Source organism: Mytilus trossulus, chromosome 13 (assembly GCF_036588685.1).
Source record: "Mytilus trossulus isolate FHL-02 chromosome 13, PNRI_Mtr1.1.1.hap1, whole genome shotgun sequence".
In the NCBI taxonomy this organism is placed as follows: Eukaryota; Metazoa; Mollusca; class Bivalvia; order Mytilida; family Mytilidae; genus Mytilus; species Mytilus trossulus.
In genome coordinates, this window is record NC_086385.1 from 22,872,947 (window position 1) to 23,017,125 (window position 144,179).

Genomic DNA, 144,179 nt, shown 5'->3' on the forward strand with positions numbered 1-144,179 from the left:
GATTTTCGGGGGGGGGCTCAGCTGCCACTATGTAATGCTAAAATTGAAAGAAAAAATTTTTTTTTGGTTTGTCCCTAAAAAAATATATTGTTCTTCGCCAAAGGCGAAAAAAAAAGTTTGCACAGGAAAAAAAAACATAGCCCCTCCCCAGAAAATCAAATGGTTGCAACCTTATGTGTAATATGGCTGACTATATATTTGGTATATTATAAAATTATAAAAAAGGTATACATGTCCTTCATACAAAGATTACATGCGTTGGTCTCAAGTTGGACCCCCTGGCATGTTAAAACCAATGATTTAAAAAATGGCATTTGCTGCTGCTCTATTTGTGGATTGCACAAAGTAGGCTTAATATTCGCGAACCTGTCCTGAATATGCATTTAATTGCCACAGGACTTTAAACAGCAATTCATTATTACCATCCTGAGGGAATGCCTAGCCTAAACAAGTCATGGTTCAGTGATTAATGTTCAGTTTTGTGATTATGTATTTGTTTCTCTGAAACAAGGTAATTCTTCCATGTTTATTTATGTTTTAATGGATGGAATGATTTTATGGTGCACATGTCTGTCTAACAAGGTTCTTCTGACCTTGACCTTATTTTTATGGATATTTGTTCATATTTTAATTTTGTGATAAGGATTATTTCTTGGATACTATAAGTAAAAGTTATAAGAGATATTCAAAAAAGGGTCAACTATATTTGGTATACAGAATGATTATATAAAGGTAAACATGTTTGTCTGATGAGGTACATCTGACCATGAACTTATTTTCATGTTTTTATAGCGCCTGCAACTTAAGTGGCAAAAGCAAGACTATCTAAGCCATCCTACATTTCTTTTGTAGTCTTCTACAAATATTCACTCAGTTTTTGAAATTTTAATAACTCTGTACTAAACATGAACAGAAGTTTGTTTACAATCAAGCTAACTATGTTTTTTTTATGTTTATATTTGTAATTCTTCACTGTCTGTATTAAATGTTGTATTTGTGTTTGCTTGACCCATATGGGTGTATTTTTGCAAATAAAATTATTATTAATATTCAGATGGAAATTTTGTAAAAATTTATTTCCTGTTTTTTTGTATATTACTTACAAGTGGTCTTAATTTTGCTAGCCTTCAACATTTTTCGAAATAGTGAAACATAGCAATCCTACATTCCGTCGTCGCCCCCACAAATATTCACTCTGTGGTTAAAGTTTTTGAAATTTTAATAACTTTCTTAAACTATCCTGGATTTGTACCAAACTTTTACAGAAGCTTAAAGCTTTTACAAAAATCTTCTCCTCTGAAACTACTGGGCTAAATTAAACTAAACTTGGCCACAATCATCATTGACAGTGGCGTAGCCAGGGTTGAAATGATGTGGATGTTTCGCCGAGCGGAGATAGGCTAAAAAAATTTGGACCTTTTTATGCAGAAAATTATTTTTTATTTAAGCACATGTACTCCCCCCAGAATCCGACACTAGTTACATTTTTGTTTTAATTCAAAATACCCACCTTAAAGTTTTCATATATTTATATTTTCAACTGAATTTTATTGTTTCCTCGAAAGTACCTTCATTTAATTCATGAATATTGCATTTAAAAGTTTCCCACCTAATTTTATATTTGACATATCAAAAACGGACCCCATTACAGCGGCACTTTTGTATAATTAAGGAACTTCGGAATATAGGAACTGAAGTGACTCTTCTTTCCAGGAATTTGCGTCTACAACCTTAGGTTTTTGATTTTTGATTACTAGTATTTAGCTAAACGCGTTGCAGGAGACATAAAAATACCGGGCCTCCGACCAACCGGTCGTGTTAGCACTCTCATGTGTACAATTATTGTCAGATTAAGTGAAACTCATATCATCAGCAATGTCTTTGACTTTCAAAAATAAGTAATATTCAAATATTTTTAACCAGTTATGACCCTTTGAAATATAAATGGTAATGGAAATCCCATTTCATTTGCTGTAAGCTTTAATTTCTCTGAAGATATTGAAAAGAGAAAAGAAAAAGAAAACAAGTGCTTTTTTAGTTATTCCCTTGTTCCCTGTCCTTTGATAGATAAAACATGACATGAACATTTGTGATGTGCATGGCGGGGAACATTGGACCTTTTCTTTAATTGAAAATAAAACTAGTATTTGAACCTAGATAGAAACGGGAATTCATAAGCCTAGGAATTTTCACGGTATATTACAAATTGATTTTTTTTACCATGTCACACAAACGATATCAGGAGTCAGGATATGGTGTTTTAGTTGTTAGTTGCTATAGTCAGATGAAAAGACATCACTTCACTAGGTTCAATTTCAGAGGAAACATGTCCAAGGGTCTGCGTTTCATCATCCTCTCCGCTTACCTTAATTAGCCGATAACGTAGATTTTTTTGACGAACAAAAGTTAACTTGGGAACACTATTCTGCGATTGGACTATCTTGTTTACATATTCTAATTTATCCTGAATGAAAGACCATGCAGGCATACTGCTTCGAAAATGACTGGATATTAACCTCAGCCTTGATACATTTGGATACTTCTGAGTTGAAGTCTGCTATTTTATTTTTTTGGTCAAAATGATGTGGATGCTTGAGCATCTGAGCATACATGCAAGCTACGCCACTGATTGAGGTATTTAGTTTAAAAAATGTGTGGTGTGACCTGGCCAACCAACCCAGACCAGTAAGGTCTAGATCACTTACCTGCTGACAGAGCACCTGCTGATATAGCACCATCAGCTGGCGATACGGCACCTTTTTGGGAAAATTTGATTTGCCTCCCTTTGCACAGTGTCTTAAGTTTTCAGAGAAAAAACTATTATTGATATAACTTAACTAATTGCCAAAAAAACCCACATCGTGTTCTTCCACAACCGTTTTTAAACTTAATAAAATATATCCACAAATGTGTATTTTCACAAACAGATCTAATTTACAACTATTTTCTTCTCATTTTAAGTTAATTTAAATTGTTTTGTCGGAATTAATTTGAATAAATACTTTGAAATTGTAAGTATTTTTTAATTGGCTTTGTAGTATCTCCTTTAGATTTAAATAATATGTAAACTATAAGCTAAAAGAATAAGATTTAATTTTCGTTCTTAATATTTTTCATATAACTCACCAATAACAATGCCTGACCTGTCATATATATGCATGAAGTTCTGGAAGGGATGTTTATATATATATATTAGAGAATAATAGAAAAAGACAACAGAATGGACACAAAAAGGAAATTAAAAACAATAGGATAACAATAGAGAATAATATATGTAAACAACAACTTAAAGACAAAAATGTAAACCTCGTTCTAATTAGACAAACAATGGTGCCTGTCATACACATGCATGAAGGTCTGTATGGGTTGTTGATATAACAGAAAATAACGGAAAAAGAAGACAGAATGGACAAAAATGAATAGATAATAATATTGGGGGGAAAGAAGAGAATAATGGCATAAAATATAATGAACTTATAGATAGAGCAGGAGCATTTTTTTCTATTTGAATTTAAAGCACAATGAAATAACTGCCTCTAAAGCTAGCCTGATTGTTCAACACATACACACTTGGATATCCACAAATGTTCTAGTAAGAAGACATTCGAAAATAAATCAAGACCACTTAGAAAAAACACTTGTTTTTTTCACGGTATCTTATACAATTTTACTAACAGGGTGATAAGTTCTATTCAGGCAAAAACTACAGTTACCATCATCCGCTTGTCAACAGTTAAACTGTAGACGCATTTTTCGCGAGTTTATAGTTTGTAAGGGTTATTGCAAACTTTGCAAACGTATGTTAGAAACAAAGGATATAAACGTGTGCTCGCTGAACCGTTTTTATCGTTTTTGTTAGAAAGAAATGCACTCTAGATACGGAACAACTTCAGTTTTTTTGTAGGGTTCGTGTTGATCAGTCTTAAGTTTATAGTTGTGTGTTTTGTGTACTTTTGTTTGTTGGTAATTTTTTCTTTTCTCCATGGTGTTGTCAGTTTATTTTCGACTTGTTAGTTTGAATATCCCTATGATATCTTTTGCATCTTATTTGTTTTCAATTAAAGTAAAACAGCTTGCTGAATGAGTGACAGTATTTTCAATTCTTTCTATTATAAAAATAATAATCCACGACTAAAAGATTGAATTTTCAGAGAAGAATTAAGCGCGTTACATTCTAAGCTCTGTGGACAATTTAATTTTGAGAAACCGTAGGACTTGACTACAGCTAACTTGAAAAGAGCATTGTTCGAATCGTATTATCAGATTATTACATGGCATTTTTCATATCGCATGTATTATCGGGCACAGGACGTTTGCGCTTTTTTACCTGTAAAACGATAGGACATTTGCGCTTCAAATACTATGGACATTTGCGCTTTTAATTTTGATTCACCTGTATTAAATTGACCGGACATTTGCGCTTTTTACCTAAAGTGGTCTACCTGTAATCTTAATGAGAAGTAATCATTTAGTTAAAAAAAATAACTTATATTTGTCATTATAGTTAGTTCACATTTACACAGTCTTGAACATGGAGTTTAAAGTTATAGAGACTAGTAAATGAAAAAAAATGTTTATGATTAGGTACATTAATGAACAGGCTCCCCAAACAAGAATTGAGAAGTAGAAACTCGATCATTTATTTAAGTACCAATCAGGACAGATAACAAGAGCAAGATTTGTTCACTCATTGGGCTTCGAATATCAAGCTATAACTGACCTGTAATTGTGATGACAGTACATGCATGGTTTTATTTCATAAGAATGTGTACTTTTAGCTGTATATAAACTTTTAAACAAATATCAACAATATGACATGTTTGTGCTATGAAATAATTTTTAAACTTTTAACCATAAAGAATGACTTTAACTCTGCCCGGTCAAACCTGCCGGTCCCAAGCCCGGATAAAAGAAAAGGGAAGTCATAGATATATATATATAAAAAGCGCAAATGTCCTATGTGAAAAGCGCAAATATCCATTTTTAAAAAGCGCAAATGTCCTATGTTTTGAAGCGCAAGTGTCCACAAAAAAAAGCGCAAATGTCCTATGAAAAAGCGCAAATGTCCCGTGCCGGTATTATCAGCCCTAGGTTCAATATCAGCCCAAGAGCCGCATGGCTCGATGGCTGATATTGACCGATAAATATACCAAAAAAAACAATGTAACGAGTGTTCTGATTGGACGACAATTGTTTGCCAGATTATATTTACTGAAGAATACCGTCAGATAATTCATTATCTCATTTTCCAGATAATTAAGGTTTATTACGGATTCTAAATATACCAAAGAACAATGTAACGAGTGTTATAATTGGACGACAATCGTTTGCAAGATTGTATAGAAGAAGAAGAAGAAGAAGAAGAAGATGCTTTATTTCCATAAAATGGGCTCACAAGGAGCATAATATAATATCATTGTAATATAATATTCTTTTACAAATATAATAAACAACACAAGTTACAAACACAAATAAGAAACAACAGTTATCACATATTAGTATATATATAAAACCTTTGTCTCAGGCACACCTCTGGAAAGTAACAAAAAAGAATACTGCGAGTAGTCTAAATATATCTAGCTGAACTGCAAGAGGCACCTAGGGACGGTGCTATATGGCATGGAGGGTGCATATTAAAATGTGTTTCGGGACATTAATGATATGGTAAGATATTGTAAGAAGTTGCACATAAATGGTATGTCATCCTCGTGCCTGGTGCAGAGGAGTCAGTACTATTTAAAGTGACACAACTGCAAGAGGCACCAAGGGACAATGCTAATTGACATGCCAAAGTGCACAAATTACAAAAAAGATAAAATATTACCAGTTTAATAAAAAAAATAATAATATCGCAAACAAGAAGGTAATAGAACTTGTACGATGTGTCCTGTACCCCACCATGCCAACCTTGTGCCTAGTGCAGAAAGCCTGATTAAATATTTATCTTTAAAGTTATATTTTATCTTCATCAATTAACTCACAGACAGATATCAAAATATCAAGATTCTCTACATTAAGAAGCCATATCAGTTTTTGACTAGGAATCAAATGCTTAAAGTTTGGGCATAGTAAGTCAATAGTGGAATTCAAATAATTTCTCTTATCTTGTGATGATGTACATGAGAATAAAAAATGTTTTTCATCATCAACTTCATTTGAGGTGCACCTGAGACATATTCTGTCTTGTCGGAGAGTACCCTGATAGCGACCTTGTTCAATTCTTAGTCTGTGAGAAGAAATACGCAATCGAGTGAAATTTCTCCTCTGCTCAGGTGATTGTAATATAGTAAGGTATCTTTCAAGACCAAAATGAGTCTTAAAAGTGCTATAGCTACAAAGCTTCCCATCAGCACAATTGTGCATTTGGTTTCTCCATTGTATTTCATAGTGCTCATACAAAAACTTTTTAATTAAAATTTTGAATCTAAAGTTGCTTGCAAAGGTTAGACTGTCAACCCCATTAATTTTTTTTTGCAAATAGTTTAAAGATCCATACCAAGAGAGAATTTTTGATTCAAATAATAGCTTTGACTCTAAATATGCATCTTTTAGTAAGGGAAAGGATGAACCCAAATTTTCAAGCCGGTGCCAGTATCTGATCATAGATTTGGTGATATCAAAATGTAAAGGAAATCTCCCAAGTTCTGAAAGAGTGGCACGGTTTGTTGCTCTTTTCCCCACACCTAGTAATAATTTACAAAATTTCATATGTAATCTATCTGAAAAAAGTTTAGGATAAGCTTGATCAACTGTATAAGTCTGAGAATTTAATTTTTTTTTGAAAGGATTAAAAAAGCCCCAAATTTCCGAACTATACAAAAGAATGGGTTTAATTGTATGATCAAATACATGGAGGCTGTTTTTAATATTGGGATTCAGTGATAAAAAGTCCTTTCGTAGCTTGTAGAATGCTTTCAATGCCTTATTGTACAATTCCTTCTGAGCAAAGGAAAAAGATCCTGATGCACTAAATGTTATACCTAAATATTTACAATGTTGAACACAATCTATCAACATGTCATTAAAATAAAAATTATGTTTTATATGCCTGCCTGCTTTGTTAAATACCATCACCTTAGTTTTTTTTAGATTAATTTTCATACACCAATCTTTACAATAATTATTTAATTGATCAAGTTTACACTGAAGCCCCTTTTCCGAGATACCGTCCTTTTTCAGAGGAGGGGCGACATTCGGCACACGGCACGCAATTAACAAACTACTCAAGGTGTGGACATCACCGTTATTGACACCTGGACAAGCGAAATTTGTTGAATAAATTAAAAAAAAGACCAGTGAAATACAGAAGGGCTGATTAGATACAATATACATCATATACTTTAAACATACTTAATAAACACATTTGTTAGCTGTTTTGACGCCAACTGACTGTTTATTACTGACGGCTAATTTCGACATCGCCGATAATAATATTGAACTCTCATATTCATTTATTCAGTCGATTTTAATCTTTTAATAATGACAACGTTTTTGTAAAATATTTAAATTTAACTATTTCGTCATGTGTCAGTAAACAAATAGAGATGAAGACAAGACAAGATAATTTATTACAACAGAACTTAGGCACTCGTTACAAGATTGAAAGTCAAGATTCTTATATGAAAAAATCTCACTTTCACTTTGTTTCTTTTTAAGGTAAATGAATAACATGTTTTTTTAAATTTCATTCTTCAAGTTTAATTTTGTTTTTTCAGACAGTCAATTGACATGACAATAGTAAACTAAGGAAGTTGATAATCCTCTGAGACTCTGTTTGAATGTACAGGTAGTATTTAAAACGAATGTAGAAAGTCACAGGACAAAAAGTCGCAGACAAAAAGGTCAAAATACATTTTTTTAGAAAAAAAGTGTTTGAATAAGAAAAACACTAATTTTAAAAACATTCTTTTAAAAGTTTTACTTGAAGTATTCTATATAAACAACTTTGTTATTTAAATGTATTGATTAAATAAAATAATGATAAAATAATTGATATGTACCAAGGAATATATCATTTGCATGATCAAAATTTAATGAATTTTAATTTATCAAGGCTTAAGGAAAGTTGTCTCATTGGCACTCGCACCACATCTACCTATATCTATTATGAACAAATATTCAAAGCCTAGAAATGAAAATATGTAACGAAAAGAAATATTTTAAGATCTTTCTCTTATATATTCAAATAATTCTCAACAAATTAATTGTGACTTTTTGTCCTTTGATTTTTGTCCTATCAAATTTGTGACAATTAAGTTTATGTCCTATGCCTCTGTGTATCTACCATCACTTTGTATATCTTTCATCACTCTGTACACATATCACCACTCTGTTTATCTACCATCAGTCTTTTTTCCGACGGTTGTTCCGCAAATCGAGGTCCAAAGCTGACGTCACAATAAAATAATATTTCAAATCGGCGGCCAATTCAATCACCCTCTAATTGAGGTCCAATTTTTGGCTCCTTGGCTCCTCTAATCGACGTCCAATTTTTTAGCTTCTCTAATAGTTGTCCGTTTTAATGGACCTATGGAAATATCCAAACGCCGAGACATTTTTTGCCATTATGCCGTATTGTGCATTAAATATACTTTAAAAAATGAACAAAACTGTGGAAATTGGGACAAAAAAGTTTATAACAGAACTGAAACTTGGATTGTCGGAGAAGAATAAAGATAAAAAAGAAGTAAAGACAGTTCTCGATCAATATTTTTACAACCTAAACATAGTGTATGTAACAAATAAAATATATTGTTTTTTTTCTCTTTTAATGTTTACCGATGATACAGGTTGCAATATCCATTTGTATGTAATTTAAAAGCTTATTAAAACAATGAAACGTGTAGAGATTGCTAATCAGACAACTATACACCAGAATTCAAATAAGGTGGATGTAAGCAATTATATAGGCCTTTACCTTTTACAGCTTGTTGTTCGGTGTGAGCCACGGACCCGTATTAAAGACCGTATTTTGACCTATAGTGGGTTTCTTTTATAAACTGAGACTTGGATGAAGAATTGTCTCATTGGCACTCAAACCACATTTTCTTATATCCATAGGGAACTTAACGTCCTTCAACAAGGAATCATTGAGCAATTAAAGGTCACGACATGTAACATATGAAATAATTATTATACAACTAAAAAATAACTTCAAAACAAAACAATCTGAACAACAAATATTCAAGACATAAATTAACGACAACCACTATACTACAGGCACATAAAATATTTGACTGGGTTTAACATGTTTGTGAGCGCTTAATCTTCCTATAATCTGAGACAGTGGTGTAACAGCACAACATAAAAACATAATGCCAATTTTTTTTTATTTTGTATATTTTTCACTCCAGGTGTAAAACAATAAATTGTTGACAAACTTCTTACAGAGCTAGTCCAAATTATAATACTCTAACAGTTGGCATTTATACTTCTTTATTTCGTCTACTGTTGAAGACTGGGTGTTGCCCTATATATATATATTTCGTTTAGTTTTCTTTGTCGTTGGGTTCTGATTTAAGTATACGTACTCGCATGCCATTTATCAATATGCATTTACATGTATAAGTGTAAGTGCAGCAATTTGTTATTCTATTATTCATTGATATTGGACATCGGTAAGAGAAGACTACTATAGATACTATAAAGGTAATCGGACGTCGTTTTGGCAATACATGACGGAACATTGTCATTGGGCGTGGATTTGAGTATCAAACAATTGGACGTCGAATTAAGAATTTAATCACAGCTCTGTATATCTACAATCACTCTGTATACTGTATCTATCACCACGCTATACCCCGTGACACCCCTAATTATTTTTCTATAGAGGCTATGAAAACAATCCCCCTTTTTCAATTTTTTTTTAACATAGTGCCACTCGATACCTTGCGCAAAAGATGCACCTGTTTCTCCTCTACAAGACCTATATAGTTATACCCGGTGACTCCCCTCATTATTTTTTCTTAGAAGCCATCAAAAAGGCCAATCCCACTTTTTCCCGTTTTTTTCTTCAAATTTTTAGCCTTATAGTTTCAGGTTTTTTAACATAGCGCCACTCGATTTCTTGCGAAAAAGGTGTTGTTCAATAGTCTAATATGAAGTTGGGCTTCTATTGGAAGTATTCCGTTTATAGGATGATGATTGTTACATCTGCTACATAAGTTGTTGATGAAAGTATAAGCCTAGAGGTAGTTTTTTTCTAGAATTTTTCGATTAATTCTAGCATGGAAGTCAATATAATACTTCCATGATTCTAGTGAATTTGTTTTTGGTAGTGTTAGCTCTTATCCATAGATAAGTACTAGAGATACGTAACACGAATGATTGAATAACACATGAAATGACCCAATGACACATGCAATTTTAATCTTAGTTTAAACAGTATTTATTAATGATTTTTTTTACAAGATTAAGTATAACAATGTTATATGAAGTTTTAATCTTAATTAGCATATATTGGTGACTTTTAAACACTGATTTATAAATAGTATTACATTAAAAGTGTATTAAAAATGATTTATTAAAGCAGGAAAGTTCATAAAATGTTATTATAATTTTGTGGATACATCTGTTCCTTATTGCATATATACGATTGCCCAATGTGTTCAATCTGGACTACCAAAGTTGGGGTCTCATTTGTATAAAAAATTAAAACTCACTGACACTCCATGAATTTACATGTATTTTATTTAACAGTCGGACAAATATTTTAAGTAATAATTTTCCAGAAAGTCTTAAAACCGTCCTGGACCTCCTGATTGCACTCAGTGCGAAATGTGTTCTTAGAACAAAAATAAAGATACAAGTTGCAAAAAAATTAGATCTAATTCTATGCAAAATGTGGCGATCAAACGATGTCTTCTCATTTGTTCAACTTTTTAAAATAAGGTATTCTCATTTAGCCAACTTTTTATTTTTGTTAATTATTGGGTTGCTTGTTTAGTGATAGTAAGGTGTCTTTCTAAAATTTGACAGTAAATTTGTTCCTGTATGTTTATATACTATTTAAAAAAATATATAAAATAGGCGATAGTAAGTTTTATAGTATATTTTAGATAATAAATAAATATTTCATCTTTTATACAGAAGAAACCCACTAATCAGGGGTTCGACGACTTACAGAAAAGCAGCATTTTTACTTCCCAATTTTGATAGCCTTTGGTAGTATCATATTGTTTCAATATCCATTAGTTGGTACCACCTATCGGAACTAGACAGTGACACGATTGCTTTAATTTAGCACTGTTGTACATTAAAGTCAATTTTCCATATTCAATCGTGTATTCCATATCAAATCCGACAATATTTAAAACGAACGAACTTTATACTTCAGTGTTTGTTTGTCTTGTATCATGTATAATTGTTCAAAGAAACCAGAATCTTATCTAAAATAGAGAGATATTTATAAGTATAGCTTCTTCATAATTTGATGCTAATTGTTGAAATCCAGGAGCTTTTGAGCTTCCTCATGGACCCTCTACCAGGACAACCATAATTACGCCTTTCATTCATAAAATCCTGGCCTAGGACTATTGAGATGTTTAGTAACGCCTTATACCGTATGTTTGGAATTTCTCGTTATTGGTCTTCTGCTTTTAAGATCAATCCAACCATTTTAACAAACCATAGACAATTAATGGAGGAAGTTCGGCAGAGAAAAATAATTGCCATTTTTTTTTCATTCCCCGCCCCCTCTTTCAAATATCATGGAAACGCCCCTAAACCTACATAGACAATAGCTGCCGAACCATCTATGGTCCGCAAATAGTCAAAAAATAACATAAGGACCTATGAGCTACGGTTCCGCAGCTACATAGACAACAGACTGACCCAACTTAAGGATAGACTACAGCAAGGACAGATCAACGTATATCACTACACTGATGCAGTATTCCACCTACTTCAACGAGGATGAAAATTAAATGTCAGTTGCACATTTTAACATGCTATGCTAAATAATACTACAGAAAATTTAATCCGGGTATAATTTTCACTCTTATTTTTCAACCCAAACTCTAATTTAAAAAAAAACCTTTGTTCTTGATTACCTTTGATCTCATCTATCCAACTTTTTTTACCTGTACTACATATAGTTTTTAAAAAGTTGGATAAATAAAAATGAACCGATCAAACACCCGTATAAACAGATAAACAGCGTTTGTTAAATGGTTAACATTGCACTGGGCAGTCGCACGTGTCGTTAAATAACAAACCAATAAACAATATAATGAAGGGGCGTATGACATTTGCGCCGATTTTGAAAATTTTCATTCTTTCATTTGCGCCGATTTCATTTTTTCATTTGCGCCGATTTTTTATTTGCTCCTAATTAGATTTACAGGTAAATTATTACTTGTACATGTACTATACCAATGGTAAAATTTGGTTCTAAATGTTTTTCATTTATGTTTAAGATAATTTTGATTCATATTTTTCTGCAACTTCATTGTAACATGATAGACATATTGCGCACTGAAACTAGCCGAGGAGACAATTTTTTAATCATCAGGGGCCATACAGAAGATAAGTGTCCTGAAATATAACAACATATCTGACTAATGTACTTTAAAACTGTGTAAAGCCAGAGTCACCACGGATTTTATTGTGAAAACACAGATCGAGCATAAATATGTGGCAGATGTCCGAAAGACATCTGGGTAAAGAACTACGGTTACGTTCAGGGAAAATGTCTGCAGATGTATCTTGTAGGCCTTCTTCCATCTCCACACTGTGAGCACGGGACAACTGTTATATACATGTTATGATTGACAATTCATAAATTTGTACAAGTGGCTAATGGAAGAGGTCTATAATGTTAAATGAAAAATAACATGACTTGGATGGAGAGTTCTCTCATTGACACTCATATCACATCTTCTTATATCTATTCACCTGTAATTTACCTGTAAAAAAAAATCGGCGCAAATGAAAGAAAATATCGGCGCAAATGAAAGAAAAAATCGGCGCAAATGAAGTGCAGATCGGCGCAAATGCAAAACGCCGTAAAGTTGTAAGGTAATAAATATTTCAGGTATTGGGCAGTTGCCATCATCATGATTAGATTATCTAATTGACAAAAAAACACTTAAAATTTTAAATTTCAATTTACTAAACACAAAATGTAAGTACTAAAATGTATATTTAAGCAATAAAATGTATGATACCATATTTCACTGTTTTAATAGAGAAAATTACGGAAAGATAATGGAGCGTGGTATCTTTTTTAATTAAGATTATAACTTTCTAAAAGGAAACTCTTTAGGACTTCTAAATAGTGTATTTCAACTGTGCTAAACTTATTTTGAACATTAAAGTTATTTGTCCTGGTTAATTGTGCGGATGTCAGATTTATGTAACACATTTCACTATCTTCATAAGGAAAAATAAAAACGGATATTACATTCAAATTCTCTTAAAAGAAACTTTTCAAGACAACTTCCCTCTGATCTTCATTAATATCGATATACTTGTAATACATGTACATCCTGAATAAATCACTTGTTATTTTTTATAAAATTTAGAAAAAAATAAACGTTCTAAAACGTTTCCCGTAAGAGCCTTATCTTTCATTATTCTGTCTGTATAGATGCTCCATGGTCTCTATACCTTATCCCTTATGACCATGAAATTTTCTTCCAATGTGTCGTGACTTTCTATTGGCTCCTTTTTTTCAGTTAATCAAATTTCTCAGAATTTTCAGATAATCCCGGATTTTCTCAGATAATCCCGGTTTATCTCAGATAACCTAAGATTATCTCAGCTTAATTCAAATTCGAAAAAAATCTAGTTTATCTGAGAAAATATAGAAAATCCATTATCTGGAGAAAATCCCGGTTTATCTGAAAATTCTGAGATAAACCGGCATTATCTGGAAAAAATCGAGATAATCCCGGTTTATCTGAGCTTAATGTAAAAAAAATGAGATAATCCTACTTTATCTGAGAAAATCCTGGTTTATCTGAGATCATTTAGGATTATCTATAAAAGTGGTTCAGGCGTGCCATATATAGCACCATTAAGTCATGCTAAATTACTGCAACCTTCACAATTCTAGATTTTGGTTAAAATTTAGACGGTTTCCGTGTAAAACGAAAGTGTTCGAATCCAAAATATTTAAATGTAAGTTGTATTTGATGATAAAACATAACATATATAAAAGTTGAGGATGAACAAGGATGCGGCCACTTTAATTTTTGACAAAAAACATCTGAAAAGTTACATTTATCGGCATATTTGGTAGATTTTTTATATTTGAGCTTGAATCCGAGCGTTTTTAATGACTACATTAGTTAAAATCTTTCACATAAATTAATTGAATCAATTGAAATAGACACTTAAGTGTTTAAAAAGTGATCAACATCTTTCGTCAGATGAACCTGAAATTTGAGGCCAAAATCGGTCCTTACTGGACCTACTCCTTTATGTATAAAACACAATCATGAGCTTGTATGACATGGGTCTGACCCCTAAGTTCTATAGACTGCTCAATGAAGACTCCAATATGACAAACAAGTTCATGAATGGGGTTTAGAATGTGTTTTAGTTTATTAAATGCATAAAAATGTTGAAATCATGGTACATAGTCTTTCAGATAAGCCAAACAAATACTAAAACCGTCAGAGGCTTGTTAATAATTGAAGTTTGTTGTCCGCTTCCATGCTCAAGGTCGGATATTGGATGCTTTGAAACTGTTTTCATATCTGCTTTGTTTAACAATTACAGCTAATTTATGACAGTCAGATTATGCTAGCATTGACAATGCTGAAATCTGAGTACCCAAAATTGAAGACAGAATGCAAGACCCGAAACGGACCTCAAGTTTCTAACACGGCGTTAATGAGTAATCAATAAATTAATTAAAACTCCCATGAAATAGAAAATCTACGCAGCAGCCCTCTATCATGATGTACATGACTTCGAACGATATCATGTTTTGATACATAGAATTTATGATATCATTGGTGCATGTATTTAATGTTCTTCAATGTACTAAATGTACTATAGGGAGAACACGATTGATTTATTAGTTTAGTTGCTTCGAACTAACTTCCAGTAACTGCGAGTTCTCTTATTTTAATGTTTTGTTGTCTACTATTTTTGTATACTAGTAACTATAAGTTGTTTTGTGCCTCTCACCGATCTTTTGAGTGAGCCAATTGCAACTGAATTTTAGTTTGTTAATATTTTGTGCTTTTACAAACATATGTTACCCCGCTGCATTCTCTATGCACCTGTCCCAAGTCATGAACCTGCAATATAGTGGTTGAAGTTGGTTCATATCTGTCATATTTGTTTTTTTTAGGTAATCAGGTCGCGTTTTTTTTTGTCTTTTTGACACATGTCCTTTTCCATTCTCAATTATATTAATATTTCAAATTTGTAGGTTTTATCGTACCTGATGAAAAGGGAATCTTTTGAAAGTGTTTTGGACGCACGAAAGATATACATGTATACAGTGTATTTCCATAATTCATTCAATGATATTTGATACATTTTTTTTAATTGTGAATTTGGAAATTTTACTTTATTACATAATTGACCTTACCCAACGAAAATCGCATTTAACTCGGTCGTTGATTGTGGATGAAAATAATACCTAAACATACAAAGCGCTATATGATTCTATTACATTACGTATCAAATCTCAAATACACGTTACTTGTCAACATTTTCCTCATAAAAAGAAATCTTAAACTTACAATTTTCACCAATTAAGAAATAGTTTTGACAAAAAAACACCCACTGTGCACTTCTTTCATGTTTCCGCAATTTTTCCGGTTCGTTAACAAATTAGCATTTAAACTATCTCTGCCATAGTTAATGATCAGCTTCACACAGGCGCTTGCCGAGAGCAGTGTCATTCTATGGTGTCTCAGCAGGTTTCTATTTCTTGGTTCATTTTTGAGAGCCACTCGTGAGTTTTCGGAGTATCGTTAAAGCTTGTTGCTACCGTAAATGTTATAAATATATTCTAAAAGTTACGTTCACATAAAACTTAATTTCGTCTCGTGAATTTTGAAGGAATTTGGAGCTCTTTGATAGTCACGTCTTAGATCAGTTCATAGTTTGACGCTCGTACATTATCCAAGACTGTAGAAATTTTTCGTTCGATGTTTTATATTATTTTTGTGCAAAAAAGGAAAATATTGATTAATAAAAGTTATTTGAGAGGATCAATGATATGAAATACCTTTATTTCTATAATTTTTACGTCAAATAATTTTACTACGCAGATGTGATGGTTGGCACACACCATCGTAAAACATGGTTTAACCTAACTACATTGTGTGTCTGTATCCAGTCAGGCTTTTTTGGACCATTTGTAATCTTTGTTTTTGTTTTGTCTTTGATTGTATGTCTATTTTCGTAGAAGAGACTGTTGGTTGTTGTGCATTGTGTTTGTCGATCCTGTGTACTGTCCAATATTTTTTACAATTACTTTTATTTATGTACAATTTATAATGCCACATGTGGAGCAGGATCTGCTTACCCCTCCGGAGCACCTGCCGTGAGAGCACCCCTAGTTTTTGATGGGGTTCGCGTTGTTTATTCTTTAGTTTTTTATGTTGTGCCATGTTTACTATTGTTTGTCTGTTTGTCTTTTTCATTTTAAGCCTTGGCGTTGTCAGTTTATTTTAGATTTATGAGTTTGACTGTCCCCTTGGTATCTTTCGTCCCTCTTTTACAGCACTGCAGTATAAGGAACAATTACTTGAGCGCGAAAAGACATTTTTATGACCATCGTTCGATGATTTCAAAATGAATTTCAATAATACAACAATAATAACAAGAACAATTTCAAACACAAAAATCAAAAAATGAAAAAGCACCACAAAAGTTGTCCATCCCTGTCCCCCCGAGACTATACATCAACAAAATGTTCGCACAGAAAAGAAAACATTTTATCTACAAAGTAAGAGATGGGTCTGTTGCTTAGTATTGGTCTCAACAATGTATTTATCTTTCTGATATTTTAGAATTTCTATCTTGTATGCAATGCAGCATGGTGTACAGAAAGCTGGATATGTGCGTACTATATATAGCGAAACATATTAATACATTATAATTAATTCTTCCCCAAATAGTATTGCTTGATAATTAATTTGTCTTTAAAAAAAATGCAATATGTGGCTCATTTTGTTTTTAGGCATTTATAAATATGAAACCGTCGTTCCAAGGGGTAAGTAATTAAAATGTAATTCAAATAAGAATATAGACTTTATGACCCTCAAAGAGTTTTTAAATATCTAATTTTGTAAAATATTTAACTTTTCACAACTTTTTCTTCAATACAAATGACATATTTAATCTACTATAGGTACAGTGTTTACACAGGACTACGGTAAATAATTTATTTATTGTCCCATTCTTCTTAGTACAGTCACAGATGTTAAAAAATAAACTGCATTATAAAAGGGGCGTAACTGTATTTAGCGGAAGCATTGTATTACAAGAGCTAAACGCGGAATGGGTCTGACATGTTATTGTCGTAAATTGTTGAAGCGTGGCTAATAAGACAATCTTCATTTAAGCCGACAAATCTTTGTCAACATAGTTCAACATTCATCTCAGTAGACACTTCGGTTCCTTGCTGTGAAATGTGTTGTGAGAAAAAATGTACTTAATTTTAATGATTTGGTAAATTTACTAGTTCGCCTTATTGTACTCTATTTCTGTCCGAGTCGTAAGATACCGTAAATTAAATATGTAAAATATGGATCTGAAAATGTCGTTGAGAAGGGAATAAATTTGATTTGGATTATGAGCATTTTCTGATATATCCATGACTTGGGATGCAAGATGTAAAGACATGTACCATATCATTTACAAATTCTGATTTATACGAATCCAAAAAAGAACACTTGTATAAAGTTGTTCCCCTGTTCTTTTTTGTTCTTTTTTATGTTAAGCAATTGTATTTTATTGGTGCATAATACAGATTCAGATTTATTAAACTACTAAAATTGTCCTGTAAATTGTTCATGACATTATTAGTGGGTCATCATTTGAAGTGGTTACAGCCAAAATACACACACGTGTGATACAAAATAAAAACACAACAAGCGACCAAACTAACAAAGTGCATGGTTTTGTATACACAATACATGTAAACATTACTTCCACACAGGAGATAACATTGTTTATGAAGATAACATTTAATCAAGCGTCAATATTCTATAATCAGTGACAGAGTTCAAGTATCTTTACCAACACTTAATCATACAGTACAGGTCCGATGAAAGCTATAAATAAGACCCACACTGCTACCGTCCGCATCTTGGAACCTTACGCTTCGCCAGACTGAGCATCTGGTGAGCTTTATCATCGTTCACCAGCCAAGTATTTAACTTGCACCAGGTCTGTAGTAAGTTATGAGTGCTGACACCTGGTGGACAGTATCAGCGTTCACCAGCCAAGTTTTTAACTTGCACCAGGTCTGTAGTAAGTTATGAGTGCTGACACCTGTTGAACAGTATCAGCGTTCACCTGCCAAGTTTTTAACTTGCACCAGGTCTGTAGTAAGTTATGAGTGCTGACATCTGGTGAGCTGTATCAGCGTTCACCAGCCAAGTCTTTAACTTGCACCAGGTCTGTAGTAAGTTATGAGTGCTGACACCTGGTGAGCTGTATCAGCGTTCACCAGCCAAGTTTTTAACTTACACCAGGTCTGTAGTAAGTTATGAGTGCTGAAATCTGGTGAGCTGTATCAGCGTTCACCAGCCAAGTTTTAACTTGCACAAGGTCTGTAGTAAGTTATGAGTGCTGACACCTGGTGAGCTGTATCAGCGTTTTAGCCAAGTTTTTAACTTGCACCAGGTCTGTAGTAAGTTATGAGTGCTAACATCTGATGAGCTGTATCAGCGTTCACCAGCCAAGTTTTTAACTTGCACCAGGTCTGTAGTAAGTTATGAGTGCTGAAATCTGGTGAGCTGTATCAGCGTTCACCAGCCAAGTATTTAACTTGCACTAGGTTTGTAGTAAGTTATGAGTGCTGTCATTTCAATTGGAGTAGCTCTGTATCAGCGTTTCGCCAGTCGACTACTAGTATTTAATTAATGTGGACTGAAATCTGGTGAGATGTATCAAGATTCCACTAGTCAAGTACTAGTATTTAATTTGCATCAGGTCTGTATTGAGTTGTCTGTGCTGACATTTAAATTGAAACAGGTCTGTAAAGAATTATCTGTGTTGATACCTGGCTAGCTGTATCAGGGTTTCGCCTGTCGACTTGTTAACTGTAACAGGTCTGTATTAAGTTAAGTGGGCTGACACCTGGTGAGCTTTATCAGCGTCTTGCAAGCCAAGTACATGTATTTTACTTCCACCAGCCTTGTATTGAGTTATCTGTCCTGACATTTAACTTGAACCAGCTCTGTATTGAGTTACATGTATCCTTGTTGGCATTTAACTTCCACCAGCTCTGTAGTGAGTTACATGTACCTTTGCTGACATTAAACTTGAACCAGCTCTGTAGTGAGTTATCTGTGCTAACACCTGACGTTTATTTTATCTGTTATAAAATATTCATATGATAGAAAAAGTAAAACAAACACCACATATACTAGCTTTGTATACTGTAAATTCAGATAAAGGGACATGGACCTATTCATTTAGAGAAAGTGATGCAATTGTTTTTATGTAATAGTTTGTAGAATTTGTAAATCTGAATACAGTTTGTTATTGTTTGGTTGTTGTTTTTTATTTTTAATATGAAATTATGAAAGTATGACGACTACTTGTTCGATATTAAGTACTGAAACACCATGTATGTGCTGTTCTGGTAATTGAAAATATCTGAACTTGATTTTGGCCGTTTTTGGATTTTTGGGACACTACGGTCACTTGTGACCATTCATACCCTAATATTTCTAGAATGAAATAGAAATTTCTTCGTCATTATTTGATAGTTGTAGTCCAATGGAGAAATACTAGATCCAAGGGAGCTAATCAAGCAATTGACCACAGACCACAATTAATTCCTCTATCAGTTCTTTATAACCTTTTGCATCATTAAAAAAATTTGCACCATGCCCTTTTGTCAAATTTTGTGTGTGTGTAATGTATAGTTCTAGTCCAAATATATATCCAAAATTCAGAAAGATTGAAGCAATCACTTTTACAATTTAGCCAATACACATCCATACCCCTATTGACAAGTCAAGAGATGTTCCGAAAACTGTAAATATCACCTTTTAGCACTTGGCCTAATCATTCCATACCAAAATCAGTTAAAATACAACATCCAAAAGGGGGGGGGGGGGGGGGGGGGCTAGGATGAAAAATTTTGTCCTCCATCTTTTTTAGTTGTAATCTCTGTCCTGCCATTGGCGTATACCTCCGTTGAACTGTTTAGATGTCTCATTGACGTATACCTCCGTTGAACTGTTTAGTTGTTTCCTTGACGTATACCTCCGTTGAACTGTTTAGATGTCTCATTGACGTAAAATAAGCTTTATTCCAGACCTTGCAGTACGCGACGCTCACGTGGTACTTATAATTGTCTTTTTTATACAATCTTGGTCTGTTGCAGTTATACGCCACTAGCTTCAAACATTTAACAATATCGGTATTGCAAGCTATATTTATTTTTAGTTCTACCACCTCCTTATGAGTGTGAATTAGATGATCATTTCAGGCCAGAACAAAAACGAGTTGAAACGAGTGCAAAAGATTTTCAGACAGAATGTTCAAAGTTTTATTATGTTTAATATTTTCTGTACACATTTGACCAAATTTAAACAAAATCTGTTTGAATTAAATTTCGAATGCGGTTGTGTACACAAGCTAAATTTACATTTCTGTATAGGACTTTATTTAAATTAGTTAATGAAAGTATCACGTGACATTTTTTGAAGGGTTTGGGAATTGACATTAAGTGAAAATGGTATAAGTGTTTTTGTAGAATGGGAAGTGTTTGACAATTTAAAACTTCCTTTCGCAAGGTTCGATGTGTTAAAATGTTTTCACACACCACTTTTAACAGGTTAAGTGTCTCTATTTGTCGTCTTATTATACTTAGTACATTGGAGATTTTGTCCTGAGTTTATTTTATATTTAGATGTTAATATGCCATTTTTATACTATTTTATATAAAAAACATGTATTTTTTTGTATTTTTTTTTACATAGTACTTCTTTTGAATTTATTTACATTTTTCATGTCGATGCCTATATTAGCATTGTAGCTCGCAGTGAGGGATCTCGAAATATGTATGCTGAGATTTCCAATTTTATAACTTAAAATGACATAACTTCTTGTCCTAAAATATTAAGTTTTCAAGAGTTCCTTAATGAATATATCATCTTGTCATGTTTATCTGACTGGCCCTATTGGGATATTGTCTTTGGTTATAGTATATAATTTTTTTTCGACATTGATAGAAATTTGAATTTGACAATAGATCATTGTCACTCGCAAGATTATAAACAGAATGTCATTGAAACCACATAGAATTCGGATACAAAGAGTCTACGATATAGATATTCTTTAAAAAAAATAATCAGTTGAAGCAAAATGGTTTTCTTTTCGCTACAAATAGCTGTTGTGGAAAAGAACTAATTATTTCTTGATATTTGAAAGTACAATTAATCAGAACACAATAGAATTGCATCTTTCATTCAAGCCAAAATTGTGTTTACTTGTGTTGTGGAATGTAGAGTTAAGCAAGTACCTCTAATCGGAACAGGAAGGTTTTACTCAAATTTTCGTGTATACATAGAAAGAGTGTCACACAAAATGTACTCCAAAAAACCCACCCTTGTATAACAACATCACGAGGAGCCTGTATGTGGTATGTTTCTGCCAATTTATACAACATACATGTAGTACCCTAATTTTGGATTCGTAAATTCGTTATCTTACCTATTGCATTAATTGTTTACTTGTTTTCGAGTTGAATTTGCATGTAATATTTGCCACTGGACATTAACAAAACAATGGCAATCGATTAAACAAACTGTCCATGTATATTTTTTTAGATCATTCGAACATTTTTTTTAATTTTAGATATTTAAGTACTAAGTATTCAGATGAAAAGATCTAGGGTGTTATGAAACATTCTGACCAGAACCATGATTTTAACGATATAATCCGAGAAGTTTGGTAGAATGACACAACTCATTAAAGTGTTCATTAGTAGTCGGACCATTTGTTTCTAAAAATAAGGAAATGTGACTATAAATTGTGAACAAAAAAGGTGATCTTGAATTACCTTTAAATGACAAAAAAATTGTAGACAACCTTCTTTCTCAATTTAAATTTTTGTCATTAGCAAATATCATTAACTTCCCGGCTTTTTAATTAGTCTGTGGGAACTATTGTTTATTTACGACCTGTCTGTGTTAAACTAAATGCTTTTTAATCATGCATTTGCAACAATTAAACAACAATTGGGAAACATGCACATTGTGCATATCTACTGACTTGTAACAGCAACTAGTTTAATTGTAAACATTGCACATTTTTGCCAAATTGATGCAAGATATTTAAGACTTATTTTGACGCGATTTCACCAGCAATTCTTATGTTATTCTAAACTTCATATTTTTAATGTTAATATTCGATTTGTCTCTTTCAATGTAAGTTGTCGATATAATTTAAGCTTCTCTCTTTCAATCTTTGTTATCGATAGTTTTACGATTCTCCCTTTCAATGTTATATTTGTCGATAGTTTTACAATTTTCTCTTTCAATGTTAGTTGTCGATATGCTTAACGCATCTCTCTTTTAATCTTTGTTATCGATAGTTCAACTCTCTTTCACTGTTTATCATCGATAGGTTTGCAATTCTCTCTTTCAATGTTAGTTGTCGATATAATTTAAGCTTCTCTCTTTCAATCTTTGTAATCGATAGTTTACGATTATCTCTTTCAATGTTTATCGTCGATAGTTTAAGAATCTCTCGTTCAATGTAAGTTGTCAATATGTTTTAAGCTTCTCTCTTTCAATCTTTGATATCGATAGTTTTCGATTCTCCCTTTCAATGTTAATTGTCGATAGTTTTACCATTTTCTCTTTCAATGTGAGTTGTCGATATGTTTTACGATTCTCTCGCTCAATCTTTGCTATCGATATATGTTTATTCTCTCTTTCAATGTTAATTATCGATAGTTTTACGATTCTCCCTTTTAATGATAATTATCGATAGTTTTATGATTCTCTCTTTCAATGTTAGTTGTCGATATGTTTTACTCTTCTCTCTTTCAGTCTTTGTTATCGATAGTTTTCCGATTCTCCCTTTCAATGTTAATTGTTGATAGTTTTACGATTTTCTCTTTCAATATTAGTTGTTGATATGTTTTTCGCTTCTCTCTTTCAATGATAATTATCGATAGTTTTACGATTCTCTCTTTCAATGGAAATTGTCGATACGTTTTACACTTCTTTCTTTCAATCTTTGTTATCGATTATTTAACGATTTTCTCTTTCAATGTTTATTATCGATAGTTTAAGGGTTCTCTCTTTTCAATGAAAGTTGTCGATATGTTTAAATCTTCTTTCCATCAATCTTTGTTATCGATAGTTTTACGATTATCTCTTTCAATATTAATTTACTATAGTTTTACGATTCTCTCTCAATGTTTTTGTCGATAGTTAAACGATTATCTCTTTCAACCTTTGTTATCGATTGTTTTACAATTCTCTCTTTGAATGTTTATTGTCGACAGTTTTACGATTCTCTCTTTCAATGTTAGTTATCGATATGTTTTGCACTTCTCTCTTTCAATCTTTGTTATCGATTCTTTCTATAAATGTTTATTGTCGACAGTTTTACGATTCTCTCTTTCAATGTTAGTTATCGATATGTTTTGCACTTCTCTCTTTCAATCTTTGTTATCGATTCTTTCTATAAATGTTTATTGCCGATAGTTTTAAGATTATCTTTTTCAACGTATTTAAAGTTATCAGTATGTTTTATGCTTTTCTCTGCCAATCTTTGTTATCTATGGTTTTTCGATTCTATCTTAAATGTTTATTGCCGATAGTTTTACGATGCTCTCTTTCAATGACCACTTTTAGTTTTAGTTTCCCAACGCTGCTCTCTTTAAATCAAAAGTAATTCGAAGCATTATTCAATACGGTATTATGTGTATTTTTGTATTTTTGTTATCTATAACATCAGTATCTAGTGCATCTTCGCTACCCGAGGGTTCTGTGGCAAATTATAAGCAACAATAGTTTTCTTCAAAGGCAGTTGATTTTGTTTCATTTGTTATTTTAGAATTAGGGTTTGTTTACAGAGAGATTTTTGATAGGTTCTTTTCAATTTTCATTTGTTTCAGACCTTAGTGTAACATGTGGGTGTGTCCTTCTTCGTTGTGTGTTGTGATGTTGCTGCCTCGTTAGCTCCTACTTCATTTTTAATTCGTCTCAGTTTTGAGGTCCATAACTCATGTTCCTTGTGGTCTTGTTTTACATAATATGATGTTTTCTTATGTGACTCTGGATAAAGTACTATCCCCGAATATATAATTAAATTGCACAATACTGCAACATTTTTTTTACTGAAACTACAAAATGTATCTACGAGTATAATTGATGCATATGTACGATAATTTGGATTCTGTGCAACTTTAAAATTGTTTTGAAAATAGATCAGTATCTAGTCTTGTAATTCCGTGGTTTCGGTTTGTTGCTGTATATTTTATATGCATAAATCAGGCCATAAGTTTTATGGTTTGAATCGTTTTACACTTCATTTCGGTGACTTTTGTAGCTTACTGTATAGTATGGGTTTTAATCATTGTTGAAGGCAGTAATGTGACCTATGCAGTTAATATCTTCAATGTTATTTAGTTTCTGGTTGTCTCGTTGGCTTTCATACCACATTTTCCTATTTTCATATTGCCATCATGCATGAAGCAGACACCTCAAAATTTTTAAAGAACCTCCAAGTTTATAGTTAAAACTGATTAAAAGCATCGTCAGAATTAATTTTGGAACTAGCCAAGATAAATACGTGTTAACCAATGGACAAAAGCATATTTAACACTATACATGTGTATTGAATATTTCTGCCATAATAGGTAGAAATTCAGTTATGTGGTTCTCAAAAAGATCAAAATATGGGATGTTAAACAGAAAGACGAATACCGCGTGATCGAAACAGTTCAAATGGCCTTCAGCAAGGAGAGCTTAAGAGGAATTATGGCTTTACACCAATCAGACATGTTTAACCTTGTTACAAGTTACTGTGACCTCGGCTCCTCGGTGGTTGTCTTTGATTATGCCTTGGCCATGTGTACGTTGGTTTTAATAAACATATTTTGAACACGGTTTAATAAAACCAAAACTTGTCAAGATCTGACGAGTCGTGCTCTCTCCGACTTTTTTTTAACAAAGAAAGATACCAAAGGGACTGTCAAACTCATATATAAACCGACAACGCCATAGACAAACAGACAAATAATAGAACACAAAACACAACAGTTTGTTTCTTCATCACTGTCCCCAAAAAAATCGTCGAAGACCGTTGGTTTTCATGTTTTTGATCGTTTCACATTTTGTGAAGAAGGTACTTTTTTAAAGCTTGTTATACGTTTGAGGGTTTCGCTCATTGTTGAATGCTGTTCTACGTTGAATTATGATTGTTCGCTATTTACACCTTTTTTGTTGTTTTATTGTATTGGTGTACTGTTTTATTGCTGTCTCATTGAAACACTACCTACACCGGAGCACCTCAGATCACTCCCAGTTTTTGGTGGGGTTCGCGTTGCTTAGTCTTTGATTTCCTATGTTGTGTCTTGTGTACTATTATTTATGTGTATGTCTTTTTTTTTTTTAGCCGGTTTATTTTCGATCTATGAATTTGAATGTCCTTCTGGTATCTTTCGACCCTCTTCTACACTTACATGTAATCAAATATACTTTTTCCATTTCTATAAAACAAAAACTAATAAATAATGGTTTGATTTTTGTATTTTTCTCATAATTCTGACTTTGCCGTCAGTATACATAAATAATAAACATTTACAGACCCGTCTCGGGAGAAAAAGCAAATGATAGATTCTGTCTTTTGTACACAAAACAAAACATGCACAAAATCTATTGTGTATACATGAGAAAACTATAGTGTATACACGACAAAACAATAATATATATACAAAACAAATGATTGTACATAATAATATCATATGATCTTTTGTCTGAAAAATTACCCAGAATTAATTGCCAATGGAGAAGAGTCTTAGTGCTATTGAGTTGTGAGCCACAGTCTAGTTTCAATTATCGTTCTTAAATCTAATAAATAACGGAGAGGTTTGACCAAAAAGAACTTTATAAACTGATATTTTTTTCATACGGTTTGTACTTTGTTAATATATTACAATCTTGCAAAAAACGAAGTAACGGACAGAGAAAATACAATTTTGAGAGAAATCCCGACTAGAGAAGGTTGTGTACTTCTTGAAAGCTGTTCACTGTCCGCGGTCACTTGAAAGGAAAAAATATCAGACAGTTAATGCTTTCCTGTTAGTACATGCAATATAAATAAGGTTATCCCCACTAAGACAAATTTTAATAACTACATGTACTAAAAGTAACACGATTTTAATCTTAAGCTGTATTAAAACAAAGAAATAATAACAATCCTCTTATAGGTTCTCTAAAACTTCTTACGATAACGTTGAAGATAAAGACATTTATTTATTTTTATTCATGCCCGATTGGGAAAAGTAGGCCCGGATCTAGAAATGGTGTATAAGGGCTCTATAGAAACCTGGCATCCCCCCTTAAAAAATACCCCCCAAAGAAAAAAAACCTATCTAATGGTCAATCTCCATTTTGTCAGCTGGCTACAGTTTCTCACAAAAGAAGCCACATGATTGGTATTAAGTTAATCAGATTTTACTTCAAAACATTTTGGTTTATCTTGATTATCAAAAATAATAGTAATTCAAAAGTTTAGTACGAAAATCACATGTGTATAAAGAAACAAAAAAGGAACAAGTAAAGGTCAATACTATTTTAAACAATACAGTTCAACGAGGATAGCTTGCAGGGTTAAATGAGTCCAGACAAAAGATCATATTTCATAAACAATTATGGCATACGAAATGTACATGCAATATTTTTCTTATAGCACCATTAGACAACAAACAAAAATCTTTGATTGTCAACGAAAATAACAGATAATACATCACTTTCTTTACGTGTGATACCACTATATACAAAAGTCACCACAAAATAAAACCCAGTTCAACTATTCTTGTTCTACTATGGGTAAAGTCTGTATGTACATGAAATTAAGTACAACTGCTTAACAGCAAAAAAGTATATAAACAGTTCCTTCTGATTCTATGGAAAATATAATAAAACATGTCATCTTTTACATGCATGTAATAAAAAATACATAGTATCCCACTTTATGAAAACCTAATAGCTACTAGACAAATGTGAACATATCTTTAAAAAAAGGTAAAAGTTGTGAAAAATTATATAAATGAGTCCCTCTCTTATAAGAAGCTCCTTGCAACATGTACTTTTGGGAATAAACGTATTTAATATAAACTTTCTTTTTCCATTAAAGTAATTAAACAAGAAATAGTGATAAAAAGACATTTTTCTCTTTATAAAATCTTTGGTTTTTGTTTAAAAAATTAACAATGATTCATTATCATACACAATTCCACAAAAAAATAGACCTTTCTATATTATATCACATTATTTTGCAATCGTTGTTTGGAAAACCTATATCTGATATGTGTGAAACGTATAAATTACACAACTTATGACAAAAAAAAAAGATCAAATTGGTTTTAATTTCCTGAATAGGGATTTTCCATTTTTACTCTATAAAATTACAGAAATTCGTTGATAAAAATATTCTAATTTACTATTTATCATTATAAAAAAAAGCTTATGATTCAGGATAAAAAAAAGGTACTGCTCTTCTTTTCAAGTATGATATATTGATATTAGATTTACTTCCGAGCTTTCAGTGACAAATATTTCAGGCACATTAATGACAGTTTCGTATTTATAGATCAAAATTGGATATACTATAGAGTGATACTTGTTCCATGGTTAAAATTGAAATAGCTTTTGACAATTGCAGTATAAAAAGATGAAGGTTATTTTTATAAATTTAACAGAATTTTAAAATAGGTTACATGCCTATATATAATTATATGCAGTTTTGATAAACATGTAACAAAAACATTTTTCTAACATACACATTGATTTTCCCCCATCACATTGATCTATAGTTCCATTGTAGTCAATGCCTTTCTGAATAAAAATCGAAATCATTTCAGTGCAAAAAACTTTCCAATACTCTTCTATACAATCTATTTCGTAACACAAATCGCCCATCGATAACTCTCAACAAAAAATGTCAGTTTCTCTGCTTCCATAATAATTAATTTTGTGTGAATTTATCCAATTTTAATACTAGCCTCGCCATGCCACGGTGAATTGATTAAATATATCTTTTCAGCTAAAAAAACTCCTCTATTTGGCTATGTAAATATTTAAAGTTTAATTCATTTTGAAGAGGACAAAAGATTTTTTGTGTAATTTTCTGATATTTTCGATCACAATTAGAACTATCAATTAAAAAAGGAGATAGAATTTTTAAAATACATCACTGACACATATGCACTGAGTGCAGATGGGGTCAAAGTTTGTCTGAGTTCATAAATCGTTTTCTTTCTTTTAAAAAAAATTGTATTGCAATATTTGATGACATAACACATCTTACCACAAAAATTTTAAAACATAAAACCAAATAAACGAAATTTTGCCGTCTAAATTTCTGATATGCACCCCAATCAAATAATAATAATTAATAAATGAAACAAGATATTTATACAAATGTCTAATAAATTTCTGTAAGCCTTTTTCTAATAACTTACACAATACCAAAAATAATTATGATCTTGAAAAATATGAATTTATGAAATATAACAACTTCAAAACAACATGCAATATATCACATGTTATATAATTACAATACTTATAAATGTATGATGTATATTTCTAAATGCTAAATGAAAAGCACCGAAGAAGTAAATAACATGGGCTAATGTGATTGGTTGTGCAGTAGCAAACACTACAGTAGCTGTTGTTAATTTATGGAATACACCTTTATCAGTTTTATTCATTAAAATAGATGAAGAACCGAATATCTATTTAAAATTATTTTACATAGTAGCAAAATCATATTAAGACATTTTTTTCCCTAACAGAAACATCCATGTAATAATCAATTGTGTTTTCTAATTTTCTGCACAAAATGGTAGTGAAATTAATTTCACTAAGTATTTTATCAGTGAAAAAGGAGTATTTGTAAATTTACCTTCAAGTTTTGAGTATTATATACGAATTAATTACGAACAATAATTAAAACAAAAATCAATAAGAGCACGATAAATTTCATATTTTTCGACAGAATGAAATGTTTAAAAATTCTTTGGTCACTGTTTATAATGAAAGTCAGCGTTTGTGTACCAGTATTTAATTAACAAACCAAAGTCCAATAGTGGTCTATTTGACCTCTTAAAATCTTTTTGCAAACACGACGTGCAAACATCCGTTTTGTAATTAATTTACAAAAGGATAACATTGAATTCAATATTAGTTATTTTTCATTTAAACATAAACAAAGGGGAAATTAGAAAAACACAAACTTTCATATAAAAAGTAGTTTGTAATATGTAAAAAAATCAAATTAGCTTTCTGCTGAAATTTGTTTTAAAATAAATAGCAACGTAAATTCACATATATGTACAATGTAAATAATAATACATGATCTACAGAATCAGCCTAATATCAAAAGTCTCATGAACTCTCCTAAATTTTGTTTCAACTTGAAATCTTAATTGAAAGAAGAATCATCCGAAACATTGGAGTCTTTGATCTGATGGAACTTAAGGTCATGAAGATTATTTATCTCAGAACTATTATAATATACAATAAAATATACAAAATGAAATTAAACCTGACTTAATGGATGCGGTTTAACTCCGGGATACGACTGGTTTGACAGTTTCGTATGTCTAGAATGAAAACTATCGTCTGCTTTTTTACAACAAAAGTATTTTCCAAAGAATTTCTTCCACGAATCCACTGTCTTTCCAGTCCATATCCAGAAACCGGAAGTGATTCCGACCACTAAGCACATAAAGTATTTTAACATGAATACTGAATAGTCTGGGGAGTATTCACCGAATTGACAAGAGCAGTTTAATGATTTCTCCCATTTGTCTTTCAAATGTTGTTCGTAAAAATAGCAAGCAATTACAATTGTAGCTGGAACAGTGTATAACACAGTAAACACGCCAATCCTGATCATGAGGCGTTCTAATTTGTCTATTTTACCCTGTCCTTGTCTTTTAATTACACTCCTAATTCGAAACAAGGAAACAAATCCCGCTAAAAGGAATGAAGTACCTAAAATAAGATAAACGAAAAGAGGGGCTAGAACAAATGCCCTCAAATTGTCAACGCTCTGGTTTCCGACGTAGCAAATTCCGGCGACGGGATCGCCGTCAACAGACGACATTGCAAGGACGACAATCGACTTTATCGATGGAATGAGCCAGGCGGCAAGATGAAAGTATTGAGAGTAGCTAGCTATAGCTTCTTGTCCCCATTTTAATCCTGCTGACAAGAACCAAGTTAACGAAAGAATAACCCACCATATTTGTGCCGCCATTCCAAAGAAATATAGCAGTAGAAACACAACAGTACACAGAGCTGGTCCAGTCGTTTCGTATCGAATCATTTTGCCGTCACAGGCAACCGCAGAATGTCCAACTGCCATGCGTATTATATAGCCGATGCTGACCATAAAATAACAAGCGCTGAGGAATATAATCGGTCGTTCGGGATATTTGAAACGCTGCATATCAACACAAAACGTAAGAATCGTCATGGCAGTTGATACACAGCATAAAACGGACCACAAGCCAATCCAGAATGTAGTGAATGTAACTTCATCTGGTGTTAAGTACGGACTCGTACAGTTCATAGCACAGTTCGGAAACCCTCCGGTTTTAACTTTACCATACAGTTCACTTGAATCGTCTAATTGAACCATGCTGCATCCACATTTCTTTTTACATTGGTTATTGATTTTAGGAATATTTAGATGATCTATTCCAAAATTTTGAAATTCTTGATCAGATGTTGGTGTATTTTTGTTCGGATTAGGCTTTATTCCAGGATTGACATTAGAGCCCGGGCGTTTTCCTCCTTGGCCCCCTGGACGATATGGTTGCTGTGTTCGCGGAGGAAGAGGAGTTGAACGATCGGTCTGGTTTACGTCCATACACAGTTGATCTTTATCACCATAGACTGGAAGTTTATCGCAGTTCATTCTTTCAGGCCAGGCGAATCCGTACTGAGCCATGAGTGGTGCACATCCTGCCTTTGCCCGCTCACATACAGACCGGCATGCTGGTAACGGCTTCTTGTAGTTTACGATGCATAGAGGGGCATACATGCTACACAGAAACAGCTTTAAATCGGGTGAACATTGTATCTCCACCAGGGGCCAAAACTGGTGGACCTCTAGTCCGGCTTCTTCTTGTGTTTCGTGGTTGAACTGATTCGGAAAGTGAGTTAAATTGTATCCGATTCCTTTGCACATTGGAATAGTTATTTCTTGACATTTTCGTTCATCGTCTATTCCACTAGCTGTCACAAAATTAATCCAAAATATAAATATTACACATGAAAATACACAAAAAATACTTGGTGGCCTCAGGACGCTGTTTTTCTCCATGTTCATTACACGAGTCAATCAGTTTACCGCTGACATTTGAATATTAATATTCATTTACGAAAATAACAAATATTAAAACACCGAAAATTGTTATGAAAATCCATACATACACTTTTTAATTCGTGGTAAAAGTTCTCCGTTGAGTTGAGTTCTAATTCTTTTCAGTTTATTTGAAACGCGGTAACAAAATCCTCTTATATATTAAAATGTTCCATAAGAATTAAGTCCAAACAGCTCGGTACACTAAGATGCATTTAAATCGAAAACATAAAGTGTTTAAATTCTGTATATATTGTTGTTCGGTTATTTCAATTTTAAATCCCAAGGCGAGGTTTGGTTCTGTTTTTTAAATACCACCTTAATAGCTTATGTCAAAACTTCAATTTGTTCTAAACAAGTCCTTCCAAGCATGTCATATCGCAATCAAGATTTGATGACTTTATCGCTTAATCTTTGGTTTATAGTCGGTAGAAATATGGATTATTTTCAACATAAGTTGACACGATAGATGTCAATCACAACAAAATGGTCCAATCGAATAACCGTGTTGAACAAGTGTCATTCAATACTAACTCCGCCCACTGGATTATGAATAAACGAAAGATTTCTATCAAAAGCCCTTTGGTTATTTTTTCGTCAATCTTTGTCAATAATAAAGTCGTAGATCATATTACCTGTGAAAATAAATAACAAGTTAATAATATAATAAAATAAAACAGTTTCTTTAATGAGGCAAAGTTGATAGTAGTTATAAACTTGTAAAATTGTAATAAAAGCTTAAAAAGGTTTAAATAGTAGATCACTACAAACTTACATACTTATTATTTGCCGGCCTGTTTCATAATTTACAAACATTGCATATTCAAATTATAAACTGAAATAAACATTTTTAACAAAATCATCTCACTAATTCTTTTCTTCATAACACAAATATTCTACCGTTTTTGTATTTTAATTCTGAAATCGTTTTAAACATACTTTAACGTCCAACATATCAAAAATATATTTGTTTCAAATATGCCAAACAAGAATAATTATTTACTTGTTCTATTTTGGTTTACTGATCTTTACTGAATCATAATTACGAACAACGAAACCACTCTGGCACATACAGAAATTGAAAAAAAAAAGTAAATAATTGGACATTATTTTATTTTTTATAGGATACCAACACTTGTGCAAAACATGCTCTGTGTGTACTGAAAAATTAAAATCACAAAAATACTGAGCCCCCAGAAAAACGGAAAGTCATTTATTATTTTTTTTTGATAAAATAGCAAAATCAAAAGCTCAAATACAACGAACAGATTATCTACATAAGAAACGGAAAAAAACCTTTTATAGCTAGCTAAACCTCTCACTTGTATAAAAGTCAAATGAAATGATTCCATTATATTATAGATATAACAGACAAATGAGGACAATTTTACACATGTATCTAAATAAATTTGTATAATTGATTCGCAATTTTCGTTCAAGTTAAAATAAATCAAAACTTGGGTTTTATTACGCTTTTGTTCTATATCGCTAGCGCTTAACCCCTGCTTGTATCGTATAAATATTATTTCATTCTGTCTTATTTTCAATTCCAATTTTTCTCTCTCCTAACAGAGACATCATAATAATTCAATTTTATTATGATGTCTCTGATACTAATAAATAAAATTAAGACCCATCTGTGCAACGAATTATAACCATATTAATGATTTGAAATAAAAACAATAAAAATAAATTTATTAGACAAGTGTAAATATGAATATGCGTGTGATTTTATGTCGTGGTGAAAGGTTAAAGATTCGAAACTAATGATCAGATTTCCCATAGCTACTATCTGTACGTGACCGCTGATTTTTTTTCTCGTGGACAGAAGGGTTTTATTTTTTACTCTAATTGGACAAAATTTGAACAAAACAATTAGTGTTCTCTAGACGGCACGCTGCAGGATAGCTTTATTAAATTCAACTGTGTGGAAATCCATTTTATTGTTTGACCAAAATCTCAGATTTTCAAGTGGGCAAGAATTTAGCGACATTTCTATGCGTTCATTATGACAGGAAAATGTGAACAACAAAGTCTAATTACAGCGATAAAAATCTATTAATTAAATTTGAAACATTCCGAACAGAATGACCAATTCACACTGAGAAAATTACACAGCACGGAGCAATCCGCTTCCCATAAAAACACATATTTTTTTTATAATACGGTAAAATAGAACCCCCTATAATTATTTCTTACATAAGAACGTACATCTTATATATGACTGTTCATAGACTGGTAACTTTGACACCAGTAAATGATTAATGTCCGTTCTCCGTAAATACCACTGGTAAGTATCACAGCCCTGCCCTTAAGAAATCGATCACATTGTCCTTTTCAGAAACTGACACCCCAAAAACAACCAAAAAACTTATGACAGGCAAAATACTAATTCTTTTTTGCAGTAATGACATAGCTTTTACATTAATCGTGATAAACACTGGTTGAATAACCTGTCCAATAGTTTGTATGATTCGTGTTTCTTGTATATGGACATGACTCTGCAATTTGATGACAAGATCTTACTAGCTGTCATTGGTTCTGTCTCCGTTAGCCGTATTTACAATCGAAAAACACTATGTATGAGAAAAAATACAATGGTGACAAAAGGGACAAGATAAACAAATAAATGGGGAATGTGTCTATTGGACAAATATGATGCCTTCTCTGCATATATATGTTATATTAAAATTTTGTCTTTGGCAATTCATAATTTTTTTTTGTATAGAAAAATTATGAATTGCCAAAGACAAAATTTTAATATAACATATATAACGTTACAAAGGGCATAACTCAATAACGGTAAAAGTGTCGCTACCCTAAATCGTACTTGGTCTGCGTTCTGTGGTAATAATTATTGTGGTTAAGTTTTACAACATTCGGTTGATGCAACCTCTAAGCTAGGGAACCGAAAAAAAAAATCGGCATTATTTTCGATTTGTAAAGGGACATAACTCAAGAGAAGTAAAAGTGACGCCAACAAAATTCAATCTTGGTTTTGTGTTTTTATGGTAATATTTATTTTGTATAAGATTCATTACATTTGTTTGAGGCAAACTATAGTTATATAGAGAACGGAAACAAAAAATTCTGCATAACTCTAAAACGATAAAAGTGACGCCACCAAATACAAACTTGATCTGTGTTTTGTGGCTTTAAACATTGTGTATAAATTTCGTAATACAATGTATTCGGTTCCGGCAAACTAAAATACGGAAAACAATTAGAGGACGTACGGACGAACGGTTGTACAAACGAGCGGACGGACTTACAGACGGAGAAAGATAAAACTTAATGCCCCCTGCATTACGGCGGTGGCATAACAAACAATGCAGCCAGGTAAGATATTCATAGGGCCGGTTTGGAATCAACTTATTACTAACTGGGGTCTATCATGAATAGTCCGACTATGCAATTAAATAGGACAGCACACTTATTTCACGGAGATGCATACGGTACCAGAACTGGACCCCTGCTTTACGGAAAGTGCAAATGTTAAGTTTGTCATTTGGGAAATATTCGCGTCAGTTGAGCTGAAGCAATATTTAAATGTAAAAAATTGCATATATTATCTTCGTAGTAAGTTCCGATCTAATTGCAAAATATATGAAAGGTCCGAACAAATTCCTAAAATTAAAACACGACTTTCGTTTAACGCATCGGAATACAATTTAAAGTTACAAAACTTCTTAAAAGTAAATATTTTGACTCTTTTATCTTTTATTCAGTCTGATATTTGAGGTTTATCAATATGTCATGACAAGTATAAGAAAATAGTGGCTACTTACGTTTGCACTGACTTATGGGTACTCATATTAAAAAGAATTAGTGGTGTTCTTGCCAAAGAACATATGATGACATGTTCTGACACGCAAAATAGGCCAATAATTAATTTATAACTACAGGGGTTAGATAAACAGCGGTTAATTAAAATTCATGTGTTTCACAAATTCTGTCAATACCCTATAGGGAAGCTAATTAAAGAGTTAATCATGGTGTGTATTTTACAGTTCGAACTGCTAACTGTGAAAAACGTCTTGTTACGAATCGGAGACAGAAAAAAAATTGTTCACACATATTTCAACTGATGCTTTTAAACCAACCGATTACACCGACAACACACTCAGCATGTGCCACACTGGATAAGATTGTGAAATCCGCCCCCCCCCCCCTGACCCAAAGAAAACAGGGAAAAGAAACGTTTTTTAAAACATTGGGACACAATTCTAGTACACGGGTAGTAAAAGCTAGAGAACACAACATTTTCTATAAACTATTAACAGTTGTATAGCGATTTTTTCGGATCAGTGTGGAGATTCAGAATAATATACTTCCTTATTTAGCAGCCTAGTTTGGTTTCAGAACTATGTTGGATCCATATACATTTTTTTGCATTTCACACTACGTACACTATACACAAAACAAATTTTCATTATTCTGACCGTTTTGATTTAATTAACTTTATTGCAAAAAACATGAAACCCTGACGGGTTAAAATGCAAACATAGTACAATGTATACACAAGTGACAAGAAACATAACTATACATGATAAATGTTTTTAAAAAGTGAAGTTGATATTAACAACATATATCTATATATAGATGTATATAATAATTGACCAATGTGGACCTTATTTTCGCAATTCCATAGATTGCTTTATATAGTCTACAACACTAGACAAAATATCTTTATTGGGATCTAGAATAGTTTTAAGTTTAGAGTTTGAGTCAAGCTGGTTAAAATTAGGATAATGGGTTTTAATTGCATTTATAAGGGAATGTCTTACATTACTGTTAATTTGGCAATGAAGGAAAAAGTGTTCCTCATCATCTAAAATTTTACAAACTTTGCACAGTCTGTGTTCTCTTTGAATTTTTTTATAACGTCCTAATTCAATTTCCAAATTATGATCACTTACACGTAATTTTGTTAAAAGCTGACGACTATTAAAATTGTTTAGATTGTGCAGGTAGTCCTCAAATTTAATTTCATTTTTAAGTTTACTATAAAGATAAAGTTTTGAACTGTTATCAATATTTGAAAGTTTTTGAAGAGTGATGTTATTATACTTTTCCTTCACTATACATTTAAAAGTTTTTTTGAGTGAATTTTTTATAAGTTTAAAAGGTTTATCAGAATCAACATATTGTTCTTAACCAACATATTGTTATTAACCATGGAAGTATTTTATTGTCAATAGAATACTTCCATTGGATTTGCGTACTGAGTGATAAAATAGGCATGAACAGCAAATCGAAACTGTTATAATCGCAAAATGTATGAAATACAATAGGATTATTATATTTAATATAATTATCATTTTATCTTAAGTGGAACTATTACAATAGATGTCAATTACAGTCGCTAATCCCCTCGTTTGTAAATTAATTTATGTAAGATTATCCTTGATAAGACTTGAAAAGAATAATGGAAAGATTTCAAAGATCATTATCAAAAAGTGGCACTTTTTGTTATCCGTCCATTATCCATATGTACTAATAAGATTATCTCCCCTTATAATCCGTTAGATACGTATATTTTATAGATAAGGAACCTCTCAAACCTATCCTGCTAAACTTGTTGTTTTTAATATAATATAATCCACGTTATATATTGTAATTAGTTAAATTAAAATGCTTACCGATCCTTAATTTTGGTAATTTGTATACTTCATGACGTAACAGCACGTGTCGTGCGAATTTTAACATGTTTCTTTGTTTTGACTTGGTACTTCGACAGATGGAACAACAGAAATGTCTTCCGGGATGCCGTAAAACATCCAAAACTTATTAATTACAAAAAACTGAGCGCATATTGCGGAGATATAGAATTATCAAAATAAAACAAACGTCAGATTCAATTTGGCTATGGACATTTGAAAAGTTTGTTGAAGTTTATTTTTCCATATTATACCTACAAAGTATGAAATCTTAGTTGCAATTTTTGCGTTAATTGAAAATAAATGGTATCCCATTCACTTCCCGAATCATTATTTGTTTTACCCAGGAACTTTCTATACTAATATAGAGACTTCCTGGTTTTACCACATTTCAAGATTGACATTTTTCACCTTTGCTGTAAACGTATTTTACGTTCAATACTATAGAAAATTGTAGATAACCAGACATATTATTAAGTTTACTCACTCAAGATCTAGAAACCAAACGGTGACACATTCGCTTAAGGATGAACTTAGGTGAAGTTTTGGAATAAGTATTAAATGTTCAGACTCCTTGGTGTTTTTCCGTATGATATAAGGTAAATAAAGCTCATAAAAGGTCATTTGACAATATTTAAGCATATTCTTGATTTTCTTTTAAATTTGAGACCCAAATAATACGATGCAAAATATAAGGTCCGAGTCAGCCTTTTCCCGCAATATTTCATTGATCATATATCTTGAAAAGTAGCTCCGTGACCTATCAATATTTTTAGCTTATTTTGATCCTAAACTAACACTCTTCCAGCTGAAAGTAACAATTTTGAATTCTTGATTCATTCAATTTTACCTTAGATCACCTAAGTACATCCTTAAAGGAAATGGTCGAAAAAGTTCTATCCGAAATTTTCAACGCGAAAGAATGTTTTTGGAAATAACTGCGGCAACTCGAAGGATGTGGGAATAACGTCAGTGAGATACAAATATCCATTCTGATGCAACAACGTTTGTAACGTTCATTTCGATTGAATAACGTCAATAATTTTTATGGCATCAATTTACTATGGAACGTATGCGCAAGCGCAGACGATATATGACAGATATGAAGATTCATAGAAATACGGTATTTCGAATGTAAATTTAGAATAGAAGACGTTAATCAAAACCATTTTGACAATATTCAAAACCATTTCCTATTGCTAGTAAGTTTGCTAGATAAACCAGTTGACCTTTATTCCCGCTTTATAGGTATATACTGTTAACAGTTGAAAAATGCGATGAAAAAAACACAAATGTCCATCATTGTTAAGATTGCATATGGAAGTTGATGAGCGATGCATGTATCTATCTGTAAATGCATCATACAGTTTAACTTGTTCGGTTGTCTGGTTCCCTCAAATTTAAAGATCAGCAAACAACATTTTACGTACCAGACGGACGGACGATATAACACGGACGCATTCTCGTAAACCAGTATATAAACTTCATTTGAAGCGGGGATACAATTGTTGAACAATGAAGTCTATGTTAAATTATTGTGTCAAACTGAAGGGAATGCATGTTTACAAGTGAAGTTCATGTTTTTTTTTTATTATTTCACCGTATTCTACTTCCTGATAAGTTTGTTGGTTTTGAGAATTTCACTTAAATACAAAAAAAAACTAGAGGCTCTAAAGAGCCTGTGTCGCTCACCTTGGTCTATGTGCAAAGGACACAAATGGATTCATGACAAAATTGTATTTTGGTGATGGTGATGTGTTTGAAGTTCTTACTTTACTGAACGATTTTGCTTCTTACAATTATATCTATCATGAACTTTGCCCATTAGTAACAGAGGACTATATTTGGTAAAAATTTACATAAATTTACCAAATTAATGAAAATTGTTAAAAATTGACTATAAAGGGCAATAACTCCTTAAGGGGTCAATTGACCATTTAGGTCATGTTGACTTATTTGTAGATCTTACTTTGCTGAACATTATTGCTGTTTACAGTTTATCGCTATCTATAATAGTATTCAAGATAACCAAAAACGGCACAATTTCTTTAAAAATTACCAATTGGAGGGCAGCAACCCAACAACCAGTTGTCCAATTCATCTGAAAAATTCAGGGCAGATAGATATTGACTTGATTAACAATTTAACTTCTTGTCAGATTTGCTCTAGATGCTTTGGTTTCATAGTTATAAGCAAAAAACTGCATTTTACCCCTATGTTCTATTTTTAGCCGTGGCGGCCATCTTGGTTGAATGGCCAGGTCATCGGACACATTTTTCAAACTAGATACCCCAAAGATGATTGTGGCCTAGTAGTTTCAGTGAAGATTTTGTAAAAGATTACTTAGATTTATGAAAAATGGTTAAAGATTGACTATAAAGGGCAATAACTCCTAAAGGGGTCAACTGACCATTTTGGTCATGTTGACTTATTTGTAGATCTTACTTTGCTGAACATTAATGCTGTTTACAATTTATCTCTATCTATAATAATATTCAAGATAATAACCAAAAACAGCAAAATTTCCTCAAAATTACCAATTCAGGGGCAGCAACCCAACAACCGATTGACCGATTCATCTGAAAATTTCAGGGCAGATAGTTCTTGACCTGATAAACATTTTTATCCCGTGTCAGATTTCCTCAAAATGCTATGGTTTTTGAGTTATAAGCCAAAAACTGCATTTTACCCCTATGTTCTATTTTTAGCGGTGGCGGCCATCTTGGTTGGTTGACCATGTCACGCCACACATTTTTTAAACTAGATACCCCAAAGATGATTGTGGCCAAGTTTGGATTAATTTGGCCAAGTAGTTTCAGAGGAGAAGATTTTTGTAAAAGATTACTTTAATTTACGAAAAATGGTTAAAAATTGACTATAAAGGGCAATAACTCCTAAACGGGTCAACTGACCATTTTGGTCATGTTGACTTATTTGTAGATCTTACTTTGCTGAACATTATTGCTGTTTACAGTTTATCTCCATCTATAATAATATTCAAGATAATAACCAAAAACAGCAAAATTTCCTCAAAATTACCAATTCAGGGGCAGCAACCCAACAACCGATTGACCGATTCATCTGAAAATTTTAGGGCAGATAGATCTTGACCTGATAAACATTTTTATCCCATGTCAGATTTCCTCAAAATGCTTTGGTTTTTGAGTTATAAGCCAAAAACTGCATTTTACCCCTTTGTTCTATTTTTAGCCGTGGCGGCCATCTTGGTTGGTTGACCAGGTCACGCCATACATTTTTTAAACTAGATACCCCAAAGATGATTGTGCCTAAGTTTGGATTAATTTGGCCAAGTAGTTTCAGAGGAGAAATTTTTTGTAAAAGATTACTTTAATTAACGAAAAATGGTTAAAAATTGACTATAAAGGGCAATAACTCCTAAACGGGTCAACTGACCATTTTGGTCATGTTGACTTATTTGTAGATCCTACTTTGCTGAACATTATTGCTGTTTACAGTTTATCTCTTACTATAATAATATTCAAGATAATAACCAAAAACAGCAAAATTTCTTCAAAAATTACCAATTCAGGGGCAGCAACCCAACAACCGATTGACCGATTCATCTGAAAATTTCAGGGCAGATAGTTCTTGACCTGATAAACATTTTTATCCCGTGTCAGATTTGCTCAAAATGCTATGGTTTTTGAGTTATAAGCCAAAAACTGCATTTTACCCCTATGTTCTATTTTTAGCGGTGGCGGCCATCTTGGTTGGTTGACCATGTCACGCCACACATTTTTTAAACTAGATACCCCAAAGATGATTGTGGCCAAGTTTGGATTAATTTGGCCAAGTAGTTTCAGAGGAGAAGATTTTTGTAAAAGATTACTTTAATTTACGAAAAATGGTTAAAAATTGACTATAAAGGGCAATAACTCCTAAACGGGTCAACTGCCCATTTTGGTCATGTTGACTTATTTGTAGATCTTACTTTGCTGAACATTATTGCTGTTTACAGTTTATCTCCATCTATAATAATATTCAAGATAATAACCAAAAACAGCAAAATTTCCTCAAAATTACCAATTCAGGGGCAGCAACCCAACAACCGATTGACCGATTCATCTGAAAATTTTAGGGCAGATAGATCTTGACCTGATAAACATTTTTATCCCATGTCAGATTTCCTCAAAATGCTTTGGTTTTTGAGTTATAAGCCAAAAACTGCATTTTACCCCTTTGTTCTATTTTTAGCCGTGGCGGCCATCTTGGTTGGTTGACCAGGTCACGCCATACATTTTTTAAACTAGATACCCCAAAGATGATTGTGCCTAAGTTTGGATTAATTTGGCCAAGTAGTTTCAGAGGAGAAATTTTTTGTAAAAGATTACTTTAATTAACGAAAAATGGTTAAAAATTGACTATAAAGGGCAATAACTCCTAAACGGGTCAACTGACCATTTTGGTCATGTTGACTTATTTGTAGATCCTACTTTGCTGAACATTATTGCTGTTTACAGTTTATCTCTTACTATAATAATATTCAAGATAATAACCAAAAACAGCAAAATTTCTTCAAAAATTACCAATTCAGGGGCAGCAACCCAACAACCGATTGACCGATTCATCTGAAAATTTCAGGGCAGATAGATCTTGACCTGATAAACATTTTTACCCCAAGTCAGATTTGCTCTAAATGCTTTGGTTTTTGAGTTATAAGCCAAAAACTGCATTTTACCCCTATGTTCTATTTTTAGCCGTGGCGGCCATCTTGGTTGGTTGACCGGGTCACGCCACACATTTTTTAAACTAGATACCCCAATGATGATTGTGGCAAAATTTGGTTTGATTTGGCCCAGTAGTTTCAGAGGAGAAGATTTTTGTAAAAGTTAACGACGACGGACGACGACAGACGACGACGGACGACGGACGCCAAGTGATGAGAAAAGCTCACTTGGCCCTTCGGGCCAGGTGAGCTAAAAAAGGACATGGCCAACCACATACGAATGTCAATCATTTTAACTAAATATTTCGTTTTTTTACTTGTTACGAAGAGTGTTTCCTGCATGGTAATGTATTAAAAATACTATATTACCGTCACAGGGAAAATAAAGTATAAAGTATTAATGTCCGATTTCCGAAATCGAAAAAAAACGCAAAAACATAAATGACATGTATCTTTAACCCCCCTTTTTTCCGAAACAAAAATATCCGAAAAGATCTTTTGTCAGATGAGCGATAACATTTTGTTGGTTTTCAAAGTTCACCACATGAAAAATTCATTATCATTATTATATCCGACAAGCCAATATGTTAATACTTATATTTAATCATTAAATTAAATTAATATTTGAACATTACTTTAAAACTTTGAACCAGTTACACGTACCTGATGTTTGGGTATGCAAATTAAGGTCCTTGGTTATACTTCTCTATCGTGTCAGACTTGTTAGGTAAATGGTCGGATTATAATATTTAAAATATCCTCGTGAAAGCAGACCTAATTATTATAAATATGGCACTAAAGACCTAATACCCATGAAATCTCCTCGTTGTTTTTGAACAAGTAAAGGGTATTACAGTCCAGGTTTTAAGAGGCCTTATTACGACAGTTTTAATCAATGTTAAAGCGCTGTTTGTACCATCTTATTTACAATTGGGTAGATAAGCTGCAAGAAGGATGGACGGACTTTACATCGTTATATAATGAAGAGGCCAGGATGACGGACCCTCGAAGCTACTCCCGGGGATTTGGGAATGTGGACATTGGTCAAGAAGTATGTTTGCCCATATGTCGACAGTCGTAGTCGTAGTATGTTGATATAAAAGAGTAAACAAATTAACCAAATATTATCACAATATTTTGTGAATCTTTTTCATAGCAGAGAGAACTGGAAGCAACATGTCATAAATGTCCAATGGCCAATATTACAGGCATAGTCATTTCGATAAAAATCAATGCAGATAATATTTACCGTCTCGGGAGGTTTCGTGTTAGGGAGCTACCATTTGATTTTTAGAAGGGAAATGCTAAGATGAAAATGTTGAACAACATTTTTTTATTTTCACTCTATTTTGCTTGCCTTTTTTGTTGTTTATCCTGTCTTTTTTGGCACAGTGTCTCGTCCTGCCTTTTTTTTACTCAAAACTTAAGTCCAACTGGATCAAACCGTAGGATTAAAATTTGCTATTTGATGCTGCTCTGCTACAGGCAACCGCCATTTAGGAGAACAAAGACTCAGAATAAAGCCTTCGTGCAATAGTAGCAGTTTTTTTTCGGTGTTTTGTTAAATTATGAACTAGTACAGAATGTACTTAAAAGTCAGCTCAGCGTGTCTAGTACAAAGCAGGTTATTCAGATTTATACCACAATAAAATATCATATATAGATAATATACAAATTGCTTACCAGATAATAAAACATAAGAGTGATGTTTGTTGAACCAACTAGATCGTTATGAAATTTTTATATACATTCATTTTTTTGCATTCGATATACTTAAGTTTTGACCACTATTAACTGTATTCCGCGTACTAACTTCAATCAAATCAAACAACTCTTGCGCCCTTTTATGTCAAATTTAAGGTAATGATCAAAGGTGATTTATGTTTTCGATTAAAAAAACTCTGTTTAAAATCACATGAGTCGCATGCTTATTAAATTGCAGTAAAAACATGTTACAAACTGAAGCCATTTCTACTAATTTCATGAAAGGACCGGTCCCGGACCGGACACGTGTTATTACGACAAGCCGATAGCAAATATATTAGAGATAGTCAGATGTTTACAAAGATTATTGTGTAATGGTTGATAAAAAGGATTTTGGACAGTTGGTCTGATAAACAGGGTGGGAATTCAAACATGTTTTCAAATTTGAACCTATTCACTGTACAATCTTAAATGGGGGTTTAGTTCAACATTCGAGGTCGATATGGCCAATTTTTTTTTTGATAATATAAGAATGATTAACATTTCATACAGTCTCTATTTTGAAGCCTGAAAATGCTTACTGTTTATTTTTAATCATGTGGTAAAAATTTCTTGAAACTATACTAATTTAAATTTAAATGATGGTTTAATGTAAAATGATAAGGTGGATGATCCCCCCTTTTCCCGATATTTCGTATTTGGACTTAGAATAAAGACAAATGGATTTTAAACAGTGACCTCTTAATATAAACACAAGGAAATTGATGTCTGATTAACAAGAGTGAAGACAATTCTGATGAACTTGTCGTCTGCAAATGTGTAATTAATTTACTTCTTGCATTATTTTCCACTAAAGAACATATTTTCATAATCTCTGAGTCAGAAATGTCATTGAGGCTTCTTATAGGGTCAAATTTCTGAAGATAAACGATAAAATATTAAAAATGCATTTCAAAGATCAGAATTTTTTAGAATTACTTTTGGACATGAGAAAATTAGATTCAAAACATAATTTTAATTCTATAACTAACTTTTCAAGAATTTTTAACCCTGAGATACCTTGCTAATCTTACGAATATTTCTAGGATTTCTTGAAGTGAAAGTTGCCTCCGGATAATTTTATCCAAGTTATTAAAGACGCATTCAGATGACTCATGTCTTGGCATCTAAACTGCAACGGACATCTTAATCAAGTTAATTACAACATAATTTGTCTTTCTCGTCTGAATCATAGCAGTTTTATAAAATGTTAATTTTGGTCCAAAAAAAGAGTGCTATCGCAACACCTGTTTAAAACTACATACATATATGGTTGGTCTTAAATTTTAAAATTAAATAGGATTTTAATTTTGTGATCATACACTTTCTTACTAAATATGCTATGTCCATTTTCCGCTTACGACGACAAGGACCTACATGTAACTGGTGCAGTACATTAGCGCACATTGCAATCTTAATGTACATTTTCGCACATTGCAATCTTAATGTACATTTCCGTACATGGGTCATTGCAATTACGTTTGCACCACAAATCGACGTCTTTCTTGCTTGACAAAATACTTCTCCACGTTATTTCTACTCTGATAATCATAACGCAAACCATTGAATATCTTTCTTCACAGTTTTGAAGGTTTTCTGTACATTTTTGAAGATATGGGTCGTTAGATCAAATCCCGAGGCCCCCGCAAAGATCTTTGGAAAAGCAATAAGGTCCAGATCAATCAATAACGAACAAGAACCGCTTAGAATTTTAGCTTCATACATTTCTTCTTTGTCGTTGATTATTGTTTTTCATGAATGTTTATGCCACTATAACATTCACCATATATTATTGGTCTACATCAGTGACGGACCCAGAAATTTTCATAAGAGGGGGCCAGCTCTAGTCACACTTCAGTGATTCCCTATATAAGCAACCATTTTTCCCTCAAAAAGGGGGGGGGGGGTTCCTGACCCCCTGGCCCCCTAAATCCGCCTCTGTACATGGGGTTTTCCAAATCTAAGAATATTAAACTCAGACAAAATACAGAGTAATGGCCAAACATAAACCCCTGAGAAAAATTTCACAAGAAAAGAAATACGAAAGACCCTCATGTATTAAGAAGTTGTTGAGATTACACTTTTTACCTTGTTTTTTATTATGTGTACCGCCTTACAAAAACAATTTCGTTCTTTATGAATATCGTTAGAACGTGTGTAATTTATCTGCAGGTCAAAGGTGGAGATTTGACATATGAAATCATAATTAACTCACTTCATATATACATAAGTCGACTTATCAAACTTAACATGTTGTGATTTATTATATAACGGGGATCTTAAATTTACAAGTTTTTAAATCCATGTCAATATTGTACAATTGTTATATAATTATTGATATAAAATCCCCTCAAACTATCAAGCGGTTCTTATTATCAGCTCTTGATCAAATTTTATTTGTTATCATAAATTATGAAATATGTAAAGTCATTACAAGTAATTATGATTTAATAATCTTTATTTACAAAAATATAAAGACTTGCGTTTGTCAAATTCAATCCGCTAGCTGTCAAATTCACAAAATAATATTTTCTTTATGTCCTTTAATACAAGAAAAAAATACCTAAAGCATAAGTCGGGTCAGGTTTTTCCTTTTAAGATTAAATAATAAAATCATAAAGATTCTTTTCAAAATAGAAAATGTAATTTTCTGGCTTCTGTTGACTCCTGACGCAGAGAATAAACTTATGATTAAAGTTTCGTAATTAATTTCCGGTGAAATTCGAAAACCTTATAATTATGTGTACTACGTAGCAATTATCGCGATCCAGTAACCGTAGCTTTTTGTAAAAATGCCATGTGTAAACTAATCTAAACACAAATGGCGGACATCTCAATATCAGATTTCGATAATGAAACACAATGCCGTAATATTCTTACATACTTAGCTATAATTGATGTTTTGCAGTTTGTATCTTAAATGCAAAATCGATCGACTGATTTCTTCAACCAGCGGTTTAATTTCCACAGAAACAGAAGAAGGCAGCACACTTGACAAAAGGTCGCACAAAATATCAAAGTATGATAATAGGAATTTCCGTAGAATAATGAATTTTTGTTTAGATATACTTCAAAGAGTGGTTGAAAACAGTCAACAGCTTTAATTTATCTCAGATGACAGTTAACAACACCTAAAAAAAGGTCCAAAACAGGTTAACATAAAAAGGTCTCCCCCCTCTTGAAAATATTTAGAAAATAGTTCTAACGTTCTAATGTTCGTTTCACGTTAGACGTTACGCCAAAACGTATCATTTGGAATAAACCGGCAGATTTAGATGAAGTTAATAATTAGAAAAACGGAACAAAACCACAAGAGCATTGCTTGTGTAATGAAAAAGAAACTTACTATTTTCAGTCTAAAAGATTGATAGTTTTTATTCTTAATCAGCCCATTAGAATATGCCATATCAAAGTTCATTGTACATGTCTGATTTGTATTAAAAGCTGTAAGCAACAGCAAATTTTTGAAGGGAGTTTAAATCAGAGACACGGAGAGTTATTGGCTAGCACCACAACTGAAAATGGCCTCAACGAATATTATATAACATCAGCATATAAATCATTTCAGCTTTATCGTTGATAAAAAGATTCGTGCACAAGTGACGAAGACTTGGCTGACTCTCGGTTTATGGAAAGGAGGAGGCTTTCATTAAGTTGAAAGTAGAATTATAAGCTTTTTTTATTTTACGATGAAAAAGATGGGTGGTGTAGCCCTTTTCACCCTCACATAAATTCATCACTGAATATTACTTGTTTTTGTTTGTTTTCCAAATTTGAGTTTAATTTATCCGTTCTGTCAATATCGCCATGTTCGTATACTCGAGTTTGGCCATAAGGAAGTTGGAAATATTGCGTTGTACATGCATTTTGTACTTATACTGTTATATACACATGTGTACCAAATTTTACACGATAAATCATACACAGGAAATTGAATCAAATCGACAATACCGGTTTGTATTTATTTACTAAAGCATTACACGGGAAAGAAATGTGAACAAAATACAAACCCTGTATTCACGCTCCGCTTACGAGACTTTAAGTGACGCGTGAACACAGAATCTGGTTTTCAATCAGATTGCGATAGAACTGATCCAGATCTATAATATTGTGAGAAAAGCACTAAACTGGAGTTCTTATACTTCAAAATCCAACGACTAAGAACAACATCATTGCACAAGGACATGCTTTTCACATACCATTTGTCTTAAGTAGTTTCACTAAATTTATTGATATGTAAACTGATTTAATTTTTTGAATCTGAAAATATAAACACGATTTTGCATTCATTAAGGAGCACAAGCGAGGCGTTAGCACATAATCCGTTGTTTGATCAGATTGCGAAACCTGATCCAGATTTATAATATTGCGAGAAACGCACTAAACCGGAGTTATTATACATGTTATTCGAAATCCAACAGCTAAGAACAACATTGCACAAGAAGAACATGCTTTTCTCTTACCATTTGTTAAGTCTTTATTCACTATATCCATTGAATGTGTAGTATACTGATTGATATTCGAGTCTGAAAAAATACCTTTGTTTATCAGACATTAGTTTGTACGTAAATCAGGGCTTTAACTTTCTCGTTTGAATTACTTTTGTCATTTAGGGGCCTATAATATACTAACTATGCGGTATGGGTTTTACTCATTGTTTATTTTTGTGTCATTATTTCTCTTGTGGAAAGTTGTATCATTGGCAATCATACCACATCTTCCTTCTTATATTTTAACTTATACACTGAAACTGGCGTAGAACTACTGTTTTAAGTAACTGCGAGTACTCTTAGATCAGTGCTTTGTATTTTACATTTTTGTTTAATTTCTTGCAAGTTTTAGTGCCAATCTAATGAGCCAATTATTATCAAACTGGTTTTCATAGTGTTATGTGTGTGGTTACACCATTATCACAGGTTATGTAGGGGGTTGTGCGACAAAAAGATGTTACACCCTGCACCATTCTTTATGTACCTGTACAAAATCAGTAACTTTCGATTCCACACATGTTTAATACCACATTAGACTAGCATTAATCTGTGAAATATCTCTGCTTACTGATGTCAAAAAACGAGATATTTTTATTTAAATATTGACACTGCACTGTATATGTTTGTACACAAGACTTTTTCGATTGCAATTTCAGTTTTAAATTTATCAGAGGTTTCGTTTTTGGCAGTTCGTGTTCAAGTGGAAATATCATACAGGAAAGTTTAATTACAAAATGGACAAAACTGTCCGAAAGAGACATCAACCCGGAATAATGTTTAACTACCCATCAAAACTATATTAAGCAAGATTTTTGTCTATCAAATTAACACACTCAACAAATATTTACGAAAGTTAAACAAACATTATGCTTGAAGTAAGATAGAAATGTCAACAATTTCTTTACAAATCTCCGGAACGTGTTATTTACTGAGATGACTTAAAACGTTTACTAGATTGCCCCTAGGACTGATGCATCCTGGGAGTAAAAGGGATGACACGGTTTTTATTTAACGTCAAGAACGGATTAAGTTTTCAATAGCAAACAAGTTTTTTATAGTTCATTATGTACTCTTAATCCGGACTCCTACATAGCCGCACCAGATGAATTATCGCCCTTGGCTCAGTAATTAGAAACATAACATCAGTATCGACAATGTCAATTCAAATGCGAAAATTTGAAGATAAAGCAGAGATATATTAGTGTTGACTACAACGCCGACGGAAACTAAGAAGCAGCTTAAAAAGAAATAAAGATGTGTTTTTGTTGTTTCGTAACTCCTTATAAAAAAAGAACGTTGCTGGGGTTGCTTAATCTTTTTGATTATTTGTAGTGTTTCGATGACCAACATATTATAGTTTTTTTTACATGCATTATGGATGCTATTGTCGGTTATTCTTTGATTTGAGATTTTTCTATTGCCATTATGTTGTCCTCTGCCATTTTCACCCTAACTTTCTAATAACGTTCATAATTTTCTATGAATTGGCTCTACGATTGTCTCTTGGTGGTTGAAAGGTGCTACATTATAACCTTTCGATTCTGAGTGACCGATAAATCTTTCTTTTTCAAGATGAAGAACTGCAATCAAAGATCGTTTTTATTATTGTGGACTAATTCTTGTGAAACTGTCCACTGTCTCCTTCACACACACCTTGCATTCCATCTTTTCTATCTTGAAGTACAAACTTCTAATTAGTCGATTTCATTATAAATACCATTTCAATAAATAGAAAATATTATACGATGTCAAGCTGTGACAGACGACAAAAGGGAGCCAGCCCTCTGACCCATGATTTTACCATGTTAAAAATGAGGATTCTTTTAATTCGGTATAACATGTTGACACGCTATTCGTTCAAATCCTGAATAAAACTACAAGACATCTCAGATGGTTAATCTTGATTATGATTTACAAAAACACCTGTCTATCGCCCTTAATTAGCAAACTTTTCTGGTCATTTAAGTATTTTGTTGTGAGAGCTTTTCTATTCTTGTCTGAAGAATTAGTGATTCGTTTCGTTTCTATAGCTCCGTAATAATGAAAAGACCTGCAGGTAATCCCCAAATCGATTACGATTGGAGAGCATCGATTTTCCGTACAAAACTGACACGTGCTTTTGTATACCTTTTTTCAAGTGCCAATTAAAGTGTCTCACAAAGTGCTGAACAAATGCATGTTGTGAAGGGTTTATTGATATAAAATTATTTATTCAAAGCTGCAGTAATTTAAATCAGCACTTCAGTTGCTTGTGATGTTCATCTATAAATCATTAAAGACACCATACAAACTTTGCAAATAGAACCTTTTATCCCCTTTTGCACAATAAAATCAAATAATTAGACATTAAGTACATAGAAGTTCAATAAAGTCTACAGCAATTTGATAATGAGTCCGTGAGATTGGAAGTTTTTTTTTACTGCAGAGTAGCAGGAAATCAAGTGTCACATGATAGGAAATGTAGATAAGGGGAATAACTCTTGTTCAATTCCCTTCCAATTCGAAGTACTTCATACCCGTTAAGAATAAACCCGCAAATACTGACATCACCGTCAATAAAATTGAAAGTCCAATATTTGATTTAAATTAACAACGAAGATTAAATTGCACTACTTGGGGTCTAGTAATTAAGATACCTTAGCTTAGGTTTAAAATTGACTTAGGTTGCAAAGTCACGTTTAAGCAAACCATCCAGTTCTTTTACTGATCTGATTATGGGTTGCAATTTTTTTTTAAAATTCAAAGCCATTTTAAATGTGTCTTTAGGACTGGCCACAAGGTCGTACACTAAGCCTCAAAAGATCATAGTTTGATTGTGACCATGTTATTATTTAATCGTTTTCAAAGTTAACTTGATTCGTCCATCTTTCCTAAACTTGCTGTCCAACGTAACAACTGCGTCAGAGCAAACAAAATCCACTACAGATAAAGGACAACATCTAGTCCAACAATTATCCATAACAGAGAATCATCATTCAATATGAGAACTTCAACAGATGACAAAAGTACAATAAAACATATTTCAACAGTGTTTCTAAACGCAGTGTAAAGGTATATGCTTTGAATTTACTCACCTAAATTTTCATCGATGTGCAAGTATTCTGTCACAAAAGTCTGAAATAATATAAATAAAAAATCTCATTTATAGTGATGTCAGTAAAATAATTAACACTACTATCGCTAAAATAACCATTTGCCAGTATATTGATAACAAGAGAAATTATGCTTAAAAGCAACCAAATGTGTTACACTGTATTATTGTAAGACGTTAACCATCGAAGTTGAACGTCTGAAGTAAAGTTAGAATGTATTATTAGTGTCTTTTTATAAAATAGATGCATGCAAAATTAGCTTACTTACTATAGCACTCGTTTCAAATAAATCCAAATTCAACCACACATATATCAGACATTAATAATATTCATATTAAACCATTCGCCAACGTACAACCGCAGCTTTAACACACATATATAGAGACGAAATACTAATAAGAAGAGAATTTTCTTGTCACAAATAAGACACCTGATTATTAAGTGGTGATCGGATTAGCAGGCTGGTTGACTTTAACGCGCCATTATCTTGTTAAACGATGGTCGCTGGGACAGACGCCAATTAAGCTCTATTTTTTCTAAGATAAAAACTTGTCAATAAACTGTCTGTTAAAGAGAAGATCATGGTTTTTCATAGCATCAATACAGATTAATAAACATGAGAATCGATGAATAAATGACAAATAAGTATATATTTGGATTACAAAATCTACACTAGGAATAGGCATGAAATATTGCAGGAAATATCTCCTGTACTTATCTCTACAGTATGGGAAAAGTAAAAAAACACAAAAATACCGAACCCAACGGAAAAATACCAAAGGAAAGGTTTTCGATCAAATAACAAAATTAAAAGCGCAAACAAATCAGACGAATAGAACGCAATTGCCATAGCAAACGAATGGAAAACAACTGTCATATTCCTGGCTTGGTATAGACATTAACATTATGTAGAACATAGTGGATTCAACCTGGGTGCATGTAAAATATTATTAGAACATATATGTATGTTTCCTATAAGCTGTATTGCTTTTAGAATAAAGTGTTATTATTATTAATAGCTTAACCACCCACTTAAGAAGGTCAGTCACATAAATTCCATTATGAGGAAAAGTTCGAAATAAATAAGTTTGAGATGTGTTCTGCAAAACAATTGTCATAAGTATAAGTGTGTGATTATTGTCATAAGTATAAGTGTGTGGTTAGTTGTTGCAATATCGACTAGTTCGTTATTATTCCAGTTTAAAAAAAAACCCCAACAACAACGCATTGCTCAGTTTCTTGTCGATCATATCTTAAAATGTATGCGTACCCTTTAAACACACTGTATGTATACTTTTTGGTGAGCTCGATTAATACATATGTAAACTGCCAAAATGAAAGTATTTTTAGTCAGTGCCAGGAGGAAGGAAACAAACATATGGTCTGTTTCGGCTTGAATCGTTGAAACATATTCGACTGAACTAACTATCCTATTTAACGTCAAGATGAAAAATCCTGTCAAAAACCAACGACAAAATCATTAAGTCTTCAAATAAAAGCATTCTGTGAAATTTTCTGACAGCTTTGTGACAGACAATAGCTCTTCAAAATCTCTCCACTTCAGCAAATTAACAGAGAAATTTGTTCTGACATTTTGTCCTGTCAGTTTTCGAGACAATGGACAGGAAAGCAGTCGACACAATAATGATGTGGATTGCTCTTTAAAAATGGACGTGAAAAATGAAACTTAATTATCACAGCCATTAGTTTACAACTGATGATTACTGTCTATATAAGATGATGGACAATTCAGAGTTATATATAATTTTATGCGATTATAACCGGAAATCTGAGAAGTGTCACGTTGGACAAATAGACCGGAAGTAGTAATCATTAAAATCCATTAGTTTTACTAATATATTGTTTCGCATTCGGAAAGATATACATAATCGTCGAATGAGTATGAATACTTAACAATTAATACAAAAGTATTGTCTGTATCGACAGAAGTCGCTTAGTCACGTTGTATTACTTAAGTAAAAAAAGTCAAGTACACGTAGGAGAAACAGGCGAAATCGAACACTGCGCACGAACACAATATTTTGACATTTAAATATCGCGCTTTATTTGAAAATGATTTAGCTTTCGCATTTTTGAGATCATCAAGGTGCAACAATTTACAAAGCGGTGTTTTCTTAACCTCCTGCGAACCTATGACATGAGACGGATTTGTTCAAAGTCTGGTCATGTATTTGATGCACATTAATTGCCTTCTTACCAAAAAGTCTTTGATACTTTTCTGTTTTTTGTAATAACAATTACCCTGCATTTTAAATTATAAGTGTCTTATATGTGGTCACCATATAGGATCTTGCCCATTGCAGGTATTTCTTGACTTTTACAACATAGGGTCTAAATTGGCAAATGAGGATATTTGTGCGTTTATCTTTTCTTTGTAGTCGGCATTCGGAGGATGGGGTGGTCTATTCTTTCTACATTTTTAGGGTCAAAAACCGGAAAACGACAATAAAATCATCTCTCAGAAAAACTAAAGACAGAACTACACGAACCTCAACCAAACCGGGGTGATCTCTGATGCCCTCGAACGATACGAAGACAAAAATAAGACTTGGAGAAACGTCAGTAGATAAATGAAAAAAAAAAAATACACAAAGAACTAGAATTATCGAATTCTATAGTAAACTATATACGGCAAACAAATTATCTCTCAGAAGACGGAATAACACGAACCCCGGGAAATCTCTTATGCCTCGGAACGGTAAGAAGACACAAATGAGACATAGAGAAACCGTCAGTAGATAACTGAAAAAAATACACAAAGAAAAGGAATAAAAAGTCGAGGTCTAGTATAGACTTGCCACTTCGTTTTTGTAAACTGTCGTTATAAAGACGCGATAACCCTTATCACAAAATAACTCAAAGACTTATAGAACTAAAAGATGTACTTTGAATTATCCAACGAACGGAATCTTTTTTTTCAAAGAGGTCAACATTTGCTGCAGCAAGCAGACATTATTTTTAAGGCGTTCAACATAATATGAAAAAAGCCTACATACAACAGATGAAACAAAATCTGAATCCTCAGGAGTTGTCGTGCAAAATTATATTCTTTAATAAATATATGAAAATCAATCAGTCTTTTTAATTATTTTTAACGACATCAGGTGTCTAAATACAAGAAATCTATTAACTTCTAGGAACGAAATCCACGGGAATGCATAATATACGGAGTCAATTTAGAGACGCCTCCAGAAATCCGGTATTTTATTACAAAAGGCTATTTCTGAAATATAATCAAAGATTAAGAGTTTACAACCTAGAAGAAATAATGACTTGTTTTTGGTATTAATTTGTAAGTAATTGCTTGTCTGGAAATAAAAGTTCAATTTAAGTTATGATTTTAATGTCTGTGAAGGAGACCATACACCGATTTTAAAAATGCCGTTGAAATGATATAGAAAATAATAAGACGAAGTACCAAACCGAGATCTCAGAGGTGAGATGTAAGAAGGAAGAAACTGTTAGCTTTTTTTTATATCTTCGGCTGCCGTGTGATTAAAAGGAACATGCAATTTACCATTAATTTTCTCGCACCATAAATGTAATATGCTCACACAAAGCACAAGCTTCTAGAAAAGTATGAAGCCAACATGCATGCAAAATTTGTCAAGTACATGTATCAACTTTGCTCAATCGTTAATAAAATAACTAAAAGAGTCTACTGATGTTAGAGACGGAGAGAACAAGCTCCGAGTGCTGGAATTTCTCGCTGCGTTGAAGACCCATTGGTAGCCTTCGGCTGTTGTTTGCTCTTTGGTCTGGTTGTTGTCTCTTTGACATAATAATCCCCTATTTCCATTCTCAATTTGGACTATACTTAAATATTTGAACCAGTTTTGTGATGCATGGTGGGCATTAATAAGAAAAATACTCTTAATCCAGATGGTAAAAAAACCAAATCAAGTCTTTATAATTATTATAATGATAATACCTAATATTAAGCTATACCATAAAATGTCTGTAAATTTTCAATAACGGATACGACTAATTCTCCGAACACTGATCGACGACAGCAATAGCTAGCATTTCATTTAAGGAGAATATCAAAGAATCAATTTACTATAAACCATATAATTAGCCTTCCAATCAGAATGCGATTATGTTTTTTAAAATTATAGATAAGAAAACATAATAATTGAGAAATTACGGAAAAACATTTCCGGAAAATTGGGTATAAGTATTACTCGGAGAAAGGCTGCACGTTTAACTGATCAAAATATAATCCAAGGGGCGGTATGGATCTACAAATTAAGAGTTTTATTTCTTGACATATCAAATCATGAGTAGAAAATAATTCGTCTTTTGTCTTGTCGTTATTTCAAAACTACTATTATTATCCTATGGTGTCATTGTCTTTTGTCTTGCAGTTAATTCAAAACCACTATTATAAACTTTCAGAGACTCTTCCTTTCGCGATCTCTTTTATAAAGATAGAGCACTGAAAACGGTTCTAATGAATACACGAGGCGGGAAATAGACCAAATGTCCTGTTTGCGGAATGCGTGTCTAAAGATTGCACACGGTAATTTGTTTCTTCGACCGTCTTTACACTAAATTCGTTGGATGTTTGTTGATTGATATACATGAAATAAATATCAAAAGAAGATGTGGTATGCCAATGAAACAACTCTACACAAGATATCAAGTGACACAGAGATTAAAAATGGGTCATTATACGACCTTCAACAATGAGCAAAGCCCATACTGCATACGTCCGGGAGAACTCGATATTTTTATTGTTGTTATCGGTTTTGAACTAGTCTAAGATTTCACTCACTGTGATAACTCTTACAGATCATTGTTTTGTGTTTTTCACTTTATGTTACTAGTATATAATTGATTTTGTGTTTTGTGCCAATCTGATGAGTCAAGTCATTTGAAATTAGCTTTAGAGCCTGTAATTCAGTGATTGTCGTTAGTTTAGGTGTTACATATTTGTTTTTCGTTTATTTTTCTTTACAAAAATAAGGCTGTTAGTTTTTTCGTTTGAATTGTTATACATTGTCATTTCGAGGCCTTTTATAGCTGACTATGCGGTATGGGCTTTGCTCATTGTTGAAGGTCGTACGGTGACCTATACTGAGTTGTAAATTTCTGTGTCATTGTGTCTCTTGTGGACAGTTGTCTCATTGGCAATCATACCACATCTTCTTTTTTATATTAGAATTAAGTCTTTATAAAATGTGGCGGTGTTACACAATTGGTTATGAGGACATGTTTTTAATTTTGAGTTTAAACGATATTTTCGTTTCATTTATAAAATGAATATCTAAATAAAATATATTATGAAACCTGTCAGATTTGAACCGGTATTTACAATACCTGTTCCCCCCCCCCAATTCTATTCAATCGAGGTTGGGAAGAGTACATGCATACTTCAGCCTTTAAATGTATATATAAATTCGAAGAAAGATAACATCTTTCGATCTTGTATAGTGCAAAAATGCACATATAGAAAATTACCGTACAAAAGACCTGTTGAAATTCAGTTAAATCTTTTTTTCCAACAAATCCAGATTTTTATCAATCCAGTGTAGCGCCAGACAACCACGATTAATGTTGATTTTAACCTATCAATCAATATTTTGCCAATACACAAAGTAATAAAGAAAAACATTGTATTAATGTAGGCTACTGGTGACATTTATTAAAATTCGTACAAATCGTCTAAAAATAGCGTAAAAATATTTTTTGAGTATTCTGAAATGAGTGGAATAAATCTCAACAAGTCAAAATGATGATATGAATGAATTTAATATTTGAATAATTGAAGAGCGATAAGTCTGAGGACACGAATGCCCTTCACATGTTTCCAAGTTAAAATTTCTGGAACGGTATATATCAACCTGTACACATTCAATCTGTGTCTGCCTGTTTTGGTTCTAAGCTTCTGACTGAGTTTCATAGAATTTTGATTAGAAAAATTAACGCCAGGGAGCGGAATCGTAAATGGGACGAACAAAATGACAGAAGGATGAACGAAACGACAGAAGGGTAGACAGTCTTGGTAACACTTAATGTCCCCGTTGCAAACGTCAGCGCACAAACATTAAACAAATAATAATCTCAAAAGCACGGGACAGTCACACGAAAGATTTACTTATAGTCATGTCATGGAAAATACACTGTATTACTAGTATTTTAGGTCCTTGGTAATTCAAATGACCCTTTTTGTGTATAAAAAGTTCTAAACGAAAAAACGAAACAACAACGCTAATAAAAATAAACAATTTCACTGTAATTCATTTACAAAACGGCATTATCCTCTATAAGTAATAATCAGTCAAATATGGAAATTTTTACTTTACAGATTTCTTCAGCCAGTTGGCGTTATACTTTTATTCTGTTTGACCTCTAAATATTTCACTTTCGAAGATACCGATCAGCTAAATGATTTAAATAATAGAGCATATCTAAATTGAGATTTGATTACGAAGTTCGAGGTGACATGCCAAATTCCTTTTTTGCATGTAAAAATGTATAATGTATCAATGAACATTGTATGAGACTGGTACCTATTCTGTGACATTCCTGCTACCACCCAAGTACTGGGGCGATTGCAGACTAAATGATTATTAATCCGAGACATCTTACTTTCAAGGAAACCCATTAACCTCCGGAAAATAGGACCGTCTCTGTTCAGTATTTAGAATCCAAGGACTGGAATGCGATTTATTTGATTTTTTAACTAATGCTTGCAGAACCAAGGCTTAACTGCATATATAGTTAATTTACGAATGACAGAGAGGGCTTTGTTGTTTCGTCGTTAAAAAACATTATAAATAAATCTGAATACAGTCTTCAAATACAAACTGCATAAGTTTAGATAAAAAGTGCATAAACTTAACAGAAACTTATCCCAAAGAGATTCATTCGAGACCAGTTCTTCTCTGGGAAAACACAACAACCATTTAGAGGAAACTACACAAAATGCTGAATGTACTAGTTACAATTTAAGGGCTGAGCTCCCGAGTCTTTCATAGCAAAACAACAAAACACTTAGCATGTATAGCAAAAGATTTTTTAATATAATGTTAAATCCGCGAGACCCCCCCCCCTAAACTGAATATCACATGGGTGTTCAATAACATATTTGGTAAAAACAAATAATGTCGAATGCCCCTCACACTGAGAGATTTATGGCTGCACGTTTGGAATAAAAACTTGCATGTTTAAGAAGTTGGGTTTTACTTTAATTTAGTATTAAAACAAAAGACCACCCAAACCTTTTAAAAAGTCCTAAAAAACATTAATCTTTGTAAACAAGAAATAAGATTAACAGATAGCAGTACAATAATCTCAAGTTGTTTGGTTTAAGCTTCAAAATTGTTTGGTTTAAAGTGCACCAGGTTACACTGTAATATTGACAGCTTTCAAAACATGACAACATTTTACAAGTACAAGTCAAGTACTATTTTGTCATTTGGTATACATGATACAATGCGATATTTGTTTATATAGCTTGTCATGATTTTCGAGATTTGAACCCGTCGAGATTCTATATCTAGAGCTGGCGGAAGCCTCTTTTCCACGCAGGAAATTAAGCAGTTGAAATACCACAATAAGCGACCTTTTCAACTTAGACAGTTAGAAAAGTAAACAAACGCATGTCAAAACGCACAGCGTGCAGTAATCTCCTAAAATTAAGACAAAGTACAACATGGTTTATTTTAAAGTTTGTATTTATATTTACAGAAAAGACCAGATAAACCGGAGTACAAGTACTGAAAAAAATACAGCCACACAACTTAACGCCTTTGATACGCTTTCTTTTTAATTTTACAAAGACAAAGAAACCCAACAAAAACCAAAACTAAAAGGAGGAATATGTTTTTTTTTTCAGTTAATCCTTTGTTTTTTATTTTTATTTTTGGAGAAAATGAAAGTAACAATTTAAAATAATAATGAGTACATTTAATGGTATATGCATAGCAATTGCCAAATCATTGTCATGTGTGCAATGTACATCATACCCTTCTATAAGTACTGCAGATGCAATAGGCACCATAGTCCAAATTCGTTTGTTCTGAATGCGAAAATTGTATTGCAATGGAAATCGGATTGACAGACTTGAGGGGAAGGACAGGGGGTATCCTTCTCCCTTCTCCTTTCTCCTACCCCTCTTCTCCTTTTTTTTTTTTTTTAATTTACCGGAAAAAAGAGATATTTTATTTTTTCATATTTTATTTTTTTCTCCAACCTTTTCTCCTTTCTCCCAGCCTTCTTCTCCTTTCTCCCACCCCTTTCTCCTTTCTCCTACCCCTGTCTCCCTTACCCCTGTCCTCCCCCTCAGACCTAAATAGGTTGCATATGGAAGCAAAAACAAAGTTTAGAATGACATCGAGGATACACATATTATTTATTTTTTAAACTGTTCTAGAGTCTATCTATATGTTCATAAGACCAGAAAATGTCGAATGTCACCGAACATTATTTATGTAAGGGAACGACCATTTAACTTTCAGGGGAAGGGGGTGGTATACGTTTTTTCTTTTTAGATACCCAATTTGACGAAAAAAAATATTCTTGTCAAGCAGATGCAAAAAAGATAAATGATAGCTTTAGCGACAAAAATGACAAATGTCACGTGATACCACCTTTTGAGCCTCCACGTTGAAACAATAATAATCTGAACTCTTATTGAAATGCTAGGAATAAAAAAAATACATGTGTGTGGTTTTGTTGACAACTTAAAGCTGGAGATTTTAACTGAAAAGAACATGTATAAAACTACTCAATTCAAAGTCACAACAATGTTAACGGGTCCAAAATATCTTCGATTTTATAAAAAATCGTTTTCACTGGTACAAAATCAGATTACCGCCAGACGTAGCGGCTATTTTGTATTGTATTATTCGCGTGTCAAAATAGATTTTTTGTTTTTCAAAAATTAAATCTCTGACATAATCCATTTCATATTGAAGAAAAATGACATCGTTTCAAGGGGTTAAAAGGTTCGAGGTATCATAATTTCGCATGTGTATAGGTAATTATCTATAGATAATTCCAATTATGGTTTAATACGTTTGTAAAAAAAACTCATTAAACTTTTAACTTTCTAAATTGTCATTCATGAATGAAAACAAAGAATGGACAGTTATTTGACACTTTAAAATAAAATCGAATTTTACGGAAATAGAAATTTAACACAGCAGTGGAATATCCATCATGGATGCCAGATTAATTTACTACAATGGAAAAAACTAATTTGTGGTTTATTGACTTATTGATGAATTAAAGATGTGATAAAAAAAATAACGGTTTGAACAGTGTTCCAGCTGTTTTACTTTGTTGAAATATTTTCCCTGTATTTATAAAATATTAAAATAATTTGAGAACACAGATGACTCGGATTCCCCCACTTCCACAATCTATAATTTCATTAAATCTCTGGTCATAATAATGATATTAAAGGGACATAACTCATTTGTGTGTTCTTTTATAATTTATGTCAAGTTTCTCTTATTCCCCCTTTTTTCAATATACCTTTTATCAAAGTTTTCCATTATTCTCTTTTCTTTATATTTTCTCCAATATTTCTATTCTACATTTGGTTGCTCATTTGACTCTATTAAACCCCATGGAGAAGATCAAGACGAATATTTTTTTTGGGACAAGATAAAATAGGAAATTTGTGCATAATTTCCCCTCATTGATCTGTATGTTCATTCATCTTAAGGATGTACTTAGGTGAGGTTTTGGAATTTGTGTCAAATGTTTGGACTCCTTGGTGTTTTTCCATGCAACGCAATGTAAAATATTTTGCCCCATAACACCCATTTATTTTTTCATATAAGATTAAATACCTCATGAAAGGTCATTTACCAAAATTTTAGAAGATTCTTTAATTTCTTTCTTTTGTTTTGAGATACAATAATACCAATACAAATATAAGGTAAAAGTCCAAGTCAGTCTTTTCCCGCCATATCTTAAATCTCAAATATCTCGAAAAGGAGGTCCATGATCTAACAATATTTTTAGCTTATTTTTATCCTTAAATGATGCTCTACCAGCTTATAGTATAAAATTTAACTTCTTAATTTATTAATTTTCACCTAACCTCACCTAAGAACATCATTAAGACTGAATGTGAAAATGTTAAAAACAATTGGCTCACAGTACTTTGTTATATAAACGAGAAATGACAAATTTATAAACAATATTGAAGAAAAAATAAATATCTTTCTCTCGGTAAAACTACACTGTGCTGGAGGTCCATATATATTCTGACTTAATCGGAAGTCTGTAAAACCTTTCTTTCAAAATATTTACAATATCTCTTAAAAAACGATCCTTAAAATTATACATTAATTCAATATAACTGTAACATTGTGTCGTTTTCAATGACTCTCAGACCCACCTGTACTTCCCATAAAAGATATAAATTATGTGTATTTGGCAGCAAAATGATGGAAGTTTTGTTTTTCACAAGGGTCCACTCGACTTGGAGTGTTATTTCAAGTAGAATTTCATACAATGATAACAACCTGTTAAGATCTTGGAAGTTATGACATTTTTATAATATACTTATAATACAGTTGTTTTAATGTTCATTCCAGACAGCAAGCGTTTTATGATGAGAGAAGGGGATCTACAGTATCATGTTTAGTGAGATGGTTTTAACGTCAAACCAAAAATATTTTTTTTATCATTTGTAATATAACATCTTTTTGATATGGCATATGAAAACAAGTGAACCCCCAAAAAATGAAAAAAAATACAATAATCCACGCATAAATGCTAGAACTATAAAAGCGGATACAGATCAGAAATTTTGTTTTTGAAAATATTCCAGGGCACCCCTCACTATTGAAATGGTATATTAATGTATAGTAAGTGTTATCTGAAGAAGTGAAAAAAGCGATGGTTTAAAATAGTCTATGCGAGTCTATTTTGAATATAAGAACACAATAATGCCGAAAAGACATCTAGATTCCAGCAAACTGTCTTCAGTTTTTTAGACGGTTGTCTGCTCCATTACTTTTGAAAGCTCTATATTCGGTTTATATATGCATGCATAATTGTACACTAGACTTAAAGTAAGCAACAATCAATTGAAAAGCAAACTTTAAATCTACATTCTGGATATGAATACTAAGTATATATATAGATATAAGACTTGTATTCAGTCCCAATTCCATGCTGGATTAAAATACTGGGACAACTCAGTAGTGGAATAGTCTAAACTGCTGCACAAACCAGACTTTTTAATATTATATATAGCTCAAAGCACACATGTTTGTGATAAATATTTCATTGTATCTGTATACTAGTATTGTTATACCGGTATTGTTTATTAATAAGATTGTACCATGAACAAATACTGGGTATAAATGTACATTTGAAATATTATATACAAAATCACACATCTCCACTCTAAAAAGTTCGAATGTACAGTCTGATTTATGCTTTGAAACTTTTTTGTCACACTGTTAACCTGAAGGTGTCGCACTTTATTTTGTAAAGAAAGAAAACATGTAAATCATACTTACTGATATTTTGAACTTTAGTCTGTCCTCTGATCTCTTGATATAACGTTACATTCTGTAAAATGTAAACAAACACAAATTAATAAACATCCTAAAAAAACGGTTTGATCAAAACCACAAATACATAATATTACGATTCTCACGCAATGGCATAAATCAAATGGTCTAACCTAAAATATAGTTTACATGAAACATTTAAAAAAAAATGTCACAAATACCAACATTCGTTTTAAATTTTAATGGCAGAGAGTTCAGTTTATTTAATAACAAATAGGGTTTATTATATTCAACTTGGTTTGTTTTGCACTTTGAAAAGATAAAACTTTGCCAAGATGTCAACTTAAAGTGTCACATTTTAACAATTTAACAAAAGGATTTTAAATAATTGGTAACCTTGTCTGAACTTAGGGCGTAAAGAAAAATACGACGTTGAAAAAAAATCATGGTTTTTAACAAAATAACATGCACTTTATTATATTTATGCATCATGCTTTGTAGGTTCATAGATTAAATAATTTACAAATCGTAAATCATTTGAAATAACTTATGTTAGGCCTAACAAAGTTTAAAATCAGAATTTAGTTTTTTTCCACGAGGAAAAATTTCACCATTTAAAGCGTTGAAAATAAATATAGTCGGAAATTTATTTAGATCGTTTGATTACAATTATTTCCATTGTCGTCAACACTGAAAGAGTTAAAAGCTGTTACTGCAAGCTCGATTTCACTTTACTCAAAAGCCCAGCTGCACAGAACTTGAATTCATGTCAATCAAAAAATCGTCCGTCCAGAGTTTGATTTCATGCGACTCAAAATACCCCAAAATACCATCTGTCCAGAGCTATATATTTTATGTCACTTCTAAAAAAATACCCACAGTCTGATTTCAGTCAGGTGATTCAAAAATAGATATTCATAGTGACGTATTTGACGAACTCAAAAGACCATACATCTTCTCCCAGCCTGATCCCACGAGACCGTCTTGAAAGACCATCGTCATATAGAGGCTGATGTCACATGACCCAACAGACCAGCTTAAAACCAAGAGGTTGATTTCACGGACTTAAAAGATCCACTTCTCAGTGCGTCATTGAACGGTTTCAAAAGACCATTTTCCAAAAACCTGATTACAAAGAGTGTCTTCTCAATTCTGAAATCACGTGACTTAAAATATCTTCTGCTAAGTACTCAAATTCATGTGACTCAAAAGTTTTATCAGACCAAAGTCTGATTTCATGGGACTCAAAAACACCATTTACTCAGGGCTTGATTTTTCAGACATGTGCAAAAAGCCATCTTTTTAAAACCTCAATTAGCATTATTCAAAATACCATCTTTTTCACAAGAAACAAAATATCACTCCTCATCACATTTGAAGTGGGCATCCGCACTATAGTTTGAGTTGAAATTCCTGCAATCAATATCATAAAGGGTACAACTGGTATAAAAACGAAGAAAAAGAAACGATCGTAATAACTTAACACTTACAAAAACGTATATATAACATATGGTTGTTAAATACTTTTAAAACCAATAAATATTTTGACTGGCCTTCCAACACAAATTGAATATGTTTTTAAGAGGCGATTGACATATGCACTAGACCCTGAATACACAAAGATAATAGACCTTAACAAACAGTGGAAATTCAGTTGACATGTTAAACAACGATTACTTCTTTTGACATTACTATACACCATGTTGCACATCAGTGCCACAGATATCTTTAGTGATGAAGTTTCAATTAGGTTTTTTTTAAAAATTCAAATCTTTATTGTTTGATATTACCATACACAATGTTGCGCATCTGTGGCGCACATCTTTTTAATATAGTGATGCAGTTTTAATAAAAAAAAAATAAAAAAAAATTATATCTTTATTGTCATCTAAGATCAATAATTTGTTTCAATAATAAAAATTGAAATCAATTTTAATGCATACATTTTAGAAATATAATAAGAATCAATAAATACTGTACAATCATCCCCCTTAGACAGTTCTAGTACATTTACTTCAAACCATTTTTGTCAAATGAACCTGATGATTTAGCATATAAAGATCGTGCTTTCTGCATTGTGGGACTGATATGTGTAATTCTGGTTACACAATAACTCAAATGTATCTTCCCATGTACACTTTATATTAAAAAAGTAAGTCTTTGACAAATAGTGATGTAGTTTAATAAGACAAATTGTTTGTTTATATTTTTCTTTTTATATTGTAATTGGACGATAAACTAAAACGTGTTTTTCATCGTCTAATGCATTACAGCTGTTGTGTAGTCTTTGTGATTCAATCACACAAGTCGATATCATAAGCTGATATTCAAAGCTCCTGCCAATAGATAAGAGCAAACACAGTTGAGGTCAGTTCTAACATCACTGAAAGTTTGACAGGAGCTGTCGGGAGAGCTGTCGGGAGAGCTGTTCGGTGAGCTGTTACAGAACAAACCCTAGAACATATGTATTGATACCTTTAGAACAGTTAATGAACGAAGACATCCTACCAAAAAAATTTATAGAATTACTGAAGAGACTTTAGAATTGACATCAAATGGCAAAATTGAACAACAAACATTTTTTTTTATCTCGCGCAAATCATTTTTCTCCTCCTCTCAAACTCAAACAAAGCACAATGCGTCCAGTCTGTTGGTACCAAGACTAAATATTTTGCCGCGTTTTGTCTCCTTGTAATCGGAAATGCTATCTTTTTTCGTTTCTTCAGTTCATACATTATTTTGTATGTATAGGTCAATCACCTGTTTAACTTTTTTATGTTTTGTAATTGCTATTCATTGGTAACGCCCATAGTGGATTGTGTTGATTTCTTGCACATCTATTCCATATTTTCCTTGTACCTTTTTGATATACCTATAAGGGGAAATACAATTATCTCCGGCCTTCTTAACGAAAACAATCTTCGTGTCACTATTTAGCAACATGATGTTTATTAATATTTTTATATATCACCTGCATTACTGTTAAAACACTACCCGTCAATTCCATGTAAAAGTTTGTACAAAGATTAAATATATCATTGTTCGAATTGACATTTTTCCCCCATTTAATTCAACAAATACTTCGTAAAATACATTTGATCGCTACTCAAGATTTCCGATAAAACATTAGTTCATTGAGCGTTGGAATTTAAATTTCAGATACTGTCAAGCGGTGATCTCGATAAGGCCTATAGATCAATGCAAACTCGAAGTTTTTTAAATTTACGACATTGGAACAAAAACAAAATTTGACAAAAAAACATTTCATTTCAAAATTAAATGCTTTCCGATCTGAATTAAGTTGTCAAATATTAGAAATTCAAAATTTGAAAAGAGAATAATATAAAAAGATTTTGTTGTTTACCTTACATGATAAGGTCATAAGTTTGAACAAGAGGCATATTAATTATATAAAAAATGCTGTTTCATAAAAAAAACTGAAGACTGACTCATTTAATTTATTCAACAAATATATGAACAACATGCAATGTTGGACTTTTCTTATTTACTGTTCAAAGAGAGAAGATGGTTACATTTTATTTGAAATTAAAGATATCATCTATATGTTCGTGAAAAAAATATCATTATAGCTAAGGACAAGGAAATCTTGCAATATTTTTCTTAATCTGTTATTTTATCTTATTTTTGTGTGTTTTTCTATGTATGTCTTTGAATATGTCTTTGTATGAGCAATTGAAAAATGATAATACAGGGTTGAATTGAATTGAAAAATTGTATCCATACGTAACTTGCACGTGCATGTCATATAGTGACTATCGAAGAGTATTCAGTATATAAGGTCGGGGTTGACTCCGTAATTTATACTCGTCAAAGTGACATCTACTTTGTCAATCTTTCACCCCTTGTGACAACCGTACAATGGAATCATCTGTTTTCCCGTGTAATGATGGGGTCGAGTTTCATTAGTATAAAAGGGATATAAGGATCAATTTTCTGCATAATTTATCAAATTCTTGTTATCCCACCTATTTAGCACCTGTATAATAGTATATTTCATAAAATTATATGAAGACAATTTGATCCCGAGCTGTTAGAGAAAAGTAATAAGAGAAAGATATTCAATGGGAGATAGAACCCCTGCTCACGTGTGATATTGTTGTCACTGATTGAGTGCAATATTAAATATAATATCATAATAATTATAGAATAGATTGGGTTCAAATATTATATCTTTTAAGTCTTGTAGAAACGTATCTAGACTCTAGATACAAGTTATCCATCTTTTTCAACATTAAGAAAACACCGGATTAAGAAAATACTAAACCGTTCATCTGAAGATTGTTGATGATGCCAATTTGCCCCGAAACAATATCAAATCTTGACAGAATTGACCTTACTTTTTGCTGTTACAAATATACATACTACGTTATCGCTTTCCGTGTCGCATGAAAACATAAAAATTTTACCAGGAATGATACAGTTCTCTCCTTCGATTCAACTTCTAGGAACAGAGGGTGAAATTAAAAATTTAGAGACATACCAAAATCCATACTATCTTTGTTATTAAGAGCATATAATCCCAATTTCTTTTCGGTAAATTAAGCCATAGTTAACACATCAAACACATTATATATACATGCAATGCTTGGTATATTAGTGAGATCCTTCAGTTTATATGTAACCATTGAACGTTTCCCTGTTTGATGTTTACATGGTCATTAGCAATATGCAATCAATGCCGAAGAAAATAAACATGCTGACAAAAACAGCACAAAAAAAGCTTTGAAAAGCACGGACGTTCGCAACATAAATAATCCCGATATGCAATACTAAAGCGGTACAGATGTGACTACAGGCAAACGGGTTGACAATACAAACATGCAACAGGGGAATCCAAAAGTAGATGGTTAAGCAATGGTCGAGGTTTTGAGTTTCTAAATGCATTTGTCCGATTAAAAAATAGGTCCCTCCACCATTTTTAAGTGGTCATCTCCAGTCTTACTTTGTTCTAAATCTCGAACCTACATTTTGTACCAATGAGGAAATATATAAACATTGGAATGCATCTCTCATCATAATGATGATAAAGAACTATGATTTAAGAAGTGCATCACATAGGGAACCCTATATATGGAAGTAATTAAACGTTTTTTTTTCTCACTTTCCATATGCACGACAATGGATTTAATATACAAACTTATAACAGGGCGTGTCCGCGTATTAATACATCTTGCACGATCAATCAGACAGTCGTTAATTGTCGTAAAAGGGAGAGAGAAGCAAATTTGATCATATAGCTATACTGTTGCTTCATCTTGATTTTGTAAGCAAAGGTCTGACCATATCCAGCATATATTCTTTTAACATGGACAGTCTAAACTCTTAAAGTATATAGTCCTTTGTCCCAGGTAAGCTACTTTGCAGAAACTCATTTTTCAGGTATGATTTCATTGATATATGAGTGAAATATTGGCCACTGGACGTGAGACAAACAACAATCATTGAAGTTATCTAAGACCGGAAGGAGTACTCAGGTGTAACAGCCGTTAAACAACCAATAATAACGAACATAGAAAATAAAATATATTTTGTAAAAAAAGTCTGCAAAGCCTTTCATTGTAAAGAACGAAAAACTGTTTGACAGCCGCCCGCCCACCGGACATTCCTAAATCAATAACCAATTTTTACTTCGAAAATTCGGTTAAAAATGAATGAATTATCAACGTGACAAGTCAAGGAATAACCAGAAAAGTTATGAAAGAATCGCTTTATAAATCGGAAATGAATCGCCTGTGAGAAAATAGATCTGTTTTTCAGACATTTAAAAAATGACCACTTTCACTTCATTGAAAACTTTAGAAAACCAAAGTTTATCAGATAAAAGAAAGATTTTTCCTTGGATAAGAGAACTGATAATCATCTTCGACCCTCGTAAATTATTTCGACAAAACGAAACGGAACTATTTTATATGTATTGATCGCGTGTCACCCATTCATCAGTCTACCAATTTAACCTTTATCAATATATACAAATTTTACGAAACGAAAGATTTAAAAAGAAAGGTCTGTGTTACTTTTTTATTTGAAATATTTCTCTTTTGTGTCAGAATTAATTTCATTCAGATTTTAAATCTTGATTAGTTGACATTTGAACAAAGTGATAGTGTTTCGTCGATTTTATTTCAAATTAAAAAAAATATTTGACTTGTAACATGGCTTATTTAACGTTTTGATTTTTTTCTAATGTTTCTTTTTTTTTCATATTATAAATGTCAAGATATATATTTAATTGAAAACGAGTGACATTTGTTACTGAAAAGTCAAAACTGACACATTAATCCGAAACTATATACAGGTACTATATAAGCCGATGTTTCACGAAACTTCACGAGAAGGGTCGATATTATGAAGTTAATAGGATAAAAACGCAACTCAAACTAGTCAATGAATTTGAAGACGAGAAACGTCCTACTGGAAAGATACACACATATACAATTATAAGTGAAAATAAGACCAATTATAAGTGTATACATATTTAATAAGTAAAATTAGGAGAAAGAAAATATGTCAAATCCCAAAGATAAAAAAATCATTAAATTATCAAATCCTATACCATTAAAACACGAATCTATAATATTTAATTGAACAACTGGACATATGAAGCTAAAATTAACATTTTTTTCTTCTTTTACATTTCTTGAATTATGATTCATGTTTGCTTCATGTTATAGTTTAAACATATTTATTTATAGTGGATTGGGAAACAAGTTTTGCAACTTATATTAAATCCCTTTCCACTTTGCGGGTGCGAGTGCTGCCTTGCTTCATGTTGCTTAACTTACAAACATTTGTAAGAAACAATAATTTGTTTAATAAATCAGAATTATGATTTTCGATTTGAATTAACCCTACAAGAAGTTTGGTATACTCTATAAATGAAAGGTTCAATCCCAAATTAATAAAATTAAAATGCACGATCTTACCATCTATATCTGCATGGGAGACAACTCTTGCAGCAATATAATATATTTGTTTACACACAATCATTTATATAATCAACAATCTACGTTTCCCGTATTATGTAATTTAAAAAAATGAATATAATGCAACTTCATAAATATCTTTAAATCTGATCAAATGATCAAAAATTGAATGCACGCAATATTTGACCACCCAAATACTAAAATGAATCAAAATACAATAAACCATGGTTATCAGGAAAACTATCGTAATATAAGAAACGTATTGCTTTATAGTATAGGCATCCGGAATTTATGGAGTTTAGGTAAAGGCTACTTTGAGTGGTAATGCATCCAAAATGGATATTGCAACCAATATTCAAGATTCAAGATTTTGTGTATAACCTCAGACACATACAAGTGTACAATTGCCCCTCTACATAAGTCCGATATATAAAACACGCCACTTTAATGCTGCACATTGCAGTAGTCTTTATTCTTTTTTTTAATCAGTTTCTCACTCCGTCATGTGAACATTGCATACATTGCACATGCTTGCAACTTCTGAACGGTTTATTATGATATATAGTTATATACCCTAAAAAATGTCACGGTGGGCCAGTGATCGCGGCGATCGGATCAAACTAAAGGCTAAACAAAGAATACAAGTAGAACTGTAGGATTACATGCCACTCTTATATGGCCACAATTTCATGCTCAGGGAAAACAAAACTACGCCCCCCTCCCCCCCCCCCCCCCCCACATCCACCTAAATTTGGCATTATAGTTATAAAGTAAAACCTGGGATTATAGGGTTCAAGATTATGTGATCAAAACTTTTTTCTCAATTACTTTAAACTAACATAGACTTTTTACGTGACGGAGGGTAGGACCAACAGACGGGTCGAAGTTCATACGTAAAGAACGTCAAAATAAAAGGTTTCTCTGCTGTAAGTATTTAGTAGCAGGAACAAGACTGTACGGATAAGTGGACGATTCTTCTTGCGTACTGTTTCCTTCTGAAAAAAATATCGACTCAGTGTGCCAATGTTTATAGTACAACCATAATTCCTATTACTATCACGTAAACACACCCCCCCCCCCCCCCCTCAATATGGATATTATTATTGCCATTCGCCTGCAAACAACAACCCATTCACCCCCCAAAAAACAAACACACGGGTGACAACTCTATTTTAACTAATTTCAAAAGCATATGTACAGTAGTTAAAAATTAACTTACCCATACGAAGACAATTTTGAAATTTAATTCCCTAAACAACTAAATCAGAATCCCAATTAATTTTTAAATAACTGGAAGTTCCATTTAGGAGGTACTTGTACTAAGCTGAGAGCTCATTATAGAAGTAGTTTGATAATAAAATAATACGAACTATAATTCATTTCATGTTTCATATTTCAACCCCCACACAAGATTTAAGCAATCGGTACTGCAAAGTGCAACTTATAAGTTTGTAAATTTACACTTTACTTAAGAGATTGTGCGTAAATCGACACTTTAGCATATAGATTGCATCAAAAATGTACAGCTATCGTAATGTTGGCTGTAATTTTACCTTGTGACACCTGTCAAACATACAAGGTAGAATTTTAAAGGTAAACAAAAGAAATTGTTTATTATAGTTTCAAGTATTAAAATACTGATAAAACTTTATAATTTGATTCTTAATTCTTGCTTTGTCATGTCGCTAAAATTTAATATAAATGCATTTTATTAATAAGAATCAGAAGGGAAATGTAGCAATCTTTGTAGTGCCCTTATACTTAAACCATTTCCTTAATCTCAAATTCATATATATTAATATGGCTTAAATCCTATCAAAATAAAAAAAGTAAATATATACTGTTAGATAAATTCATATATACTTCTTTCCCCTAACTTAAAGTCCCATGCTTACGTGAGAAACGACAGGGATGTCTGATTGACTAGGACCATTTAGGAAGTACACCATTAATTCAGGGTCCCATTGCTCAGTGGCGGATCCAGGGGGAGGGTTCCGGGGGTTGGAACCCCCTTTGTTTTGGACGATCAATGCATTTGAATGAGGACATATAGTTGGAACCCTCTTTTTGTCCTGGGTTGGGAACTCCCCCTTTTTAAAATGGCTGGATCCGCCCCTGTTGCTCTCTGTTAAATTCCTCAATTTCAAGCAGCCCAGCTCTTTTGTTTTAAGTTCAAATAAAGTAACAATCATTGCATGACAAAGCAACACTTTATGGTGTCTTGTACTGAAAAAAATCAACATACCTATAATGGCATATAAGAAAGTTTCACGGATTTTCGGATGTACCAAAAACAGGTACTTCCGATCTGACAAACAGGCAAAATGTACCCTCTTTTTAAAATTAAGTAAAATTTGATATTTAAAATAATTAGTCAAAATGTGTTCTACAATATTTACTAGCCATTTAGCGTTCATTTGATACCAAACTACCTAAATACTCTACATTCTGTAAGTTACAATCATGCGTAGGAACTATTTTGTTCTGCAACTAATATGTACTGCTTTCTAGTCGGTCTTGAATTAGTGGTGTTACAGTACACCTTAATATCAGGCTAGAGTAAACATAAATTCGACCGTCGAAATCCAAAAAGGAGTTCATATTTCGGACGAGACCTTTATGAGAAGGTAAACGCCTTGATGAACCAAGGAAAATGGTATCAAAAACCAACACAAGTCATACACAAATCCATGTACTAGTATACAATTTTAGTTACGACATAAAAAGTTCTAACAATTAAGGAGAAACAATTAATTAACATAGTTGGTTCACTGACCCACCCCCCTCTTTAACTGAATTTGGGAAAAATTGATAGACCAATATGGATATATGTAAGAATCAATGTCGGATAAAAAAAACTTGCAGCAGTTTAACATGTTTAACCCCACCCCAAACTATTTGATTTAAGTTTGTTATCCTACATTGATCTTTTGATGTTGTCCCTTAATTTTATCAGGTCATTTTCAGTATCTGAAACGGGTATACTCTTTAATTGAAGTCACATGTTCGTGAGATACAACACCACTATGATCGTCACTTACATTGATATATACTGCGTTTAAAACTACAATCGAAAGTTGATGATCTTATTTGATCAATATACAAAATATAACTAATCGTTTGTTCGGCCAACTTTTAAAATGTAAGACATATACATGTACAGATTTTTAATTGAGCGCAATACTAGTCCCTAAAACATAACACATTTGGTATCTACAAAAGAAAACAAATATTTGATGGTATATGAATGACACGTTTGTTAAATAAATATCGAACGGTTAGTTTTGCATAAACATTGTGGTTGCTTTTGTTTAGTAACGAAATACAATTCGAGTTATCTCTCTTTATTCTTTGAGTCAACCAAAGAATATTCCTTCGAATAAAATTAACTATCTTCGCTTAAAAGATGTAGTTACGCAACTGCTACCCTTATCTTGTTACTAACTATAAAACAGATATTAAAAATTGATGATTTATGATTGCATTATGTCACTCTTCACAATAGTGCAAATATTATCTTATTTTATACACTTATGTAAACATCATCACAGGTGTTATATTGAAAGACGCTCCACAAATAATGTCTAATTTGCAGTTTATTAAATTCATGAAGTTTGGTTCATTTGAGTTTAAAGAAAGTAACTATATATATACGAGTCTAAATTGAAAACTATATATATATATGTATAGGTTCATCACACGGTCCTAATTATATGAATTAATTTACGATTATCTGATTAACTGCCACTGATTACTTGATTATCATCATTTATGTAACATCAGAATAGAATGTTTGGTCAGACAAACATTGTTGTCTTTGTTTGTTTAGCGTTTAATCATTGGCAGGTTTCATTTTTTTTTTATAATTTTCCATTCATTATTGCATGAATGAATGAATGAATGAATACTTTATTGCAAAAAGCATATATATGCTATAGCAACGAAAAACATATTTACAACATGACAAATGATAAACAGCAGAGAACAATACATATAAATCTTTACAAGAAAGCAAATAACATTAAGTAACAATATGTGATCTGATTGACCACGCAGTTTTTATGTAGTTACACAATTTTTTAATATGTAAAACAGAATTTGATTTAAATAGATACTGTAATTTAGTAAGGTTTGGCCAAGAACAATAGAATTTTGGCAAATATATAGGCCTAATTGATCTATAGGCAGGGCATACTAGTAAAAAGTGGTATTCGTTTTCAACACACTGCATATTACATTTACATAAACGTAATTCTCTAGCCATGCCAGTATATCTTCCTGTTTCAATATTAAATCATTAAAACGAACACACACAATTCTTTTGCAAATCTTTTTAAAATCAAAGATCTCTGAAAAGGGTGCGTTAGACAGGAATAAGGAGTTAAAAGGGCAATAACTTTGTCCAAGGTCAAAAGCAGATGATTTCCAACTTCAAATTATCTGGAAATGTTTTATAATTTGAATAAAAATACACACGCATTCACTCATATGTATATCCAAGATATTATTTGCTTGTTCTAAATAAAAAACATGGTTAAATAAAGCATATAAACTAACCACAATAACAATATGCCAGGTACAAACGCAAATGATAAGTGTTCATATACACAGTCACATAACAGTAACAACATGTTTGGTTAACTGGCCTGTTTTTAATATAAAAAAGAAGATGCGTTATGATTTCCAATGAGACTACTCTCCACAAGAGACCAAATGACACAGAATTAACAGCTATATATGGATCATCGTACGGCCTTCAGCGATGAGCAAAGCCTATACCGCATAAATAAATGACAAGACAGTCAAACGACCATACGCTGGGGTTTTCAAAACTAATTTGCCAATATAATAAAGCGATGATCTGAAATCATATAATCATATTTCAATGGTATATTTAAACGCCTTATATGTCGATATAGCACCTGGGAAAATTAGACAGATATGTACAGTGGTACATGTTCATGTAATTTTGAACAATAATTATATCAACGGTAATCCCACATGTTTGTCTGTTGACAAGTATTATGTAGACATTAATGACTTGTAATTATTTTCCCGATCTATATTTCTGTCATGTTTATGACAAAACTAATTATCTCCCTTCCTGATTTTGATTTACGAGGTGCAAAATGACTGACGCGTAATACAGAAATCTTGACGACATGCATGTAGACGGATAAATAAGATTATACAAAATAGAGAAAAGACTGACAACATTTACTCTAAAATAAAATAGACAAACAGAATGTTTAGAATACGTACAACAGTATTGGACATTGGTATACCGTAAAAAGCATGTCGGTTTCTAATTTTAGTGTCCAGGGGTTTTGAAAAAGGTGCCCCATTGGAGTATTGTTTTAGTGGACGATTTTCGGCTAAAATGAGATATTTTTTCAATCAAAGAGGAGCGTACGCCCTGTAATCTTAACCACCCCCTGCATCTACTACTGGTGTCGTTGGCGTATACCTGATATCTCCATTATTCATGTCTAATAGGGTTTATATACAAGTTTTTGTTCGTGTTGTTTGGTTGCTGTCTCATCATTGACGTTAATCCGATACGGCTTCACATTTACAGCATTATGGTTATACGAAGCGTTATCTATTACACAAAAGACTCGTATACTCACACTTTAACAATAGTTACACAATATAAGTCTTATATTTCTGAGGTTTATAGTTTCGGATTTCACCAAATTAATCACCTGACAAAATACAGTTTAATGACCTGTAACCGGAATTTACACCCGAACTTGATTTGGACATACGAAGGCATTAATCAGACAAATTAGCGTTATCAGTAAAAATCCATGTTATTCAAAAAACAGATGCTATCAAAATCAGCAGGAATTAGCGGTTTTAAGTACCTCATCTAAACAGATGTCACAATATTTATATCTGGTTAATTGTACAAGACCTTCCGAATGTCAGGCGAGAATTTTCGACATGTTTTGTGACGCCATGTTATTAGATTCATCTAAAGACCACCCTTTGCAACATAACCAAGATGAACCCATGTTTAGATAGATATGTTTTGTCTTACATATGCTTTATATAACACCTGTATGAGTCTGTAAGATAAGTAAACTGAAGTGAACTTGTATACATTGTATACAATCAACTCTTTACACATAGTGCATCTTTCATTACGGATTTATCATTTAAGTCATCCCTTTTCATTTCAACTTTTACTTAAGGAATGTAAAATGTTATAATAAAAGATAACTTTAAAAATGTGTATACCCTAAACATGACGTGGCTTTACAATGCCGCACATTCACAACTTTGAATACTCTTGCTTTTAATTATGAATTTTATAATGATCGAGTATAAAGGTGTTTCTCCTGAAAACGACATTGAGGTTGGACAGTATGGTATATTTTGATTGAGAGGAAGTAGATATAAAATCCTTGCAAACAAAAATCGTGAGAGGTTTAGCTAGCTATAAAACCAGGTTTAATCCACCATTTTCTACATAAGAAAATGCCTGTACCAAGTCAAGAATGTGACAGTTGTTATCCATTCGTTTGATGTGTTTGAGCTTATGAATTTGCAATTTGATTTGGGACTTTCCTTTTTGCACTTTTCTCGGAGTTCAGTATTTTTCTTTTAATGAAAGTCTTATACTAGTATGTACAAAAATACGCTTGTTTTTCGAGTGTCCAGTACAGGTCTGGTTAAGGGGTCGAGGTAGTAAACAATATTTGACCGTTTACTCGCTTTCACTCGTTTGAGTTTAGTTAAAAGGAAGCGAGGAAAAGATGAACTATCTAATAAAAAATTAATTCATGGCGAAGATTTTTGGATATATCAGGGTGCTCCTACTTTTTCTACTATAAAAACAAGTTTATAATATAGTCAAGTGCTTTAAACACCAATAACCAATCGATCAATCGATTTAAGGAAGTGCCAATATAAGATGCAACTCCATTAAGTAGTTACGTTACCATAGGCGTATCAAGGGGAGGGGGCTATGGCCCGGGTCCCCCTTTCATGAAAAAATATGTTATATAGGGAAGCACTGAAGCATGACTGGAGCTCCCCCTTTTATGAAAAGTTTTTGATATGCCAATGGTTATCTAAGTTATACTTCTTTTTGGTACAAGATGCGAAACTTGTCCATATGAAAGCAGATCTTTGCATCTAGCTTTGCATGGACATAGTATGCATCATCACCCAATTTGTATACAGCAAGCAAAGTATTTACTCTACTATCCCCTTGCTAAGTGTGAGACATTATTAACATATTTATATATACTGGATGAGATAAGGGAAGATAATTCAGTGATAGATAGACACCGATAATAGAAAATTCTTTACAGAAAGCATGTTGATAGGAGCATTTGCATGAATATATCTGTGAAGGATATTCACATAAATTTATGATCAAAATGACATAAGATATTTTCTCATCATAGAGATCGCAATAGATATAATTAACACGTGTGAAGCAAGAAAAGTGGAAAAGAAGGTGTTGAAATACTATAAATTTTATATAAACCATGAGAATGAACGGGGCAACCAGACCACTTTAATTTCAGGCAATAGCCAGTTTTCAGTTTTTGGAATCAAATATCCCGGTTCAAAAACATTGAAAATAAATAAACTGACCGGCCTAGAAAATGTAACACCTCCTTACTATAAGCAACATATTGAAAATAAACACTCTCTCAATTTGTAGAAAAAATACTCTGTCATCTGACCAACAAATCTTTATATTTATATCTCTCTTCAATAATCAAATTACCTCTCTTTGAAAAATGTTGCTGTCCAAGATTTAAAGTATTTGGTAATAACTAACCGTCTCGATATCTTCATGACACGACAGGACCTCATATTTAATTACCACCTCAAAAACTAGACTGCTACTAGGCGCATATATTTAAATACCGTCTCATGAAAACAAGACTGCATGCCACAAGGATCGCTTATTATTAACCCTCGAAAAACGAACGGTCACAAAGACCAAACAGTTCAATTCAGAACCAGACTGCCACTACGCCCACTCATCTCAATGCTGCCTTAATCCATAACAAGACTGCCACTAGGCCCACATATTACATTTACTGCCTCAAGAGAACAAGACTGCCACAAGGACCGCGCATTACTAACCTAAATAATACAAACACCACATAGTTCAATACTGCCTTCAGAACCAGACTTCAAATACGCCCATTTATCTCAATACCACCTTTATAACAAGTCTTCTATTAGGCCTACTGTACATATTACCATACTGCTTCAAGAAAACAAGGACAGCATGCATATTACTAACCACCACGATATCCGAACTGCCACAGACGTAATATACCACAAATTTCAATAGGACATGAAAACCAGACTCTCACTTCGCCAACATATTTCAATACCGCCTTCATTAGAAGACTGTCCCTATAAGTATATAGGTCCATATATTCTGCAATACCCGTTCGAAAAACAGACTGTCCTACGGACCGCATATTATAGTTTTTGAATAAACTATATACATTTCTTTAACTATATTTTACAAGACTGTATATTACAAATTGACTACAGATAGATGATGGATATTGCAAATTGAAAATTCCAATGACTTTGGTGTGACGAAGGACATGTATGACTATTACTAGAATGAGTCTTTTTACCCGAGATTTTTAATGGTTACAAATGTATCAAATGTATACATTATAAATTTGAGTTACAGCTTAGTGAAACTCCTCCATCCTATGGACATTTCAAATTTATCAGACATGTTAAAAGTTTTAATCTTCTAGAAATGTACAGCGATCCTTGCCGAGTGACAGTTTTGTAAACATGACCTTTGAGTACTGGATGACAGATAATCAAATGTTAGTGAAATTATGTAATTGTATTTCACCTTGTTATTAATTTAAACATGACAAAATGCAAATTAAGCTAATATTTCTAATTTTCCACTTACCGTCTACATGTATATATATACGAACTCCATCTTAAAGTCATATTTGTAAAACCCGTCAACTTTTTTCAACAAAACATAATTCACCCTCTCCAGTATATTCTCCCTACATATTGTTTTTTTGTGGCAAATTCCATACTGACAATGATAAAGTTTTTCTATTTGGGATACGATAACTCTTGATATAGTTTTACATAACGATCATTTACACTTCAGTGTCAGATAAGTAATACATTATAATACTCTGTATATCTGGTTACTTTAGTTTAATGGGCTCTGAGGGTGTATTCAAAACATTATTAAAAACAACCACAGGACAATGAGTGATGAATCAGGAACCTATTCTTGGTATACTTTTGTAAAAAATATAACTCATGAAAATAATTTAAATATATCTGATATACAAAATATTGACTTCATAAAAGAAAAATATAAAATGAATAAACACATGAAAGATATTATGCAAGAAAACTATAAAAAGCTGTTCTTTAAAAAATTAAATTCTTTAACAGAAAATAATAAATTATTTATCTATAGTAAAATCAAAAAGAAATACGAAACTGAGCCTTATTTACTTAAAGAGAATAACTTTGAAATAAGGAAAAAATTTACTAAATTAAGGGTAAGTGACCATATTTTGGAAATTGAAAGGGGTAGATACAAAAATATAAAAAGGGAAGAACGTTTATGTCAACATTGTTGTCTAAATAAAATAGATGATGAAGAACATTTTTTATTTACATGTATTAAAAATAAAGATTTGAGACTTGAATTTTTGCAGAAAGTTAGAAATACCTATTCTGATATAGATAATATGGATAATGTGGATAAATTGGTTTTATGTCTTTCGTGTCCGTCAATAATGCAGTATACGGCTCCATTTGTTAAAAAGTCATGGTCACTGAGGAGAGTGGACTCAACAACTGCATGATAGATACTTATATGTATATAATGTTTGTTCTTTTGTTGTTATTTTTGTATGATGTATTGTGTTCATTTATATATGCCTTCAACCCCATTGGGATATAAATGTGCATTTATTCAATAAACATATATGATATTTGTTAACCTTTGGTAAATGAGGATATATTTTATACTTCTGTCTCAATAACAATATATTTTAAATCCGATACATTAAAGACAACTCTTTCTGCATATAACACGTGACTAGTAACTGCGTTTGAAGAGTCACAGTCAAAAGGGCACGTGATTAGAAAGCGTTTGAAGTGTCACAGTCAATAGGGTATCGTTTATGACAAAGTGCAGAATAATAAGTATGCAACGTTTTAAACTACAGTCTGGCTTTTGATTTAATATCACCATGAATTGATTCTTGAATTTACGAATTTACTGTCTTTAATTTTTTAGCGCCCGACTACTGCCTACTAATGACGTCACTTGTACCACTTATAATGTGCTTTTTTTTGTGTCGTAGCATTGTTGTCTACTTATACCACATCTCCACTTTAATAAGTCTTATCCATTTTTAAGGTTGTCTCCCTTTCGTTTATTGCTGTAAGAGTTGTCTCCCTTCGAAAACGTTATTTGAAATATAACTATATATAAGATATGTATGACTTATGTGGAAACCAATGAGACATGTATCAATAAAAACATTGATTTTGAAGATCAAAGCCAAACATTATACAATATACCACGTAATAGAGAACTACATTTTCCAAGACTCACTGAAACAAAATTTAAGTTTATCACAATGTATGTAGATACTTCTAACCGTCAAAACTTTATCAATGTAAAAATAGTCTATGTTTTCCTTACTTGACCCCGATGACCTCGAAAGATTTGTTGTGAAGGCGAGATACTATATTAGATAGACAAACGAGATAAAAACTTACTAATCTATAAATGGCAAATATTAATTGTGTTATTTACGAGAAAAATAGCATGACACTTGCAATACACAAAGCTGTAGATACAAGACATTTGTCACGTGACAGGTTCCGGTCACAGCAAAAAATGCATCCAATTTGAAGAAATGACATAAAGAAGGATGTCTTCAATTTGAGAGAATGATGAAAAGTTGTGTTGGAAAACTTCACCGCGCCCACAGTGTTATGTTAACAATCTGCTTGATTTAGTAGCTTGCAAATTAATGGCGTCACTGAATGGCGACTTTATTAATAAGTATTTTGATAGAAAAAAAATAAGCAGATGTAAACAAACTGCCAAGCTTTTTTTTGTGTGTAAGTGATATGTCTTTCGGGAATTTCCCGACAATTTTACAATTATTACTAATTATGTAGTTTCAGAAATAACATGATTATTATAAGTTATTTCTGACGAAAAACAATAAACATATCATTTTTTGTTTGCATATTCGTGTAATAATGTTGTAGTCACATATGTACAAGAATTTAAAACTTCGTAGAATAAAATTGCAAAGCAAAGCCCAAGGCTGACAACACGGATAGTATATACATATGTATAGGTATGAGGGGGATGAAAATAGCACTATCTAAATGTAAATAGGATGGGCTTTTCTGGATTTACCCTCACCGAGAACGCTCATAGCGATTGAAAGCCATTGATGTACACACACATGATGTGAGGCGCTATATGATCGAATTGGACCTTAAATTATAAATAAATAAATAACTGATGGCCTTTCCATTGTTCCATTGTTCCTTTGTGCCAAAATAAGAGATCTTAACTCTTGACTGAGGTTACTATCAGAACTGCAGGCAGCTGAGGGCTTTATCTTTTATATCAAATAATTCTGAAGTTCGACTTTCATGATATCTATTCTTATCAATATATATACAATCATCTTTTTGTATGCATGTAATTTTGAATAATGTGAATGAAATAAGGGAATCTTTTGGTCATTTTCCATTGTTCAAAGTTCCGTAACACAATGAGCAAAGTCCTTTATACTTCAATCATAATTTAATGGAGTGGTAGTTTAATAAGTTGTCTCGTAAAAAACTTCTACAAGTATAAAAAGTTTGCTTACCCCTTTTGCGCACTAAAATCAATTTCAAAATAGATAATCCATAAAATAAATATCATTGAAATGAACAACTTAGAAATATACATGCATTCACTATGTTATGATAACAGACTATCGATAATCGGTTTCCCCACCTCCAACACAGCACGGGACCAATGATAAAGACATTAGCTATATTATCTATCATATGTAAATTGTGCGTTTGACAAGCATGTAATAACAACAGCGAGGGGAATACATCTTTATCTAAGAGATGAACGTTTTGAATCTGCGTTTATTTGTTTTACAGCAGGCAGTCTATCTGTGTTTTAAACAGAAAATTAGTTTAAAGTGCAATATTCGTGGGAACATCGTTATTTTTGAATGAATAATTAGTTATAATTAGATTTTGCATATATTCGTTAATTAATGCATGTTTAACATATTTCCTTGTTATATAGTATGTTGCTCCATTCAAAAGCAATGTGGAAAGCAGAGTCGTTACGTATATAGCTCACAGCATCCTTTCATTAACATATTTTTTTTCGGAATCTTGCATGTTACATATTTTTCTCTTTTTGTTCAATTATATAACTTCATTGCAAAAGAAAACCCTGACAGGTTAAACGAAACATATAAATTGGACAGTGAATCAATTACAACTTTACACTAGGTACAAACAACACAAATATCAAGTTTAAACGAATATAGAGTATAGAGATACATGATTGAATATGGACCTCATTTTTGCTACTTCCGCGTGGATTCCTTTACATAGTCAACAACATCAGATATAATATCTTTACTTGTAATTCAAATAATTTGTAGCTTTTACATTCGTAGGTTGGGTCAACCTTTTCAATTTCATTCATAAGGGAATATTCTATTTTTTCCCAATTTGACAATGAAGAAAAAAGTGTTTCTCCTCATCTTACATTTCACAAACTTTACAATTTTTCCGTTATGTCAACATATTTCAATGCCACTTTTTTAAAAAGCCTAAAAAAATAAGAAATAAAAACGACACTTTATCAAATTGTGCATTTTTATAGAAAGTATTAACCAAGTCTACACACGTTTGTCGAGATGATATGAGGCTATGCTTTTTTAGAGAAACTTCTTGTCAAATATTTCTTGAGTTTTGTATTTAGAAGGAGGCATACGTTTCGTTTTCACGGATAAAATACTTGTTTTTATCAAGATCAAATTATAACCAAAATAAGCAAAAATTTGCTAATTGTTAATGGAAGTTAGCTATAATGCTGTGGGAAAAATCTATTATATACAAAATGTTTAGAATCATTCAATTAAAAATGTACCCCCCCCCCCCATTTTTTCAAAAATAAAAGAAAAACAATTTGAATGATTGGAGTCTTACTACAAATTTAAGATTTAAGACCACCTTCATGCGTATATAAAAGGCTATTGAATGGGATTAAAACTGTTGATAACATGAATATTTAGAATTACTAACAAGATCGTAAAATCATCCGTAGCATATTTCATTTTATCTTCCTGTTAGCACATTATCGTAAAACGGTGAACTTGATTACTATCAAACTTGCTTTTAATTATAAATTTATGTTCCCTCTTACTGTGCGGGGCACGAAGACTGCAATTTGATCTATAATAACTAATCAAAACTTCTGCAAATCCTAAATTATAAACAAATTATGACACACTTGCACAAGTAATCACTTCCAGCTGGCGACCAACTACAGACGACAAGCGATGCCAAACAGATATTCGGAACTGATGTTCTTAATGCATTGTTGTTTATAGACGATGCATTCCGATTGTCCAGCGTTAACGCATTTGTTTTCATAACAAATTGCTTTGGTAGCTGTCTGATTGCGAGCCTTATGACTATGAAAGTTATTTCTTTCATACAATGCATCCTTGCAAATCAAAACAATGAACCTGCGGGCAAGTCTAGGCGAGCAAAATGTTCGAGTGTATCGTATATTATAATCATCCCTTTTTTAAGGATAAGTCATAAAACGTGAACATTGTATTTTTTTAAAACTTCTTTTTATATAATTAAACGAAATTGCAAAAGAGATACTATTTATCCGGAATTTGAGTGTCGAAATTGGGCTTAAATAATCATGCCAAGAATAAGACCAACGACGGTACAACGCTCAAAGTGAATAGAATTCAATTTTTCACTGGTCAACCTTTAATGTTTATAAAAAGTGGATTGAGAGAAAATCGCTGAGGGTTGCAGTTGTGCACCATCTAAAAATGACATGTCTTCCCCACATAAAATATATGTTACGTCTTGTAAAGTTTGGCTTTCAGCCCTTTCTTGACACCAAAATGCTTTGCACGCGTCTAGTCGTGTGAAATATCATAGATAACTAAACTTCTATTTAGGTTCAGAATCACAGCACACATGCATCAAATAGCATGTTTGCATATTGCCAAGAATGCACAAATAAACATTTAATCCTATCGACTTTAGAATTTTTGTTGGAAAACTTTTACATGTATGAAATAGATAAACTATAGACGGTCTATATGTTTTGTGATAGAAAGACCTACGGACTGACGGACGGACACCAAACAAAAACAACGGCTTTCAGGATCACCATTGGAATTCAATGTCAACACCCCAGTTCGTTTTCCCACCCAGATAATTTTCTTAACAAATAGATAAGTAAACAATTACCTTACCTATACATTGTCCGACATTTTATGTACCAAGTGAACACCTTTCTTTACAAGCCCATGACGACATAATGTGTTGAGTGATTTATTTCCCTGCCGAAGGTGACACTTGAAATTTACATCGTTGTCAGTTTCCCATGCCATGTTCATTTTACATATGTAGAGTGCGATGTCATTTTTTACATTAAATCCATTACTTAGCTATATGTCATGAACCGTGTATTTTCGTACATTTGTTATATCTGTTAAATTGCCAATAATTGAATACAGAATGATTGATCAATGGTTTCTTGCTTGCTTTACGTCCAGTGACAAATATTTCGTGCATTTTCAAAGCGAATACCAGGGTTTGTTTCAGGATTTTGCATTAGAGGAGGAGTAAAATGATTCAATGAATCTGGAGACCAACGTCTTTGATTTCAGTAGGTCCAGGGCCCTCACTCTTACAGCAGAAGCTTCTGGTATTTTTAGATTGTTACAGTCGTGTTGTTTCTGATCGCGGGTATTCTCTTTTTGTATTTATCTCAAAATAGTTTGATCCGATCATTTACAGAGGCGGATTTAGAAGTGCCCCCTCCCTTTCTGGGAAAACTTGTTGATTATATAGAAATTCACTTAAACATGACTGGAGCGGGCCCCACTTTTAAAATTTCTGGATTCGCCATTGTTTTGGTACTTAGTAATATCATGCTTTTAAAATATGTTTGTTGATGACAATTTTTAAGGCTAGTATTATATCGATGACCAAAGTTTCCCCCAATATTGTTTTTTTTCAGGATTAACCCATCTGATTTTATTCTGACCACAAATGAATCACTATGCAGTATACAATGTACGTCTGATTCTCTGGTATGATTGCGCTCTTCATTTAGGAGATAAAATCCTGATGTTTTGCAAGTTGGTCGTGTTTACATGTGTTGATTATTGTTGATATAAGCTGATATACTTATCTATCGTAAAACGGATGCAAGAGAAGTGAGATCATATAATGTCTGGCAAAACATTTCAAATATCGTTAAACGAATGATACTAAAATATTTTACAATGGAAGCCAACAGTATACTCACTAATAACATAGAATCTTATCATTATCTTTCGAGAAAAAAGTTAAGTATTATTAAAAATGTAAGAAATACAATAAAATGAAAATAAGCAGTCCTTGAAAAAAAGGATATCGAAAATAACTATCTTCACTATTTTAGTCCGGATGAGATAACGATCTTTTCTCAAATAAAATTATTAATGAGAAGAGTAGTGGCAATAATCTTTGAAATGAAAAGTATGAACCTACGATATTATGAATTAATTAGCGGTCAAAGATCTTTTTATTCAAATGACCCTTGGGTAAAATAGATTTTTGTATTAGATTGAGGTTCTTACAACAATACAATTTTGAGTATCATGAAAAAGGACCATACAAAACCGCCTGCATACCAAGTGACCAAAGGTATGGCTTGCCAAAATATATTTAAACCAAATTATTCGTTGAGCGCAGCCTGGGACGACCGCGGGGATTGAAGCCAGAACAGATAGGGCAAGTTTGGACACAATATGTTCAAGCTTGATATACTATAAGTTTCTGACACAAAATAAATGTGGTCAAAGATCTTAAAAATTTGAAATGGTACTTTTAATGTACATAGTATCGTGTGATATAATCAATGTAAAAAGGAGAAGAAATAAAAAAATAAATAAAAATAATGACCAACAAACTGAAATCCATCTTTTGTGGTATGGAAACTTTGTTGCAAATTCAGATTGATTCACACACTTAAACACAATTATTGTCTGGAAATTAAAAAAAAAATGCTTGTTTCGGTCCTTTTTTCATGAACGTTTTGGTGAAATGACCCCTAAACTGAATCCAAGCCTTCCCTTTGAAATACAAAACCTTGTGGTACAGAGAGACCAATAGAATAACACGGAAGTTATTGTCCGAAAACTACAAAAAATGCTTATGTTGGCCCCGTGTTGTCCCTTATTCCTAAACTGTTGGTACCATAACTCCCAAAACCAAATCTCATTCTGTCTATTGTGGTATTGGACCTTCCGGTAATATAAAAAAGAAGATGTAAAACTTCATTTGGATCCATACACTCAAACCAAATTCATTGTCCAGGATTTTTATACATGCAAACGTAATAAGTTGGAAATACATGTACATTTGCATTGGGCCCACACTCAATCTTTTCATGTTGTGTAATGTTATTTATTAAGCTAGATCTTGAATGATGGATAATGGAAATATGTTACAGTGCATCATAGTTTTGGAATGCAATGTGAACACAAATTCAAAAAAATCCAGCATTGTTTTGCAGAATATGTGTCTACTCATAGAAAATACAAACTGTATAAAATACATCAGTTGTACCAGTAACTTTATAAAATGAAACAATTATAAAACAATTTCTGATTTTTTTTTAATATATATACATGTATGTACAAGATATCAGAATCATAATCGACCCTCCCTGAATTGTACATAACGCGCATATTCCCGTCAATGTATCAAAATAAATATAGTGTCTTGTCTATCAGAATGGAAAATAATCAAAATTTTGAGGGAAATTTGTGTATTTAAAAAAACCCAGTTTTTCTCAAGTGGGATAAAAGGGTGAAATAACTTAAGATTAGTTTAGTACATAAATTAGTCTCATTTATATGTACTATATTCGTAGAATATAAGGTTTACAACATCCATATATTACATGGAGTGCAACAGTAAAGGGCTATGCTTTCATGTGATCTGTGTGATGAAGATGGATTGAGACTTATTTTACCTTACATTTTTTTCACCTGTCGAAGAATCAAGAATGGACTGGGTTGAGCCCCTTGGAATGGAAGTAATTAAATGAGGCGTTAAAAATCACTTAAATTAATTTGATCATCTTATGCTTTGTTTAAGAAGCAATTAATCTTAAATAGACGCTACATGCTAGTTAAAATACAGATGTCAAACTGAGGCTAATGGACTTGTTTTTAGGTTCATAAAGCAGATTCCAGACGTTTTTGCTTAGACGTAGAAGGAGTGAAAAAATAAGTAAAGAAATGTCATGGGTAAAAATTAAAGCAAATACGTGCATCTTTGTAATTAAGAAATAAACAGTCCGAAAATCAGTAGCTTGACTCGAATATCAATCTCGGCGAATATAGTTTTATCCTGCACCTTTAATTGAAAAAATATAACAAATTAGAAATGGGAAAAGCTTAAGCTATTTTCTAGATTTTTTTTCTATTTTTTTCAACAATTACACCATTGATAACTTTAGAACAGATATTAGATTCCTATTTTTCCATAGAGAAAGGAGCATATTTTATAATTCTAGAACAGTAAATGTGACACTGCCAAAATTCTAATTTGATCTGTGTTATATGATAAGCATTATGTACAAGTTTCATAACATTTGGTTGAAGCAAACTAAAGTTAGAGAACGGAAACCAATTTTGGGACGTACGTACGGACGGACGGACGTGCGTTCAGACGAACAAGGGTAAAACTTAATGCCCCCTACGCTATGCCTATCTAGGTCGACAAATTATTTTCAGTATTCTTAAACGTTTTACATCATACTCATCTGCACATGTATACAAAGTTTCAAGTGATTTTATACCACATCTTCATTGTAAACCAACTTAAAACCAGAATTTAACAACCTATCTTTTTTATTTTTAAATCGATACTTGACGGACGCAGATAACAGAAAGCATAATACCCCTTGAACTATAGTTGGCGGGGTATTAACATTTAACGCTCAAATTTAAATTCTAACTATAAATCATTACTTATGTATAGCACTATAAAACTCATGTTTCATATCATCACTTGTTATATATACTTTCTGAAATCGAACTTGACTTGTGTTTTTCATCATCAAACTTTGTGTTCATTTCTGTTAATCGAACATGACGTTTAGAGAGAAAAAGTAATTATGGTTGGTTTGTACATATTTATTTACCACACATGTTGATCCGTTTAGGATAATTATTCACTCATCAGTTCACAATAAATATATATAATAACGTGTATACTATTGATATTAACCTACTCACCAAGGGAGATAAATTGTTGAAAAGTTTTGAATGCACTTAAAAATATCATGTAAGAAATCATTTTTCGAAATTGGAATACGAAACGGATGGGTTCTAAACGCGTGTAAACGAACGGACGGACGCACAAAACAAAACATAATGCTCCACATCGTTATCGTGAGTGGTGCATATACAGGAAAAGAATTTAAGAATTTAGAATATCATCATGATAAACATGTAAAAATAAGACGTCGCAAGATACTGTGGCCAAGTAAAAAAAAAGAAGAAAGAAAACGTGTTCTACCTAGCTATTCTAAAACCAGTTTCATAGGTCATAAAAAATGAGCTGCTAACATGCAATATTTCAAAAGGTCCTTATAGCATAATGGTTCAAATGCCGTGAATCTACTTATATCAATTCATATAGCGGAACAAGATATTTTACAAAATAAATTTTGCAAATTCGACTCGAACATACACATAAGCACAGCAAAGTATGTCCTTTGTTTTTTTTTATTAGCAAAAAAAAAAAAAACAGAAATTAAAATTATTAAAAAAAAATCGGGAATGTGTCCATTGAGAAAGGGCACTAGGCCCCTTTTTGTTGGAACCATTTCGTTGATTATATAGGGAATCATTGAATCATGACGATCTTGCAAATTTCTGATAATTCGTAACGCTATAATAGATTCAGTTTTATGTCCTCCTTTCGTAAGAGCGTGTTTTATAGTGGTGCTCTAATAGCTTTTTCTTTTTCCTTTTGCGTATAGTTAAAGGGAAACAGAGGATGCCCTGATTTCATATCAGATTATAAAGAGACATAACTCAGCAACGTTAATAAAAACACTCCCAAAATGTGTACTTCATCTGTGTTTTGTGGAAAGAAACATTGTGTATAAGTTTCATATCATTTGCTTGAGACAAGTTAGAGAGCGGAAACAAAAAAATTGTAAAGGGGCATGACTTTAGAATTATAAAAGTGAGGCTACCCAAATTCAAACTTGATCTGTGTTTTGTGGTAATAAGCATTGCATATAAGTTTCATAACATTTGTTCGAGGCAAACTAAAGTTAGGGAACGGAACTAAAAGAATCAGCATTTTTTCCATTTGTAAAGGGGCATAACTCTAGAATGGTAAAAGTGACACTACCCAAATTCAAACTTGATCTATATTTTGTGGTAACAGGCACTGTGTTCAAGTTTCAAATCATTTGGGTGAGGCAAACTTTAGTTAGAGAATGGCATACAGACGTACAGACGGTCATGGGTAAAACTTATTACTGACACGCGGTATTTTCCAATCATCATAGCAACAATCCCATCCTCTTTTTCTCGAGTGTGACATCATGGATAGATATTGTTTTGTCGGATTGAACAACACGACGGATACCACATGTGTAACTGGCGCTGTCCACCCTTCCAAATCACATGGTTTTTTTTATAAAGCGTTTTGTGAACAATTAATTATTTAATTAAATTTTTGTTAAAAATAATAAACTAAGTTTCTACTCAGTTTAATTTTGGAACCTTTGAACCTTATAAATGTGGGCCAATTTAAAAACCAGGTTCAAAGTACAAATTATACATTTTGTAAATCCAAGGTTAGATTCAGAATTATGTCAAAGAACCCCAATGATTCCCGTTTTTGTTGAAATCAAACAAAGTTAAATTTAGGACCATTTAGACCTAAATGTGGACCACTATAAAAACGAGGGAAAAATTACAAATCAATGTAAATACACGGTAACTATCAGCATGTTAAAGAACCCCAAGAATTCAAGACTTTGATTTAAACCCCATTGAAATTGGTCAAGAAATAAGCAATTTATACCAACTGTTTTAGTAAAGTATTGTTTTGGACCCTTTCTCTAAAATGGTTAGGACCACAACCCCAAATCAATTCTAAGCTTTTCTTTTGAGATATATGCAACCTTGTGGTTATCATAGAGATCCATATATTGATGTACATGTTATTGTCACGAAACAACAAACAATCTTTTGTTTTGCCCCTTTTTCAAAAATGTTATGGCTTCGGACAGCGTCAGCGCAGACAAAGAAAAATGTCATACCATTATACGGCTGCAAAACAATTGCGGTGGTTAACAATTAATAGTGCACTAAGTTTATAATCAAGACTATTAAAAAAATATGGTTTACACTTGATTAAAACAGGTAATGCTGTATGGTCCCTATTTTCGGGATTGCAAACCTTGAGTACTAAAAAAGGTTTTAATACTGGATTTTGAGAGGACATGACAATGAAATTAATCTTTTAACTTGAGGTCAAAAGGGTCAAGGTCATATATCAACTTTCGGAGAATCCGAGACATCATCTTGATGTGGTGCACCAATGTAACAAATATCATAACTATATGCCAAAGAATAACAATGTTATGTTCAGAACATAAAAATGTCCATAAAATCAACCATTTTAACCCCGAGGTCCAAATTTAAAGGTCAAGATGATACGCGACACCCAGTCTCATGGACATTAATACAATTTTATCTTGATTATAATGTGTCAATTTCAACAGACAAAAAGTTTTGTCTCGTGCAGGGGTGGTATGACCACAAGAGGAGGAAAAAACATGAAGAAGAAGCAATTATACTAAAACAATATTTATTTATTCGACGAATCGGGGACATAAAAAGACATATAACACAACGTACCGATATACGAGATCTCGCAATTACGTAAGCTAGTGTAAAGTCAATTCATTCCAGAGTACGAAATATTGGACAATATATATGTGAATCTGGTGAGGAAATTGCAAACAAGTTAAACGTTATATTTGATATGTTTAAGTAGTCATTGTACTTTTTAATTCTGTAACAGTAGTTCCCTATTTGATTTTATTTTGCAGAACAGTCCCTTCAATTAAACAATGTTCAGAATTTGGTTATTTCTGGTAATCTACGACAATAAAATTTTAATTGCTGATTTGGTGTATGCTTTATTGCGATAGATTGTCGAAAAGCAGCTGCATACCGTAATTTTTCGATTCAATTTTATATTGAAAAAAGAAAAAAATACTCACAGCTTTATATTCTTCTGTAATCACCAACGAAGAAAATATTTCCAATATATAACATTTCTTTTTAACCACAGACTACAAATTGGCTCCAAACATGCAGATAACGGGCTATCTTTCACTTCAACTGACATTGATAAACAAGTCACAGGAACGTTTTAAAGATAAGCAAGTCACACAGACGCTTCACGCCCATGACGTACTGTCCCATTTTATATTTCGGAATAAAACTTCTTTCTTGTGAAACTCGAGTCGCTTATATCTGGTTCATGTTAATTGTCATGATAATTTGAAAAATATATCTATCTTTTTGTTGTATAAATATAAGAGGTTCATTTGGGAAGCCCGAATTCTTATGTTTTTATAGACATTGCATTGATAACGTCACTTATTTGCTGTTTCGATCGAATGCTTCAAACAAAAGACAGCTTTCACTCGCGTGATATTCACTCTGAAAGGTTCGAATACCTTAGAAACGTTTTCAAAATTTTAACAGCCCATATATATACTAAAATAAAAAAATTATGTAATTTATATTTTCGTTCATATGAAATTGAAATTTCGAAACTCAAATGAGAAGGATAAAAAATAACAAAATAATCAGCAGAAGGTTACATTTATAGCAACAAAAATAATATTTCAATATGTCCGAAAAGGGTCACTTGAGTTTATAAAATGCAGATTGGCAATTTGTCTAAACAAATATGCACCCATTAAGCCTTAGAGATGTGCTACTTTTGGTGCATTGTAAACTAATTTACATTGGTTATGTTATGTAATTCATAATTTATAATCACACAGATAAGCTAAAAGTGAGAAAATTAATACAAGATACCAACAATGATTCAAGTATCCAGATTTTTCTAGCTAGGAATAAACCATTTTTTTCAATTTTCAAAAACTTATTTTTTGAACAATAAGAAACAGCAATGATTTTGTGTTTATTTTTTCAAATTGTTTTCAATTGAAATAAACAAAAACAAATTTAGAAGACAGTACTATTCCTAACAAAAGATGGATGGTTCATGCTTAATCAGAGTAACTTAGTTTTAATACTAATGCACCTGAAGCTGGATGTACTATCTGAGTATCTGTAAGTAAATAATTGATCGGACCAACAACAACAATAATGCAGCATGCATCAACTTCTACATAAAATGTTTAATATCAGTAACATTTCTTCTCCCACCGATCATTCAGTATACATAATTCGTTTTTCATCTCCCCGCTATCTTATCTTTACAGATAGGTTGTGCTGAAAGAAGTGAGGTATTACAGAACACTGTCGTCCATTTTGTTCGCTTCGGGGCACCTCTGTCTTTATTATAGGTTCTAATTTGTCATAAGATAAAAGGAAAACAAGTCGTTACATTTGATTAATAACTAAGATAAGAAAAGAGATATATTCACGAAAATGCCAGTAATGGCGCGAGAAAATGCGAGATAACGACGGTAATTGAATTGTTCTGACAAGGATCTGGAATCTTTCATCACATCACATGACAGGCTGTAGACAGTTGTTGCTTTTCATCCCGTATTCAATTTGAGAAATGTTTTATTTCTGCCAATTAAAAACATTTAAAAACACACATTGAATTTTTGTGATTAACATTCCAAGGTGAATATTTGATCCAACACGTGGTCGGAAAAGATGTCGTGTACACGACAATGAGGCAGCAACACAACAACATGTGCTGCATGCAAATACTCATTAAGAGGTCGGTGTAAACGAGTGACCAAATGGTGGGTTGCTTTTTTACTGACAGACTGATGTATGTCATGCATGATGAACCTTATTTTGACTTCCAGATAGTCTTTTGATTTTATACTTTCTCGCTAGGTTGCTGCCTCATTGACGTACACCACACAACCCTACGTCGTATGATAAATACTTACCATTTTAAATTGTAGGAAAGTTTACAAGAATAGTTCAAGTGTGGTTGCAACTATCTGATAGCAACACCAGATTCCCTCCAGACAAAGTGCAACAGACGAGGCAAAAAACTACCGCACTTAATGAAATACCTGTTTTAGACGGACCCATAAATTGTGGTTTTATTAAATTGTTTGCGAGTTCCTTATCTTAACTGTTGTTTTTTAATCCATATCTGGCAATTCGGGGTATAAATCTCAAGTATCTTGCCTCAATCTGAGAAAGAACAGAAGATGTAGATAAAGACACACATGTAAAATATGCACTAAGTAAATCTTACTCACAGTAGTATTTGGCAAAACCCTCCGGATTTTTAGATCATCCATGATTTTAAAAAGGAGCGCGAAAGATGCAAAATGGCCATTAAAACTCATAAATCGAAAATAAACTGACAACACTAACAGACAAACAATAGAACACAAAACACATCATAGAAAAGTTATCATCAGTGACATCACGAGCCCCACCAAAAACTGGGTGTTATCTCATCATGTGCTCTGGAAGGGTAATCGATCATGCTCCACATATGGCACCCGTTGTGTTGAACATGCTAATGCAAACCCTGGAACAATTCTAATTCGGTATGTCACAGTCGTGAAACGGGGGACTTTATTTGGATAATTAACGAATTTATTTAGTGTTAGGCAAAATGATCCTTGAAGATCTAATTACATATATATTCAATATCATGCATTTCTTCCTACACAGCCCATCTACTAACTAAGGTAAAATAATTAAATCATGTCCGATGGTATTTTTTTTACATTGAATGTTCAAAATTTATGTCCATTGGTCCTAAACGTTTTTCGGTTGATTATAAAAAAAATTACAATCGGACAATTTTTTGAAAGATTTTAACATAATGAATGTCGTTAACGATAAAATACAGCAAAAGTGCTTTTGATGACTTTTACAGTGTTTCTTCGACGGTTGCCCTAGCTCAAAGAGAGATAATGCAAACGAGAATACAGTTGGAAATTAAGTAACAAAATATTACCTCCCCTGTAAACATTGAAAAACTACATCTTTTCAATGTTTTAGCTAGCAATTTAGTTTTGTCACACTAGTTGCAAAATATGGCCTTGGAATTCAACTTTATCAAAAAAAATATCAAAGTGGTCATAATTAGATTCTTAAATGGATCTATTTCAAAAGCCTTAGTAATTTAGCTAAATCTCTTCATTCAAGTACATTATATATACTTAGCTTCACAGTCATAACTTTTTTCTGATCACCATGATTAGACGACTCCCTAGATCGTTGACTTCTCTCTCCGATAAGTCAATAGCTGAACCTTTTACTCTCCACCAATATTAGTTGATAACTGAACCTTTCATTAAAAATATCGTTGCCACTGCGATACCTTGGTAGTTCAGATCATTCGACACCTGAACCTTTTCTTCGCCATCTCAATTAGTCCATGTCCGAACCTTTTCGTCGCCATCACGATTAGTCGATAGCTGCACTAATTCTTCGCAACTACAACAAGTCAAGAACTGAACCTGTTCGTCGCCATCACGATTAGTCGATAGCTGCACTAATTCTTCGCAACTACAACAAGTCGAGAACTGAACCTTTTCCTCGCCAACCCAATCGTCAATACAATTAGTGGATTCCCTCTAAACTTAATAATTTAAATTGATGAACATTAAGATTAACATGAATAACCAAGTATATAACAGATGGAGTGATTGGCGCTGTTCCATGTTCAGTAGCAAGTATTTCATGATTATTTAGATCGAGAACGAATGAACAACAATACAACTTGTAGATTTTGAGAGGCAGCTGGACCATGATTAAGGTTGGGAAAATTGGCCCTTAAAAATGAGAATATCTGGATATAGCTTGATCAATGTCCAGGGGCCGGTAACAAGAAGCATTCGTATATCTTACAAACATCTAAAGTGCGTCTTAACATTTAAGAATGTAACAAGACCCTACCTCAGACCTATCTTAAAATTGAGAATGGAAATGGGGAATGTGTCAAAGAGACAACAACCCGACCAAACAAAAAAAACAACAGCAGAAGGTCACCAACAGGTCTTCAATGTAGCGAGAAATTCCCACACCCGGAGTCGTCCTTCAGCTGGCCCCTAAACAAATATATACTAGTTCAGTGATAATTAACGCCATACTTATTTCCAAATTGTACACAAGAAACTAAAATAAAAATAATACAAGGCTAACAAAGGCCAGAGGCTCCTGACTTGGGACAGGCGCAAAAATGCGTCGGGGTTAAACATGTTTGTGAGATCTCAACCCTCCCCCTATACCTCTAACCGATGTAGAAAAGTAAACGCATTACAATACGCACATTAAAATTCAGTTCAAGAGAAGTCCGAGTCTGATGTCAGAAGATGTAACCAAAGAAAATAAACAAAATGACAATAATACATAAATAACAACAGACTACTAGCAGTTAACTGACATGCCAGCTCCAGACTTCAATTAAACTGACTGAAAGATTATGATTTCATCATATGAACATCAGGCACAATCCTTCCCGTTAGGGGTTTAGTAGCATACCATCATAACATATATGAGAAGAACATAACCCGTGTCATGCCAACAACTGTTTATAGAATAAATGTGTTTAGTTCCGACGCAAAGACCTTATCAGTGACTCAATATTAACGCCAAAATATGCAATCTTTAATGACTTGACAACAGTATCGTAATTATACCCCTTCTTAATAAGTCTATTCAAAGGTTTTGTAAGTTTCTGAGGTGAATACTGACACCTTTGTGCTTTATAAATCTTAGAATGATTGACAGTCCTTAATGTTTTGAAAAAGTGCATGGTTTAAGAACGATTCTTATGTCTACCTTAAAGCATTCTTACTAATTCCGGTAACACAAAATCATTCTTAAATTTTGGTCAGTTATTAAGTGTTTTTAAAACAAACTCAGAAACTTAGGGGTGTACCAAGAACAATTCGCAATAGCTTCAATTGATATTTTTTGTAAGAGTGGTCCCGACTACTCTTAGCTGTACATTCACTTTTTAATATTAGAACAAGTTGCTTAAAAAAGTTAATACCTTATATCTTTTTTTATTCTAATTGTTAATTCATCTGAATATGAAATTATATATCAGTGTTTTCTTGGCCATGTATGTGGAGAATAGTAGTTTCTTTTTTTTCGTAAATCACTACAATTTTGGCTTGTTGAGAGAAGTGTTAAATATAAAGCAAGGAGAAATTTGTGACCTTTTTCAATTTTAAACCAAGAGTTCCAAGTGGTGAAGTTTAAATCATCACTTCTAAAATTTTACGGAAGCCATCAAGAGTTGGTTGACCCATTATTTACCGTCTTTGTAATATAATGAGCAACACGATGGGCGCCACACGTGGAGCAGGATGTGTTGCATTTTTGCCTATTATGTCTTTTTTGTTAACGCATCGTTATCAATATTATGGAATTTGACAAGACTGTCATACAAGTGAGAGGTTTTAGCTCTTTAAACCAGGTTCAATCCATCATTTTTGTACACTTTGAAAATGCCTGTAACAAGTCAGGAATATGACAAGTGTCGTCCATTCGTTTGATGTGTTTAATCATTTGATTTTGCCATTTGGTTAAGGACTTAAGTTCCGTTTTGAATTTTCCTCGGAGTAAAGTATTTTTGTGATTTTACTTTTTGTAAGAAGGCTTTCAAAATGTGAAAAAAAAATATTGTTTAAGTGAAAAAAATATAAGAAGATGTGGTATGAGTGCCAATGAGACAACTCTCCATCCAAATTATTAATTATAAAAGTAAACCATTCTAGTAGTGATTTGACCGAAATGAACGGTAGGATAGAAAAATAAGCCTACGTCATATAAGAGACTCGTTATTTATACTCGATTCAAATCCTACCATTGGCCTGGTGAATAATAGGGCCCCCTCAAAAAGACTGTCCTGAGACAAGCATATTTTTATTAGAATAATAATGTTCTATAAGCAGTTGAAATAATTTCATGTTTGAAGCGGTGCAAAATTTTTATTTCAATTTTACTTTTATCAAAAAAGGGCCGGAAGAATAATGGTGGTCTGCGGCCAGAACTGTTTTCCTTAGGTTTAATGGGTAGTTGATTGTTATGCGCATTTAATCGTTCATTAAAACTTTTCTATGATTCATTTAAGGTGATTTTAATTTCTTTGCGAGGAATCAAAAACGGAGACATGATGATGATGATGATTTAAACCTGGTTTAAAGAGCTGAACCTCTCACTTGTATGACAGTCTTGTCAAATTCCATGATATTGATAACGATGCGTGAACAAAAAAGACACAATAGGCAAAAGTGTAAAAAAAAAAACCAGGTATACAACAACAACACCCAATCCACTAAAAACTGAAGATCATTTCGGAAGGGTAAGCAAATCCTGCTCCACGTGTGGCGCCCATCGTGTTGCTCATTATATTACAAAGCCGGTAAATAATTGGTCAACCAACTCATGATGGCTTCCGTATAATTAAGAAGTGATGATTTAAACTTCACCATTTGGAACTCTTGGTTTAAAATTGAAAAAGGTAACAAATTTCTTCTTGCTTTATATTTAACACTTCCCTAAACCAAGCCTCTCAACAAGCCAAAATTGTAATGATTTATAAAAAAGAGAAACTACCATCCTCCACATACATGGCCAAGAAAACACTGATATATAATTTCCTATACAGATGAATTTTAAAATAATTAGAATAAAAAAGTTCTGAGGTTGACGTATTAACTTTTTTAAGCAATTTGTTCTAATATTAACAAGTGAATGTACAGCTAATAGTAGTCGGGACCAATCTTACAAAAAATGTCAAGTGAAGCTATTGCGAATTGTTCTTGGTGCACCCCTAACTTGCTGAGTTTGTTTTAAGAACACTTAAAATAACTGACCAAAATTTAAGAATGATTTTGTGTTACCGGAATTAGTATGAATGCTTCTAAGATAGGTCTGAGGTTAGTGAGGTAGGGTCTTGTTACATTCATAAATCTTAAGACGCCCTTTAGACGTTCGTAAGACATACGAATGCTTCTTGTTACCGGTCCCTGGTCGAGAACTTACAAATTAACAAATAATTCAATAGTTAGGTTTCGAAAGGTGGCAAGATCGCGGAATTTGGCCCGGGTCTTGATAGTGATAGTATGTGGATAGGGGCAGAAATATCAAGTCTTGTTTTTCTTCAAATGTTACTGGATGTGACCTTGAACAGATAGAAAGGTAATAAATCCGTTAGAATAAATCTGTCACCTGATTTTCACCTATTAATGTCTTTGATAAACGTAGTTAAATAATTTTGTTTTATGAGATCTTACGCAGTAATTGTATGACGGATCAAGGTTTACTAAATTGTTATTGGTCTTTAATTAACTTTCAGTAGCTGTCACGTGTGGGTACTCAGATCTGTACTTAATATATTTTCTTAATTTTTTTTTTGCTTTGTATCGATCATCTTGAATCATTTTTCAAATGATTTTTTATGAAAAAAAATCCACGATAAAAAATAAGCACATACACAGTAAAAAAAAACACAAAAAGCAAAGGAACAGCGCTTGTATTACTGTTCTTCATCTCAAAGTCACAGTGACCCTTCAACACGGAACAAAAAACAAAATAAATAGCAGCTCCATGAAAGTTTTAAACATCGCATAGATTAAACTTCCAGTGGCAAATATTTCATGAGAATATGTCACGATAATGTTCAGATAATAAGCAATATAAAAAGGAGAAAAAACAATGTTAATTGTAGATTTAAAGTAAATGCTCATTGCTAAATGAAATTTGATAGGAAAATTAAGTTCGGATTCGGATAAGTTAAATTACCAGACCCTATAATCCATAATGATATAATTATATAAGCGCTTAGGGTGTTTGTTATTAAGCTATGATATGTGAATGTATTTCAAAATTATACTATTTCATAAGAAAACAATTTCAAGGACAAATCTTGAGGGCGGAGCGCATGGCTATAAATAGGATACAACGAAATACAACGTTTTAATTTTTCCATTTTTGTATATTTATCGTTCTAAGGTACAACGAAGGAGTTAACATTATACAATTCAACATCCATGATGATATCTTTAAAAAGTAAACTTATTTTTGAACTTTGCATATAATTCTCAAGTTTGAAGTAAATTTCGAGGGAAAATAAACATTATTGATTATCTGAGGAATTAACTATTTTTGGTAAAAAAATCTGCTAAAAATAACAACGCCTATCAGACGCCCTTTTCACTCTTAACCATATAACCGATATCCAACCCCACCGCAGGAGGAGATACCATGATAGTGAGTTATAATGAAAAATCAAAGCGAGACAATTCGACTTTTTGTAATATTTTAAGCGGTGATACAAGCGGTCAGTTTAGAGTGAACAAAGACGGTTTAAGGGTTACTAAAATAGATTTTTTTTTTCTTTTTGTAACATGCCCGACGAGTCCCTTTCAATTGATTTTTGTAGTTTGTTCTGATGTTGTACACCACTGTCCTAGGTGAGTAGAGGGTTTGGCACCAGCTAATACATATGTCCATCCCCGCTGCATTCTGTACATTCCCCTGCATGATTGATTAATTGACTGGTATTTGCTTAACACCCAGTGGCAAATATTGCATGCACATTTTTGACCTTCTCATTAAAATCAATTGTTCAATATTATAATTATAAATATTTAGTAAAGGATATTTTAAATGATCATTGCATGAAGACTTGTTGATGACATTCTGCTGTTGTCTGCTCTATGGCCGGGTTGTTGTCTCTTTGACACATTCCCGATTTCCATTCTCAATTTTATCAAATGCTCACAATAAGCTTAAGAATTTAGATCAGAACCGGAGAAGTGAACTCCACGTATTTCGAAAAAAAACAGTAGATTATTTTTGAAACACGTTCAAATATTGCTCATTTGATTGATGCTTGCTTGCTTAACGTCCTGTTACTAATATGACGGTAAAGTAGGTCGACCATGTCAAACGGGTGGGGAATTGGAAATAACGATGTTAATTTAAAGTGGGTCAGATAGTATACCTTGCAACAGGTCTCATGCGTTCAAAAAACGTTGTTTATACTCATTTCCCAAGCAATAGATGCAATGGTCACATTGTTATATACAGTCGTCACATAATGTTACCGCTGCATATAATGCTTCCACGACTACAAAATATGTCGTGACCACTGTATATATTGTAATGACCACTGCATATATTGTTATGACCCTTGCATATAATAACATAATTAAGGCTATCAATGCGTCTGGTACGTAATTGCTCTTGTTTATTGGATGTTCAGATGGTCCATAAAAAATCATGAACTATTTGCCACTGAACGTAAGTCAAACGTTGGATTAACCACAGGCACTAGACGTTCTGTCAATAGCATGAAAATATTGGCAATGGGAAGCTATTGACAGAACGTCTAGTTCTGTCAATAGCATGAAAATATTGGCAATGGGAAGAAAATAGTGTCCATATATATAATACAGAGTCATTTGACCTGTTAGTCAAATGCGTTTTGTTTAAATATACTTTTTCACTCTTTTGGTCTTTTGGAAAATGTTGTTTGTGCTGTTTTTAGACCCTTCTACAACGAAATTTGTTTGACATGCACACGTATAAAAATTGCGGTTTTTATCCAACGCAGTCATAGGTTTGAACGTAGTTTTCAATTTAGACTCGTTTATAATACAGAGTATTATATATATGGACACATATATATAATATAGAGTATTATATATATGGACACTATTTTCTTCCCATTGCCAATATTTTCATGCTATTGACAGAACGTCTAGTGCCTGTGGATTAACCATATCTTACATGACCCGGCTAGACAGTCTTATGTGCATGGTAAAAGGAGTTAGCTGTTTGTCTACACTTAGAGGTTTAAGAACAATGTGTTTGTTAGTCTTATTTTTACTGTTATAAGCTATGACGATGTGTGCTAGTTGTAATTAAGCTATGACATGTCAAAGTAAATATATTTCATTGTGTATACATGTACTATTTCATAAGTAAAACCATTTCAAGGACAAACTTTTAGGGCGGAGCGCACATCTATATATAGGATGCAATGTAATACAGCGTTTAGATTTTTCCATTCTCCGTAGACTTGTCTTTTCAGGGAACAACAGAGGAGTACAGCTTTAAAAAAAGCATATCTTTAAAAAAATGATTAAAACATATTTGAACTTTGCATATTCTCAAGTTTGAAGTAAATTTGAACGGAAAATATTCGTCAATGATCTGAGCGATGAAAGAAATTTTGTATAACCATCCAATTAATTTATCAACACCCCTTCAGTTGCCCTTTCAACTCTGTAACCCAATGACCCATATCCAAATCCATCACAGAAGGATACACTGTCGTATACATGAGTGAAATATAGTGAGATTATCGGTTCAGATAACCATAATGCGTTCTTACTAAATATACATGATTATAGATAGTTTAATTTTCTTCAAATATTCATGAAAAAATTGGTAAATGTCGAATTCGAGCCTTTAATAATTTTTGTTGTTGAAGTCACCCCTGAGTTGTCCCCCTTTGAATACATAAATAATTATATATAAACACAGTAGCTAGTCAAAAAGTTACGTATTTTTAAATCACTTGTCTTGTGGAAAACACCTAAATCTATTTATGCCTTTTAACACTGTCAGATACTATTTATAAATATATCGTAACGAAACCAACCAATCAGATTGCTTGAATTTTACCGACTTGGGATCATGTCAGGACTTGCCAGATCGACAAATTAACAACGTGGTTTAAATGCTAGCAAGGTAAGCTTGTTTATTAAGTAATTCAATGATTTTTTGATTAAAATCATGTTTATTGAATAATACTAATTTTATTTTTAGCTCACAATGAAAAAAATAAACTTGTTTTGGGGTGTTTGTTTGAAAAAATAATTTTATTGAGGAGAAAGAGTGACTTTGATAATCAATTTATAGTATTCAAATATATTGGAGTTTAATTATGAATACATAACAGCATTAAAGCTTACATTTATTTATATTTCACATGTAAAGAAGTAAAAATCATTCTTTACATTGGAGGTATGCAGTAATTTATTATTTGTTTAAAAAGGGGGAGGGTATTAACACAAAGCCTTAATATATGGCCTAATAATATTTTACTTCTTTATGCAAATTGTACTGTTACTTCGAACTCAACGAATATAAACCTTGTAAATCCTGCTCTTTCACTTGACTTTTCGACTTTCAAGAATTGATGCAAGTCTAATTATTTTACTAATTACAAGTCTTAAAAGACACATGGACACACTATATTTATAAATAAACGAAGAATGGCAAACTTATAACTGAGCGGTCGTTTTCATTAAAAGAAAAAAAAAAGATTCATAGTTATTTATGTGCTTTGAAATTAACTGTTTACTTTATTCTTGAAAAAAAATTAATTCAAAACTCTAAAATTAACTGTTTTCTTTATTCTTGAAATAAAATATTTCAAAACGATTTTTTTTTGTAGATACATTGTTATTCAATAATTATTTCGACATCTGCTTTATATTTTACACAATATCACATTTAAAATGTTTTATGTTTGGATTTCCTATAAAACATATGAAGGCGCTTCAGGAATACCCCCCCCCCCCCCCCCGGGGGACTTTTTTCTAGATTTTATTTTGTGTTTAGATTTTTTTTTAAGTCACTTAATCTTTGATATTTTAACTTATTTTCAGTTATTAAATGTGTTGTTGTCCCTGCTCACAAGATTTGTTAGTTATAACAATATTTTAATTTTAAAATACATGTAATAACATAAACATTTCAAATATGACAGTTAAGTCATTAGATTGTCTAAAGATGTTTTTGTTTTCTCATGATTTGAACATAATAATTTAAATTTAAATTTGATGAAATATCTAGCAAATTACAGGACAAAAATGATACTTGCGTTTTTAGATACAAAAATGTACCCCCCCCCCCATAAAAAATAAAATAAAATAAAATAAAAAAAAAGTGTGGTTATTCTAATTATAATGGATACATGCAGTCATGGCAGTTGTTGTCTCTTTGACACATTCCCCATTTCCATTCTCAATTTTATTCTAATAAAATCAAACCTGAAATGCCTTCCATGTATTGAGTAGAAAGAAGTAGTTTTATATGAAATATAAAGAAATATGAAGAAATATCGTCAATGGCAGTCTGCAGGATTTAAGTTCATATATCCATTTTTCACTTTTTGGGTATTTTAAAATATGTTGTTTGTGCTGTATTTAGACCACCGGCTACCACGAAATTCGTTTTTCATGCACACGAATAAAATTTTCGTTTTTTATCCAACGCAATCATAGGTTTGTACGTTGTTTTTAATTTAGACTTGTATACAGAAAGAAAAATATATAAAGCAAAAATTTTAAGGCGACTTCAAGCACAACACCGAAGTTTCAAAATCGTCACTTTAGAAAACAACAAGTTAGAAATTTAAACAACAGCGATGAATCTGTATGTATAGTTGAAAAAACGTAATTAAAACTTGTTCACTTCGTGTTCACTTCGTTTTATTGCTGAAGAAAACACGGCTTTTGGAATTGAAATTATAGAAATAAAAGATTTGCAACGGAACTCAAACTTGTGAGCGACCGATTTGTATTGCTTCGTTGGAATAATAATAAAAAAATAAATATTTCAGGGGCAGGTAGCTACTCTAAAAAGGAATATTGATACGAATATTTTAGTCGCAACTGCTCTGTTCGGTTGCAACAGTTCTAACATGTTTTTCCACTATCCACCACGCTCTTTAAGTTCCAGTGTCAGTCCTGCTTTCAGTCCTTGTTCAGTATTAATTTGCATTCGATGTTTATATTTGATATAATTTTTCAGCATTGGGTGTGAAGAACATATTCACATACTTTTGTGTGTCATCTTAATTATGCATAAACTATTTGTCACTGAACATTAAGCAATCAACAATTAAGACATTTAAATCAAATTAGTTTTTCTTCTCTCGTGCTTATTTTAGAGCTTATGTTACGACTTTAAAAGTTGTTCGTATTGACACTCGCCGTGACTAACAGATGTCTGCTTCAGGCCTGTGGGCTGTAATCTGTCAACCAGTCCATCAAATTTCCATGATTTGATTGAAGTTTCTCATCTGTTTAATGATAAAATTGAGAAAAGGAAATGGTGAATATGTCAAAGCGACAACCATCCGACCATAGAGCAAACAACAGCCGAAGGCAACCAATGGGTCTTCAATGTAGCGAGAATTCCCGCACCCGTAGGTGTCCTTCAGCTGGCCCCTAAAAATATGCATAATAGTACAGTGATAATGGACGTCATACTAAACTCTGAATTATACACAAGAAACTAAAATTTAAAATCATACAAGACTAACAAAGGCCAGAGGCTCCTGACTTGGGACAGGCGCAAAATTGCGGCGGGGTTTTGTATCCATTTTTAATGTTGAACGTTTTGTATCTAATGTAATTTTGTTCATTCAAGGATTGACTGTAATATTTTTATGCCCCATTTATGGGCATTATGTTTACTGGTCTGTGCGTCCGTTCGTCCGTTCGTGCGCACCACATTTTTTTATTTTATTTTTCATAGATAGAAAAAAAATTTACAGTTATTCCTTCAGAAACATAATGCACGTTTTGTACATCACAGTTCATATACGATTGCTAGCATTGTTTCTGTAATTAATCAACCAATTTATGTCATTAAAATTATTCTTTACGAGGGAAAATAAATTGTCCCCACCCCCTAATACTCATTAACATAGAACTAGGAATAATATAAATTTTATTAAACATATTCATTTTTGAGAAATTCAGTTGTGTACACAATATTGCAAAATGGAATGCATCTTCCACCTATTTATCACATAGGGGAGGGCACATTGTCTATAGCTGTTTTATTAAACCTACCACGTTTAATCATGTTACCATAACTAGCGTGCTGTCACTAATTCTTATTTTGGTATTGTTTTTAATATCATCTTTAAAAAAAAATTAATGAAAATATTAACTTATTTCCATTCATTGAAATCTCGGTATTTAAAAAGACTATGTATGAAATATTTGCCACTGGATGTTAAGCAATCAACCATTGATCTGAAGAACAAATAACAATAAAATTATAAAAATTAAAGGAGTGTTTACTATTTTCTATGAATATTTCTTTTTGTCGAATATCGATATTTATTTACGATTTTAGATAGGCGTGATGCGAGTTTCGAAAATCGAGATTCGAAAATAAACATATGAACTACAAGTATCCATGTTATCGTAAGCTTGATATTTGTACAGACAAGAACTCCTAGGAAACGGGAAAATAAGTTGTAAAATTTAAAAAGATATTCAGTAAAAAAATAGAAAAAAGGGAGAAAAGGGCACTAACTGTTCGGAGGGAAATACATTTTATAAGAATCAATGGGTTTTCAACAGATATAGGAAGATGTGGTATGAGTGCTAATGAGAGAACTTTGACTCATCCAAGTATCAATTTATAAAAGTAAACCCTTACATGTAAAGTTACGGAGCCTTGGCTCACACCGAACAGCAGTTTGTTAATACTAGTACATATAAGTTCATATATTTCATAGTTCTTTTTTTTGTTTATTTACAAAGAAGATGACTACATCAACACATATTTGTGCGGACGAGGAAGTGATGACCGCCAGTAAGAAAGCGCTGGAGAGTGGAAGGATAACGCCCCTGTTAAAAGTGGAATTGTGGGCCAAGATACAAGCAAGACGATTGTCCGAGGGTAAAGAGGAGATGCAAGTTGATTTTGAAAAGAGTCCTCATAGTTCTAATGTGGTATGTCATAAGGATATTTACAGGGAAAGGGGTGTAGTGGCGGACAACATTGTACGCAGTATTATATTTGATTGTAATATATTTTGTCGTGAATATGATTCTCGAAATTGGGATTATTACAATATCACCTTTATACAATTTTTATACAACCACAAAAATGTAGCGGTCGTATAAAATAATGTTATCCCTTCAAGATAACCCATCGGTATAATTAATTCACATACATTTATACCTGTCGATGGAATTATATGACACCTTGCTGCAGACGGAACCCAAAAACTCTACCAAGATACCGATTTGAAAATGGATTTCAGTTTATACTTTTCTCAAACAAAGCACATGTCATGATACTAGATACATGTTTGTATACCCAAAGCAAAAAGTGGAAAACCGACCAACAAACTACTTATGTTCGTTCAAGAGATTGAACTGAAATCAAGAAATGATAATACTAATCTTCCAAATTTTCTGAGGCAGTTTAGAGCAAAACTGGTGGGAAAAGGGGTTGGGGCTAAAATTGATCAGCAGATCAAGATCTAATTGCCAGACGACCACATATGAATTAATTGCCCCTGAAATAATATTGAGCAGAGTTTGGTTATTATCTTGAAAACTATAAAAGAGAAAGGAATTTTTAAACGACAATAACGTCCAACAAAGAAAGATATACCAAACAAACATCTAAGTCTGAATTCGTCAATTGATGACCTATATTTTGAGTTATTTCCCTTTAAAGACGATCTGTATTTCTTTAAAATTCCCAATGTCAGGATCAAACTTTGTGTTTTCAGTTAACCAAAGACGAGCAAGATAGAGCCCGAGGAAGGAGAGCTAGTAACAGAGTCGCGGCTAAAAAGTGCAGGGGAAAGAAGAAACTAGAGAGAGGGAATTTAGATCAGGTTAAAATAAACTTCTTATTTTGAATGCCTCTCGATTGGTTAATATTCGGTCTGTGCCTCCGTTCGTTCGTTTCTCCGTCCGTCTGTCTGTTCCGCTACAGATTAAAATTTTTGGTCAAGGTAGTTTTTGACTAAGACAATTTGAAACTTAGAACACATGTTCCCTATGATTAACCTTTCTAGTTTTAATGCCGAATTAGAGTTTTGATCCAAACTTTCATTTAATTGTTGAAATTACATCCATGCATATTTCGGTCATTACAAAGCAGAAGGATAAATCAGTATAGAGTAATAATTGTTAACACAAACAAACAAACAATAAAAAAACCAAATTAAACACGCACACATGCTCGTCTTTGACGTCTGAATGACGACATACGAATAATTAATGAAGTGCCAATAATTTTGATTTCCTTTGATATCGGTACCATTGACAATCGTTACATTTCCCTATTTTATAGTGACCAATGATTAGTGTGATTGGTAATGAATGCCGTATAAAGTATAACAAGAACACTGCTTAAAAGTCATAGTTGATCTGTGCTACATGTTCATAATGTAACTACCTTACCGATAGCGGGTTCTAGTGTCGTTATATTCTGAGAAACAGGTGGTTAGTGCGTTACGTTTCTTCGTGTAATTGGTCTCACAGAAGAGGACAGATTGTATAACTTAGATGAGATGAGCTTACAGACTCGTTCCCTGTTTATGTAGTTATAGATCATAATTTATCAATAGTATTTTCTCTAGAAAAATAAACTTACTGTTAGCATTGTAAGACCTACCACATCCCCTGGTGTTTACAAATCTGTTCGTAATTAAACATTGATATGCAACATAAATCTGTATCTCGTTTTTCATAGCTAGTTTGTATATAAACAAGCTTTAAAGCTAAATAATAACTCCTTCAGTATCAAAATAACTTAAATTAAAGATCTACCTTTTCAAATTGAGTTACCTCTCTTTCGTCGGTTATTTTCAGTACACGCACTTCATACACAAACATAGCAATCAATTTATTTAGCAATATTTATATATAGTAGTTGTATACTAGTAATTGAGCACACCACTGAATAGAGATCAACATAATTATATTTAAAAAAACGATGATAGATTAAACGAAAATATATTGTCTGTAAATGATTTATGCACGTTCTTCTTGGATCAGCTTCCTAAGATATCTATCTGCCCAACAACTACAGACGATTAAAAAATCTAAAAGTTTATTTCGGCCAAATATCTGTTAAAAAATTAAGAAGCCTCAGTGGTATGTATGTCTTCTCTGAATCAACATAAAAAAAACCCAAAAACCCCCAAAAATATATAGAATGAAATAAACATAATACGTCCAACGATGAAGTGGATTATGTTTACGATTGATTTTAACTAAGATGTTGTTTATTTTAGTTGAAAAATGATTTGGAAGAAAGAAATCTCCAACTTAAGGCACAGATTAGAGAACTAGAAAAAGAAAAGTTCAGGCTTACCGAAAAACTTCTTGGAAACGTCGGTGTTTTAACAAATCACATTGAAGAGCCAGTACAAATTCCTGCAATGGGTTCAGAAATGACAATGAACACTACTTGTATAATGACAGAATTTAATAACTGTGAAGACACATCTGTGAATATGTGTGAAATTCAGATGCAACAAGAAACATATGACGCATTAGACGACGTTGAGGATAAAACAGATAGCCACGACACAATAGAGTATTCACGAGCAGGCGATGATCAAGGAGACATAGAAGATTTAACTTACTTTCGTAGTTCTCAGGAGGTACCCACAGATTCTTGTTCCGAAATACAAATGGAAGAGCGAGCTCCAACGAACATCACAAGTCCACTGCCAGAATTCGAAGATGGCGATGCATCTTTAGATGACTGGATGGGGACAAGTTACATTAACTTGGACAAATATATTTTATAAACTGTTGTACTGCCAGCTATTGCATTATGAGGGTTTGGATGGGGGAGCCGGTTCTCCATTTCTGTATTTTTTCTGTCATTGTTCTGTATGGTTTATCTTTTTGCTCATTATATTCTATTCTTTATATTTTCGTACCTATTTGTCTTTGATATGTCTTTTGTATGTCTTTTTTTCTCTTCTCTTTGTGTTTGTAGACAAATTTTCTGTTTAGCTGGTACATTATTCACTATTCTGCTCGCCAAACCCAGACCCGCCATTATTATCATATATATATCATGACTTTTTAGGGCATTCCTTGGCCATGTTGGCTACTGAGAACAATTACGATTTTCAATTGTTCCTTTTGTATTTGTATATACTATGAATGATTAAAATGTTTACAATGTATATGTGTTTTCTTCATTCTAATGTTTATAAAAATGTCACGTGTGTAAAAGAGTTTTATTAGACATCTTTTTTAATATAAAGGGGCATAACTTCGACACAGTTATGGGTTATCTATTTCTTTCGAAAATTTTAAGATAATTTTCAGCAATGTTTGTATACTTGTAATGCCAATACCATACCCTTTGAAAAAATGGGCATTGACATCGTAATAATAAAAAAATCCCCTAAACAATAGTCAGCAGAAATACAATATGTGACAACTGCCAACAAAGTACCGACAAAAACACCAAAGATTTTTTAAATCATTTAGAGCAAACACTCCAATAACGAGTCGACTGACTGTTTTGTAGATCTTGTTTGCAATGTTTTTTTTTTACTTTTTTGGATTCGAGCGTCACTGATGAGTCTTTTGTAGACGAAACGCGCGTCTGGCGTATATACAAAATTTAGTACTGGTATATATGATGAGTTTATTTATGATGTATATGTGTTTTCTTCATTCTGATGTTTATTAAATGTTTGTGTACATGTGTGTAAAAGAGTTTTATTAGACGACATTTTTTTAAATATAAAGGGCACACACATATACTACATAACTTTGTATTTCTTTTCGAAAAGTAAACATGTAATCTGTAATCAGTGGTTTTGTCATCTTTGATTTTAACTACTTTAATAGGAAAACATATTTAACCATTAACAAATGCATATACATTTATGAAATGTTTGCTAATACATACCAATCAGACAACATAATACTAAAACAAGTCTCATGTCGGAGAGAGTTAGTGTTGCATGCTGCAAGATTTACGAAACTTATGGCACTATGAAAGATGTTATGGTTAATACGTTTCTTCCCCGAGGATATCACCAGCCCAGTGGTCCACATTTCGGTGTTGACATGAATATCAATAATGTGGTCATATTTATAATTATTTTTTTTACAAAACTTTAAATTAAGAATTTTCTTATCCCAGGCATATATTACCTTAGCTGTATTTGGCAAAACGTTTTGGAATTTTGGATCCTTAATGCTGTTCAACTTTGTAATTGTTTGGCTTTATAAATATTTTGATATGAGCGTCACTGATGAGTCTTATGTAGACGAAACGCGCGTCTGGCGTACTAAATTATAATCCTGGTATCTTTGATAACTATTATGCATGCAGGCAATGATAATTCCACATTATCTAATCAATCGATTAAGCCAATCTTTTATTCTTACTTTGGAGCATGCTAGACTTTACATTCGCGAGTACAACTAATAAGGTCATGCATTTTAATTGACGGGCTATCAATAAAAGATATTGGTCAACAGTTTATGCTTATAACAAATGAAGTCTTCAACTCGTCTGTACCACATTGTTGAGAAACTTTCATTCATCATTTATAAGTTTCGGATATGTTTCTGCATATAAGTGCTGTCATGTTTGCCCATCAATGATTATTTTTTTAAGTGATCCAAATTATCTAGTCTGTAAAGCTTCATGCAGGGTTTCTACTTGGCAACCGTAGTTTATGGGTTTGTAATCTCGTAAATTCTTCAGAATATACAAATCAAGATAACTGAAAGATTTTATAGGGAATCGCATGATCAAGCATGTAGTTATTAAAATGACTGTCAGGGACACATCTCCGGTATATGATTTTAAGATTTGTTTAATTTCCATGAAATTGAATAACTATTCTGGTTTGAAAAATCTATCAGTTGTTCATTAAATGATTAAAAAAACCAGAATGTGTCCACAGTCTACGGATGCCCCATCAGCACTGTCATTTTCTATGTTCAGTGGACCGTGAAAATGGTGGAAAATCATATCATAGGGAACATGTGTACTATTGTCTAAGTTTCGAGTAGTTGATTGGACTTCAACTTCATCAAAAACTACCTCGACCAAAACTTTCACCTGAATCGGGACAGACGAACGAACGAACAAAGGAACGAACGAACGAACGAAAGAACGGACGGACGGACGAACGAACGGATGCACAGACCAGAAAACATAATGCCCATAAATAAGGCATAAAAAGCAAAAAAAAACGATTTGCAAAACATCCTGTTTCTCTCATAATACATGTAAATATAAATTTGGAACATGGTGTAGGATTGCAAATGAGAACATTTTAAAAACAAAAGATTATATATAGCAGGCCCGTAGCCAGGAATTTCCAAAGGGGGGTTCGATGGACTCACAAACTCGACTTTAACAGTCACAATTCCAACAGAGCATTGACTTTAAAAGTGCTTATTCGTTTTCAAACGGGGGGGGGGGGGGGGTGGGGGGGGGGGGGGGTTCGTCCGAACCCCCGAACCCCCTGGCTACGGGTATGTATAGGGTGCCATACGTTCTTCAACAATGAGCAAAACTCATACCAAAGAGCAAACATTACAATGCCCCGACATGACAAATGTAAAGCAAGTCTGTCATCAATGGGGTGCTATTGATACCCATCGATACAGATAGATACCCAATTGATACACATATATACCAATAGATACCCAATTGATACACATAGATACCCAACGATACCCAATTGATACACATATATAACCATAGATACCCAATTTGTACACATAGATACCCATAGATACACAATTGATACACAAAGATACCCATACATGCAACCTTCCAATTAACTGTGTTGCTGACACGTTCTTTAATTCGAATTTCAGATATATTGACAATGTCCTGTCATTCAAAATCCCACATTTAAGTGTGTGTTTGGATCTTACATGACAATTTTTATAAACTTCTTTACTTTACTTGAAAGATAAATAATTATAAAACAAACACACACAGCCACTCACATTACGAGCTAATAATTGTACTCGATCAAATAGAATGATTCCATACATGTCAATTTATATGATTTTTTTTTACAAAAATGCTTACATTAATGTTCTGATGCAACAACAAGCGACACAGAAGTTCTATGAAATACTACACAAACGTTCTATGAATTACTACAGCGAAGTTCTATGAAATACTACACAGAAGTTCTATGATATACTACACAGAAGTTCTATGAAATACTACACAGAAGTTCTATGAAATACCACACAGAAGTTCTATGACATACTACACAGAAGTTCTATGACATACTACACAGAATTTCTATGAAATACTACACAAACGTTCTATGAATTACTACAGCGATGTTCTAAGAAATACTACACAGAAGTTCTATGATATACTACACAGAAGTTCTAAGAAATACTACACAGAAGTTCTAGTAAAACTACACATACGTTCTATGAAATTCAACACAGAAGTTCTATGAAATACTACAAAGAAGTTCTATGAAATACTACACAGAAGTTCTATGAAATACTACACAGAAGTTCTATGAAATACTACACAGAAGTTCTATGAAATACCACACAGAAGTTCTATGACATACTACACAGAATTTCTATGAAATACTACACAAATGTTCTATGAATTACTACAGCGAAGTTCTATGACATACTACACAGAAGTTCTATGACATACTACACAGAAGTTCTATGACATACTACACAGAAGTTCTATGACATACTACACATAAGTTCTATGACATACTACACAGAAGTTCTATGAAACACTACACATAAGTTCTATGAAATACTACAAAGAAGTTTTATGAAATACTACACATAAGTTCTATGAAATACTACACAAAAGTTCTATGAAATACTACGCAAACGTTCTATGAAATACTTCACTGAAGTTCTATGAAATACTACACAGAAGTTCTATGAAATACTTCACAGAAGTTCTATGAAATACTACACAGAGGTTCTATGAAATACAACACAGAAGTTCTATGAAAAACTACGCAGAAGTTCTATGAAATACTACACAGAAGTTCTATGAAATATCACAAAGAAGTTCTATGAAATACTACACAGAAGTTCTATGACATACTACACAGAAGTTCTGTGAAATACTACACAGAAGTTCTATGACATACTACACAGAAGTTCTATGACATACTACACAGAAGTTCTATGACATACCACAAAGAAGTTCTATGAAATAATACACAGAAGTTCTATGAAATACTTCACAGAAGTTCTATGAAATACTACACAGAAGTTCTATGAAATACTACACAGAAGTTCTATGAAATACCACACAGAAGTTCTATGAAATACAACACAGAAGTTCTATGACATACTACACAGAAGTTCTATGAAATACTACACAGAAGTTATATGAAATACTACACAGAAGTTCTATGACATACTACACAGAAGTTCTATGACATACTACACATAAGTTTTATGACATACCACAAAGAAGTTCTATGACATACTACACAGAAGTTCTATGAAATACTACACAGAAGTTCTATGAAATACTACACAGAAGTTCTATGAAATACTACACAGAAGTTCTATGAAATACTACGCAAACGTTCTATGAAATACTACACAGAAGTTCTATGAAATACTTCACAGAAGTTCTATGAAATACTTCACAGTAGTTCTATGAAATACTACACAGAAGTTCTATGAAATACCGCACAGAAGTTCTATGAAATACTACTCAGAAGTTCTATGAAATACTACACAGAAGTTCTATGAAATACTACACAGAAGTTCTATGAAATACTACACAGAAGTTCTATGAAATACCACGAAGAAGTTCTATGAAAAACTACACAGACGTTCTATGAAATACTATCATAAGGTAGAGCGCTATTATTTAATCACTATGCTTTGGTGTAGGTTACAATTGCTCAATCATGTTCCATAAATTGTTTTCCATTTGTGCACTCATAAGGAAACTACCAACAAACAATATACTTAAGTTCTTTAAAGGGGCACTAGCTGTCAAATTCATTGTAACCGATTTGACTCAAATTCTCATATTTGGTTTATAACAATGTAAAACATTTATCCAAACTATCAAAAGTCTAAAATAAACAGTTTACAGAGCATGGGGTAGATAATATATAGGTTCGTTTCGTGTGTATTTTAGTCCAGACGCCATCTAATTAACTATCGATTTGACCTCAGATGACCATATAAGCGATGTAAACAAAAATAAAGATACGAATAGATTAAAACAACACGTGCAATTGCATTTTTATAGGTCTGTTTGATTTTATTTTATAGATTAAAAATAGATGTTTCTAATTGTTTTTAACCATATAAGAATGATTTTATGTGCATCCAATTAGTAATCAAATGATTTACCGTAGTTTCACTTTCATTGTTGACATTCTTTTTATTTAAATAACCAGTACACGTACAATGCATGCGTTGTCAATCTCTAGCTAGGGGTTAACTTGAAGTTCATATGAATACCGGTTAGAATGATGATGACGTTTTCACTTGCAAGCGAATCAGTCAAAAATTATGTTTAATCGCTTATTTCATCAAAATTAAAGGAAATTGATTGCTAAAAGCAAATTATTATTTCATTATTCCAATTTGATTAATGATTGATCTAAAAAAAATCATACTTTATTTTTTTATATATATCGTAGCTAGTGCCCCTTTAAAGAGGTAGATTCGAAATCTAAAAAAAATACAAAATTAGCCTTCTACATTTTCATGGACCTTTCTGAATTATCTCCCTCTTTTTTATTGTTTCTATCTCCCTCATGTGTTATTGTTTATATCTCCCTGATCTTATGTTATTGTTTTCTTTTATTGTTTTCATCTCCCTCTTTTGTTATTGTGTTTTTTTATTGTTTTTATCTCCCTCTTGTGTAATGGTTTTTTATTTTCCTTGTGTTAACGGTTTTTATCTCCCTCTTTTTAAATATTTTTATCTACTTCTTGTGTTACTTTTTTATCACTCTTGTGTTATTATTTTTACTACTGACCAAATAAGGTGATAAAATATTACCTTTTTATCAAAAACATTACACAAACAATATTTCTTTACCATGTTATGTTAACTAAAAGTTTAAAGTAAATTCCTAATACGTGATCTCAAATTGTCTGCAAGATCACGTAACTCCCGAGGTCGGACGATGATACGTGCGTTAGCCTGATGACTGGTTCCCATAATTCCGACGACTTCAAATTCATCGTCCTGTATAGAAATTGTTCTCGTATGGTAGTAATACTCTCCGCGACTAAAATTTAATCCACGACCGCTTGATCGATAATACATTTGTCTGTACCAGTTTCTATGATCCGTGAAGCCTCTATCAGTATTTAAAGTCCAACCCCTAGCCAGTTGGTGTGGAAATCAAAACTGTATGGACAACTCCACATGACGACAGCTCTCTTCCTAGCTGACGATATTAACCAGGATGCAGTTCCGTATGTACCAGTTGCGGTGTCCGGGGTTTTATGTGCTATCTGCAAATTTAGAAAAAAACAAAGTATATGCAGTTGAAACTGGAGGCGATACATTGTGCAGAAGAATGAAGTAACTAGGTGTGATAAGTAACCAAATTATATGCATCGTGCACAATGCAATATGAACATACTTTCGTACGTATGACGATATCTGAATTTGTATCTAACAGTTTTTTTTACTTGCATTCTATTCCATCGGAGCTTTGTTGTAAGACCAGTACAGTGACAGCGCAATTGTATCAGAACAAATTAAACAAACCTTATTTTAAACATTAGTAAGAATCGTAATCTGGATAAGCCATTACAATTTTAAATGAACAGTAGATCAACACATGGACCTGTAATGATATTAGGCTGCTTACAAATTGTTCCCTTTGACCAGGCAATACTACAACTGGAGGAGATTTAATGATTCCGCCATTATTGCGTGCATCTGGTGCCATAAGTGGATACTTAGTCCAGTTTTCGACTTCTATTGTACACACAACTCGATAACCAGGGGCACCTGGAAGGTTAAAAGTTCCACCGGAAACAACTGCTCTAGAAGCCGCTTCTGCGGCAGTTATATCTGCTGCCCAGTCGATAACACCAGTTACTCTGGCGACCAGACCTACAATACAAATGTGTTGCGTTTTTTACATTCTACATTAATTATATAATGGTTTCAAAATCTTTGTCAATCAAATATTGGATGTTCCTCCTTTACCGGTCCATAACTAAACAACTATCTGTGGTACGTTTTTTAATAACCTAATAGCTTGTAAAGAATGGGATACTCTCTGGATTTAACGCTAATGAAATTTTGTTTAATGTTACGAAATAAGTAGGAATTGAAATATACTCAATTAGGAATCACATGTACATTCGCTGTACATTGTGAAATATAAAACGAATCGGTGAATGATATGGGAAAAAAACAAAGGAATTTTCACGTCACATTGTGCCTTGAATAGCTGCAGCTTTTCTTGAGCTAAATCTGGCAGAACTGTGTACCTTCCTGTTTCTAAAATCAAACTTAACACAATTTGTTCATTAATTCATAATAAAGTTGAGAAAAGTAATTTATCATGGTACTTAGATTTACTTGTTAGATGCAAGAAATGGATTCAAGACTTGCCAGTTCTTTAAAAAATCATGATGCAGACTGTATGTAAATGTTTAAAGTAAAAAAAAAATCCACATAAATAAAATACTGAAAAAGAAATAACAACATGTTTTTAATATTTGTATCTGACACATAAATGCCTCTTCCAAAATTTCATAAAATTGATGTAAAACCACCTACATACCTTAACGTTTGAATTTGTTTTTAAAAGTAAACATGTAATCTGTAATCAGTGATACTGTCATACATCTTTGAATTTTTAACTTCTTGCGAAATATTTTTAACCATTAACAAATTTAGATACATTCATGAAATGTTTGCTAATACATACCAATCAGACAACATAAAACTAAAACAAGTCTCATGTTGGAGAGAGTAAGTGTTGTTTGCTGCAAGATTTACACCACTTATGCTAAAATAAAATATGTTATTGTTTATGCATACATGCAATAAATATTCCATATTATATAATCAAACGATTGAATCAATTGTTCATTCTTACATTGGACCATGCCAAACCTTATATTCGCGAGTAGAATTAATAGGGTCATGCATTTTAATTGATGTTCTATCAATAAAATATATTGGTCAGCACTTTATGCTTACAACAACCGAATACTTCAAGTCGTCGTCTGTACCACATTGATGAGAACATTTCGTCCCTCATGTATAAGTTACAGAAATGTTTTAATTGATTTAAAAAAAAAAAAAAAATGGTGCTGTCATGTTTGCCCATCTATGACGATTTTTTAAGTGATCCCAACTATCGAGTTTTTAAGTGCAAGTTTCACTTGAGCATTAGTAGTTTTTTGGTTTCAGATCTCGTTAATTCTTCAGAAAATATATATCAAGATAACTTAAAGAATGTATACATGGTATAGGGAATCGCATGAACTGAAACAGGTGTTATTTTAAAATTTTGTCTGTGGCAAATTGATATTATAATTTGGTCGAATTTCAATAAAAGAAGATAGCTATTCTGGTAATTTTTTTTTATCTATAAGTTAATCATTAAATAATGACAAAACAATATTTTTTATTTACAGAACATCCAGTATATTATCTCAAATAGGGAAATTTGATTTATTTGCCAATAAGACAATTTTCAAACAAAGAATTTATATAGGGTGCCGTACGTTCTTCAGCAATGAGCAAAACTCACTCATAAGAGCAAACATTAAAAGGTCCCGATATAACAAATGTAAAACAAGTCTGTCATCACAGGGGTGATATTGATACCCATAGATCCGTACCTGCAACCTGCCAATAAACTGTATTGCTGACACGTCCTATTAGATGTTTTCATGAGATAATGTACAGCTATATATCTTATCCAATATGATTTTGTCAATTCGCAAACAATCTCTATAAAGACCACTAGAAGAAACGTCTGAATTTTGATAAATTCTTTAATTCTAATTTCAGATATTTTGATGAGGCCCTATCAATATATATTTAGTGTGTATAAAAAAAGAAGATGTGGTATGATAGCAATTGAGACAAATGTCCATAAGAGACAAAACTGACATAGAAATTAACAACTATATTTCAACGTACGGCCTTCAACAATGACTAAAGTCCATACCGCATAGTCGGCTGTAAAAGGCCCCGAAATGACAATGTAAAACAATTCCAACGAGAAAACAGACGGCCTTATTGATATAAAACGAGAATGAAAAACAAGTATGTAACACATAAACAAACGACAACCACTAAATTACAGGCTCCTGACTTGGGACAGGCACATACATACATAATGTGGTGGGGTTAAACATGTTATCGGGATCCCAACCATCTACATGACAAACTTTGTTAAAATAGAACATTAATTTAGTGGTATAATATCATAACACAAACACACATCGTCACACAACAAGAGCTAATCATTGTACTCGATCAAACGAATGATTCAATATCAATTTAAACGAGAAAAAAATTGTATTTACTAAAATACTTACTTTTCGTTCTGAGTTGGATGCATCAACAACCGACATCGAAGTGTTATATATACAATATTATCACCAGATATAACGCCTTTATTTTATCATAAATTTATGTTTTGGTTATAAAGGTAACAATTGCGCAATCATTTTCCATCTATAGATATTGCATTGTGTGCACCGAATGCAAATAAGTAAAATACCGACAAACAATCTACCTATGAGCGTTCAAGAGGTTGAAATAGATACATGAATCCAAAGTTTTTTTACAAAGATACTAATCATCGGCCAGAAATTTAACAGTTAACGGATAACTTTTACATTTCATGCATGTTGCGTAGGAACACAAATTTTGCCTTGCAGAAAGTAAAATTACAAAAATACTGAGGAAAATTCAAAGTGTAAAGTCGCTATTCACATGGCAAAATCAAAAGCTCAAACACTTCACACAAATGGATAACAACTGTCGTATTCCGGACTTGGTACATACATTGTATTATGTAGAAAATGGTAGATACAGTAAAACCCTAGTTTTAAAGCTAGCCAAACCTCTCACTTGTGACAGTCGCATTGATAAATAAGCGAAACTCTGTGCATGTTAGAGATCAGCCAAAACAGTGATGATTGACATAATGTTACGCTTCTTTTACATAAAAGCGTATTTCTAATGTAATTATTCGATAAAGTTATCTCATTTATATGTTGATACGAAGTAATGCGTGTTTAAAAGAACACTCAGAATTAGCCCATTACATTGCTACAGATGACATCTCACGGTCACTCTAATACAAATGAAAAGCATCAAGGCCTGATCATTCATTTTCCTGTGAATAAATGTACCATATAGCAAAAGGAATAGTTTCAACTAAGCCTAAACAATATGTTGTATCCGTGAGTACTGTCACGGCACAATTTACCGAACAAGATTTAATGGAAACTATATATGTTTTGCATTTGAAAAAAAAGAAGTGTAGGAAACAAACACACACAACAAAGAGCTGTCATTGTACTCGATTCAATCGAATGATTCAATATCAGTTTAAATGAAAAATAAAAAAAAATATATATTTTTCAAGATACTTACATTGTGTTCTGAGTTGGATGTATCAACAACCGACACAGAAGTTATATGAACTACAGTCACAGGATAGAACGCCCTTATTTTATCATTATGATGTGGTGTAAAGGTTACAATTGTGTTATCATTACTTATGCAAATAAGTAAAATACCGACAAACAATCTACCTTTGTTCGTTAAAGAGGTTGATTTTAAAAAGATAGCCATGTAAAGTTGTTTTACAAAGATATAAATCAACGGCAAGCAATTTAAATGTTAACGGAAAACTTTTACAATTCATGCATGTTGGGTAGGAACACAAATTTTGCCTGGCAAAAAGTAAAATTACAAAAATACTGAACTCAATTTGTACTTCCACGGCGTAATTTACTGAACAAGATGTAATGGAAACTGTATGTTTTGCATTGAAAAAAGGAAGTGCACAGGGAAACAAACACACACAGACACACACAAAATAGAGCTATCAGTTTAGATGAAAAAGAAAAAAACCCAGTATTTGTCATAAATTCTTACTTTGATGCATCAACAACCGACACCGAAGTTTTATGCAATATTATCACAGGATAGAACACCCTTATTTAATCATTATGTTTTGGTGTAAAGGTTACAATTGTGCAATTATTTTCCATAAATAGATACTACATTTTGTGCACCGAGTGCAAATACCGACAAACAATCTACCTATGAGCGTTCAAGAGATTGATTTGAAATAGATACATGAATGTAAAGTTTTTTTTACAAAGATATTAATCAACGGCCTTAACTTTAACAGTCAACGGAACACTTTCACATTTCATGCATGTTGCGTAGGAACATAAATTTTGCCTTGCAGAAAGTAAAATTACAAAAATTCTGAGGAAAATTCAAAGTGTAAAGTCGGTATTCACATGACAAAATCAAAAGCTCAAACACATCACACAAATGGATAACAACTGTCATATTCCGGACTTGGTACATACATTGTATTATGTAGAAAATGGTAGATAAAACCCTAGTTTTAAAGCTACGTAAACCTCTCACTTGTATGACAGTCGCATCGATAAATAAGTGAAACTCTGTGCATGTTCGAGATCAGCTATTTCAAACGTAAAACTAGCCCGTACAGAACCAAACTCAGAAACAGTGATGATTGACATAATGTTACACATCTTTTACGTTATAACGTATTATAATGAAACTTACATCTAATGTTATTATTCGATAAAGTTATCTCATTTATATATTGATACGAAGTAATGCGTGTTTAAAAGCACACTCAGAATTAGGCAATAACATTGCTACAGATGACCTCTCACGGTCACGCTAATACAATTGAAATGCATCAATGCCTGATCATTTATATTCCTGTGAATAAATGTACCATAGCAAAAAGAATAGTTTCAACTAAGTCTAAACAATATGTAGTATTCTTTAGTACTGCTCAGTGTAATTGGCTGAACAAGATGTAATGGAAACTATTTATGTTTTGCATTGAAAAACGGAGTGAAGGAAACAAACACACACAGACACACTAAAAAAAAGTGCTTATCATTGTATTCGATCATAATCGAATGACTTGATATCAATTAAAAAAAAACGAATAAAAAAGTAATTTATCAAGATGCTTACATTGTGCTCTGAGTTGGATGCATCAACAACCGACACAGAAGTTATATGAACTACTGTCACAGGATAGAACGCCCTTTTTTTATCATTATGTGGTGTAAAGGTTACAACTGCTCAATTAATTTCCTAAAAGGATGTACACCTCTGAGGAGCCAACAATTTCTATAATTAAACTTTTTTTTTAACCTGATGTTTGGGTCTATAAGACTGTTAACAAATAATTGGTGAAGAAAAAATCACATGGTGGTGTGTTACGGCCCTCTGAAAGTACCCAATTTGGATGATTTCCCCATTTTTATCTAATTTTACCTATGTTTGTGCTATTATCGTGAAAAAAATCACAGTTCCACAATTAAACTTTTTTTCCAATAATAAAAGATAAAGTGGACCAATTTGAATGAATATATATAAAAAATACTATAGGTAGGTGTTAATATAAGAAAGTTTTATCATCTTTTGAAGCTTTTTTTGTGTCAAATTTACCATGCTGTCAATTTTGTAAATTTGTAATTTTTGCTGTTCTAAGAACAAATGCATTTTTTTCAACTTTTTTGTTATAAATGATTGAAAAATACGTATCTAAGAAATTTGAAAAGAAAAAAGGGTTATGAGATGTTCATGTTTCTGATAAAATAATTGATTGTATCCCAGGGCCTTAAACATTTTCTCAAATTTTTGGCTGGAAAGACTGACTTGATTGGTAATAAAATTTGAACAATTGATTACTCAAAAACTGCTCCTTGAAAGTACACATTATTTTCGCAGAGTAAAGTTTTATTATTACATTTGTTTTATATTCGTTGATATATTCCACTTTCATCACATTTTGAAAATAATTTCAGAACGGGATTTCAACGACACTGAATCGTCAGAAGAATACATCCTAAATAGATACTTAATTCTGTGCACTGAATGCAAATAAGTGAATAATTGACAAACAAACTACTTACGTTAGTTCAAGAGGAGGATTCAATTTCTAAAAATTATAATAATAGGCTCTGGTGAATCTTAAGAATTTGAGAATGTTTTTCTATGTCTATCAAGTCATCTGCGTTAAAGATAGAAGTTTGTTTATCTTATTTTGTCTAGTACTCTCCATAGACTCATATTATAGTAAAAATGCTTATTATCCTCTTCAACTTTGGTACAGAGCTCACATATTCTAGAGATTTGATTTTTGCTAAATTTTGATTTAGATGTTTGAAACATGTAGGTTCCAGTTATTAGCCTACTTTGGAATTCTGCTTTTTAATGTCAATCTGATTATTTCTGACAAATTTTCAGATAATGTGTGGGTTTTCAGTAGTTTTTTCTTAGATTGACAAGTATCTAATTGTTGTTTTTGTTACGCATTCCTCTCTATAAATATTTTACCAGTATCTATGTATGGCTCTTTTCAGCATATTTTGCCATTTATTTTTTGATGGCGAGGTTTCTATAATATGTTTTGGCAAACTATATATATTCAAGATCTTTCCAATTCTGTTTATAAATGATTCTGTGAAGTTATTTTCAATTTCTAGTTCTCACTGTAGGATATTCTTTTCTATTGCGTTTCAATGGATTAGTGATTGCTGTATGACGTCAAGCGGGACAGATTCTCGGGTCAGACGGGACAGATTTCTACATAGCGATTAGGTGTATAATAATTTGCTGGAACTATAAATCGGTTAAAATTATCAAGACACATTTAGGTGGTTCATCTATCAATATGTTCATTTCAACATGTGTCTATTCTATGTGAAAGAGTAGGACGTAGACCCTCTCCTGAAATATAGAATTTAAATGTCGAGGTTAGATAGTTTGGCGTATCTTCAGAATTGATCTTAGAAAGTATAACACTGAGCTATGTGTGTTCCTCTTTAAACTGGTTCCCTGCGCTTTATTTGTTTGACTCTATACAACGTTACTGTGGAGATACACGTAAAAGGGTATATAAACTCATCATATATAACAGGACCAAATTTAGTTTATACGCCAGACGCACGCCTCGTCCACAAAATACACACCAGTGACGCTCGATCCAAAAAAGTTAAAGAGGCCAAACAAAGTACGAAACTGAAGAGCAGCGAGGACCAAAACCCCTAAAAGTTTTACCAAATATGGTTCATCTACTTCGTTAAATAAAAATAACTTATTTATTATTGATTTAAAAGCTGTATCAACACACCAACACATGACGTTATTTTTTCATATCGTTTTGTCCTTATTTAGCTTCGTCCATTTTTTTTCAAAATGGATTAAAACAGTTACAAAAATGAATAGATAGTCATTCCTTCGTCAACGCTGATGTTATTTTTCTTCAAATTTATATAGATATTGCATAACAGGAAGTCATATCATGTAAGAGCTGACTATATTATAAACTTATTGAGTTTAAATGGCAGTAATAATATCACATGAATATAATATTTACTAGAATCCGTAATTTTGAATGAAAGACAACAATGATCGAATGTTCAAAATTAGAATTTATTTCTGAATAAAACTGAACATTCGTCTCATCACGTTCTTTCCTTGAAAACGCAACAACATGAATTTGGAAACTAACGAAAAAAATAAAGATAACTCTTAAGTTCAATTTTGTAGCATAAACATGTATTTATAAGAATCGAATGTTACATTTTGCAATTTAACAAGGGTTGTGAAAGCGATTATCGTGCGCACGTTTTTCTGAAATTAGAATGAAGTGGTTCCAAAATGTGATTTTAAAATGAGCAATCCGACATATATAGACAAGCTTTAAGATTTTACTCGAATTGTCTGACTGTAATTTTAAATCTGAACTTGGGTAGTATGTCTCTCAATTTCAAACGCGCAATTTTACACAAGTACTGAAAACCTTCCATTCTTTACGAGTAGACTTTAAATAGATAAATAAAGTCGTATAAGATAAGTAAAATGAGTATGTTAAATTTGATGTATGCCTTTTTCTGCTTCTTGTTACATTTGTTGCTTTTGCAGTGATTAAGATGATAACACACTATTGACTGCTGTACCCCTATTTTTGACATTTTTACGATTGAGTATGTTTTTTTGTTCTTGCTTTGTTGACAATTGCAATGTAATGAAATTTGATGCGACTGTCATATAAGTGAGAGGTTTGGCTAGCTATAAAACCAGGTTCAATTCACCATTTTCTTCATTAGAAAATGCCTGTACCAAGTCAGGAATATGACAGTTGTTATCCATTCGTTTGACGGTTTGGACTTTTGATTTTTGCCTTTTGATATTGGACTTTTTGAATTTTCCTCGGAGTTCAGTATTTTTGTGTTTTTACCTTTTTCTTCTTAACTGGATTGGTGTATTTCCACTTAATTATTATTTCTCTGAATAGATTTTGATTTCTCTAAACTTGTGTATTATCTTTTATAATGACTTTTATCTCTGAACAAGGCGTATTATTCTTTTTAAGTTTTCTTGACTTTTTTCTTAACTTGACTCTATCTATTCATAAAATAATAAAATCACAAAAATACGGAACCCCGAGGAAAATTCAAAACGGCAATTCCTTAATCAAATGGCAAACTCAAAAGCTTGAACTGTTCTTATACACCATTTGCTTTCAAATACTGAAGCTCTGATCGTTCATGATAAAGGTAAATCCCGAAATGCGCTTCGGACGCATGCAATTCGTTTTGTTTCAGCTCACCTGGCCCAAAGGGCCAATTGAGCTTTTCTCATCACTTAGCGTCCGGCGTCCGTCATCGTTCATTGTCGTCGTCCGTCGTCGTTACCTTTTACAAAAATCTTCTCCTCTGAAACTACTGTGCAAAATTAAACCAAACTTAGCCACAATCATCATTGGGGTATCTTGTTTGAAAATGTGTCCGGTGACCCGGCCAACCAACTAAGATGGCCACCACAGCTAAAAATAGTAACATAGGGTCCAAATACATTTTTTGGCTTATAACTCAAAAACCAAAGCATTTAGAGCAAATCTGACATGGAGGCTTAATTGTTAATCAGGTCAAGATCTATCTGCGCTGAAATTTTCAGATGAATCGGACTACCGGTTGTTGGGTTGCTGCCCCTGAATTGGTAATGTTTAGGAAATTTTGCCGTTTTTAGTAATTATCTTGAATATTATTATAGATAAAGATAAACTGTAAACAGCAATAATGTTCAGCAAAGTAAGATTTACAAATAAGTCAACAGGACCGAAATGGACAATTGATCCCCTAAGGAGTTGAGTTATTGTCCTTTATATTGAATTTTTAACAATTTTCATAAAATTTGTAAATTTTTATTACTGTTTTCCACTGAAACTACTGGGCCAAGTTCATTATAGATAGAGATAATTGTAAGCAGCAAGACTGTTTAGTAAAGTAAGATGTACAAACACATCACCATCACCAAAACACAATTTTGTCATGAATCCATCTGCCATGTGATTATGGACTTTCCGAATTGATTTTCCTCTAAGTTCTGTATTTTTATGATTTTACTTTTTTCTTTGTTTAATATTTACATAGACCAGGGTAAGCGACACAGGCTCTTTAGAGCCTCTAGTTTTGTCACTTAACTTGACTATTATAGTGAACTCAAGACAATATCGCGTATTCACGATTTCACCTTTTATATTCTACATGGTGAAAAACGGGAAAACGCGAAGGTTGAGATGTTCGAAAACGAGAAGTTAAAAACACGAAAACGCAAAAAAAGCGAAATGGTTTCACTTCTCAATTTTGCGTTTTCACTGTATAGAATATGAAAGCTTAAATCACTTAAAAGAGGTTATGTCCTTTTCTGGCTACCATTATTTACTGCTTTATTATCATTTTTTTTCTAACAACACCTAGGAAAAAAATTATAAGTTGTTTTACGTGAACTAATAACGGTAGGTAGATGATAAAAGACCGATTGCAAGATACTGGTGTATCACTTTGAAAGAACACTCCAATGTGTGTATTCTGAAACATGTTTCAGTATTAATGTTACAATGTACTTCTTAAATGCGATATATCAAAGGAAAGTATTGTTTTCTCTTTTTCAAGTGTTTTGCAGGTAAGAAATTTATGAGAAATGATAAACTAAAGAGAAAAAAAGTTTAATAAATGATCCTATAACCAGTTTTTTGCGACGTCTCAAATCACTAATAAAGATTTTATTTTATTTTATCTTATGACATACTTTTTTAAGTTCCATTACAGAACATTAAAAAAGAGTTAAAAAGTATTATAGTAGTTAATAGTATATAAATTATCAATTCCCCCCACATATAACGGATGTTAAATCGAATAATCAAATTATTTAATTTTTTACGTCATCTTCCGGGTCTTTTTCAGATAGAATATTACAAACAATTCCATTGGTTGTTCTTTTTTCAGATGCATATTATTAACAATTAAATTTTTGTTATGATGAATGTAATCATGGTAATAGCCAAATGTTGTTTTTTTTTATAAAAATATATAAAATATTTAAATTGGAATATGCAATGTACATGCGCGAACGTATTCTAGTTAAATACAAATACCTTATTTGTCTTACATATCAACCACTCGTGTTTGATATGGGTTTCCCAAATTAGCATCGTAATTTCTGACAGAAAACCGCCTGAGGATTTTTCTATACCAAATTTAGAAGTGACAATTTCATAAATGACATCGCTGATATTGTAGAAAAGTTTCCTTAGCAACTATTTATATATAAAAGTCAGAATAGTTTTAGTTTCATATGCACATATTTCCCTAAAACGGTAAGACTTGTTTTCCATTTATATTTCTGTTTATTAATATATACAACTTATTCTTTTTTGGTGATTAAACAATTTGGTAGGCTTTATTTATTTAAAATGACGCGTCCAGTTTAAAAAGAAATTAAAACCAAATATTTCATTTTTAGTATCGTGCTGATTTCCAACTGATTTAAGCTGGTACCCAACACTTTCACTAAAATTAATTTGGCTTGTTTAATTTTCATAAAATTTTGTCACAGTATTTACTTTGACCCTTTAACAAAAATATATATAAATTTCAAAAATTTTGAACCAACCGTTTTGTGAGAAAAATTACACTGGCTATATAGCAGTTTGACCAACACCAAATTTGATCATTGAGAAGCTTAACATTCCTTTTACAACACAACGTAATTTAAGCGTTTAGCTGACTTTACAGAGTTATCTCCCTGTAGTGTTGGGTACCACCTGAAACAGTTTTCGTCTTCGGTTGTGTTACAAAAAGTTTAAATATACCCTCTTCTTAAAGAAGCTTTCAACGTAATTAAAAGGGCACTAGCTTTCAAATTCATGTTCACCGATTTAACTCCAATTCTCATATTTGATTTATAACAATGTAAATATTTATCCAAATTTATAAAAAAGACTAAAATATACAATTTACAGGGCACTGGCTCGATAACATGTAGCTTCGTTTGTGTGTAAATGTATATTAGTCTAGACGCTAACTTATTAACTATCGAGTTGACCTATTTTTTAGATTTTAAAATAATATTTTAGATATAGATAAATTTTAGTGTTCAAAACTTTATCTTCATTGTAAACTTAGAAAATAAAATCAATTGGAAGACAAGATTTAGACCAACAATGACACATATCATTTTAACAAAAGACAACTACTAAGTTATGAATGTACATGTATATCACGGTGAATTTGGGATGAAGAATAGCAATAAATGCGCTGTTCCTTCGTTTAAAGAGTTTTTTTGCTGTGCACATACTGATTTTGTGTCAATGAATCAGAATGGACAATGTCATTTCCTTCCTATTAGTTCCAATTTTAAAGTTTTCAAAACACTATTCAACTACTGTAATAACAGTTTAGCCAAAAATTACAAATAATTTTACAATTTTGAAAAAAATTATACAAATATGACATTCATCCCCTTCAGCTATTTCATATTTTATATATTTTATACTAACGAAATACATAAAATCGATTTTTAATTCCCATACAATTATTTTTCATCCAACTGTGAACTTCTATATATATCTATCACTTCATCGTATAACAATAATAGTTAATGTACCATGAAGCTAGGGTAACATAATCATGTGTTATTAAGTTCGGTTATAACCGGATATAAGTAAGAAAACAATAAATATAATTGTTAAATTTCAGTAAACAAGTCACATCATTTATAAGACGTCAGATGTTTCAGAACGGAAAAATACAATCCAATCAATATTCAAAACTATTTCGGAAGTTATATATAGGATTGTTAACATTTAATGCTGAGTCACGGTTGAACAAATTAATGTTTAAAATTATTTAAACTGTTGGTGAAGATGCGACATATTTATTTATATTTGATGAATTCGAGTAACATTTGGAAAAATTAAATCAAACAAAAAACAGTAAGTACAAATACATGTATGGAATTATATGGGAATAAGAATATACCAAGACGATCATAAACGTTTATACAAAACAATACTATACATTAATTAGTAGAGTATCAATCATATTATGGCGTTGATATCCTTGTTACTAAGATATATGTCAAATTTCATCCAATTTCATCCCCCATTCAATTATAGAAACCTCTTTTGTTAAATGGAAGTTCAATTTTTCTTTCACTTCAGGAAAAAAAGTTGAGAAAAAAGTAAATATTCATTAGTAAAATAGGGCTAGAAAACAGCATGTGTGAAACATAACAATTTAGCTAAACAATAATTAGAATCTTCTTGAGAACAAGGGTAACAAATTGAAAAAAGATTCCATTTTTTTTCGAGCCGGAAACTGTAGTGCTGCTCATGAAATTAGTCCAAAGTCGTGTTCAGTTATCAACGAGAAAATAAGAACAATATCTTGAATGGGTTCCATTAAATACGGTCAGCTTGTACATGTTAACATCTCAAAACTATCATTATTTACCCTATTTAGATAAAATTACCTTTAAAGTCCATACGTACTTATTTACAACCAGGGTTTATTTTCTATTTACCACTTTTGACATGTAGAAAAGATACATTCAATCTAATTAAAATATAATTCTCAGACTTCGTTATATTACATTACTATATATGAGTATTACGTAGTATAACGAAATCGGAGATATATATTTAAATTAGATTGAGATACATTATACTTTCCTTTAATATTTTACAGGTTTTCATATCAAAATTTAATATCCCTCTGGTTGTTATAACAGGGAGCTATAAGAGCCATTTTTGTATTACAGGGAGCAATTAGTTCCATTTTTTGGTATTACAGGGATCTATTAGAGCCATTTTTGTTATTTCAGGGAGCTATTAGAGCCATTTTGCATCAATTGGTATTCTTTTTGACCGTGATTGTATGAAAAAATGTATTCAGTTCCTCTAACCTGTCTAACAACCGCAGTTGTACACGTTAGTTCTGATATATATATATTAGATCTAAAAAATATTCAAATATATTTTAGATATTGTAAAAGCATAAATACAAACATAATCAGAATGAAAGATTCATGCTGTGGAAGAATATGGGTAAGTATTGAACTTTTTCTGTTGAAAGATATAAAAACATTCATATTTCATGCAAATATAACACGAGAAAAAAGCAAAGAGAAAGTTTAATGGCAAAGAGAGAAAAAAGGATCAGACAGTTGCGAGCTATTTCAAGGGACAAAGATGAATTTGAGACGGACAAACAGTAATTAGACAAATGTACGCACAAATTGGCATCTACATGTATTGAGACGCATACTAAATAGTCACCTGAACGCACTCACTGTGTTATACATGTGCATACATTCATGAAACAGACAGGATTACGAGGTCTGTAACAATATAAGTAGGGACCAATAACAATTTATCAAATGTACGAAAACGCTGTATAATGCATGCATACAATTGAACGCATAAACTGAAATGCAACAACTATAAGGAAACCATTAACGCGAAATATGATACACGCGTAAGGAAATCTTTAATGAGGCTTGCAAACACATAAACTGTAATGAGTCAAATAAAGGAACCATCTTTACCGAGACAAGCGAACGCACACACTGTATGAAACACGGTTATGAACAATCATTAGCGAGGCAAAAGAACGCATACACTGTAATGAGAAAAATGTAGTCACAATCATTACCGGGACAAGTAATCACAAACAGTGTGTGATACATAAAAAGGGAAAATAAAAATGTGTGGACAAATTGCACTAGACAACTATACGGACACACAGTTATAAGACACGCAAACGAAAAACAGTAATGAAAGAAATATTAGTTAGATTTTTTTTCAACGTTGTATGAACAAATACTTTATTATTTTAGGAGTGAAACTATTGTATCAAGACATTACATTAAAACGCTTTCCCCCTCCCCAAGGGGAGAAGCCAAACTATTTATCAAGAAAAGCAGTCATAAAAACGTCATATGCCCACATCAAATTTTCGAAATGTTCCAAAATCCGTTATTATTTTATGAAGATACCCATACGTTTATTTATGATAGCTTTGTTATAAAATGAAACGTTATAAATGTATTACATTGTAATTTACACCATATATCAATACAACTAAACACATCATTTTCTTTTCTTTACAGGTTGGTGTCGCTTTCACTTTTATTGCTACAACATTCGTATTAGTTGGAGTAATTTGTTATAGAGAGTTTATGTAAGGAACCATGCTATGTTAATGTGTTTTGTTGTTGCGTTTTAAACATTGTGATTATGATTGCAGATATCACTTTCCACATATGAATTCAGTAATCATGATCTAGTTCTGTGTCTGATTGACAGAAACACTTTATATACTATATACTTATGATTACTGTACACAGTGAACACGTTCTACCTACATATATGAATGATGTAGACCATAAACACGTTATACTTATGATCACCATAAATAGTGAACACGTTTTACTTATGATTGCTACATTGGAGATCACTTCTAACCTCTCTTTAAACTGCTAGAATAACCTGTCATAGAACTGTTCTAAACTGTTGTCTACCATAGCACTGTTCTAGAACTGTCAGGATAAATTCTAGAGTAGAACTGTCATAATCGGTTCTCGTCGCGGAACTGTCAGCAGAACTGTCTAAAACTGTTCTAGCCGTATAAATGACCAAACCTGTCACGATTATATAGAGAAGTTCTATAAATCGAGAAATGTTGAAACAGTGCTGAGATGAGAATTTTTGAATATATATAATATTCTTTTGACTTATTCATATTTTAGAAGAGGTATTTGAAAAAACTGTTCAATGGATAAAACTGACTTAATCAACTATAATTAGAATAATTAGAACTGACCAAATAATTTAGTCGTAGATCTGTCTAAATATGTTCTAGGTAGAATTGACCAAACAGTTCTAGGTTCTAGGTTAGAACTGTTCTGGCTAGAACTGTCTAAAAGGTGTCAGGATGACAGTTCTACATACTGTCATAGAACATTTCTCCTGACAGATTCTGACAGATTTGATGAGATGTTAGAAGCAATCTCCACTGTATAAACAGGCCTAGGGGACACGTTCTATACTTGTTAATGTTATAAAGTGTGAACACGTTCTTCTAATGATTGCTGTAGAAAGTGAACACGTTCTACTTGTGAAAACTGTAAATGGCGAACACGTTTTACTTATGATAACTGTAATACTTTTAACAATGAACATGTTTTATTAAATATGATTACTTTAATTAATGAACACGTTCTTCTTACGATTACTGTAAAAAATATACACTTCCTACTTATGTTTACTTTAAAAAATGAACACGTTTTATTAAATATGATTACTTTAAGTAGTGAACACTTCCTATTTATGTTAACTATAAACAATGGACACGTACTGTCATAGAACATTTCTCCTGACAAATTCTGACAGATTTTATGAGATGTTAGAAGCGATCTCCACTGTATAAACAGTAGACACGTTCTATATTTGTTATTGTTATATATTGTGAACACGTTCTACTAATGATTTCTGTGAAAAATGAACACGTTTTACTTGTGATAACTGTTAATAGCGAACACGTTTTAATTATGATTACAGAAGGCTTTTCCTTGATTGTTCCTACATATTTTCAGATTTCACAAGGAAACGGAGGACACCAAAATTACACGTGAGAATCTCATCAAATTTTACCCGTCAATATTTAGTATAGACAGTACAAGGTATGAACAGATATTACTAGATGGTGCAAGGAAACGTACACCGACGAAAGAAAGATTTCCGACCGAAAATGAATGTAGTTTCAGATGCAATAACACATTGGCAGGAGTAGGCAGGAAAAAACGTCAAGACATGCCATCCAATCTTCACAATCATGGCTGCTGTCAATCGTAAGTTGTTAAATAAAATAGATGCTTATACAAATCAAATGCGTATAAAGTACTATATGTTGCATTTATGGAATAATGAGCTTTCTAGGAAAGAAATGAAAAAAATGGTTGGCCCGAGAGGATTTTTGAAGATTTTATACCAAAATTATATAGACTTCGTGAAACACGTGTTTTTTATTTTTTATTTGAGATCCAAAAGGGGGCCCTCTACATCCTCCGGCTTTGTGTTGTCATTGCGCAAGAAGGGTCACCTAGTCTGTTTCCCTCCTAATTATCTAGTGTATCTGATGATGAAATGCAAATCAAAATGAAGCCTTCACAGATATTTGAAGCAGTATTTTAAAAAGCATTAAAAGAACCCAAAATTAAAGATTGCAATTAAAAAAGCAACTTTGACATGCACAGCTCTTGAATGTCTCAAACATTTAAACAAACAAATGTATTTTGTAATGTTTAGTTTTCTGTCAATTTTCAGACCTATTCATTGATGTTAATCTAGTACTGTTCAGACAATCAGCTTGCACATCCATGCAAATATTTTCAGTCTATGTAAAATAAAAAAAAAATACCAAAGTCTGAGAAAATTCAAAAAGGAAAATTCCCTTTCAAATGACAAAATATCGTTCGTTTATTAATATATGGTCTGGGTATTAAATTCAGTTTTTTCAGATTTATTTAATAATTTCATATGGTTCAAGTAACCAATCACTTATTAAATGTTGATCACTTCATTTTCTTACATTTTTGTATATTTTGTTTAGATTTCCTGTAATTAGAGCTCCTCACTTTTGGGACAGTATATCTAACGGGTTGAGAGAGATAGTACAATTTAATGACACATATTCCGAATATCCACTGCTTCAAATTTTCTTCCAGGAACAATGCAGGTTAGTATTAAGATTTGTTTATATATTCTGTTATAATAATCCTTCCTCCTGGGACAGTATATCTAACGGGTTGAGAGAGAAAGTACAGTTTTATGACACATATTCCGTATATCCATTGTTTTTAATTATTTCCAGGAACAATGCAGGTTAGTATTAAGATTTGTTTTATCAATGTTTCTTTCTGAATTATAAGGAATGTAAAGCCGAGACGGGCCAGATCAATTGCGACAGGCATAAATCGATTTTATGCAAATTCACATATTTCACATGTGTCTTTGATTGATTTTGGAATATTGAAGTACAAAATAAAAGATGAACTTTGATTTGATTTGTAGATTTTATTTTAACATATCAATTTTCAGTTTCAGATTTTCCATAGAGATTTTTTAACTCAAAATATGTTAAAAATTGTTTTGATTTCATTTGCATAACATCGATTTCTCTCCGACGCAGCTCACATTTTACGAATAGAACATGGTCTCAGGCAATTTTGACTTCCTTGACCCATAAATAATATCATAAACTTACAACGAACCTTTGATAAACAAATAACTGTCTTGTGTGTTGCGGTGAAATTAAAAAAAGGAGCGCGTTTTTCAAGCATCATTTATTAAGATAAAAATAAACAATTTCAATACATTATTTGACTTTAATGAAATGTTATCTTTGTATAAAAAAGGGAATAGTATTGATCTATGTTTTGACCAAATGTTTGGAATAAGAAAAATATAAGTTAAATTAGTTGTGTGTCTAAATTATAATTTATTATAATCTATATAATTTTTTTGATAATTTGCCAAAATGTAGTTTATACCATGCTTAAAAAAAGGATTGAAAAAAATGATTCACATGGATTATTTTCATGCTACATGCATAAGTAACAACACAAATAATAGGGGGAATTGAGCACTTATTTCGTAACTAAATCTTAAAATACTAAGGACCTTAAATCATTGGTGTTACTGTCAATGGTGAGACCATTTTGATAAAAATAATACCATTGACCAATAACACCACTGAATATATCATAACAATCAGCATTCTTCTGTGTTTTTTTCATGCTTAACAAGCGAAACATCATATGATTTATGAAAAACAATACTTACTTAACAATGTTTTAACAATATCATGTATTACATACACAAAGTTTTCACAAACTGATGTATGCTTGTAATTTGAGCAAAAAAAATGTCCCATGAAATTGTGTCTTCTTGGACTATATTTCACAGTTCATCTGTGAAATTTCGTTTACGGGACAAAACATCACATTTATAAATTATAAAATAGCATCTTTCTTGGTGAAAAATTGTCCCTAATACTTGGACAAAATTTATGTATGTTATAAAAAAATAATAATTTTGCAATAATTGAAATGTTTTAATCAATAAGTTAAATCATAATTCAAATTTAAATCAAGACAACACAGATGTAAACACAAATAGAAAGTGGTGTATATAAACAGCTATATGACTTTTTGTGTGACGGTCAATACCCTTCAAAGTTTAATAACAATGGAAGAAGATAATTCAAGAAGGAGGCCAAGCAATTTAAAATTAAAAACAATGAAATGTTTTATATACATGTTGACAAAAAAACAAAGGAGAAAACATTAAAACTTGTTATTTATAAAGACAAACTGAAACAGGTGTTGTACCTATGCCACAATGAGAGTGGATGCCATTTCGGGTTAATCAGACCTGTTAGAACAATTAATTGATTTCTGCTGTATATTGAAAAAAATGTTGATTCAGTCTTATTCTTTTTTGTAAATTAAATTATTTGGTATTAGACAAGACTTTTATGCAATACACCTTATCGCTATTTAGTCCAATCCAGGAAAAACAGTCATTTACACAACTTCCTGTTTGGGTCAAGCCGCCGAAAATAGAGGTCATCAGTAGTGAGCTGAGGGAGGAACAACTTTAGAAAGCGACCATCAAGAAACTTTGATAGAGTATGATCAACTTTTTCGAAATTAAAATTGAAGTGAAAAAATATTTTGTTTGAAGTATTTCCGTTAGTTTTAACAGGTCTCATTAAAAAGTATCATGCATGGTGCAGTTTTAAACAGGGTCCCAGATAGCTTCAACTAGATGAAAAAGTTGTGTAATTTCAGAACTTATCCGGATTGGAATAAATAGCGAATAGGTGTATTTGGACATGATTTCACTTTGAAAAATACTCAACAAAGGTCAAAATAGAATATCTTTTCAAAGGACACTTTTACACAGAGATGGACAATATTTTATAATAAAATGCTGTCCTGGACAAAATTTCGTATTAAAATTCTGTCCCAGACAAAATTTCACATCTCAAATTTGTAATTTGTTTTCTCCCTGGGACATCATTTCATGGGGGACAATCACCGTAACACTATTTAATCCTACAGCAACATCAATGACATTATTTGGTAACAATATTGACATTTTTAGTTATTGATGTTATGTTACATAATTTGAGATATTTTAGTGTAAAAATTATTTTTTCATGTTTTTTTTTTGCTCGGTGTTCTTGGCTTTGTGTTCAGTACTTAAAAAAATTATAATTTAAAATGTGATGTCAATGGTGATACTTTTGTGCCATTAGAGTTACTGAGGGTCAGTGGTGTTACTTTATAAAAATGCGATATTTTAATTTTTTTTATTCAGAAATAAAAGTGTTTTTATGTCGTGTACGAAGGATTAGGTATATTATTATCATTTAATCTTATAAAATTCACAAATATTTAGCTTAAATGTATTTTTAAGAATTAACAACGGACATAATTAGGACAGCTAACATTTTTTCGACAATGTATTCTGAAATTTATGTTGAATAGAATGCACAGCTATATGAATAATGGCACAACAAGTCGTAATTTACCCCTAAACAGCAAATTGGAACAGTAGTTTGATGTTAAACCATAATCATTTGGTACCTAAATGTATACTTTAAATTGGCCAAACCATTCACACAATTCTATCAAAGGATGACCTATAATTGTTAAAATTGAAGGAACTCTTCATTTTTCCCTTGTATTTTTCTGAATATCGTTGCTACTATACTATAGAATAACAGGACACATTTTAATGTTTTAAACAATGACATCATTTTTCAAAATATTACCTCGTCGAAATTTGCACTTTTTTTTATAATGACCAAAATACTTGTGCGATGATTTCATTTACCCTATCATCGCACGCGGTTTTGCTTCTTTTGAATGGAGTAGGTCCGGTAGGGACCGATTTTGGTCTCAAATTGCAGTTTCATCTGACGTAAGATTTTAACCACTTTTTAAACGCGTAAGTGTCTATTTCATATGATTCAATTAATAAATGTAAAGATTTTAACTTATTTAGTCATAAAAAACGATTCGATTCAAGCTCAAATATAAAAAATGTACCAAATATGCGCAAAAATGTCACTTTTCAGATGGTTTTTGTCAAAAACGAAAGTGGCCGCATCAGTGTTCATCCTCAATCTTTATATATGTTATGTTTTATCATCAAATACAACTTCCATTTCAATATTTTGGATGAACACGAATGCGGTCACTTTTGTTTTACACGGAAACCGTCTAAAATTTAACTAAAATGCTTGAATTGTGAATATTTCAGTAATTTAGCATGATTTATTGGTGCTAGTACCCAATATATGTGCATTGTATTGTCAAAAATAGCCCATATTTATGTAGCAGAACCATTCAACTATCCAATAATTAACTTAAAGTTTACATTTTAACACTTTTGTTAAACTGCCATATTTTGGGGCCGAAAAGGGGTCTTATTGGACCTATTCCTTTATGCGATTTCTTTTTCAGTTTTGTTTTGTTTCCTTGATTTGTTTTCTGAATCCATTGTTGCAATTTGAACGTCGTTTTACATTCCATTTTTGATTTATTTCTTTCAGTCAAGCTATTGGATGTACTGGGTGTACCTGTGAATACGTTGAACAGGCGACTACAGCAGTGGTTTATAAAATTGGTTACAGTTCAACGACAGCTACATATATGTCACACCTAGAAATAGACGTGTTTTATTTACATGGATGTTGCAAATGTTTTAACTTTAATCAAACTTAAAGGCGTTTTCTGTGGAAACTGTATAAAAAGAATTAACATTATATGACCGATAACATGTTATATACCAAATAAAAAGCATCCATGTCATATTACTAAGGAGATAACTGTACTGTATTTGAAGCGAAGCCTGTCATTTCACATTTAGATGCTATCCATATAAACCGTTAAATTTATCAAATACACTTATTTGAAAAAGGTTATCAATTGAGAAATGAAGATGCAGCATGTTAATTTGAAAACTTTCTTTATCACACTTAATGTCCTATATCCTGTCGGTAGTTACATTTTTACATTGAGCTTTTCTCAAATGGTTATGACGAATAATATTAAAATCGGAGAAAATTTGATTTTTTTTTATTAATTGTAGTTGACTTTGCAGTAGTTTTCATGAACTGTGAGTATCTTATATCGGTACGTTGTGTCATATGTGTGATTCGTGATAACATGATGATGCAAGCCATTTCCAGCTTATTCCTTATAAATGGTTCTTATAGGTTGGGCTTTACCGTTATGGCAAAGGATCGGAAGTGTTGAGCGTTCACAAACCCGTTAAATACCGCTTTTTCTGTATATGCATTTTAGTAGTTGTTGTTAGTTATCTCATTGGCAATGCTTCCACATCTACAAATATAGTTCACAAAATATCATGGGTCACCTGTTTAAATTCCTTTATGTTAAATTCATTTTTTAGATGGTCTCGGCTGTTCTGTTTATTTCTATGAGTTCTTATGTCTGCTTCTCATATTCAGGCACTTAACTGGAAGAAACCTCCACAGCTGTGCTATTGAAATGAGGTCCTGTTTGTTCTACAAAACTGGATGTTATTATACATCCAGGTGATTTACAGTGAGTTGACTATGGGTGTTACCGTTTACCTGTAGCTATTGTTCAACCAGGTTCAAACATTGACAATACAATAGGGACATTTAAATTGACCAGCTGGTTTGGTAGATTTAAATCTACATTGATGCTACCTGTACAGTTTTTAATTCACCTAATCAAAACTTTCAGCATGCTTTTTTCCTGAAGTATTTTTTATCATATTACTTCACCTGTTACTGTTGTAGTATAACTAAGATAGTTTTTTTTAAAACTGATTATTTTTTTAATATGGCATCAAGGCTTCAATTTTTATCTTTGTTGAATAACATAATAGGCATTCAATCTAAATTAATTTATATGGATATATGAAGATGTGGTGTGATCTCCATCCAAGTAACAATTTCAAAAGTTAACCATTATAGGTTAAAGGACGGCCTTCAACACGGAGCCTTGGTTCACACCGAACAACAAGCTATAAAGGGCCCCAAAATTACTAGTGTAAAACCATTCAAACGGGAAAACCAATATATGGTATGAATAATGCTAGAAGATTACCACTTATATTTGATACAAAGACACAAGCTTATTTCATGTTCTAATTACAAAACTAAACACTGTGAATAGGATAAAAAAATAATCCTTTTCTCATGTTTTTTTTTTTTAGAGAATCATAAAACAGGTAAAGAAATTAACATTGTTATAAGTCTTTTTATTATGGAAATGGATGTTTTCCCTGGAATTATTAATCATTCAAATGCCAAAAAAACCCACAACATTTAGACAGAAGAAGATATTTTTTACTGTCATTCAAAATTTAAGAAGAAGGCAAGCCAGATCAAGAGTATATGTTTTCATAAAGGAATTTAAGGTTCATGTGGACCCTATGGCTAAAATGGCCGTATTTTCACCTCAAAATTTTCTCTGAGTACAGCCAAGCCTGTGCATCTGGAAAAGTTTTAAGTCATAGCATGCTCTAGATAAATAGAATTCAAATGCATTGTATGATTTAAAAAAATCATAACTTAACAAAATTTTGCCGTACACTTTTTTTCGTCTCTGCAGAAGATGATAAAATTAACCAACAGTTGAGTTTACCTTGATATGGTCCACTCAGGTACACAGTTTAAATAACCAATTATTGTCCGGTATCTATTGTCCGTCTAATGTCAATGTCAATTAAAAATGCTCACTTTAATTTTTACCTGTGGGGAAGTTCTCAAACCTGTTTCCCAACTTAGTTTAATTTGGCACCTTCTGGAGGAATGAAAAAAGTGCACGGCAAAATACTGGTAAGTTTTTATTTTTCTAAAACATAAAACATACTAAAAATTCATTTATCTTGGTCATGCTATGCCTGATTGTTTTTACAGATGCGCAGGTTTGTCTGTACTCAGAGTAAATTTTGAGGTGAAAATGCGGCCATTTTAGCCATAGGGTCTACATGAACCTTAATTACATGTCATATAATTTACTACATTTCCTCCTTAATGTTTTCATAGCCAAATACTATGAGTGCTTAGATTTCTTGTATATTGTTGAAAAAAACACTTTTTAATATCTGTTTGGCTTTTTAATGGGAAATAACTCAAAATAATTTGTTTTTGACATGTTCCTTGTACAAATTGTTTATGTATATTCATATTGAAATATCAAAATCATATTTGAATGAACTATTTTATTAACTCTACATATTTTATATCTCATCCAGTATTCCAATTTCTTTATCTGAAATAATTCATAACATTTTTCTAATTTTATAAACATGATGAATGTTTTCGAATATTTGTTCATGCTTTTGACTATATTACTAGATTTTCTCTCTATATCAATATTCCGTTAAATTTCCCATGATATATATATCCCTAAAAACAGGTACAGAATTTTGCAATATTTGATTATTTCCATTATCACATTTAAAATGAGTATCCTCACTTTAAATTTTTTTTGATAAGTTTATTCATTTATTTTCACTATATCACTTGATTTTAATTTATCCACAGTATTGAGTTTTTATTTCATATTCGAATTAAACAATATAAAATCCAGAACTTTACAATGATTATATCCAATTTCACATACATATTATCCCAACATTAGGAATATTTTACTTTTTCAGTTCACTTGATCACTATATTAGACTATATTCACTTTATGAATTAAACATTTTGTTTCATTTCCATGATAATTCCAATGATATATATTCCATTTAAACAGATAAATCACTCTTATAATATATCCCAAAATTTAAAATGAATGTGTTGAAATTATTTCTCCTTCTTGCATTCAAATTTGATTTTTTATAACCTTTTAGATAACTTATTCCATATTTTAAAAATTGAATTTCCTTCAGTAAACACAGTATTTTTTGCCAAAAAATCCTCTTAGAATAAATTACAAAGAAGAACACCGCAAATATAATAATCCAAAATGAAAATCTTCATCGGACATTTAAAGAAACGCGCAACACATAATCCAAATGAAAATTGAAACTGAAATCACCTGGATAGCTCTTTCATGTGACACTGACAAATGGACAATACCATGTATGAGGGTTACAAATTTAAAGAATCATTTATTATTTAAAAACAGTTTTAATTTTTGATACATATTAACAGTAAACAAAATATTTTACTGATTCAGATTTTATGGTAAATTTTACAAATATTATCAATACTGGGATTTTAAACCATTAATAGTTCTACCCTTTCAATTGTTTGATAGAATAATCCTAGGTCAAGAAAATTTTCAGGAAAAAAACATGCTGAAATTTTGGGTTAGGTGAATAAATTTTTTTACAGGTAGATTTAAATCTTACAAAACCAACTGGTCAATCAAAATGTCCCTATTGTATTGTCAATGTTAAAATCTGGTTGAACAATAGCTACAGGTAAACGGTAACACTCATAGTCAACTGACTGTAAGCTGAAAAGTAAAAGCTATATACATATGAGTGTATCTTTTAAATATTTGCAGTAATCGTACGGCCAAAAGTAAGATCAATTCCACAAAACTTGACACAATTTGCACATTACCGTACATATTATGAAGGGGGAAACGTTGACCGAATGCATTTACTTCAATGGTAATAAATAATTACTATATATATCGGTGATCAAAGTGTCTATGTTCCAGACCATATGAGTATTTGGACCGTACACGTATACTCGTACGGTCCGACCATACGCGTACGGTCGGACCGTATGAGTATACGCGTACGGTCCAGCTGATCATGCATGTTTTGGGATCATATGGGTTAAATTTAAACAAACATTTATCAAAATCTTTATTTTTAGTTATACAAATTGTTATCATTACAAAATAAATAGATATAAAAGGAATAAGCAAACAATTGAAATTAAATATTTGTTTAATTGTATATCTGTGAATTCTATTGTTTTACTCTGGTCAAAGGTAACACTTGCTTCTAATAAGAACGTCGTATTATTTACATTTACATGTTTTGTTAATGCATGTCTCTTTGCGTACATGCATTTCTTTTGTAAAGTTCATAAATATTATAAAACAATTGTCCTCCCACATTATGTTTACTTCCGATAACTGCAATTTAAACGATCATACTGAGCTGCAAATAATGAATTATCGGCGTGCAAAATACAGGAGATTAACAGATTAAATAAGCGTGATATTTTTAAATAGTTAAAATATAAAGTTTTTATGTCAAATGCTGTTGAACTTTTTATATTAATTGGAGATATAAGTTATGTTGATCTGTTATATACATAAATTTGTATATCTAATAAACTTGACCAACTTATTAATATCAGTCAGACCGTACGCGTACGTTCCGACCGTATGCGTATTTTGAAAAAGTACGCATACGGTCCAGACAGTACGCGTACGGTCTAAATACTCATACGGTCTTGAACATCTATATCACTCAGCTCATCTCTTAATGAAATTGCATATCAAGGCTTTGTGACGTTAAATACGTCGACCCGGTTTTAATTACTTTAACCCAGACATATCAGCGACGTCATAATGTTTAAACCGACGTATATTAGTTGACCAAAACTCATCAAATCATCTTCCGGTGTGGTGGTGAAACAAAGAAAACACTTCCAATAGACGAAAATATAGCCCTATAAATCGATTTTCAGGATGTTTGACCGGGAAATATCAGCGAGGTCATAATGTTTGAACCGACGTATATTAGTTGACCAAAACTCATCAAATCATCTTCCGGTTTGATGTTGAAACAAAGAAAACATTTTCAATAGACGCATATACAGCCCTATAAATCGATTGTCAGGATGTTAACATAGTGATATGGTGAAATATCACCTGGTCGGCACAATAGACATGTTCACCAATGCCGATACCGAAAAAAAAGACCGGAGCCGATACCGAAACCAAAAAATAGTAATGAGGTGAATGGTTAATGTTATTATGTTAAATTAAATCAATCCTTTTACTCCATTGTATTACTTCAATTCAACAATCAATGTTCACGAATCTATCAAAACAAGCAAAGTTTAATTCAACGAATAATAAGTACACTAATGCAAATAATATACAATTACGATGTGGAAACTTTATTTATGATATACATTAATTATGAATCAAGTTTCGTCGAAGGGAAATATTTGTACAAATTCCTACGATATGTGCCAAATGGTTCCAACTCTTTATATGAAGAAAACCTTTAACTTATAAAAAAAAACAAACATATGCTTTTGACGGCAAACATTTTATTTCAGTGTAATTATGTTACTACTGTTAATCTGTATCAAACGATGAGGATCAAATAAGCTTGTGTGCGTTCGTCAAAATTAGTTTCAACAGTTTGTTATAGTACACATGGAATCAAACAGAGTGCAAAAACAAAAGAACAGTTTGATTCCGTGTCGGATATATTCCATTAAAAGTAATTAAAGCTATATCGGAAATGTCTAAAAATCTGTGTTGTGCAGTCATGCCTATATTTATTTCATATAAATAAACTTAAATAATATAATCGATTTTCAAAATAATGTTGATTTAGACAAAGAAACCAATATGCATTTGTTTTAAAGTGGACACCATCATCATGATCAAATACACTGTATTTAAACGCAAATCATAATAGACACAGAAATGAAAATGAAATACATCTAATCTGGTTCCCTATGTCATAACAATGACGCGATCACTTACAGATTGATGGATGGAATTGGTCCGCACGACCGTTTTCTTTGTGATTGTTACTTAATTGGCGATTCCATATTATCATCTAAACATCCTATTACAACACCATATACTGTTAGGTAGTTGCACAGTCAAAATGTAATAGTTCGCGTTCAACACAACTATATCAATAAAAAATACGTGCAAGAGTTTATGTAGAACATTCCATAAGACGAATGAAAATTTATAAAATAATAGGTTCTCGTTAAAGACATAGTTGGAACAATACTGCACCTTTTATAAAACTATGTGCAGCTCTTTCCCTATGACGAAAATTGCTTCATGATGTATGTACATCATAAAGAATGTGTACTACCATCTTAAATAGAGTACTACTTGCATAACTGTATTAATTAATGGTTAAATTTTATTTTGCATTTTTGATACATTCATGGGAACTGGCGAATAAAAGTAATACTCCACCATGTGTATTCAAATCTCAAGCAATATAATGGAATAACAGGGTTCAGTTAAGAAACATTGTACCATGTACCATTTACCCAACTACTATTTTTGGGTTCGTCGGTATTGGCTTATGGTGAACATGGCTAATATC

The 144,179-nt window shown here is 32.2% G+C and overlaps 3 protein-coding genes and 1 pseudogene across 11 annotated transcripts; 2 read left to right on the forward strand and 2 right to left on the reverse strand.

Moving 5' to 3' along the window:
- Positions 1 to 28,797: 28,797 nt before the first annotated feature.
- Positions 28,798 to 91,613, reverse strand: LOC134695104 (frizzled-5-like). 7 transcript variants are annotated; one of them, XM_063556292.1, is made up of 4 exons: positions 91,495 to 91,613; positions 62,953 to 63,004; positions 51,422 to 51,461; positions 28,798 to 32,402 (listed from the first exon to the last, which is right to left on the reverse strand). In XM_063556292.1, exon 4 carries the CDS (start codon positions 31,732 to 31,734, stop codon positions 29,935 to 29,937), a length of 1,800 nt encoding a protein of 599 aa, XP_063412362.1. In that variant the 5' UTR covers positions 31,735 to 32,402; positions 51,422 to 51,461; positions 62,953 to 63,004; positions 91,495 to 91,613; the 3' UTR covers positions 28,798 to 29,934. The 7 variants fall into 7 exon arrangements, with proteins under 7 accessions (XP_063412362.1, XP_063412359.1, XP_063412361.1 ...); XM_063556289.1 differs by lacking the exon at positions 91,495 to 91,613 and adding an exon at positions 84,434 to 84,515; XM_063556291.1 differs by lacking the exon at positions 91,495 to 91,613 and adding an exon at positions 81,782 to 81,902.
- Positions 91,614 to 102,044: 10,431 nt separating this feature from the next.
- On the forward strand, positions 102,045 to 109,378 carry LOC134694873 (uncharacterized). 3 transcript variants are annotated; one of them, XM_063555977.1, is made up of 4 exons: positions 102,045 to 102,178; positions 106,000 to 106,191; positions 106,983 to 107,090; positions 108,498 to 109,364. In XM_063555977.1, the coding sequence occupies exons 2-4, from the start codon at positions 106,003 to 106,005 to the stop codon at positions 109,017 to 109,019; spliced, it is 819 nt and encodes a 272-aa protein (XP_063412047.1). In that variant the 5' UTR covers positions 102,045 to 102,178; positions 106,000 to 106,002; the 3' UTR covers positions 109,020 to 109,364. The 3 variants fall into 3 exon arrangements, with proteins under 3 accessions (XP_063412047.1, XP_063412049.1, XP_063412048.1); XM_063555978.1 differs by having other exon boundaries at positions 102,097 to 102,178; positions 106,003 to 106,191; positions 108,498 to 109,365; XM_063555979.1 differs by lacking the exon at positions 106,983 to 107,090 and having other exon boundaries at positions 108,498 to 109,378.
- A 5,857-nt stretch (positions 109,379 to 115,235) lies between these two features.
- On the reverse strand, positions 115,236 to 119,961 carry LOC134694981 (tereporin-Ca1-like; annotated as a pseudogene).
- A 9,847-nt stretch (positions 119,962 to 129,808) lies between these two features.
- On the forward strand, positions 129,809 to 137,916 carry LOC134694875 (uncharacterized). The gene is made up of 5 exons (XM_063555980.1): positions 129,809 to 129,866; positions 130,931 to 131,001; positions 132,416 to 132,670; positions 133,432 to 133,557; positions 137,446 to 137,916. Exons 1-5 carry the CDS (start codon positions 129,837 to 129,839, stop codon positions 137,615 to 137,617), a joined length of 654 nt encoding a protein of 217 aa, XP_063412050.1. The 5' UTR covers positions 129,809 to 129,836; the 3' UTR covers positions 137,618 to 137,916.
- Positions 137,917 to 144,179: the final 6,263 nt, after the last annotated feature.

Excerpts from the sequence above, each read along its gene's own strand:
- LOC134694875 (XM_063555980.1), top strand. The coding sequence starts at position 129,837 with ATGAAAGATTCATGCTGTGGAAGAATATGG. Across the intron at positions 129,867-130,930 it reads CATGCTGTGGAAGAATATGG|GTTGGTGTCGCTTTCACTTT; the intron begins GTAAGTATTGAA and ends TTTTCTTTACAG. Across the intron at positions 131,002-132,415 it reads ATTTGTTATAGAGAGTTTAT|ATTTCACAAGGAAACGGAGG; the intron begins GTAAGGAACCAT and ends ACATATTTTCAG.
- LOC134694873 (XM_063555977.1), top strand. The coding sequence starts at position 106,003 with ATGACTACATCAACACATATTTGTGCGGACGAGGAAGTGATGACCGCC. Across the intron at positions 106,192-106,982 it reads GTCCTCATAGTTCTAATGTG|TTAACCAAAGACGAGCAAGA; the intron begins GTATGTCATAAG and ends TTGTGTTTTCAG. Across the intron at positions 107,091-108,497 it reads AGAGAGGGAATTTAGATCAG|TTGAAAAATGATTTGGAAGA; the intron begins GTTAAAATAAAC and ends TGTTTATTTTAG.
- LOC134695104 (XM_063556292.1), bottom strand. The coding sequence starts at position 31,734 with ATGAACATGGAGAAAAACAGCGTCCTGAGGCCACCAAGTATTTTTTGT.